General features: G+C 40.7%; 6 protein-coding genes across 8 annotated transcripts; 3 read left to right on the forward strand and 3 right to left on the reverse strand.

The window, feature by feature from the left end:
* Positions 1 to 17886: 17886 nt before the first annotated feature.
* On the forward strand, positions 17887 to 21166 carry LOC120554038 (diablo homolog, mitochondrial-like). 2 transcript variants are annotated; one of them, XM_039792628.1, is made up of 6 exons: positions 17887 to 18186; positions 18468 to 18600; positions 18722 to 18847; positions 19225 to 19335; positions 19480 to 19576; positions 19886 to 21166. In XM_039792628.1, exons 1-6 carry the CDS (start codon positions 18071 to 18073, stop codon positions 20089 to 20091), a joined length of 789 nt encoding a protein of 262 aa, XP_039648562.1. In that variant the 5' UTR covers positions 17887 to 18070; the 3' UTR covers positions 20092 to 21166. The 2 variants fall into 2 exon arrangements, with proteins under 2 accessions (XP_039648562.1, XP_039648573.1); XM_039792639.1 differs by having other exon boundaries at positions 18471 to 18600.
* Positions 21167 to 23625: 2459 nt separating this feature from the next.
* Positions 23626 to 24615, reverse strand: LOC120548891 (odorant receptor 131-2-like). Its single transcript, XM_039785406.1, has one exon. The coding sequence runs from the start codon at positions 24547 to 24549 to the stop codon at positions 23626 to 23628; it is 924 nt and encodes a 307-aa protein (XP_039641340.1). The 5' UTR covers positions 24550 to 24615.
* Positions 24616 to 27752: 3137 nt separating this feature from the next.
* LOC120551756 (odorant receptor 131-2-like) lies at positions 27753 to 28685 on the reverse strand. Its single transcript, XM_039789319.1, has one exon. The coding sequence runs from the start codon at positions 28683 to 28685 to the stop codon at positions 27753 to 27755; it is 933 nt and encodes a 310-aa protein (XP_039645253.1).
* Positions 28686 to 37021: 8336 nt separating this feature from the next.
* LOC120551759 (odorant receptor 131-2-like) lies at positions 37022 to 37957 on the reverse strand. Its single transcript, XM_039789333.1, has one exon. It carries the CDS (start codon positions 37955 to 37957, stop codon positions 37022 to 37024), a length of 936 nt encoding a protein of 311 aa, XP_039645267.1.
* Positions 37958 to 43595: 5638 nt separating this feature from the next.
* LOC120553400 (diablo homolog, mitochondrial-like) lies at positions 43596 to 48849 on the forward strand. The gene is made up of 6 exons (XM_039791754.1): positions 43596 to 43740; positions 46118 to 46250; positions 46355 to 46477; positions 47358 to 47468; positions 47655 to 47751; positions 48248 to 48849. The coding sequence occupies exons 1-6, from the start codon at positions 43697 to 43699 to the stop codon at positions 48451 to 48453; spliced, it is 714 nt and encodes a 237-aa protein (XP_039647688.1). The 5' UTR covers positions 43596 to 43696; the 3' UTR covers positions 48454 to 48849.
* Positions 48850 to 53773: 4924 nt separating this feature from the next.
* On the forward strand, positions 53774 to 85097 carry nectin3a (nectin cell adhesion molecule 3a). 2 transcript variants are annotated; one of them, XM_039784278.1, is made up of 6 exons: positions 53774 to 54030; positions 70533 to 70877; positions 75055 to 75354; positions 77183 to 77300; positions 78687 to 78838; positions 80918 to 85097. In XM_039784278.1, exons 1-6 carry the CDS (start codon positions 53958 to 53960, stop codon positions 81571 to 81573), a joined length of 1644 nt encoding a protein of 547 aa, XP_039640212.1. In that variant the 5' UTR covers positions 53774 to 53957; the 3' UTR covers positions 81574 to 85097. The 2 variants fall into 2 exon arrangements, with proteins under 2 accessions (XP_039640212.1, XP_039640219.1); XM_039784285.1 differs by having other exon boundaries at positions 70536 to 70877.
* Positions 85098 to 105376: the final 20279 nt, after the last annotated feature.

Genomic DNA, 105376 nt, shown 5'->3' on the forward strand with positions numbered 1-105376 from the left:
ATATAATGTTGTCTTTCCTTACCCCCCCCCCCCACACACACACCACCACCCCCTTTAAAACAGACTACTGTGAATGAATATGCATCCAACCTTTAGAATAAAAGAGCCCTCCACTCACCTAAGAATGTCTTCATCAGTCAGAAGAGTTGACCAAGCTTTAGTTTCCTCTTCTTCTTATCATAAAACGTTAATGAAATACATCTCTGGGATATTCTTCCTTTATAAAGTGTTTGTCCCAATTCACATCTGTTTGACTCAGACCCGATTCCTCCAGAGATACATTGTTTAGATGCTATTGTCATACAGCATGATGTTTCTCATTATCTAATATTTCAGTGGGGAGATGGGATCCTGTTGCAGTATTTGTGGAAGCAATTAAGCAGACACAGATCACAAAATATATCATAAAAATAACCGGTGTTCATCAAAAACAGAAGAATGCATGGTGGCATGGTTACTTTGAGCATAACTGTAAACTTAACTGTATTACAACTACTTTCTTTCTGACCGTTGGTGATGCAAAATGACGGACAACTCGTTCTGTAACTTGGTCCACTTTAATGCCCGCTGCAACAGTAGGAAAACAGAACACAGACAGAGGCCTAATTAGGCCTAACTTTCAACCCTACCATTTTGCCATGATCAAAAGCGACCCTGTTCTGTGGAAAACCAATTAATCTGGCTTGCTCTATGTTAAAAAAAATTTAAAACTTGTACAATTTGTGGTCACTGTGCAGTCTCGAGCCGAGACTCTGAGCTGGTGAGCATCTGTGAAAACTAATAGCACTGGACAGTTTTGGGGGGAACATGACTCCAGGATAGACTGGACAACCACACTGGTAGCTGCGAAACGTCCCTTTTTTTTGCTGATGCAGAGTTTCACTTAACTGAGCCTTTTCCAGCTGGAACAGGGAGCTTCATATTGATTGGTGGCACTGTCCTGATTCTACTGAGTTGACAATGTCAAGTGAGATGGGTCAGTTGTTCCAGCTGTGTCTTGTGCAAAGCAGTTTGTTTACTGTCCAGCAAAGTGTTTTGGCAGCATCCTGCAGATTATATAATTGCTGTAGGCCCTACTCAGTGTTTACTGCTGACTCTTTAAAAATCATCACAGGACAGGCCCAACGCTACACCGCCACCGTGTCTGCTCTAATGCAAGTAAAACACTTTCAAGTTTTGGAAGTAACTACATACATTTACTCCACTGCTGTAATTTAGTACTTCCATTTTATGCTTCGTACTTTAACTCACTCCACTACATTAAAGAGGCTAGTAAAGTTACTTGACAGATTCATATTATTAATACATATAATCAAAAATTGGATTAAAAATAAAACTAGCCCCACCTTTACCAGCTGCAGAATTAAAGTTAGGTAAGGTTTAGTTAGTAAGGTTTTCTGCTGGAGGAAGGAGGCGGTTGCTCGATCAGCCATGTTTTTATGATTCAAACTAAATCTTCATTTACCCATAATGCATTGCACATTAGTCCCACTAATGATAGTCAAGATGTGCAACAAATGAATTTAGATGTCAATATGAAGTCTGACTATTAGTTTAATGTAAGCCACAGTCAAAGCTTATCTTTGTGAAACTGGCCTCAGGAGATAATAACAAGTGATGGTAATTCTTTAGATTACAGCCTGCAACGTACAGCGTGATTACTTGGAAATGATGGTGGACCAGTACAGCATGTACCAATACTTATATGTAGGTACTGGGGAACAATATATAAAGTTATGGAATAAGGGGCTAATAATTGGGATCTTACAAAGAACTTATACTGCAGTTATTTTTTTTACCTTTTGTATACCAATACTGTAGTTATCGTGTATCTACTAGGTACCTATACTGTAGTTATTTTTTACCTATCTGTACCAATACTGTAGTTATTTTTCACCTACTGGGTACATACTATTATTACATGGTGTATAACCTACTGAGAAATAATCTGGACGTTTGGGAGGAAATTAGAAAGAAATTATAACTTAGTCATTTATTACCTACTGGGTACCTATACTGTAGTTATATTTACCTACTGGGTATTGAGGAAATATGTATTCATAATTCAAATTGAAAGTCCAAAGAGAAATTGAAAGTCCAAAAAGAAAAAAAAAAAAAAAAAAAAAAAAAAACAAAAAAAAAAAAAAAAATTAATTTTTTTTAAAATTTTTTTTTTTTTTTTTGGTGGCTTTGAATTTCAATTTAACATTGGCTTTTAATTTTCATTTAATATTTGGCTTTTGAATTTCAATTTAACATTGGCTTTTAATTTTCATTTAATATTTGGCTTTTGAATTTCAATTTAACATTGGCTTTTAATTTTCATTTAATATTTGGCTTTTGAATTTCAATTTAACATTGGATTTTCATTTGGATTTAATATTTGGCTTTTGAATTTCCATTTAACATTGCCTTTTCATTTGGACTTGACACGTCAATGTAAATGAGGAGGCGTGGCCCAAAGGCTGGTGGGAGGGTCTGAAACGAAAAGGGTGCAGAGGCACCTTATGAGCAGCAGGGGGAGCTGACTGCTGAGGAGCACACTGTTGAGCATCTGTCTGCAGCTTCACCACCTTGGCCAGGCTTGGCCTCTTGTTTTGTATGATAGAAAATGATGATGTAGGCTAAACACAAACGACATTTCATGCAACAACCGTGAAGTTTTCATGTAGTTACTATAATTGGGCCCGTGTTAGTGAGGACTAGATTAGGACTGTATTTAAAACTGATTCTGGTTCCCAACTTCGCCCCAGGTGTGTCTGTTTAAAACACGACTCAGACAACTTCTCTCTTTTGATGTTATATTTAATTAAGCAACAGTAGGAACATGGGTGTGGGTAGCTCTGCTACGTGTGTTTGTGTGTGGTCAGATCTCGAGGACGCACACACACACAATCTCATTGGTCCTGGTCAAGACAATCTCCTGAACTCCAAACTGAATGTCAGAATGGGAAAGAAAGGTTATCTAAGCAACTTTGAGCGTAGCATGGTTGTTGGTGCCAGACGGGCTGGTTTGAGTATTTCCCAATCTGCTCAGTTACTGGGATTTTCATGCACAACCATTTCTAGGGTTTACAAAGAATGGTCTGAAAAAGGAAAAACATCCAGGATGCCGCAGTCCTGGGGGGATATGGGAAAATGCCTTGTTGATGCTGGAGGTTAGAGGAGAATGGGCCAAACTGATTCCAGCTGATAGAAGATCAACTTTGACTCAAATAACCACACGTTACAACCGAGGTATGCAGCAAAGCATTTATGAAGCCACAACACACACACCCTTGAGGCGGATGGGCTACACCAGCAGAAGACCTCACCGGGGACCTTATCTCCACTAAAAATAGGAAAATGAGGCTACCATTTGCACAAGCTCACCAAAATTGGACAGTTGAAGACTGGAAAAATGTTGCCTGGTCTGATGAGTCTCGATTTCTGTTGAGACATTCAGATGGTAGAGTCAGAATTTGGAGTAAACAGAATGAGAACATGGATCCGTCATGCCTTGTTACCACTGTGCAGGCTGGGGGGGGTGTAATGGTGTGGTTTTCTTGCCACACTTTAGGCCCCTTAGTACCAATTGGGAATCATTTAAATGCCACAGCCTGCATGAGCATTGTTTCTGACCATGTCCATCCTTTTATGACCACCATGTACCCATCCTCTGAAGGCTACTTCCAGCAGGATAATGCACCATGTCACAAAGCCTAAATCATTTCAAATTGGTTTCTTGAACATGACAATGAGTTCACTGTACTAAAATGGCCCCCACAGCCACCAGATTTCAACCCAATAGAACATCTTTGGGATGGGGTGGAATGGGAGCTTCATACCCTGGATGTGCATCCCACAAATCTCCATCAAGTGCAAGATGCTATCCTATCAATATGGGCCAACATTTCTGAAGAATGCTTCCAGCACTTTGTTGAATCAATGCCACGAAGAATTAAGGCAGTTCTGAAGGCGAAAGGGGCTCAAACACGGTCGGTAGTAGGGTGTTCCTAATAGTCCTTTAGGTGAGTGTATACCTACACTCTCCATCTCTGTAAGATTGGGAATGATTGAGATTTCTCTTGGCACAGCTACCAGAAGACTTCCAGGTGCCCTAGTGCCCTCTGTCCCCTACCTCCAGTGACCTTTATTTTTTTTTTCTCTGTTTCACCCGGACTCTCTCGCCCCGGACTCTCTCGCCCCGCCTGCCCCGTTATTTTGTGTTACGGTTTGGTGTTATGCCTTGTATTCTGTTCTGTTCGTCTGATTCTACTTCCTGTGTTTTCCCACCCTTTTTGATTACTTTGTTTCCTAATGTGTTTCACCTAATGTTACCACATGTTCCTTGTCTGCTCCTTACCTCATGTATTTAGCCTCTGTGTCTTGTCAGATCGTCTTGTGTTTTGCTTCCTTGCGTCTCATGTCAGTTTGTTCCTGTTTGTGTGTTTGCCTGTCAGTTTCAGCATTTTGTATTCTTTTGTTTTTGGATTTCTCCCTGCGGGGTTTTGTAAGTTTCCCAGTCTCTGTACTGCCGGTTTTTGTTGAAATTAAATCCCTGAGTTACATCCACCATCTGCTGCCTGGACCGACCTTAGGGGCATCACTACTGGGGGTTCTGCTACGATTTCGCGAGCATGCAGTTGCAGTTAGCGGAGACATCAGAGGCTTCTTCCACCAAGTTCGCCTCCTCCCAGAAGATCATGCTCTGCTCAGATTCCTTTGGCGCGACGTCAGTCAAGAAGGACCTCCTGCAGTGTACGAGTGGCAGGTACTACCGTTTGGAACAACATGTGCCCATGCTGTGCCACCTTTGCCTTGCAACGCCACGTCTCTGATAACAGCCAGCCAGATGAAGAGGTGAGGATCTAAGTCGAGAAATGTTTTTATGTGGATAACTGCCTCCAGAGTGTCCCCACCATTGCTGAGGCAAAGCACCTTGTTGACAAACTACGAGCCCTTCTTGCATCTGCAGGCTTCGATCTGCGTCAGTGGGCCAGCAACGAACCAGGTGTAATAAGTCACCTACCAGAAGAGAGCTGCTCATCTAGTGTTGAGTTATGGCTGGCTCAGAACAAGACAGATAACCCAGAATCTACCCTAGGGCTAAGCTGGCTCTTCCACACTGATGTCCTTGGCTACAAGCATCGTCATGTGGAGTACGGTGTCCCCACGATGCGTAATATCTACAAGGTGCTGGCGAGTCAGTACGACCCCTTGGGGTTTATCCTACCCTACACCACCAGGGCTAAGATAATCGTCCGACACCTGTGGGACAAACACAGGGGATGGGATGATCCACTACTACCGCAGGAGCTTCTGCAGCAGTGGAAAAACAAAAAGGGGGGCTGGATGTCGGGTAAGGACGTGGACATCTCCATCTCCAGTCTTCAGAGAGAGGTGCATGTATTTTGCGACGCCTCAGAAGAGGCTTATGGCTCAGTGGCGTACCTCCGGACCACTGACAGACACGGTGAAGTTCATCTGTCATTCCTGATGGCCCGTTCCAGAGTCGCTCCCAAGCGATTTCACTCTATGCCCTGATTGGAACTCTTACTTACTGGTGCACAGCTCTCACAGATGCTGAAGAGGGAGCTTACCATCCACATTGATCAGATTCCACAACGGTGCTGACATGGCTGAAGTCTGAATCCTGCTGATTCAAGGTCTTTGTGGGCACCCGTGTGGCCGAGATACAGGAGCTGACTGACAGGCATGCCTGGAAATGTGTTGATACCGCAAGGAACCCTGCTGATGATGTAACATGAGGGAAAAAGCTGCGAGAGCTTGTTCAGCCAAATAGATGGAGCCTGGGACCAGCTTTCCTCCTGACTAGTCCAGACTCATGGCCAGAGGACCCCACTGTTGACCAAGCAGAAGATACCTCAGAGCTGCGCAAGTCTACCTTCTGTGGGGTCGCCGCAGTTGCATCAAGCCAGTCTACTTCAGACATGGGCCAATACAACTCTTGGAAGGAGCTGCTGGAAGAGACAGTGCAAGAGCTGCATGGGGCGGCCAACTCTAATGATAAGCCCACAGCTGAAGACTACCGACAGGCTGAACAGTTGATACTGCAGAGGGCTCAGAGGGATAGTTTTCAGCAGGAGTACAGCCTGCTGAAAGCTGGTAAGCTAGTCCGCAGCAGCAGTCGACTTTGCACGCTGTCTCCGGAGCTGGATGAAAAAGGAGAGCTCATTCGGGTTGGAGGACGACTCCGTCGAGCAGAAGGCCTAGAACTGACCACTCTCCATCCAGTCATCTTAGATCTAGGTCACAGAGTGACTAAGCTTCTGATCCAAGACTTTGACAAGCGCCTCCGCCACCCAGGTCCAGAGCGGGTATTCGCCGAGCTTTGACGCTCCTTCTGGATCCTGCGAGGGCGTGAGGCTGTCCGGCACTACCAGTACAGCTGTGCTGACTGTCGACGATGGAGGGCAAGCCCCGCAGTGCCGAAGATGGCAGACCTGCCATCAGCCCGCCCGCACCTTTTCAAGCCTGCTTTCTATTCTACAGGGATGGACTGCTTTGGGCCATTTGAGATCAAAGTGGGCCAACACCGGGAGAAGAGATGGGGGGATCATCTTCAAGTGCCTCACAACTAGGGCGGTGCACTTGGACCTCCTTACCTTTATTGGCACTGATGCCTTTCTGATGTCCCTTCATCGGTTTATCGCCTGTAGAGGAACGCCTGCAGAGCTGTTCTCCGATCAGGGAACAAATTTCACACATTTTAACTTCGTTGGAATGTCAAACGAACTACAACATCTCCTCGCACCACAGAAGATCTCCTTGCGCTTTAACCCCCCAGCAGCTCCCCACTTCGGAGGGGTGTGGGAGAGGGAAATACGCTCAGTTAAGAGTGCACTCTATGCCACAGTCGGTGCTCAACCTGTTCCTGAAGAAGTGCTTCGCACCCTTACTTACTGAGGTGGAAGGGATCCTCAACAGTAAGCCCTTGGGTTATGTGTCTTCAGATGCCAGCGACCCAGATCCAGTGTCTCCCAGTGTTCTTCTTATGGGGCGGCCTGATGGTTCACTACCTCAGGTAGTCTACCCCGAAAGCGAGCTCATCTGTCGCCACCGTTGGAAACACTCCCAAGTTTTGGCTGACCACTTTTGGGCCCGTTTCATCCGGGTCTATGTGCCGGGTCTGCAAGCTCGCCAGAAGTGGTAGGCTACACCAGCTGATATCGCAGGGGACTGTGTAGTGATGATCGCTGATCCACATCTTCCGAGGGCCCATTGGGAGAGTGGTCAAGACTCATCCTAGCCCTGATGGGCACATCCGGTCCACTGATGTAAAGGTGAAGGAGAGAATCTACACCCGGCCAGTTGCCAGGCTGGTTGTCCTCCCTGCACTTCCTTCTGGAGAAGATGGAGACGGTTCCACTCCTGCTACTACAACCCAGCCATAGAACTTTGTTGCCTTTATTGATGAGCAAATGTATTACATACATTTGGGGGAGGCTGTAGAAAAGGCCCCAAAGTTATGTTAGTGTTGCAATTATGTAGTACAGTTGACCATATTATGTTTTATGTTTCACGTTTACTCTCGTTTATTCAGTGCTTGTAAGAGGGTAGCCAAAGCGCGTGCTGGTTGGTATATTATAGCTGACGTCACACAGTTAATAAGCATTAAGATAGTTAGTCGGTCAGTTGGACTGTGGTTGTGAGAGAAGAAAAACCACACTCACCCTCAAACATACACAAAAGAACAAGGAAGAAATAAACGGAAAAGAACATCTCTCAGCTCTTCATTTATTTATGCATGGGATATTTGGCCTTAAGTGGTGTTCTGGCCGACACACCTGCGTGAACTTAGTGATAACCCTATAACTAGCACCTAGACTGAGCATCTACCCATTATCTACACTACAACTACAGTAGTAGATAATGGTAGTAGATAAAAAATAGTATAGGTACTGTAATGGCAAATTTACATTTAAGCATGATTCTTTATATGTTTGTCTTATTTCTGTTTAAGTTTCTCTCACAATGCTGAAAGGGAGTTTATCTCATTCCCGCATGTAGATTCTGATTCTAACTAAGTGAGAATCACAAAGTCTGGAACATAATGGCCCTCATTTATCAACCTAACGTAGAAACCAGCGCAGATATGAGCGCAGAAATCATCTTACGACAGGCACGGACACGTTCGTATCACACCAATCAGTCGTACATTGATAAATGCAGCGGCTGGAAACGATTGTCATTTAAATATCACGCCCCAACATATTCTCGGTTTTGAAGCCTCGCTCCTACAATTTACGACATGGCGAGACGTAATCCGGCTGAGAAGCGGTACTTTTCAGAGGTGGAGATTGAAACCCTGATATCTCAGGTTCATTTGCACTAACATGTGTACTTTTTGGCAGCCTGAAAACTGGTATTAAAGGCTGTAGAAAGAATGCGGAATGGAAAAATTTGGAAGTTCCCCTCACACACACACTAATGTCGGATGTCTTGATTCCACTGTGCCCTGCACTACTCGCACTCCACCACGCACTAATACAACCTCTGTCCCTGTTGTCTCTCCTCGGCTTCTGCCGAGAACCCAGCCAGCTCTGCTGACCAGCTCCACACCACACCAACCTGAACCATGGCGTATAAGCAAGCACCAGAGCAGGCGGTCAGGATAACGCTCGGACCCAGCCCCTACGACTAGAAAATCGCTACACCATTCTGATGGACGATAAGGAGTTCCCTTCTCTGCCACGTCCCCACACCGCTCATCCTGGTCAATCCACACAGTCGGCACGCCCTCACTCCTGCCCCCCCTCGGACTCAACAACTTCTACGCGGGTCATCAGAAGTTCGATGGTCAGGGACCTCTACATTCCCCCTGGTGCCAAGGTCCGTAACATCCAGCACAAACTTCCAAGCATGGAAAGGAAAGTGGATCGTCATCTCTGTGCCTCTACCTACCTACGGGAAGGGTGCTGAGAGATGGTCCAGACTGCCTCCACACCTGGCTTGAACCACTCTGCACTTCCCTGAGCATTCCCTATGTCGACAACTTCAACTTGTTCTGGGAAATGCCCAACCTGCTGAAGCATGATGGTCTCCACCCAAACCGACACAGAGCCAGGCTGCTATCTGACAACATAACGACCACACTGAAAGGCAAGTATTGACGTTCTGTTGAAAATATCACAGATTCATGCCCCCCAGATATTGATCCTGATAGCACTATACAAGTGGATGAATCTGAAAATGTTTTCTGCAGGGTAACATGTACGACTAGTACTATTCCAGTTATAATCAACAATAGACCATACAAAGTGGCGAATCCCATAAGTAATAAGAAGTTGACTGCAAACATAGTCAATTTAGCATCCAGTTCACGTCAGCCACAGCCTGTCCCAAAAAATGAGACGGTGTCTGTTCCTCGACTCAGATCAGTTAGATCAAAGGTAACCAAGAGAGGGGCAATACTTAACAACCTAATTGGAATTAAAACTACCACTGCAATGATAGAACAGGAAAGGAAAATTAGATGTGGACTATTAAATATCAGATCTCTATCTTCTAAAGCAGTACTAGTAAACGAATTGATATCCGATAATCAAATTGATCTATTCTGTCTTACTGAAACCTGGCTGGGCCATGAAGAATATGTTAGTCTAAATGAAGCCACTCCTCCCAGTCATATTAATACTCAAATTCCTAGAAGCTCAGGCCAAGGAGGGGGAGTTGCAGCCATATTTGATTTAAGCCTGAATCAATCCTAAACCTAAACTAAATTATAACTCTTTTGAAAGCCTTGTTCTTAATCTTCAACATCCAACATGGAAATCAGTACAGCCAGTTATATTTGTTGTTGTCTTCCGAGCACCAGGTCCATATTCTGAATTTTTATCGGAATTCTCTGAGTTTTTATCATCTGTAGTCCTAAAATCAGACAAAGTACTTATTGTAGGTGATTTTAATATCCATGTGGACATTGACAATGATAGCCTTAGTGCTGCTTTCAACTCACTAATAGATTCAGTTGGTTTCAGTCAGTGTGTTCATGAGGCCACGCACTTTTTTTTTCACGTTTTAACCACACCCTCGACCTTGTGCTGACATATGGCATCAAAATTGAAGATGTATTAGTATTCCCGCAAAATCCTTTATAATCAGACCACTTCTTAAAAACTTTTGAATTCTTAATACCCGATTATATGAAATTAGATAAAAGCTTCTACACTAGATGCCTATCTGACAGTGCTATAGCTAAATTTAAGGAAGATATTCCAACAGCACTAAACTCATTACCATGCTTTAATACAACAGAGGACCTTTATGTAAACTTTAGTCCCTCTCAAATTGACAATTGTGTAGATGGTGCTGCGGCCTGCCACGGACTACTTTAGACTCTGTTGCTCCCCTCAAAAAGAAGACGATGAAGCAAAGGAAACTTGCACCTTGGTATAACTCCCAAACTCGTAAATTAAAGTGCCCATATTATGAAAAAAACACTTTGTCTGGGATTTGGGGTGTTCTTTTGTGTCTCTGGTGCTTCCACACACATACAAACTTTGAAAAAAATCCATCCATGCTGTTCTGAGTGAGATACGGTTTCTGAATGTGTCCTGCCTTCAGTCTCCTGGTGAGCTGTTCAAAATCGGCCTCGGACTGTGACGTCACAATCCGAAATGAGCTGGCTAACCGCAACCGTTAGCTCGTAGCGTTAGCATTAGCATGCTAACGCTAATGCTAACACTAGCATGGTACCTCGTTCTCAATAGCAAAGCACTGCAAAAACACACACAAGTTCATCATAATCTACAAAATAGCTACTTACATGTGCGCCCTCATTTAGAAGTCTCCCAGCTAATCCTGCCTTGTAACTGACTGAAGTTGGCGAAACAGCCTGTCTTTTACTGTCTCTAGAGTTAGCTAGCTGACATGATCTACATCTGAACTACTGAGCATGTGCGAGTGCAATCAAAGATAGTACAGAAGAAGAAGATGAAAAGAGGTCTCACTCTGTAGCTAAAAGAGAAACCAGGTGAAAAGAGGATCTACAGCAGGTAGAGAGAGCTGTGCAGTACAACAACAATATGGTGTTTTTTGAAAATTAAACCATGTAAACCTATTCTGGTACAACCTTAAAATACAATTATGAAACTGAAAATGAGCATAATATGGGCGCTTTAAAGCAAATCTCGCGAAAACTTGAAAGTAAATGGTGTTCCACCAAACTGGAAGAATCTTGTTTGGATTGGTAAGACAGTCTGAAAACCTATAGGAAGGCCCTCAGACATACTAGATCAGACTATTACTCATCATTAATAGAAGAAAACAAGAACAACCCAAGGTTTCTTTTCAGCACTGTAGCCAGGCTGACAGAGTCACAGCTCTAGTGAGCCTTCTATTCCTCTAGGTCTGAGTAGTGATGACTTCATGAGCTTCTTTAATGATACAATTTTAACAATTAGAGATAAAATCCATCACCTTTTGCCCTCAACTTCTAACGGTTCACCTTTCAACGCAGGACTCCTAGAAAGAACGACTAGACCTGACATATACTTAGACTGCTTTTATCCTATAGACCTTCAACAATTAATGGTAAAGGTATCTTCAGCTAAGCCATCTACCTGTCTCTTAGACCCCATCCCAACGAAGCTACTCAAAGAAGCATTACCCGTGGTTAACACTTCACTACTAGATATGATCAATATGTCTCTATTAACAGGTTATGTACCGCAGTCATTTAAAGTAGCTGTGATAAAACCTCTTCTGAAAAAACCCACCCTCGATCCTGAGGTCTTAGCAAACTATAGACCTATATCTAACCTTCCCTTTCTCTCCAAGATCCTTGAGAAGGTAGTTGCTAATCAGTTATGTGATTTTCTCCATAGCAATAGTTTATTTGAAGACTTTCAATCAGGATTTAGAAAGCATCATAGCACAGAGACAGCACTGGTGAAAATTACTAACGACGTTCTAACTGCTGCAGACAGAGGACTTGTCTCCATAATCGTTTTACTAGATCTTAGTGCTGCATTAGTGCTGGTTTAAGTCCTATTTCTCTGATTGATCTCAATTTGTTAATGTTAATGATAAATCCTCCAAGTACGCTAAAGTTAGCCATGGCGTTCCACAAGGCTCAGTGCTTGGACCAATTCTATTCTCCTTATTTATGTTTCCTCTTGGTAATATTATTAGGAAACACTCAATTAACTATCACTGTTATGCGAATGACACCCAATTATACTTGTCAATCAAACCAGACGAAACCAGTCAGTTAGCTAAACTTCAAGCATGCATTAAAGATATAAAATCCTGGATGACCTACAATTTTCTGATGTTAAACTCTAACAAAACTGAAGTTATTGTGCTGGGCCCTAAACACCTCCTAACTTCATTATCTAAAGATATAGCTAATCTGGATGGTATTGTCCTGGCCTCCAGCACTACTGTCATAAATCTAGGAGTTATTTTTGATCAGGATATATCCTTTAACGCCCATCTAAAACAAAGCTCAAGAACAGCCTTTTTTCATCTTCGTAACATTGCCAAAATTAGGAATATCCTGTCTCAAAACGATGCTGAAAAACTAGTCCATGCATTCGTTACTTCCAGGCTGGACTATTGTAATTCCCTACTGTCAGGTTGCTCAAATAAGTCCCTTAAGACTCTTCAGCTGATCCAGAATGCTGCAGCGTGTGTTCTGACAAGAACTAAGAAAGAGATCATATTTCTCCTGTATTAGCTTCTCTGCATTGGCTTCCTGTAAAATTCAGGATTGACTTTAAAGTCCTTCTCCTGACCTACAAAGCCCTAAATGGTCAAGCACCATCCTGTCTAGAACAGCTCTTAGTACCTTATTGTCCCACTAGAGCACTGCGATCCCAAAATGCAGAGTTACTTGTGGTTCCTAGAGTCTCTAAAAGTAGACTGGGGGCCAGAGCCTTCAGCTACCAGGCTCCTCTCCTATGGAACCAGCTCCCAGTCTGGGTTCGGGGGGCAGACACCGTCACCACATTTAAGAGTAAACTGAAAACCCTCCTCTTTGATAAAGCTTATAGTTAGGGAGTGAGGAGTTGCAGCGTCCGCCTAACCCGGCCCACCTGCTTCTCTTCATAGTCATCAGATTTATTTATCATATAATCAATAATATAGTGAGGTAGAGGGAGGCAGGCCAGTACGTCCCGATCCCGCAGTGGAGAGTTCAAGCCCGATCCGGCACCTCTCTCTAAGCTAACCTGCCTCTCTTAGTTATGCTATTATAATTCTAGACTACCGGGGAAGTTCCTTCCTTCCTATGACACACTGAGCTGCTCTCTCATCTCTGGTTTCACTTGTTTCCTTTTGTATGCATCCTGTCCCAGAACTGCTTGCTACTAACCTAGCTCTGGGGAGTTTACTCCCCGGAGTCCTTATGTGTCTTCTTATGTGACTGGGCATTGCAGGGAATCGCAGAGCTATGCTCTGCGATTCCCTGCAATGCCCAGTCGCGTCCTGCTGCATCCGCTGCATCCGCTGCATCCACCCTGCTGCGATGTTCATACACACAGAGTAGTCAGGATCCGGTATAGGAGACTGCACTACTCAGTATGACACGATGTGCCCTGCTATGACATGAACTACAACGAACTACCTTCAAAGTCACTGTTCCATTATCTTTAATGTGACTATTATTGCCACTGTTCATCACACCCCCAACCGGCCCCGTCAGACACCGCCTACCAAGAGTCTGGGTCTGCCGAGGTTTCTTCCTAAAAGGGAGTTTTTCCTTGCCACTGTCACAACAGCCACTGCTAATGCTTGCTTTTGAGAGAATTACTGTAATTGTTGGGGCTTTGGAAATTATAGAGTGTGGTCTAGACCTACTCTATCTGTAAAGTGTCTCGAGATAACTGTTGTTATGATTTGATACTATAAATAAAATTGAATTGAAAGAGATCACTGATGCAGTCAACAGTGTCACCGTAGTAAATCAGACTCCAGCTGAAGTTTAGCCTATTTAATTTATACATCCTTGACATATGTATTCTATAGTCCTAATAGTAATATACAGGCTTCTATTGCAATCTCTTAGGCCTACATGTAGATGTACCTGTATTTAAATAAACACACGGTAGCGGAGTTTATGCAGTGTCTTTTATTTTACTCGAGTTTGTCTTCATGAGTCAGAACGAGGCAACAGCTGTGAGGGAGAGTGCGTTTTCCCTCCCCCTTTCCTTTATTGAATGTCATTGCCAAACACTATAGGCTACCTTTTAAAAGCGAGGAATAATATCCTGTCTCCTTCGTATAGCCCCTAGTTGGGGCTGTGCTGGACACTGCTCTCTGGTCCTCCCCCCCGCTGATGCAAGCCATCTGCCCTTAAACAATCCGATGGAGCACTCGTTGAAGAAACTTTTCCACACTGGGCTGCTGTCTTGTGTGAAATTTATGTTCTTCCTATATTTGCAAATATATTTTTAATAAAATACAAAAACCTAACTTGATTTAGTTTGCAGTTGTCTTTATTTTTTTTCACTCTTTAACTTTCTAAATCCACTCCTGCTACACAGAAACTACTATTACCCTGTACATTGCGGGCTGTAATCTAAAGCGTTACCAGAGTGTTCAATGTCAGCTGTCAGCATCTAATATGTTGAGAAGGCTATAAGGTAGAGCTGCTCAAATTATTCTCAATATACTGTTGATATATATGGACCTAACAATGTTGGTTAAGGTGATAAAGTTCAGGCACATAAACAACATGTGTTACTGTACTATCAGGCCCATAGCAGGTTCATGGTTAGCAAGTCAGAGTTAAAGGGCGTTGCACTTCAGAGGCTGTTAAAGTCTGTTTGGTTGTTACCATAGAGTGTGTGTGTGTGTGTGTGGGGGGGGGTGTGTTGTTGACAGTCAGTCAATACAAAGATAAGTACTGGACATTTTAGGACGCTGTGTTTCTTTAGGTTGCTTGTTATGTAATTTGCTCTGGATTAGCGAATCAAAAACTGTGTATCACTGAATATCATGTACATTTTTGCCACTAACAATGCATTACAGTAACCACAGGTTCCAGGTTTGTTACCTTATATGTACGGCTGCTCAGATGTTTTTAAACTGGAGTGCAAAATGTACACAAACAGCTTGAAAAACACTGATTTGACTGCATTATCTTTTGGACTGTGTTCCAGTGTCACACTCTTACACAACGTTATTGAAGTCAGTAATCACAGTAGAGGCGTAACCTTCAGGTGCAACATCAGTATTGTTTTGAAGAAGATGATGAAACCCATAAAGAGATGTTTCTGGAGTGTAAATGACATGAGTGCAGCAAACAGGATGTAACGTGAGGTACTGTGCAATATCTCCAGAGCACGGTTAGACAGCATGTCTCCTATCCCCTGCTTAGTAATTAACAGACTGGTTAATTATTAACGCAAGGCTCCTGAGTCTAATTGTGCAAACTGAAGTTTACATTTGTTTGTCAAACAAGTTGACTCCGTTGAGAGCAGTTCACTGGGGCTCATAAGCTCTTTACGCATGTCCTGCGTCAGTAATCAGGACTGCAGGGGATTGGAGCAAAATCTGTGTCCAAAAACAAACTTTCGGCCTCTGAACCCCAGCGGACGCCACCTCAGCAGATAACGGTATTTGCAGGCTATCAGACAGAATGAGTGATATTGCCAAACTTTTGGCTGCAAGAATTTTAGGGAAATATGAAATGGCATGAAGAAGTGACAAATAGGCTACAACTAAGGTTTTTTTCTGTAAAGCTGAGAAGAGGGATGTGTATTAAAACTGTCATGCTCTTATTTATAGTCTGTGTGAAGTCACCTCCATTATAGTGTCATGATCATAGGTCATGATGTAGTTCGTAAGGCCATCAAAATGTAAAGAGCATCCTTTAGTATTATCCAGCTTCTATGTGTGCTTGTTTTGTTATTTTTTATGATAATGTGACAGGCTAGTGTTATCTGAAACACAAAACAACAAATAGGCCTCATAGCAAGAAGGTGCCTGACTTTAATATAAAGGAGTTTGCATGTTTTGCCCATGTTTATACATTTCATCTAGGTGCCGTGGTTTCTTCCCATTGTCCAAAGACATGCACGTCTCGTGGATCAGCAGTGTATCTGCCTGTAGGTGTGATTGTGTGTGAAGGTAATTGTCTAGTAGGTATGTAGATAGATACTGTTAACAATATCACAGTTTCATTAGGCTTTCCATTTTCTTTTGTAGATTTTCTGTAAATTTGTTTAAAGTTTGCGTTACATTAGAAAGGAAACCCAGCGTGTTTTGCACGGACAAAAAGGGCTGGACTCGAAGGGCGAGTGTTAGCCCTATGAACACGAAAGTCTGTCAATGAGTCTGTCCATGAGTGAGGAAATCACACCATTGTTCGAAGTGAGTGTGATGACTTGAATGTTTGTGTTTTGTTGCCCTTTCAAAATGAATCGCCGCTACACAGACTATTTCCTCCACTATAGCCCAATCCATCAGCTGATTAACTTCCTCCATACATGGTTGTTGTTGTTGTTGATGCTGCCTCCTGCTCCTGATGCACGTCACGCCACTGTGTGTGTTTGTGTGTGTGTGTGTGTGTGTGTGTGTGTGTGTAGTACAGTACAGTATGAGTCAGATAACTAGTCAAGTGACTAGATGACAAGATGACAACTAAAAACCCATAGGTATTTATTAGTTATCCAACAAGGAGTGTCGGTTACAGGGGAGGTTTTTACCAAAGGCCTGGTGTTGAGTTGTATTACTGTAAAAAGTTGTACAAAATATTTTATATTTATAATACACCAAGTGCTTCTGTAACATGGTAGTGTGAGGGCCTGTTTTACCAGCAAAAGAAGTGTTTCCACTGTCTAAAAAAACTTCTTTAATAATTGATTTAAAATTAAACAGGTTACTTCTGCACAGCATAAAATGCACTAAAAACAAAACTCTCCTCCTTTATCTTTGTCCTCCTTCTCCTCTGCACCTGTTTCACATCCATCTTTAATAAGCACATGATACTATCCTGTGGCCAACCCTGAGCTGTTGGGGGGTGTGCTCCAGGCACTCACAGCTGCTTCTCATAACCTTAATTAACCTTGATTCCCACTTAAGAAAATACAGCAAATCCACAAACCCATGCAAATAATACCTGTTAAAACATGCAACACATCTACCAGTAAAACCAAATGCAAAATACACACACTGCTCCAACTCAGACTGGGTAATTAACCAAATCATGCAATGTTGGAATCAAAATGAAAAGCTGTCTAAAGTCACATTCTGACACTTCCATTGCTAAAGACCAAGCTGAAGACAAAAATAACCCAAAACAAGCAAGAAGTGAAGATAGCTGCAGTGCAGGCCTGGATGAGCATCTGTAAGAAAGATAACACGCATATAGAAGAATAAATGGGGCTCCAAGTGTTGCATTTTGTGCAGACAATGCACCTTGGGGTGCCAAGTGTCAGTTTTCAATGCCAAAAAATGGCTCCAGCAATTTCCATTCCATGTGATGAACAAACTAAACATTAATTATCAACTGATCAGCGATCATTATCTTTTTGATTTCTTATACCTTGTATTAATTATGTGTGTTTTTTATAAAATGCCAGAGCCCCTTTTAATTTCATGCACAATCTTGAAAACACCCCAAAAATTGACCCAGCGCCAATTTCCAAACCTCTTAAAAAAAAGAGTCAATTTTCAGATTAAGGTCTGATTATTATTAAATATATTATATTATTTCATCCTGAACTTTAAGTGGTCCTCTTTCTCATGCACACACACACACACACACAAAAACACACAATAGAGCAAGAGAAAGAGAGAGAGGAACCAGCACAGAGGTTATGTCTTGGTATCTTTTTTCTTGTAGATAAAGCCAATTACGCACATTTGCAGTCAACAGATCAATGCGTTTGACGTAATGGAATGGGGCTGGGGCCTTACAAATACCTGCAGGGCATGACAGTTGGTCATCGTCGAGCAAACGGAAAGATTACAAGCATCGAACAAGATCATTTTTCTGACTTTACAAAGATAAGCGAGTGGACAGTAGAGCAGACAGAAAATCTACTCTCAGGAACTAACCTATCTCATATCTTATAAATACATTCTTCAAGTGCAGCAGATCTAATTCATCTGCAAAATGCAAGCTGTTGGTAAGTGTTCAGTGTGTGCTAGTCGTGCTGTCGGAGGACTTCTGCGAAATCAGACAGACTTTTCACTGCTGCGGAGCAACAAGACCTGTATACGTTTCCTAAGGTAGGTTATGAATAATAAGCAATGCGACATAGTATGTAATTTGGACAAAGCCTGGATCTCTGCCACCTATTGAAGCTTTGCACCTTCAATAGCTTGTCTGTCTTTTTCTTTGAGTTTAAACAACGTTTTAACATTTTCAGGAGATTATACGAATTGTTTGTATTAAGTTCAGGTTTAACTTCTTCTAGATTTTTCTAATTTAAACCATAATATATATACTGTAGATCACGACTAATAAGGTGTTCATATTTTGTCCTCATTTTTTGTCCTCATTTTTCCAGCAGTTCAAAGAGTGACCTATTTAGCGGCATGAAGCCTGGAGTCCAGAAGTTTGGGGAACAGACAGATCCTGCACATATGAGCATAGCACCTTTCAGTGTTGGCCGTGGGCTTGATGCTATCCCGTCTACACAGGTGGGTCAGTCTCCTACCAGAGACCAATCAACTGCATCTGCACAAATTGTTTATATTTTCTATATTTTGCATAGAAATTGAATGGAGGATTTAAAATACTGCATTCCCCCCCTCTTTGTAGGAAATGGAAAACCTCTCTCATGACTCTCTGATCAGAAGAGCAGTCTCCGTGGTGACAGACAGTTCAAGTACCTTCCTCTCCCAGACCTCCTTGGCTCTCATAAATGCCCTTAAGGACTACTCAAAGGTGGGTTTTTATCTTATGTGAAACATTTTATCACAGCTTACGATTGCCAACCTCAGTCTGGGAGTTTAATTCATCATTGGGTAGAAAATCTACTCACGCTACATTAAACAGTAGCATGGGAAGGCACATCACCACCACCACAATACAGAGTTGATTTATGTCCATATTGTTAAATGAAATGGATATAGACACATGGGCATAACGCAATCATCATGATTTAAATCTCTACCTCTTTCCATAATACCATGGTGAGGATAATACCTCCACAAAGTGCCTTTATGTTTTTGCATTTGATAAGAAGTACAAATCTAGACTTTCATATTAAAAATGGCCCTGTTCTGTCTCTGACTGTCTGTCCTTCCTCTGTTTGCTAACAGGCTTTGCACACACGCATTGCTCTCCAAAGACGGTATTTAGCCTCTCTGGGAAAACTGACCCCAGCAGAGAAGGATTCGTTCCTGGAGGTTATCAATGGCCAGCGTGCAGAGGTTAGTTTGTGTTGTTGAAAACAAATCCCAAATGTTTCCTAGCATTCGATTTTTGCAGTTAAAATCAGCTTTTAGTCTTTGCAAAAACAATTCAAAGAATATGCCTTTATTTTATACATTTGTCTCAACTTTTTGTCCAAACAGGTTAGTGACAGACTACATGAATGCAAACACTTTGAGTCAACCTGGATCAATGCTATCAACTTGTGTAAAATGGCAGCCGAGGCAGCAAACGTTTCAGGTGAGCAAAATGTGTGCCTGAGTACAGCTGTATTTCTCGAAGCTTGATGGAATGTCGTAATGCCGTTGTATTTATAATGATGGAATTATGATAATAAAATAAGACATAAAATCCTATTTTTATTCTGTTCATTTTAGAAAGTGTACATATCAGAAGCTGTCACTCAGTAGAACTTTAGTTAAAACTAAATTGACTTATTGGGCAGGAGTGCTGTCTAAGGTCCATATGGTTAACCTAAGATGGTGTTATGTCAAACCTTGAACTTTCTCAGTAATTTGACAAAATGCTTGTTTGCATCTGTGTTTCCAGGAGCCGAGCAGGCGTCCATCACAGTGATGACAAACATTCAGATGGCCCAGTCGCAGGTGGGGGAAGCTCGGAAAATGTCAGCGGCTGCAGATAAGATGTTGGCCGAGACTAAAGTAGAAGAGATCCAAAGGATGGCAGAATATGTTTCGTTTCTAGACAATAGCGAGGAGTATGAGGTGCAGGAAGCTTATCTACGAGAGGACTAAGACAAATAGACAGAGATATTGGAACAACAACAAATATTTGCATGCGTTACCTTGGGCTGCACAATTAATTGAATATTAATCGCGATCATGAATTTGGCTTTCCAAAATGATATGATCGACTGCGATTTTGATGTTTAAAATGTGTGCTCCGCTCATAGAAAACCTCAGTGTTAATGCCAGGGCCCCAGGAAGTAAGCTGGGCTTTGAAGCCAATTTGACATAGTAGCCAAACTGTGCAATTACAACTTCTATGTCCATCAGGTGATGCCATGGGGCCCAAAAAGATTTTTCCCTATAGACTTTACATTGGGAAACGGACATCTAAATCAGTCGATACACGTTTTTGAGTGTCACTACCCCCATGAAACAACTCGTTTCGCTATCAGGTTTGGAACAATGACAGAACAGACTCTCACACTGAGCTGAAATTAAAACACAGTGCTGCAACATGTGTCTTTTGAATTCAACTAAAGACATTCATTTTAAAGGATTTAGTTTTAAGAATAAAACAAACAAACAAAAATATCCAAATCCCAAAATTCAAAACCGAATACCTACCCAAAGAAGGAATATCCGAATAGTCTAGCCCTACTTATTTTGATGCAAAGATTTGTATATTAGCATAAATGTAGCACAACATGGAAGTGAAAGTGATTTGGGCCATAATCGTGCAGCCCTACTTTCACCTTTGGAAGCTATGAGTTTTGTCTATGTGATTTTCCTATTATGTTTCTCTTCCTCTTTCTGGCTTTTAGGCTGCATTTACACAAAGGAAATCTAAATTTGAAAAAGGAATGAATAGCTAGCAATTTGTAATTCTTCAATGTTGTGTAAATCATTATTTAAGACTATTTATTTGATTAGTGAATGTCAGCTGCATTACAAGCTCCAGGAAAATGATTATTGAATTTCCAGTAAATGTTGTATGGCAGTGGGGCTTATCCAGTATCGGATCACAAAGTTTTTTATTGTATGTTTTGTTGTAACAAAGACATTTTTTATAAAGATATTGTTTGCATCATTGTATTTTTCACTGTTCACATAATAACAAATAAAATTAAAGCTGCAAGAAGTGTTGGACGGGCCCTCGCTCCTCTGTGCGCGTCGGGGTTACTGGCGGACGCCACTCCTTGCAACCGTGCATTTACGCAGCACTCAGACACTACAAATCGTCACCAATGAAAAGGGAACTCCCTGCTGAGTTCAATGATACCTCACACAAGACTCTACGTCATACAGTTCATTATCGGTGAAAGAGGGCATGGTCAAAGCATAGGGGTCGGGGCAAACCTTTACCAATAAAAAAGGAAGTCTGCTGAATTCATTGATACCTCATATAAGACTCTACCTTAAACGGGTCACCAGTTATGAAAGGGGGCGTGGCTTAAGCATGGGGGGGTGGGCCAAACCATCACCAATGAAGAAGGAACCCTCTGCTGAGTTCAACAACACCTCACACAAGAATCTACCTTAAACGGTTCAAATGTTATTAAAGGAGGCGTGGCTGGAGTAAGTGGGCATGGTAAAGTATAGGGGGCGGCTCAGTATCACATGTAGCCCCACATTATAAGTTTCATGTAAATCGGATGATGTTTGTCATATAAGGCTGATTTCCTGTTGCTAGCGGAGGGGCGCTATGACCAAAAGTCAATTTTGGCCTCTAGATGTCCCCAGGCCTGGACCCTTGTTGATTGAAATCAAGACTGAGTCTGTCTGAGGTTTCTTACTAAAAGGGAGTTTTTCCTCCGCACTAAATTATAGAGTGTGGTCTAGACCTACTCTATCTGTAAAGTGTCCTGAGATAATTCCTGTTATGATTTGACACTATAAATAAAATTGATGGACACATGCTCAGTACCTATACATGCACTAATGGAGAGATGTCAGAGTGAGGCCTACTTCCTGTTTCCCCTAGGGTGCGCTATGACTTTGAGTCAATTTTGTCAGGTAAATGTCCTCAGAGTTAGAGTCTTATGAATCATGAAAAGTTTCGAGCCAACTGGACAATGTATACTCGAGTTACGCCCACTTCCTGTTTTGATAGCGAAACGCACAAAATGGCTGCCCCACCACGGCCATGCCCTATGACGAAAAGTTTTTCTTTCAATAACTTTTCATCTTTAATGTCTTAAGATGGCACAGACCAAATTTGAAGTAGGAGGAGTTTGACATGTGGAAATGGCCAAAATCACACTAATTTCGAACTTTCAATTCAAAATGGTGGACTTCCTGTTGGGTTTAGGGTATGGCTCCAATGACGTTTTCTGTACCTCTTGAGATGTCACATATGTGTACCAATTTTCGTGAGTCTATGTTAAACGTACTGCAGGGGCTCAATTTTTTTAAGTTTTGTAGCGAGCCATTTTTGTGCACCCATTCCTGAAACCCTTAAAATATGTAAATGTTCACCAGACTTGATGCCACCGCCAATTTAGGTGAGTTTTTGAATATGTTAAGCCCCTCAAAAAGGCGATTCATTTGCCGGACGAAGGAAAAAGAATAATTCCTTCAGTTGCAATAGGGCCTTCGCCGCTGTCGGCGCTCGGGCCCTAATGAATCTATGACTATTTGATTTGAACACTTGAACGCTGAAGTCATCACAGTGATGTAAACACAGTCATGTATGTAGGTTATGTACCTGACATGATTAAATCATTTGAAATGATTCTGAACTACAGCAGCTTCTATGAAGGGACACCACAGCTGGATGAGAGAGCAGCAGCTGGAAAGCAGAAAGAATTACTTCGCATTAGATTAGTAGACTACTCATACAACCAAGGTTACATGGCTTAACGTTTAATCATGGGTTAGCCCAGCACTGTTAACCTTTGTCAAAACAACCATAACTTTATCAGCATGTTATTGCACGTTGTTGTAACCTAACAGTACCGTACAGTTTAGCCACCAAGCATTAGCATTAGCCACTTGTAAATGTAGCACTAAGTAATTTTAGTAAGATGGATCGATATTGAAATATCTTATCAATTAATTAGGTCTACAGTATTACTTTGTTGCAAAGTGGCAAGTAATTATTTAAATTTTAAATAAAAATGATGCTGTGTGTCAGAAAAAAATATGTATTACTGTACTGTATAATTCTTTGACGTATATGATTCACACTTACTCTCAAATGTATCACCTGGTTACTGTTTTACTGGTTTCTAGTGTTTTGACGGAAGTAACTAGAGGGGGTCAAAGGTGTTATGATGCCACTGACATGTGACAAAACGACACAGTCCATGTGATTGATTAAAATGACAGATTTCTCTGGGTTTGAACAATGTTGGAAAATGTGGGATAATGTAAGTACACAACTACAAATATACATAACAGTTAGGTATAATTGTTTCAAGACATTTTAATGCATAAATATTACATATTATAGCTCTAAATAGCAATGTAATCACAGTCACATTTCTAACAATAAACTAGCTATAAATAAAACATGTAAAAGTGAATTGCAAACATGCTAACTAAAAATGTTTTTATTAATACATTGTGCATTTTATCTGTTGGAAAATGATGACTACCTTGTCAAATATTTCTTTTATACAAACTGAAGAATGCATAGTTTTTCAGTGCAAGAAAAAATGTTTCATCCCTGAGGCCATAAATGAGAGGACTCAGACATCTTGGAGCAAGACTAAACAGTATGTAGTTAGTGTACCTGACATCTATAAATAATCTTAAACTAATCTGAAGTATAGAAGTTTCTATGAATGGACACCACAGCTGGATGAGACAGAGCATCAGCTGGAAACCATGAAGAATTACCGTTCTGAGACCTTTCCAGTTTGACTTTCTATTCTCTCCTGATGCAGATTTGGCCACTTTCATTATTTTAACATAGCAGAATATAATAGTTATACACATAATCAAGAAGTAAAACTGATACACAGCTGACCTAATGTGATCCTGCCATCTGTACAAAATGAATATCTCAACAGAGCATATACTGTATTGTTTGTAAAACCTAAGAGAGGCTGATGCAAAGAAGGTGGAAAGAACAACAATACAGGGTACAGAGCTGAGGCCATGAATGATGAGGATGCAATGCATAGTGCTGCGAGAGGAGCACAGCTCTCCATGACGCAGAGGCATGCAAATAGCCACGTAGCGCTCCAGGGTCATTGCTGTCAGAGTAACTGGGGTGACTGTACTATATAGAAGTGCTACAACAGAGATAATGATACATGACCAAACATTCATGGTGATTTCAAAATAGTTGAAGATGAGCAGGATATCAGACATGAATAATATAAAGCTATCAGACAGTATAGAAGTAGCAAATAACATGTAGCGTGCAGTTGTGTGTAAGCTCTCCTTTTTTAAAAAGGTCACAATAAGCAAAAAGTTAATGCAAAGAAAAATCATTACCAGGATCTGCACAATAATGACCTTGTCGTTGATCTGCCTCTGTAAAGGTTCACCACCAACCAGTGAGCGGTTATCTGCCATATACAAAGGTGTGTATATATATATGTATATGTTTTTAAGCAAACACACAAGTTTTTGAGGTACTGCCAAAAGTTAAATTAAACATCATACTGTTAAGCATTTGCCAATAGAAAATGTGGTTCTTATTACAAAATGATAAAAGTTAAGTCCAATGTCAAGCTTCTCTGAAGTGCTAAGTTGCTGGTTTAAATTCAGCAGTTTACCAAACCCTCCATACTGTTTAAAAGACAAATATTTTTTCCAGATCTCACTGCAGCTTTCTGAGAGAAAGAGCTGTGCACAATGAATTTAAAGACTAGAACATCCAAGAATAACATGAAACTGTACATCACGTCATCGTCACACACTGTTTCTCCCCCTCATTGGCTGTCTATTGTTAGTGCTACAGAGACTGTGAAGTGACCTCAACTGTTGGGGTCCTCTTGATGAGTTTTATTATTCAATAGCTACTCTTTATCCATCAAGGAGTGATGGTAACAATAAAGGTTTTAACAAAGGCCTGGTGTCAACAGCATACCGTTATAAGCTGCTCAAACAGTAAAGTTTGGGGGGGAAAAATCAACGACAATCCTGTACACAATGAAACCAATTTCCCTTTTATTAATTTTCACTACATTCTCATGTTCTGCTCAGCTTCTGACTGGCCCAACCGTGAGCCGCCAGCTGGCACATCACTTACTAGCTTGGTCCCAGTAGGAACCACCTTAACTGGCTCTTTTCAACACAAAGGACTGAGCTCCCTCAGGTTGTCTGAGCTCCTACAGAGGAAACTCATTTCAGCCACTTGTATTGTATTCACACTTTTGTTCACTACCCAAAGCTCATGACCATAGGTGCGGGTTATAATGTGTAGAAGAAATCCACAATTTTTTGGCATAGAGCCATGGATCTGAGGTTTTGACAATCGGTCAGAGCCTCCTTTCCAGTACCCTGGAATAAACTTTGCCGGGAGGCTGACCCTGATAATTGGAGCACACCCTCCAGTCCAGTTTAATCTCACTACACAAAAGGGTTTACCAGGCAGCCTCCCCCGCCATCTGATCTCACCACCAGGTGGTGAGCAGTTGATAGCACTGCTCCGCTGTTGGCCCGAGTGTGCAAGACATACAGCCACAGACCTGATCATATGACCATAAAGTCGGTCATCAATCTCTGGTCTAGGGTTTGAACGTTTGTTATGGTCAATCTATGACTAGTGAGTCCAATGTCAAAACACCACTCAGGTTCAGAGATGACCGGCCATTCCTTCCAATCACCCACATCCAGGTTTCTCCCTCATTGCCCACATAGATGACGACCCCCAGCAGAACTATAAAGTCCCTTTGGTAGTATCCTTTCTACAATGACATCCAGAGACTCCAAGAAGTTACTCCAAATTGTTTGGTGCGTATTAATCAGTATTAAATTGAGAGTTTCATAACCTGTGACAACGTTTCGTAGACACGTTTTAAATACTAGTCCAATTCTGTGTACGGGTACAGTTGGTTTTAACACCTGATGCGAACCATACAGCAGTACGCATGAAAACAACAGTTGCGACCGCTTTATCGGCATTGACCTGACTCCCTGAAGAAGCTGCAGAGGTGGCGGCGGCCCGCTCCATCTCTCTGCTGAGCCCCGTTCACGTAACAGCGGCAGTTATACTATGATGGTTACATTTGCAATTAATCCGCGGTTCACATGCAAACCGAACCGTAGGGGCAGTCCGTTACACTACTACTGTATATTCAACTTTACTGATAATTTATTGATCAATAGAATTTATTTCTAAATAGAAAACATTACACTTCATAACATTTTATATTCATAACACTATTGTATTATTGTACAAATTAGCTTCAAAAGTAATAGCAGTTACCTTATGTAGGTCACTCATACATTTTTCAACTTGGGGAAAAAAGTTACTGTTATGCCCTCTTCATATTTATCAAATGAACTGGACTTTGTGGTCAAGAGTAGTCGGATGCGAAAGCCCCAAGGTGTTCTGACCAAGCATCAGTATCTGATGAGTTGGGAATAATAAAGGGTTGAAAGCACAAGTGAAGGGCCGGCACATTGTAGCGGGGCTCAAGCTCTTTGACCATATGCTGACATTTTTCTACTACGTCTTTGCGAGTCAGTATATGCGAGTGCGGCGCATGTGTGAATGTAAAATCTATCACAAGAGTGTTCCTGACTGAAGTGTAGTTCGTGGAGGAGGTCTTTTTCAGTTTCCAGTGTTAATTAAGCATCCAAAAACAGTATAGAAAATGGGTGGATTAACTTTATTTTAAACGTTTACAAGTGTTATCAGTTTGTACACAAAGATCTGCATTTATCAACAGATTTCATTTTGTCATTAGGGGCAATGCATTACTGCCCACTGCTGGCCCACGGGGCAGACTTCTTCAATGGTCTGTTGTGCTTATGAACTGTACACTATGAACTTGAGCAGGCCAGGAACAGTTTAAATATGACATTTTTTCCATGTTGGGGAAGTTCAGTGTATTGTTTTCCTGAAGACTTTTCATCAATAAATTGTGATTGATTTATACAAATCTACTGATATTAGACCCAAAGCTCTGTTGAGACCTTTTTATATTTTCACACAATTAATACAGAGCCACTGAAGTGTGTTTGCTGAATAATGTGCATACTGTATATCAATGTCACAACTCTCTATTTCCTTTCCTATCTTCTATCTTTTCAGTATAATGTACCAAAACCTGATAAATAAAAATAGATAAAATATTTATGTAGCAATGAACAACCGTGACCCATTAGTGTAATCTGAACTAAAAATCACAAAGCTGCTCAAGGCCCCGCATTAGACTGGTAAAGATATTAAAATTCAGTTGATTAAAAAAAGTGATAAGCAGCATTATTACATAAAAAGTCAGCAACTTAAAACACACAATTTTGTTTTCTATACTCTCCTACTGTACTTTACTGTAACAAGTAAATGATGTAGATTGTTTCAGGGTTTTGAAAGCTGTAGTTGATGAAATACAAAAAAAGGTTGGCCACATATAAATTACAATAGCAATGATGCAAACTGTGCTATTGCATAACTCAGGTTTTAATATGTAGTTTAAGTGTTCAACAAACTTGATTTTCTGGAATAAACGTCATCACACATTGTCCTTGAATCTTGCACCAGATGTTCATTGTATATATACAATAAATACAACATTCATAATTAAAATGAAAATGATTATGGCAGGTTAGGGCACATTGTTTTTTACACAGTAATATCCAAAAAGGACATAGTATTTCAATGCACGAAAAAAGTTTTCATCCCTAAGGCCATAAATGAGAGGACTCAGACACCTTGGAGCAAGATAAAAAGTTATGTAATTAAAGATCCTGACATTATTGTATAACATTAAATTAATCTGGAATATAGCAGTTTCTATGAATGGACACCACAGCTGGATGAGACAGAGCAGCAGCTGGAAGGCATGAAGAATTACCGTTCTGAGACCTTTCCATGATGACTTTTTGTTCTCTCCTGATGCAGCTTTGGCCACTTTCACTATTCCAATGTAAGAAAAAATAATGGTGACAGACATGATTAAGAAGTAGCTCTGATATACAGCTAACTTAATGTGATCCTGCCATCGGAGAAAGACAAATATATCCATGGAGCATATCCTGTATTGGGTATACAAGTTATGGGAGGCAGATGCAAAGAAGATGGAGAGAACAACAATACAGGGTACAGAGCTGAGGCCGTGAATGACGAGGATGCTGTTCAGAGCGTTACGAGTGGAGCACAGCTCTCCATGACGCAGGGGCATGCAAATAGCCACGTAGCGCTCCAGGGTCATTGCTGTCAGAGTAACTGGGGTGACAAAAGTATACAGAGACAAAGGAATATAGATAATGATGCATAAGCCAATTTGCATAGTAAAACGGAAATAGGTCAGGATGAGCAGAATATCAGACATGAATAATATTAAGCTATCAGACAGTAGTGTAACAGCAAATAAGATGTAGCGTGCAGTTGTGTAGAAGCTCTCCTTTTTAAAAAAGGTCACAATGAGCAACATATTGATGGAAAGGAAAATCACCACCAGAACCTGCACTATAATGAACTTTTCATTGATGTGAAGCCTCAAGGATTTACCACCAGCTATTGAGTTGTTATCTGACATATTGTATGAAAAATATTTTACGCACTTCCAAAAGCCAAATGATATACCTTCTAATATCAAAATAAGATCCTAAATCCTAATATATTACATACCCAAGTCCAACTTATTTGAAATCAAAAAATTTAAGTGCAGTTATTCACCAAACCCTCCCTGCAGTAATGTGGCATTGTGGCACACAGTTTCAAATGTCTTGTGCTGAGCTGTGCTGCAGTCTTTTAAGGGAGAACTGTGCATGTCCCTGAAGTCCCTTAGCTGCTAGTACCACTAGTTGACTATCCATATACAGATGTTAGATACACTGAGTGCTGAAGAGTCTCTGAGTGAACTCACTAGTTCTACTGCCAGAAGGGATTGTAAAATACCACATAGAAAAAGTACCTTTGGGCAGTCAGCCTTTTCCTACCAAGCAGCACATGCCTGGAACACTATAGCCACAGAACTATGGAACATCACATCTTTCAACTCTTTTTCCAAATCTATAAAACTGGTTGATAATGCTGTCCAAATCTGCTGTAGTGGTTATGTTTTACTGTATGTGGTTTTATATGTTTATTTGCGTCAGTCTTTGCTCATGTGCTTTTGTATTTTTTCTTTTTATGCAATCAACCTACCAGAAACGGCAGGTGAAAGTGTGGCTAAATCTGGCACATTTACAGGTCTAATTGTCCCTTCCTAAATAAAATGAACATTATCTTAATAGTTATTCCACATTTGAATATATATATATAGGTGACTGGAGTTTGTGTCTTATCACAGACTTGCACAAAATGTAACTTAATTTATTTTCCTAACCCTGTCATTGACACACTGCCGTGGTCTAAAATAGTTAAGTGTACGCTATATTTGGCTTCAAAGCCACCAGACTATATTGATAAAAACTGTAATATTACCTCGTAGAACAAGGGACTTGCAGGTCCACCACTGCCTTGATCGGTTAGTTTATTTTTGTTATTGCGTGACTTTGGTGAAACCAAACTATGCAGTTGCTGAATATGTCTCCATTTAAGATTGACTAAGGTCAGTTTAAAGCCTCTGAGCACCCACACAGGGGATTTTAGTTATTGTGGCTGATTAGACCTCTGCTCAGGTTGAACGTGGGCTTGAGCTTAGTTGGGAATTCATTAGGTCTACCGATAAGAACAATAAAGCTGGCATTTGTATCTCACTAACTCATCTATGACTAAACTGTCTGTCAGTGTAATATAAAATATTTGTAGAAGCCAGATGCACAGGTTTTCTCTTGCACAAAGCTCAAAATAAATTTAAACAACCTCACAGCTACAATTGGTGGTATTTGATCACAAACACAATACACATCTGTATAATATCACATGTCACTACAATACATTTGACAGAAACACATCAACAAGCATGTGCAAGGCCTCAGATTACCAAACCGTCCCTACCTACAGACACCATAACTCTACAGCTATTTGGTTAAGAGGGCACATTTATGGGTGATTCATGCATTTTGCCATCACTATCTTGGTGTTTTGGAGCCAGAAGTCCACCAGGGGAGGGCCTCATATCCAAGGACCTCTCCTGGTTAGCCAACACCTAAAATAAAAGATAAATATAATTTGATTGTTGGTTCTAGCTCGGAGGATGTTTCACAAATTGACTGGCGTTTAGAATGCCAACACAAAGAAAGCGGAAGGTGAGGGACATCCGGCCGAAAATTAGGGACATTCAACGGAACCTCCGGCAGCACCGGAACAATCACGTAAATTAAATGTTGTTGATATAGTCTAGAGCTAAAATTGCAAATGCACAATCCCCTTTGGTCTTGTAGTTGGAGCAAGGAATGGATAAAAGGCCACGATTCAAGGATCTGAGTGGGTGTAGTGGAGTGAGGAACAAGGAACTAAAAAATGTAGCGAGGTAAAGGTCATGTAATGCTTTGAAGGTAATCAACAGGATCTTGTACTGTATTCTGAATTTCACCAAAGACTGCACTTCCTGAGAGTACTCAGGAGGCACAACACAGAGGAAACTGCTGGTGGCCTTTTACCGGGCGACCATAGAGAGCCTCCTGACATACTGCTTGTCAATCTGGTATGCAAGCTGCTCTGCTGCAGATAAGAAAGCGCTCCAGAGCAGTAATCTCCAGTAAGCTCCAGACCTGGTCTCACAGAATTCCGTGAAATGATCATGAATTGTTAACAGCTCATTATTTTCCATTGTTTTCCGTGGTGGCCACACAGAATTTGCACACATTCCATGCCACCACCACGGTAAACAATGCCAATGTAAAGTCAATGAGAAGATGACGTAGCATTAAGAGTGACTACGGTAGCGAGTAGTATGAAAGGCCGAAATTCCGCGTAAGAAGGTTGGTTGGGGGCGTGGATGGGTCAAACACAGGACTTTCACCCAGGAGACCGGGGTTCGTGTCCCGCATATCACGTTTCCTAAAGTCGCTTTCTTCTTTTCCTAAAGCCAAGCGTTCCGTTCTTCTCGCGTGTCACAGAACCGTAAGCCCACCGTTCTTATTGCGTGTCACGGAACCATAGGCCCACCCACGACCTTTTTCTTAACTTAAGGGGCCGTGTTTATTTAACGGAATTCTTCCGTGGGCCCATCACAGACTTTTCGGCGATCAGTGTTCATTTCACAGAATTCTTCCGTGGGCCCATCACGGAATGTTTCATGGGCTGAGTGGCCAGCTGTGCGAGAGTTGGAAAGGATCCAAGTTTTGAAGTTTTCTGTCAAGCTTTTAGGTGTACAATTTAGTGCAACACTACAAATGTCATTTAGGATAGACTGTCTGAAAATGTGCACCGTATTTAAAGCGTAACTCTACGCTAAAATGCAACCTAGGGTCTTTTTGTGAATGTACCCCAGTCAAACTTTTGTTTAAAAGCATAATTTGGACTGCTGGGGGCACTTCTATGATAGCATCAAAATCAACATTTTTAAAAAACTAAGAAGGCTCGACACAACATGAAACTTTGCTCAAAGTATCACCAGGGGCTCTACACATGAACTCAGCATTGAGAACATTGTTTGTGTTCACAGAGTTTACTAAAAAGAAAGGTTCCGGGCACTACCATCCCTGAATGCAACGTAACAGGGAGGAGAGTAAAGATGGAAAGGTCCTAAAGCTTAGTTCCATATAAATGCACTGTTGAGGGTAGATGTTGAAGAGTAGTCTTGAGCAGGTATTAACACTCAGGGAGAGTCGAAAATGAAAGTTTACAGGATGGGTTTTTATTGTCATTGACCCAATTAAGGCCAGGTAGGCAAACATGATAACATAAAAATTAACAAACTTTAGGAAAGTAACAAAAAGGTACTTCCAAAAAAATAAAATCAAAATTAACTTGAGAGTCAACACAATTAAATAACCTAAATATACAGTGGGGCAAAAAAGTATTTAGTCAGCCACCAATTGTGCAAGTTCTCCCACTTCAAAAGATGAGAGAGGCCTGTAATTTTCATCATAGGTACACTTCAACTATGAGAGACAAAATGAGAAAAAAAATCCAGAAAATTACATTGTAGGATTTTTTATGAATTTATTTGCAAATTCCTCAGTAAAATAAGTATTTGGTCACCTACAAACAAGCAAGATTTCTGCCTCTCACAGACCTGTAACTTCTTCTTTAAGAGGCTCCTCTGTCCTCCACTCGTTACCTGTATTAATGGCACCTGTTTGAACTTGTTATCAGTATAAAAGACACCTGTCCACAACCTCAAACAGTCACGTGCCAAACTCCACTATGGCCAAGACCAAAGAGCTGTCAAAGGACACCGGAAAACAAAATTATAAACCTGCACCAGGCTGGGAAGACTGAATCTGCAATAGGTAAGCAGCTTGGTGTGAAGAAATCAACTGTGGGAGCAATTATGAGAAAATGGAAGACATACAAGACCACTGATAATCTCCCTCGATCCGGGGCTCCACGCAAGATCTCACCCCGTGGGGTCAAAATGATCACAAGAATGGTGAGCAAAAATCCCAGAACCACACGGGGGGATCTAGTGAATGACCTGCAGAGAGCTGGGACCAAAGTAACAAAGGCTACCATCAGTAACACACTACGCCGCCAGGGACTCAAATCCTGCAGTGGCAGACGTGTCCCCCTGCTTAAGCCAGTACATGTCTAGGCCCATCTGAGGTTTGCTAGAGAGCATCTGGATGATCCAGAAGAGGATTGGGAGAATGTCAGATGGTCAGATGAACCAACATTTTTTTTTTGTTTTTACTTATTTTCCACAATAATTTGCAAATAAATTCATTAAAAATCCTACAATATGATTTTTTTCTGGATTTTCTTTTCTCATTTTGTCTCTCATAGTTGAAGTGTACCTATGATGCAAATTACAGGCCTCTCTCCTCTTTAAGTGGGAGAACTTGCACAATTGGTGGCTGACTAAATACTTTTTTGCCCCACTGTACGACCGTTCAATAATTGACCTTAATTCAAGTCATCACGCTGAGGACATCTAATGGACTTACGTCCTACTTCCTCAGTGTACACTCCCGCTCTCTCTCCCGAGCAAATGCTACTGCGACTCTATATAGCCTGACGCCTGCCCCTCAAATTGGAACATACCAACATACAAAATACAGGGGTGGCGCAGGTTGAGTGGATAAAGCTTAATACAGCCAAAATACATATAGCTATAAAGTTAAGCATTTAAATACCATTTACATGATTAACGTTCCTCTTAAACAAAGCCACAAGACATCTAGATGGCTAATAACTGTACTACTCAAAATTACGGATAACTTCCTATTACCCGGAAATCCTAACCTCATTTAAACCTGAGCATTGCGGCAAACTTTACCCTATAACAAAGAGAGCACCTGCTGGTAAGACAAAGATCTTACCCTCCTCTAGCTTTTAAACTCAATAAATAAACATAGTTAACAAATACATATGGTTGCGTGATTATTATAACAGGTGATGTTTGTGACCATCTGTACGGTTTTAAACAATAGACAATAAGATAAAAAATATAGTTATAGCTAATCACCGCAGTATTAGATGTTAAATTTGTGCACAAAACAACGGGATTAACATGGAGAATTTGGTGAATGACAGATGATACAAAACCAGCATAAATAACCGAACATATAGACACGTCAAACAAACATATTCAGGCAACCTCTTCACTCAGTCTTTGAGATATAAAATAGGTAGCGCATGGCTACAGTGACGGCAGCCATGCGCCCCGTCACATTTACGGATAATTTGTTGCTTTGTCGTTAGTGAAAAAAAATATTGACCTTCTAGTTGAAAAAGGAGTCTTATATAAGAATGACATTTACTCCTATGGAGTCCGTACATTCGCATTTGGAGATCGACACTTTTTGACTCACGAGATGGTAGCACCCGGAAACAACTGCTAGAGTAAGTCGTTCAAAACCTTTCTTTTTAGTAAACTCTGTGAACACAAACAATGTTGTCAATGCTGAGTTCATCTGTAGAGTCCCTGGTGATACTTGCAAAGTCTCATGTTGTGTCGAGTCTTCCTAGTGTTTTAAAAATAGTGATTTTGATGCTATCATAGAAGTGCCCCTACCACTCCCATTCAAAAGGCCATTTGACCAAAAAACGAAGATACGGTAAATCTTAAAAGTGGCGTTTCCGTCCTAATTATACTTTTAAACTAAAGTTTGACTCGGGTACGTTCACAAAAACATCCTAGGTTGCATTTTGGTGAGAGTTATGCTTTAAACAATATTGCATCGTCTTTGACAGCGGGCTTTTCAATCCGCCTTTCGAGTGTGGCCATTTTTAACAACTATAAACACCTTTGCATTCCAACATGGTTGGAAAACAAACCAGTTATTTTGTAGTATAACCCAACACTTAGTCTTGTTGGGGTTATGGCCATCCCTCTCCAGAGCCCAGCAGGTATCAATAGTCCAATTTTTTCAATAATTTGTATGCAGAAATTAGTAATTTGCACCCTCAAATCATTTCCTGCATACCAACTAATAACCTTTAAATTGCTAAAGCCAACAAATTACTTAATGTGGCTTCAGTTGTTTTACTTTAGAGGTGCTGAGCCTGCTCTTCCTCATACAGTTTCGATGTTGCATTGGATGCTTCCACATGGCTAATGCAGAGCAAAATAGAAAGTGGACAATCTAAATCAGCCACATAGGATTAATACTATTTTGATTTTGGGAAAGATATGTGTATATACTTTTTTATATACTATACGATTTTGGTTGTTTAAGTCAATATATTATCTTTGATACCCTTTACATGTGTTTTATAGTGTAACAGACTAGATGTTTGTTTACAAATCATTGAGTCAAGGAAACAAATTGAGTTAATTTTTAACAAGATAATAAACACAGGCAGCTGTAAGGCTCTCTGTTTGGCCATAGTTAAATCACATATCGACATGAAAGTAAAAGTAAAACTAGGACACAACTTCACATGTATGTAATAGTTTGTTTTGCAATCAAATCGTGGATGTTCCCATTGTCTGGTTTGTGTACTAGTGTAAGTTTCTAGCAGTATCATTAGGGGTATCACGAGAGAATATGATGGTGATGTTGGCACTCTGCAGACATGGTTTGTTTTTCTCAATGTGGATTGAGACAAACAAAACCAAGAGTTGATGCTAATGAGCTGATCATCACTATTCTCTTATGGCAAGTAAACTCCAGTGAAACTCATTAAAAGGTGACAGTTAATTGGTTCATTAATTATTTAAACTATGTTGATTTGGGCTCTGAGTGCAGCCGGATGACATAACAGGTAAAAAAAAAATTGAATAGTTGGAAAACTATTGATTTGTCTTGTAATATTAATTATAAGAATATTTATAATAGTAACTTTTGGCCGCAACTGTGGAAATGTGCTTTCAGCTTCATAGGTTGCACACATCATTGTGAAACACAACACAATCAATACCACAACATGCACAATATTAAATGAAGGTAACTGTATTTGTTGCTTACTGCAGCTAACTGGAGTTAGCTGCCATTAGCTAGTTAGCTTGGTTAGCTGTACAGCTGTCTAGCTGACTCAGCCCCGGGATGCAAAGAGCCAAACCCAGAAAGAAAACCATCTCTGTACTGTATTTCCTTTCGTCAAACTGTGTTTGGTTCCGGTCCAGCGACTTTGGTTGTGTTCACTGGGAGCTGCCAGTCTCAACAGAGTCAGCTAAACTGCTAGCATGGCAGGTGAACATAATGCATATTTGGTGTTATTGGCTACTGTAAATGCCAATTAATATACATGATGTGACAAGTCCAACCTTAGCTTCCTGTTTTTACAAGAAACACGTAAACATGCAGAATCAAATAGCATCCTGCTCACTGCTGTTAATAGAGCTCCAAATGAACACGGCCAGATGGGACAGAACACACTGGCAGAGAATGGCAGTTTTCAGACAGACCACAACAACACTTTAATTATTTCTGTTAACCTTGATGTTTATTTTACCTCAATATGCTATACTAAAATAATTTCCTTCACATGTTGTGTGTGCTTGTTTTGTCAATGTTTAGGAAAGCTTGGCCAAAGTATGAAAAATCACTCCAAAAGAGTCTTTTATTGAGGAATAATAAGATGGATTCAACAAGTAAGAAGAATATCATTTCATTGGTATAAGCAAATCCAGCTCATCCGGTCAAGAGAAAATGTTTAGCTTAAGGTGTGGCTTCAATTAATTGCATCATCAGACTGTGTTTGAAATGGTCATGGCAGTAGTACACTTTGTGTTAGTAAAACAGAGAAAGAAAAAAGACCTTGGCTAATTTACCAAAGGCTTGACAGGCATGTGTGATGAGAGAGAGAGGAAAGTTACCACTTTTTTTTGTGATTAATCCAATTAGTTCAGTGCACTTATGGTGTTATGAATGAATGATGATCTTTTAAAATCAAAACATTTCACAGCTATCAACACTCTGACATTGAAAATGTTACATCATTCCAGAAATGTACGGGTTGTTAATTTAAATGGTGGATTAAATTGTTTATAGACTTTTTTACTGAACCATAAAACACACATGACAACAAACACATGCAAGCCATTCAAGGAAGGAAAAAGACCACAGCACAATGACCCACCTCTTGACAGTGAACATGTGTTTAGGGTTGCCAATTCTTTTTTAAACCATGTAGATGAACGTACTGAAGGCATTCATGGGGCACAAACCAACCAGCTTGCTCGTCAGATTGGATTTATATGGTGTCAATATAAACCAGAGATTGTACTATATTCAGTTTGGCATTAATGCAAGAACAGTGTATTTATCAGACCTATGGAGTCACAGTCATGCTCAAGAAAAAGGCCAATGTGTAAACACAAACTGAAAAATTAAATATAGGGCATTGATTACTTTTTCATTCAATGAAAGAACTTTAACGAACAATTCTAACTTTGTTCTTGACAAAGCCACAGAGAACATAGTATTTCAGTGCCAGAAAAAATGTTTCATCCCTGAGGCCATAAATGAGAGGACTCAGACATCTTGGAGCAAGATAAAATGTAATGTAATTAAAGTACCTGACATTAGTGTATAACATGACATTAATCTGGAATATCGCAGCTTCTATGAATGGACACCATAGTTGGATGAGACAGAGCATCAGCTGGAAACCATGAAGAATTACCGTTCTGAGCCGTTTCCATGATGACTTTCTATTCTCTCCTGATGCAGATTTGGCCACTTTCATTATTTTAACATAGCAGAATATAATAGTAATACACATAATTAAGAAGTAAAACTGACACACAGCTGACCTAAGATGTTCCTGCCATCTGTACAAAATGAATATCTCAACAGAGCATATACTGTAATGTGTGTAAAAGCTAAGAGAGGCTGATGAAAAGAAGATGGAGAGAACAACAATACAGGGTACAGAGCTGAGGCCATGAATGATGAGGATGCTGTGAATAGCACTGCCACAGGAGCACAGCTCTCCATGACGCAGGGGCATGCAAATAGCCACGTAGCGCTCCAGGGTCATTGCTGTCAGAGTAACTGGGGTGACAAAAATGTACAGAGACGAAATTATATATATAATAATACACAACCACATTGGCATGGTAAAATGAAAATAGCTGCAGATTAACAAGATATTTGTTAGAATCAAGATCAGAGAATCAGACAGTAATGTATTGGCAAATAAGATGTAGCGCATGCTTGTGTAGAAGAAATCCCTCATAAAAAAGGTTGTGATCAGCGACAAGTTAATGCAAAGGAAAAGGGCAATAAAAACCTGAACTATAATCACCTGTTCATTGATCTTTTGCATTAAGGATTCACCACCAACCAGTGAGTTATTATCAGCCATATGTCAAAGTTGTGATTAAATGCACAAGGATAAAGACAGAGCCAAAATCAAGTAATAATGCATCAATATCTAATAACTGATATCTTGTCTAATCTAATAGTTATACTATGTCTGTCAAAACAACTTATAATCGTTGTAACTGGTGGATTTGACTTTGACCAGAATATTGTATAGTATTGTACACTCATAAAACCCAACAGGTAAAAAAGATCCTTCAGTGTTCAAACCTTCCCAGCACTGACATCATGGCTCACAGTTAGAAAGAGAAATGTTTTCTGCTGAGCTCTGTGCAGCCTTCTAAGAGAAACTTTATATTTGGTAGTAGAACACAAGGGAAACAGCAACACATTTAGTTTTGCACCACAGTGAAAGTGTCGTCATAGCTACGCATGGTGATGCTCCTCATACTGTGTTCAATTAGCTGGGAACTATTTTTGATTGTTATCAGTATTTGGGCTTTTTTACTTCGTTTTCAGCTACTATGCAACACAATAGTAAATCAATTTAACTCAGTACCCAAAGCTATTGTGGCACACACCTACAATAAAATGTCTTTGACTAATAAAAAAATCAGACAGGGTACTTTATAACACTTTTTTTTACACACTATTGTTCGAACAATCATTAAATGTTTCTGCACACTGTGATGCAGTTGTCAGCACATATAGAGATGTATTTATATACTTTTAATAGTATTACGTATTAAGTATTACAGTAAGTACTTAGAACAGATTTTACTTTGACAGATCTTAGCTGAAATATATTATATGAGCTTTTTGGCTTTGCACTGCACTATGGTGAAGGATGAGCCTGTTCAACTATTTTGCTTGATGACTCCGCTCTGCCAACGCAGTGGCCTCATTGAAATGAATGAGGACACAGTGCTATTGTTGCTGTGAGCCCAGCCTCAATGTACCCACTTGTTAGGCTGTACAAATGCATGAGAAGTTTACAGTTTTTTATAATTTCTTACACACTAAAATTAAAACTTTCCCACAATTAGCAAAACCTTACACTCAAGAAGCAAAACACCGGCCTAGATCTGCACAACTGTAAGCACATTGTCAGCTTCACACTTTTTGCAAAACATCACACACAGTGATTTACAAAACACTAAACACATATGTATGCATTTGACACAGAAATGTATCATGATGTCATTTCCTTACAATTTCAAAGCAAAGGCTTTCAAATGAACACACTTATGAACCAATTGGTTAAACACAGCCACCAGGTATGAAAACACATGATTGCTTAATTGTAGACACACCAATCAGGTTTAAGCGCTATATAAAATGCAGCAGGTAAGTTCCCCTGCCCTCAACCAAAATGGAAGGAGTCAGAAGAAGAAGACTTGAGAGGGAGAGGAAGAGGAAGAGGCCCAGCCAGAGGTAGAGGCCGAGGTGGAGGTAGAGGAAGAGGGAGAGGGAGAGGAAGACCTGAAGCAAGGAGAATATGCTCAAAGAAGAAGAGGACCAAATTTATCAAATGAAAGTTGCGCAACACTAGTGGACCATGTTGTGAACCACGGATTGACGCTGAGGGAGGCTGGACTAAGAGTTCAGCCAAATCTTAGCTGATATACAGCGGCATCTGTCGTAAGGACATTTCAACAAGGAAACAGCTAAAAGAAAATCTGTCTACAGTTACAGTAATCACTGTAGAACGACAAGGAGGAAGGGGGGCCCATATTCACGAGAGGGTTTACAATCTCCGGCCCCAGGCTCAGGTACCCCCGCCACACACACACACACACACACACACACACACACACACACACACACACACACACACACACCATCTAAGACTGGATGAAAAGTCATGGAGTCACCAGACCCTCTAGGACAGGGGTCTTTTAAGTTTTTTAGGCCAAGGAGCCCATAGCTGAAAAAGAGACGGAGTAGGGCTCCTACTACATATATTATATAAAATTAAGTTGCATATTAAACTGGGCCTTCAATAACTTGTAGGGAGGCCTAGAGCCTTTAGACAATGGTGCATTTTATGGTGCATACAATACTAATACAATACGCCGGTGCTGTCTCGTCTCGCCATTATTATCATTAATATTGGCAATTTCTTGTCAACGTCAAGTTAATTGTGATCAATACATGTACTGATCGGTACATTTTACAGTTAACAACTAACTGATTAGTGCTTATTTTTGTGGACAAACTATGTAATGGAGACACTGTTTCCAAATAACCTCAAACATATCTTTGGCAATTCTGTACTGCAATTTCTTGTCAATGTCAGCAGACACATCATATAGTAATATATCTGAGATAAGATAATAGTGGCGGATATATTGGCCTAGCAGATGCATCGGTCAAGCTCCAGTATGTGTGTCTCTACGGCTGCCACCAGTGTCATCTGTCATGCATAAACACACTCACACTCACACACACACATACACACACACACACACACACACACACACACACACACACACACACACACTTTTATGGTATCACTTTACTGCACAACAGTTCTGACAGTACAGTATGTGATCCTGTACTGTCACCAACTTCTGATAGTTAACTTTGAGACGCCATTAGGGGATATTACACTGAAAGTCTTGGCTTGTTTTTCATCATCAGAAGATGTTTTCTTCAACTTAACGATGATGATAATTGGCCTGGTATCTGTTTTCCTGTGTGTAACAAACTCCAGTGAAGCTAATTAAAAGTGGTTAATAATGGCATCATTAATTATTTAACGACTGCTCTGTTGATGTTGGTTTGGCTAATGAATGCATCTGTTTGTTAACAGTTTGTTAACAAAACTTTAAACAAAATGTTTGCATTCAATGTCTGAACATTCAAATATGTTCTTATTTTTAAAAAAAAATCATCTTTATACATCACACATATCTTTATTTGACATAAGTTACTTCACTGGTATAATTAAAGAAATGGATGACCCATTGACTCTACAACTTCTTGACAAAAATATTGTTAGTTTTTTTCAATTGCTTAAGCACAATTTTGAAAACAGGGAACGTCTTTTTCAAAACACTACACACAATTAGCACAACCACACACACAATTAGCACAACACCTCAGACCCTTTGCAAAATGAATCACTCTTGCAAAAACTATACACTAATTTATAAAAACATATTTTGTTACCATATGAAACACACACGTTTCATTTGACTTAATTCAGTTTGAACCAGTTACACACTGCTGTTGCTAACCTAAAACACTTTTAGCAATTCTACTTCTCAGTGATTAGAGTACTGTAAATGAAGTACACAGAGAAAGTGCAAATTTACAATAAGTACACCAAACACTACACTAGACCAATGCTGCAGACTGAGGAAAATATAATTTATTTCTCTCCATATACCCAAATCAGTCAACATGTCGACATGGAGAATCACAACAAAACATGTCCCAGTTTTCATGCTACTACAGTAGTGTGCATAACACTGTTAGCTCAGTAAACAACAGACAAACATAAAATACGGTATCCAGTACAAGTTACAATCACAAAAAAAAAAAAAACAACAAACAAAAAAATGATCTGAAAAAGTACAGAAAATACTAGACATTATCTCTTCGCCTAGTTGGATCTGGCCAGAGAATTTCATCAACATCACAGGCAAACATCCTCATTGTCAAGACAACCGTCTTGAATGTCGAATCCATCCTTGCAAAGCTGCGGCGTCGACTTGGTCACAGGCGACCTCCATGGCCTCAATGAGGGGTACCTGAGCCTGGGGCCGGAGATTGTAAACCTCGCGGAACATGGGCCCCCTTCCTCCTTGTGGTTTCGACCCTCAATCCTCAAATGTCACAGGGAGGGGTATCAAAGAGTGCTGATATGGTGCATACAATGAGCAGCTGATTACTGTAACTGTAGACAGATTTTCTTTTAGCTGTTTCCTTGTTGAAATGTCCTTACGACAGATGCCGCTGTATATCAGCTAAGATTTGGCTGAACTCTTAGTCCATCCTCCCTCAGCATCGTCCGTGGTTCACAACATTTGGTCACAAAACTTTCATTTGATAAATTTGTGTCACCTCTTCATCTTTGGCGCATATTCTCCGGCTTTACTTCTTCTCTTCTCTCTCCCCCTCTCTCCTCTTCCTCTCACTTCACCTCGGCCTCTACCTCTGGCTGGGCCTCTTCCTCTTCCTTCCTCCCTCCTCACTCTCTCAGTCTTCTTCTGACTCCTTCCATTTTGGTTGAGGGCAGGGGAACTTACCTGCTGCATTTTATATAGCGCTTAAACCTGATTGGTGTGTCTACAATTAAGCAATCATGTGTTTTCATACCTGGTGGCTGTGTTTAACCAATTGGTTCATGGGTGTGTTCATTTGAAAGCCTTTGCTTTGAAATTGTAAGGAAATGACATCATGATAAATTTAGTGTTTAGTGTTTTGTAAATGACTGTGTGTGATGTTTTGCAAAAAGTGTGAAGTTAACAATGTGTAAGGTTTTGCTAATTGTGGGAAAGTTTTAATTTTAATGTGTAAGAAATTGTAAAAAACTGTAACTCTATACTGTGCAAACATAAAATGACCACCAATATGTTCTCATATACAATCATAAAACTGTTGTTGCTGTAGAGAAGTAGCAATAAGTAAATAATCATGATGTCTTTACAGTAGCAATCAGAGATTTTGAATAAAGTATTTTTATATATATTATATTATATTACTGTTGCATGGTAAAGCATAGGTGCAGAAAGACCACATGACATCACAACTACCAGTGATGAAAGTGACATACATATACATTTAATTAAGAACTGTAAATAAATTTTACTTGACTTGAGTATTACCACTTTCAGCTACTTTATACTTCTAGTTCACAACCATTCAGAGGCAAATATTGCATTTTTTACTCCACAAAATTTGATAACTTTAATCACTAGTTACTGACAGATTCAGATTATTTAGAATATTGTCAACAAATACACTGTGTAAGTATTATTATTGTTGAAGATAGATGACATATTTTGATTGATGAATTCACAAACTACCTATAACCAGCAGTAGGCCTACATGAAGTTATTAAAACTAGCTCCATCTTTACCAGCTGCAAGCGGTGTAAACATTAATGCATCAATGGTTATAATTATAATTATAATTATTTAATAATATCTTGAAATGGGCCATTCTGCATAATAAGTACTTTTACTTTTGGTTTTTGTATTTTGATGTGAATATTTTTGTAATTGTCTAAGTAAGAATTTGAATGCAGGACTTTTACTTAACCTAAAGCCTAACAAAGTAAGCTTTTCATTTCATTTATTCAGTGTGGTATTGCAACGTTTTTAAGATCTGAGATCTGATCTTTCACCACTGTGCATTGTAGTAGTTCAATAAAGTTAAAGTGCTATATCAATTTAACATTATAGTAGTAGAATAGTAATGACAATGCATTCATGTGTAAGTAAATAGCATTTTACTCTGTAGCTGGTAGAGGTGAGGCTATTACCGGTATTACACAGTTGAGAATCTTCATATCTGAATACTTCTTCCTCCACCGCTGACAACTACACATGGAGAGAAAAAGACCTGGGTTCTTTGAACACTCCAATGCATTTGATATACTGTCTATGGTAGGGACAGGACAGATGAGCAGACAAACATGGCTAACCCGGGCTAACCCCAAGCTGATGTTGCTGTTTGAACCACGAGAGGACGACAGTGTTCACTCTTTGACTGCTTCACAGCCGGGAACCTTTGCTCAGTGACGACGGACATTTTACTGTGGCGGACCAACATGGCCGCGCTGGGGAGGGTGACAACCTGTTTTCGTCTCCTCAGGTAGGTGTTTTATTGTTAGATAACGGTTTGGAGGTAAAGGGTGTAATTTAATTTATACACAAACTACTAAACTAACCGACCCTTAAGACATGGCATGCTGTTGTCGACTAAAAGGAGGCGGAAATGAGAATGTTTAGCTTCATAACAGTGTTAGCAACACCAACCGGAAGTAGAATACACGTTAAACATGTTTTTCATTGCTTAAATGTATTCATTAATTAGCACGTTTTCTTATACAGACGTTACTCGATAAAGAAGAGAACATGACCGCAGTGTTAGCCTAGCTTCAGATGTGGTCGCTAGTCAGAGCGAGGTAGCATAGATGGAAGACCAGACCAGACCAGGTCAGGGTCCAGAAGTAGCCTACGGGACAGGTGTGCCAGTTTAGCTGGTGATCATGTTAATAGTGATTAGTGATATTTGCATGAAATCGGTGAATATTCAACAAGGCCCTGCCCTTCGTTCTGCTCTGCCTCCGCCCCTCGAGTGCCAGAGGTTCACATTTTCACAAAGTGTTTGCAAGTGAGACAAAATAAAGGATATCGCTGAAAACATCTCCAGTTGATGTGTAATACATGTCCATTTAAGCATTATCCACACCAATACGACACATACTGTATAAACGGGAGAAAAAAAAAAAAACGCACTAGAGATCTAGCTGGGATTAGAACCTTGGATGTCATGGACATTAGACCCATATTAGGAAACTGAAACAGCAACATCTGAATGTTATCAAACTCTCTCAGTACATCAACGTTTTGTAATCATAAATTAGGGAAAATAACTTGACCCTTTCTGGGTAATAATATTGAACGTTGGTATAATACTAAAACGCCACTGATGATGATGCACTTTACTGTTGATAGCCCATTGGTGCTAATGACATTGCACTTTGCTATTTGTGTATGATGTGGAGATATTTGGGATTGTGTATTAGGGTTGTGTGGAGAGGAAGGAGGGTTTGGTGGTCTTGTTGTTGTCTGTTGGTTATGGTCTGTTGTCTGTCTATTTGATGAGCTGTATGGTGCAAGATGAATTTCCGAAAGGATCAATAAATGTCTATCTATCTATATACCATAATGACCATTCTGTGTCGTCAAAGTAGGCCAACAAATGATGTGTGGGATAAATATAATATAATAAGATCACTAGACTTTTGCCGCAACTCACTTCATAACTTAACCGAGACTAAGATAACACTAAGTCGCCCGAGAGAAAACGAGGATCAGCACCTTGCTGCAAAATATTCAATGGCTGATGGTCATAACAATAGTGTATAGGCTACCATAAGACAAAAATCGCGATTCTGGGTCAACACAGACATACCCTAATATGAGTCTAATTTTTACCCCCAAAACAGAATAAAGTGTTAAGTGGGATCATGTCTGTTTGTTGTACATCAGTTAGGTTTCGGTATGTGAGGCAAAGATGAACCTGCTTTACTGTTTCAAGGCTTGTATTTTCCCATGTTAAATTGTGATATCACCAGTTAACATGGGCGTATATTTCTCTCCTATGTTAACCTGTGTTAATTTAGACTAAAAGTCCAATATATAGATAGAAATTACAACATAATTTCAGTGATGTGTAGTGTAGTGGTATAGATGATGTAGAAGCTGGTCTGTCAACTTTTTTGTCCATGACATCCATGGTTCGAATCCCAGCTAGATCTCTAGTGCGTTTTTTTTTCCGTTTATACAGTATGTGTCGTATTTGTGTGGATAATGCTTAAATGGACATGTATTACACATCAACTGGAGATGTTTTCAGCGATATCCTTTATTTTGTCTCACTTGCAAACACTTTGTGAAAATGTGAACCTCTGGCACTCGAGGGGCGGAGGCAGAGCAGAACGCAGGGCAGGGCCTTGTTGAATATTAACTGATTTCATGCAAATATCACCAGTTAACATGATCACCAGCTAAACTGGCACACCTGTGCTGTGTTATAGCCCTACTGGTTGCCACCCTAACTGGTTTCCGTATGTTGTGTTTACCTAACAGCTGCCGATGTGGTCCGCCTCTGTCACCAGATTCGTCACACAATCACAAACATATTCCTGGCGATTTTCAAATCGTTTCCCAGATCTACTGTCGCGAAAATGTTCGTCTAAGTAATCACCACATCACAGCCACCTCCCCAAAAAAAAAAAAAAGATCTAAAAACAATATAATCATTCAAGCTCGGGTCGAGCTGGTTTCGATCTTGTGGTATAAATATAATAGCTAACACCTGAGCCTGCAGCTCTACGCAGTAAGCTGTTGAAGTTCTACATGAAACCAGTTAGGGTGGAAACCAGTAGGGCTATAACACCGGGCCTTAACCTATTTATCGGGGCATGGCTGTTTGAAACTGAGACTGGTTTTGTTTTGTTCAGGAGTTCAGCTCGTGTCCTGTTCAGTAGCAGGAAACCTGCAGTCCATAAAGCGGGCAAATGGACTAATATTCTGTGTACAGGTATAGCGTCTTTGACTGTGGGCTGTGGGCTGTGTGCTATACCTTTCGGACAGGTGAGTCTGTCACCACACCAGAGATAATGTCCTATGAAATAACAGCAGCCATCTGCACTATATTAACATACAACATCCACGTATCTTGTGTGTTTCTCTCTCAGGTTGAAAACCTCTCTCATGACTCTCTGATCAGACGAGCAGCCTCTCTGGTCACAGACAGTTCGAGCTCTTTTCTCTCTCAGACCACTTTGGCTCTCATAGATGCCATCACGGAGTACTCAAAGGTAAGTTTTGATCTTGTGTCAAACATGTTTCTTATATCCTAGGATTGAAGGAAGATTACTTGCAAGTACAGTAAGTATACAAGTCAGGATATTTTTATTTATATAGCCCCAAATCACAAATTTGCCATAAGCGGCTTTACAACACCCTCTATCTTCAGACCCTTGAGGCCTTTAACTAGGAAAACTATATTTACTAGATAAGATACAATAGATAACAAGAAATAAAGAAACACACCCAGTTTCTTTATTGGCAGCCAGTGATTCTCTCAGTACTTCAAAACTATGTGCTGAAGTTTACACGGTGTGATTTGATGGTACTGATCTGCACCAGGCAGAAAAAATGGAGGATGTAAATAATGTTTTGTTATATACTGTATGTAAATATAAATATTATGTATGGCACAGGAGTTGGATGAGTGAGCTGAGGATGAAGGTTTGAAATGAACCAGGGATAAAAGCGGAGCAGGTCAGGGTCGAGGTCTGTCCATGTCCAGATGCAGCATGATGTAGTGTGTAGAGAAGCCAATGGCAATGTCTACAGATCTGTTTACAAACTGTAGTGGGTTTACTTAAGTATGGCTATAAACCATACAAGGTTAGTTCATCCAAAGCACACAAAAACATACCTATTATTACCACTAGGGGAGTGGTTATGTAAAGGATGACTCCAGTGTGTCATCGAGCCAAAATTTCATGCCCACCCAAAAAAAACATGGACACAGAAATGGTGAAAACGTGTTTAACAGTCTAACTCCACAATTCAGTACTACAGTTAACAGTATTTTCACATGTTTTCAACAAGTATTTCTTAACATGTAGAATTTGCTTTACCGAGACTGTAAATGTAAACTGTGTATGTCCTTCCTCGGTTTGCTAACAGGCTGTGCACACACTCATTGCCCTCCAAAAGCGATATTTGGATTCACTGGAAAAACTGACTCCAGCAGAAGAGGATACAATCTGGCAGGTGATCATCGGCCAGCGTTTAGAGGTTAGTTTGTGTTGTCCACTTCGCTGAAAAGTACTTCACACCAAACCTGAGCATAGCATTCAGTTTTTCTCTTTTTTTTTTATTGATTGACACGCCATAAATATGACATCAGACTTGCAAACTCTACAGGACAAACAGTTGTAGATCTGTTTGAGTCAGAATGTATCATTCTCTCTGTCCTAACAGGTTAGTGACAAACGAGATGAATGCATGCGTTTTGAGTTGAACTGGGTCAACGCCGTCAAGCTGTGTGAAACGGCAGCCGAGGCAGCATACATCTCAGGTGTGTAAAAGACAGCGTCTGAGTGGTTATATGGCCGTGTGAACGAATGGTTGGGTTGTCATGAAGTGTTGAGGCAGGTTTTCTTAGGGCTTTTGAAATGATAAATAAAAGTGTTAAACTGTGATTCATCTTCTCAAAGCTTTGAACGTTGTTGTCTGTGCCTGTTCCTATTCAGCTGCTGTCAATGTTACACTTTGGACAGCGTATGGATCATTTGCTGTCACTCAGCAGGACGTAGTGTCAAACAAAATGGTGGTGATGGACAGGAGTGTCTTCTTAATGGCCACACCTAATGTCTGAACTTAAGCTGTTGTGATGTCAACCTTTGAACATTTTTCAACTGTGTGTGTGTGTGTGTGTGTGTGTGTGTGTGTGTGTGTGTGTGTGTGTGTGTGTGTGTGTGTGTGTGTGTGTGTGTGTGTGTGTGTGTGTGTGTGTGTGTGTGTGTGTGTGTGTGTGTGTGTGTGTGTGTGTGTGTGTGTGTGTGTGTGTCCAGGAGCTGAACATGCGTCCATCACAGTGAGGACAAACATTCAGGTGGCCCAGTCGCAGGTGGAGGAGGCCCAGAAACTGTCGGTGGATGCAGATGCGAAGTTGACCGAGACTAAAGTAATGGAGGTTGAAAGGGTGTCCCAATATGTTGCCTCCTTAGAGAACAGTGATGAGGAAGAGGTTCCTGAGGCTTATTTAAGAGAAGACTGAAACAAATATCCTGAGTTATTAGAAAACATAAAAAAAAGTTTATTTGCTTTCGAAGTAAATAACTTTTTATCATCCTTACAATGTCTTCTCTCTTTTTTAGTCTTTAACATGTTTGGCTGTGACTCGTTATGTAGATTGTGCTCAAATGTGCTTACATCTGCACATAATCAGCAATATAAAAAAAACAAAAGAATCACACAAAATGAGGACGTCTCCACAAGTCAGCACCTTTTTTATTTTTATTGTATATAGTGGAATAATGACTATCAACTGCTTCTGCAGCATAGAGGATTAAGTTTTTGATCCACTGTTTGTGTTGTGACTCGACCAGCATCTGATTTTTGTGTAATATTTTGTCAAAATTCATTGTAATAAAAACAAGACAGTAAGAAAACAGTTTATTTGTTTTTTCACTTAATACGCTAGCATCAGAAAATAAAAAGTTTCATTTCATGTTTACTAGATGAATATTGTGATTACCGAAGTGACTAGTGGATAAGATTCAGTATTGTGTTGCAAGGTCTGGTTTTTGTAACATTGTGTTGATCCAAATGACTGAGAAACATTTGACCAGTGCTAGAAATGGAGGGAAAACAATGTGACCACTTCACATGGGAGCCGAAGAAAGAGTTGTTTGAAACCAGTATTTGCCAGATTTTTTTCTGACATAATAATTGGTTTGATACATATGTTACACATGAGAGGTGCAATTGTCCTCTGCTAAAGTGAACAGAAGCAACTTTGTAAACACCTTAAAACCCAGAGACGCCACACAATTGGCTGACGCACTGTTTTTGTGAATTTCAACCAATCAGCTGGTGTTACTACATTTTTTACATGTTACTCCAAAGTAATTTTGTGTGACTATTCCATCCACCGAAATTTCAATTTGCAAATGAAGGAATTTCCCACTGATTCCCAATCGTGTACCTCTGAGAACATCTATAAGGTTGCATTACTTATTTGTGTCTCTTTTTCACTCAACAACTCTTCCTTCTCTGCAAATTAGCCATGTCCTGACTCTCCTGTAGAGCTTTTAGGCCATTTCTCAACACCTCCTGTCATCACTTCATCTACAGCATCAGCTCTTTCCACACTTTATCAGAACAGAAAACAAACCGCTCTACCTCTGGTCAAAGAACTGGTTGACACAAAACAGGAGAATCATTTCATATTTGAATAGGTTTGTTTCCAGCACACAAGTTACACAATGACTTCGGCTAAGGTGTGGGCAGGTGGTCAAACATGTAAAGGAGTTAAATGCAGGCTGACGTTATTTGCATGTTTACAGGACTTCGCAGTCTTTAAGTGTTCAAACTAAGTCTTAAAACACTAGTCAGGTGTCTGTATGTACAGTGAAACAAGACTGACTTAAACAATTGTAAACCCCTCCTTTTATTCCAGCAGATGGCGATCTAAATCCATTGCAACATATTTTCTATCTTTCATTACAGTGGGATGCACTGCGGTTGCAGGTTAATTCCTAGTCAGTTGAAATGTATTTATTGGTGTCACTATTTACTTACTTTTTTATGATTATAGATATGACCTATTTTATTTGGTGATTAATGATTGTGATAAACCCGATATTGTTAGGACCCTTCATGTGAATATACTGCATACCCTGGTCCAAATACCAACATTTGTACAGCATATGTATGTGTCATTGTGTCTCTAAACCAGCATGTGCACATAGAGTACAGAATGATTGTGCATGCATTTTAACCAGTTTGAACCCTCAACACAAATTTCTGTCTTCTTTTCCCACTGTTGTTCTTGCCTCCACAGTATATTATATACTGGAGAAAGTTAAACCAGGCTTACACTTAAAGAATATACACCTAACCTGCAAGTCTATTACCAGATCCACTCATTAAAGCCTTATCCTTCAGTAATGTGAATAAGCTCTGTAACGGGTTCGCTGTCTTAATGGTCTCCACTTATGCCTTCCAAAGGTCGGTGTGTACTGCAGAGGGTCATTTCAGAGGGAGCTCATTATGTTGGAGACCTATGTGGAGCTGCAAACACAAGTGTGTAGCGTCAGCACTGAGGTGACCTCTCTCTGCTCTAGATGGTCAAGCCTTGGCAGGGGATGGGATCATGAGAATGGCTACAGAAGAGGCGGTGTGGGTGGGAGGTTTTGAGGTGTGCAAGGACTGGCTCTCCAATGTGACTAGTGAGGAATGTTGTGTTTAACAATGGCTGTTTTCACAGCCTGTAAAACCAAATGTCCCAGACCGTCTGTGTGGATGTGCACCTACTGGTCACAGGGGGGGAAGGGGGTGCCAGTGCAGCCTTGCCTTTCTGCCTAGAAAATGTAATAGAGCTTACTAAGAAGTATTTTTGCAGCATAAAACCTCAATGAGGTAACTGTAATTACAAAGGTCATGGGCCTTAAATGCACATGAACTATTTAGTGCTGCTGCATGGGGTTTGGGCATTTCTGCAGCATAAGTTATGCCAGTGGTGTGAAAAAACCCTTACTGAAACTATTTTACCCAAATTGGTGATATCATTAACACATTCAATGTTTTGTTGAATGAAAATGAGATGTGATTTATCATCTCATAAATGTGCATGCCTCCTCACTGCTCTGACTTTACTGTTCCAATGCAAAGTGGCCCAGGAGGGGAGATTGATTGGTGAAAAGGGCAGCACTTTCACCTAGGGATTTATAGCTCTTTGAGGATATAAATAAACCACCAGAGGGGAAAAAGGCAGGGGGAACAGTGTGGTGACATATCATGGGTCATGCTTTAATCACAGTGATGCTGAGCTGTAGCACTGGGAGACAGAGCTGGTTAAATTTTGCAGGAGATGGAGAGTTCACGTCCCCTGATGAGGACTCTAATGCAGGCCATGAAGACGTCACAGCAAAGTGAAATGGGAAGCTCGACATGTGGGAATCACAATTGAGATGAGCATTTGTGCTTATCTTCAGTGAATAAATATGATGTCCGCCTAAAACTGCTGAGTGAGCATGTTTATCAGTTCAAGCTTCAGTGCACGATAATAACACCGTGCTGCACACAATGCCAGATTCCTGAATGTGTAAAAGCTGTAATTATCTCAAAGAAAAGAACAATGCAAAGAGAGGAGTGCTTCATTACCACTTTGTTTTAGGACAGAGTATTCAGTGTGCACACTTTTTTTTCAGAACTGGGAATGAGTGAAACGCTTTCGTTGCATGTGACTGCTTTGTCCTTCAGTAGCTGATCTCCCGGGGTTTATATTAACTTTCACATTCATTTCCACGTTTTTTCCCCACAGTTTTAGAATACTTTTATAACATTGGTTACACATTGTCTCCAAAATATGCCTCAGCAATCACTGATTATCATCATCCGGTTGTAGGTTTATTCATTTTAACTTTTAGCTGAACTATTTCTGTAGAATTAGGCCTGGTTAGTGATACAAAAATGTTTTTGTGTTTTTCCTTTGTGGCTGCTTATTTTAAGTAAAGTTGATAGTCCTAAAAAGCTTTTATTATATAAAAATATATATATTTATTTCCACAGAATGAATGTGTAATGGACTGAATATAGTTAATAATAAAAATAAGATTAAGTTATGTAAACCTGTGTTATCCATATTTTTACTGATTGATTGAATCTGCTACAGGAGTCTGAGAGCCCTTAGAAATGTGTAAACATTTATATCAGCTTACATTTCATAACCTGCATATGAAAAGTGAATCTATAAATAGGCTGGGCCTGGTGGTTAGAGAGGCTAATGTGCAGGTCCAGTTGCAGGTCTGATAATCTGAATGGGCCAAAACCAGATAAAGGTTCAGTGTCTCCTTGATGAAGACAATGAACCTTTACCATTTCAGTCACAACTGTGAAGAAGATAATCATTCTTAAAAAGAAAAACGGTGATTTGGACAAGTAATGGTTTCATTGCAGTTTAGTGTGCATGTTATCACAAGTGGGCTCCCGGAATAAGGGGATTGCCCATTACATCTGGCTGGGGGACTACCGATGAAAATTACCACTTTTGAGCTAACTTGGGCACATTTACATTGTTTTAATGTTGATTAATGTTCACTGTCCCCTTTCAAATAAAGAAATCAAATACTGATCCACCCAAAATTACCCTTTTATTTCATTCTTTTTAGGAGAGTGAATACGTATAAAGATCACTATTTTATAATGCCAGTGTAAATATTAGGCAGTTATCCGCTTATGTTCTATCCAGGGTCAGATTAACCCTCTAGGACCCCACTGACAAACCCCCCTCCCCCAACCCTGTTACTCTCACTTTCTATAAACTGTGTAGGCAAACTTAGAAATTAGTAATTATTTTGTATGTAACTTGATTAAGCACATTTAAGCAACATGCATAATGTAAGTGCAGTATAAAATAACACTATAAAGACCGTTAAACTAGGTTTTAACTCAGGGTCCCTCTACAAGGACGGGCCCCAAAATGATGTAACAAAGCCAGTGTCAACTTAGTGCCCTTATAATGGCAGTTTTGTTGTGCTTAAGTGTTGCAAACCGTATTACTGAACAAATGTTCAATTAATGAAATTACCTAAAACTAATCGCATGTGGTGAACCTGGAGCCTTTGGGCCCCCCTGAGGTTTTGGGGCCTCAGGGCAGCTGCTCACATTGTCCAGCTGGTAATCCAGCCTGGGTCCTATCCAACAACAAAAGTCCTCTCTAATGTTTTTAAGAAGTCTCATTAATGATGGTCTAGTAACCAATGTCAATCTATTTAATCAATCTTTGATGTGGGAATGTTTGAGACTGCTACTACTGCCCTACTGTTACTACAACAAACACAACTACTGTACTACTATTACTGTGGCCTTACTATTACTGTATGGCTAAATTATGTTTACCACTGATAGAACTACTACTAGTGGTGGAATGTAAGTACATTTGCGTGTCATGCAACTTTATACTTCTATTCCACTACAATTATATGTTTTACTCATACCATAGTGAGTTAGTTAAAATTTGACATATGATGAAGCATGTTTTAAAGATTCTCAACTGTGTAGATAGCAAGATTAGCCTCACCAAGATCAGCTGCAGAGTAAAATGCTACTTACACACAAATGCATCATTATTAAAAGGGTTAATATTCTAATACTATAATATGAAATGATATAATTGTTGTGCATTGGGTTTTATTTTTAAAGTATATTTTCCTGATAATACAATCTATAAGTAATATGTTGAATGCAGGATATTTAGGCTACTTTACTATACTACAGTAGTGAAAGAAACCACAACGAATTATATCACCACTCATATGTGTCCAGTGTTAAAGCAGAACAAATCAAATCAAATGGGGATGACTGGGACCGCGTGCGTGCGTAGGTTGCGTGTGATCGTGTCTGTTGTCCTGCAGAAGTGGTACAGCCCACGCGGGTCGGTCGCTATGGAGAGCAGCTCCCCAGGAGCGCGAGCCAGACAGACAGAGCAGCGACGAGCGAGGAGCGACGAGGACGGACCAGAGAGTGCCACAGCGCACACACACACACACAGGAATCATGGAGAAGAGGACTTTGCCATCTAACGGACTGCGACTGTTAACATCACTTCTCACCTTTTACGGACTTTCCTGTGAGTTAACGGTTTCTTTGTCATTTTGCCAGTGCTACTTTTGAGGCCATTGAAAGAAGTTGCAGTGGAGCTGCTCTAAGTCTCTAACGTTAGCTACAATCGCCAATTCAAAACCGGCTAACGTTCGTCCTCGTTGTGTTTTGGTTCAAAGCCTGCTAGCTTTATTTAAGCTAACGGTTCGTGTGTGTGGATCCTAACATTACGTCGTCGGTAGGAAAGTAAGTTAGCTACTGGCATCAGTCAGAGTTTGCTATATAAACCTCGCTTGTCTTTCACATTTAAATACAACTTCGTTAACGTTACTAAAATAGTTTACGTTAACTTATACCCCACACAGCAACTGCTAATTACACACAGCTAACTCAATTAACGTTAGATTTCCATTCCGAATGACTCCACTCGGGACAGGAGATAACTTTAAGCACAGCACTGATTTGGTGATAACGTCAACTACACGCACATTTTCTAGCCAACATTACTACCAGTGTGTCACATCACGACTTAGCTAGCTAGTTTACATTACTCAGGGAGTGTGGGGCAAGAAGTTTCTCTCCCACTCAGATATAAACTAACCGAGGAGCAGCATTGATTCGTGGTGTACAAAAATAGAAACGAAATGGAGTATTGTGGGTGTAAGCAAAGATGAGCTCCATTGTGAAAAGTGTGCCAAGGAGTTGTTGGATACAGATTGGGGATAAACGTTATGTGATACAGGAGAGGAGAGGCAGCGCAGACCTCTACGCTTTGGGCGTGAAGGGTGGCAGGGGAAATGAAGACATATTTCAAGGAAGGCACTGCAGTCACAGAGTCTCTGGAAGTATTGACCTGCAGTTGGGCTGCATGCCAGACACACAGCACCTTCCAATCTCGATACTGTCCCGAGTAGTGCAGCTGGAGTGCTTTGCTGTATCCTGAGCTGGGACTACAATGCATGACAGGCCTGCTAAGACAAAAGAAGAGACAAACATTGATGGATGCTAAAGTTAATACTGCCCAAGAATGCACCATTTGTTTTTTTTCCTGAATGCAAGGGCAATAAAGGTGTCTTTATTTTATGTTGATCTGATTAGATAAACTAATCTTTGCAGGTACTGAATTTTTGAGGCTGACACTGATACCAGTAGGCTATTTGATAATGACAAAGGCAAATATTAAACACATCACATAATATAACAAAAACAATTTTGATACGCATCAATAAAAATAGTTTTTTAGTTAATTGTGATCAATACATGTACTGATCGGTACATTTTACAGTTAACAACTAACTGATTAGTGCTTATTTTTGTGGACAAACTATGTAATGGAGACACTGTTTCCAAATAACCTCAAACATATCTTTGGCAATTCTGTAATGCAATTTCTTGTCCATGTCAGCAGACACATCATATAGTAATATATCTGAGATAAGATAATAGTGGCGGATATATTGGCCTAGCAGATGCATCGGTCAAGCTCCAGTATGTGTGTCTCTACGGCTGCCACCAGTGTCATCTGTCATGCATAAACACACACACACTCACACACACACACTTGCAATTCATACTTTTACAGAGTCCTTTTCATACCAAACTTTTTCTGTCTTTACCCACAAAACACTGGTTCATAAATCAACACAAGGAACTGATAAGCAACGCACTGTTGCAAACTAAGCTTCTTCCAAACAGTGCTGTTTGGTACCATGTGTGTGCTGGTTCAACTACTCACCTTGACAGCCAAACAAGCTGATTATTAACACAGAGGGCAAACTAGCCAGCGAAGGTTAGTTTTGGTGTCGTGTTTGGAAGAGAAACGTGTGATGGTTGTTGACGCTCAATAACATATGGTTGGAGCCCATGTGGCCCAGACCTACTGTTTAGTGCAGCACAAGTATGCAGGGGGACTTTGTGTCAAAAACCTTCCTTGACTGTGCAATTTTCTGATTCCCTGTAGTGTAGATGGGACTGTGAGGAGGGGATTCATTCAAGGCGTGGCAACAGGCGGTGAGGTCTGTAATTGAAGACCGTAGTTTTGTGGTTTCTTCTCTTGGGGCCACATGATTCATAATCTAAATAAATAATGTTGTAATGGAGCCACCTAAATTACAGACTCAAAACAGAAATAGATTTTAAAAAGCAGCGCACTGACAGAGCAGATTTGTTACTCCTAGAGGTGAACGTGCTTCAGTGGTTATTAATTGAACGCAATATGTAGCCAAGAAAGTAGTTTTGTCATTGAAAATATAAATCAAATAGCTACAGCTTTGTCACCATATGGCAAAGAGCAGATCAGGTCAAAACATGTTTTTGGGACCTTTTTGTTTGTGGGGAAGTGGATAACTTAATGTCATTTTCACATTAACATTACATTTGTGTTATAGATGTAAAGATATAGTTACCTGTCAACCTTTCTGGCTTCTTGTCTGTCACAGTGAATTTTACTCAGTTCACTTGATACTTTTACCATTTTTCCAGTCAGTCTTTTTCAAATAATGATTGGTTTAAGCAAGCAAGTTTAGGCATGACTTAGTAAATTAGACCAACTCGTGGTCCACTGACTAAATATGCCTGCAGATGCCAACATTTCACTGATGACTGGTGTTTATTATCCACACTAGTTACTTTATATTGGAATTATATGCAAGGAAAAGGGGCTTTAAAGTAAGTTTAAGCATTTGGATTCTCAGGATCCGTGGGTAGCAGCTGTAGCATTCATCTGATCCTCTCATTTGATCTTAAATCTCAGCTGCTTGACTGAAAACTCCCAATCACATTAAATGCATGCAGTGTTTTCTTTTTGAAGGAAGGCCATCAGCAGATGAGTGTGTGTGTGTGTGTGTGTGTGTGTGTGTGTGTGTGTGTGTGTGTGTGTGTGTGTGTGTGTGTGTGTGTGTGTGTGTGTGTGTGTGTGTGTGTGTGTGTGTGTGTGTGTGTGTGTGTGTGTGTGTGTGTGTGTGGTTTAGGGAGCAGGCTGTGGCCACCAGCTTCTGTTGACTCCACCCTTTGCTTCCTCTTCCCCCGACAGATGTGACTGACTGTCAGAGGCTTTGTATGGCAAGCTGTTCCCTGGTGGTCCATCAGTAAATTCAGAGCTGTAGCCCCCAGTTTTAGCTTATCCCTGGACTTGTCTGAAACCAGGATAAATAAAAAGACACTGCAGTCAATTGTTGATTACTTTCAGCACGTTGCCTTCACAAGTTTATTTATCACTGCCTGCACTAACCTGTTCTAACCTGAATTACCCTAACTAAAGATTCTGTATGATACTTTATAAAAGGGGATCTGAAGATTGCACCAATTACCATTCATTCCAATTAAAGTTACTTACTCAACACATTATACAAAATATTTCTTCTTTCTTGTTTGCTACCATGTTGAGCGGCCCACTGCACATGTGCAATATTGAAGTGAAGGTTTTACCAATATTAAGCCTTCATGGTTTAAAAATCTAGCCTGACAAGCCAGCCCCACATCCAGATGTTGGGTCTGGGAACTCACCATTGGCAGGGCTCAATTCGAGGGGCGGGATAAACGATTGTCTTTCAAATTCCCTCTGCACAAAATAGGATAGCGCTACAACCAACTAGGGCTGCTCCCTCTTAGTGGATTTGTCGACTAATCGTTTTGGTCTTAGTCAACTTAGATTTCTTTAGTCGATTAGTCCTGTTTGATGCTTTTTTCATGCTGAATGACTTATTTCCAAGAAACGTACAAGCACATCTCTGGTAAACACAAGAATTAAAATGGTGCTTGTGCATGACTCTTTGCGGAGAAACTCAGATTTACAGATCTGTTGATTAAATCAACTAATCGATTAGTCGATAAAATTTAATGAGGGTTAGTCGACTAAGAATTTCTTCAATCGAGCACAGCCCTACAACCAACCAGAGCAACGCTAGTTGATAGATTAAACTTTTGCCGTATCTGGTCGGCCAAACTCCGAACACATCTTCCTTTTTTAAGAATGACAGTGCTTAACTCCAAGTCTTCCAGAGTCCCGGCCAAAGCCGATTCCAAAGACCGCTCTTGGCCAGCAGCAGCAGCCATCTTCTTTGTTTTCAAGTAGCAGAACGCGGAACAGTCGCAACTCTGCCGTCCTTATGTTAAGCCCGCCCACCGACTCTATACACGATGTGATTGGTCTGACCAGAATTTGTTTTTTCCAGCTCGCAAGCCAACGGAGAGTTGCTAGACGACCCTGCTTGGAAATTACATTTGATGATGCTAGGGTACGTCTAGATTTCTATGCTATTAAAAATCCACAATACAAATAGTTATAATTGACCATATTTGCAGTTTGAGGTGTCAACAGTTTTACATGGTTAAGGAATTTTTCTTAACCCAGGCATTTTAAATCTGCCTCGAGGAATAAGGCTGGCAATATTATGTATTTTTCTTATTGTCCATAAATCCCATCAAAAAAACAAAACCAACAATGAATGAAAGGCCAAACCACGATATGGCTTATTCTTCCATTGTTGTCCAAAAAAATAGTAAAAACACATCAATGTACCACACCACTGCACTGGGTGATATGAACCTACATTACCATGAACATGGCCTCTGGAGGTTATTTTGAGTCAATCCCACATACACAATGCTGCATAAATACTAGCTAGCTTACCAAATATGAGGTTATAGTCACCAACAAATGCACTGCACATTTAGGCTTGTTTGAGGAACGTTTGCTTTTTCTTTTCTTTTTTTGTGACTCAGCTTTTTAAGATTTGCATCTTCTGTAGGAATGAATGGGCTTGGGGATGGGTGCCAGAGACAAGGTCTAGAAGTTGCAAAGCATTGAGGGGCCGAATAACACTTTGTTGAATTTGGTCTTTCTGTGGGATTTAATGATAATGACACAAATATATAATCACACTAGCCTCAACCTTTAACCCAACCATCTGGTTTCACGAGCTAAGCACACTGCTTATGCTGGCATTCATTATTTTGTGTCTACTTCCTCCCCAGGCCAACATTGGGAGTTACCAGTCATTAGGACCACAGTGCATGGGCAATTAGCCATTCAAAATTGGGAGGAAAAGGGGCAACATGCAAAAAATACATTGCAAATGCTAATATTAGGGATGCTATTTTCACTGTGTGTTAGCTAGTATGTCTTGTCTACTGAATAAATCTTGGATAGACAGGAATTGACTGTTCCAATCACTGAGTCATAGGAAACTACGTGGTAAAAATGGCTTCCAGATATTTCCTTGGTTAATTACCTACTGTGAATGAACACAGGGAAACCTTTTTAAACCCTTTTTTTGCCTGCTGTTTTCAGGAGTTGGGGTTTTTCCCCGAGGTTAGGGTCACTTGGATACACTGTGGATTCACGGTCCATATTAAAGAGGTATACATGCAGGATGTCCACAGTCAGCAGTTGAATCTCCCAGGAGGGGAGCACTGGGGTTATGGGAAACAGGTGGGGCTGCTTTTCACCACTCACTCTTATTTGTTTCAGTCATTCAGCTGTCAGGTGGTTATGATGTTTGGGATGAGCACACAGTCAGTTGTATACTGACACACCCCCTACCACCCAAGTGGGAGATTATTAACACCCACCAGTCAAATACTGGGAGGTGCTGCTGACTGTAGCAAGTAAGCTATCAGTACAGTAGTGTTGTCCTATTTGCTCGTACACAAGGAATGGTGACAACCGGGACATACATTATACTGTAGCTAATGGAAGAAATCTCTTGTTTTTCCGCTAATGTTTTTGGCATGCTTGCAGCTTGGATCCCTCAGTATTACACTCACCTATTGTACATTCTATTTCTTAGGTCTCTAGCATCTTGTTTATCTAGTGTCCAACCTGTGATATTATGTGTTAAGAATGAAAATAGACATTTGATCCAAGATATCTGGACAATTTCAGCAAAGTCAGTCAACCGTTATAATTCTCCCCCTACAAATTTAATCTGGTCTTCACCATCTGTCTTATCAACAAACCTCTAATCTATGACATACAACTGAATTTGAGTGTGTGAAAGTGGCAACACAGAAAATATTGGACTTACTATCCCAGAATCACAGGTCTAAAACCACAACTGAGCAGCACATGTTAACTGCATGCATTATTTACAATAATGATGAGTGACAGTCCAAAACAGTTTCTTGTAGTACTGAGGGTACAGTTTGAACTTTCCTGCTTTTCAGCCGGGAACATCGCATGATTTGAAATGGACAAAATGAATCGGAAATGACACTGATGAATTTCACATAGAGTTTTTTGCTATTTTATCAGAACTTTAGTCTAACTTTTCTAGGTTTCAGCATCCACCCTCTCCACTCATTGTGTGTGAGATAACATTAGAAACACAAACCGAGGGAAAGAAAGCCATGTCCCCGGACTCCGAGTTCCCTGATTTGGCTTGCTGTGCAGCCCTGGTCCTTGATGCAGATATATTGCAGTAATGGCTTGAACAGGATTTTGCACAACTGTATCCCTGCTGGTATTAAGCCAAATTATTCTGTATTCCCCTGCCATCCCTGCTACACCCCTGTAGTTTGCATTATTCTGCTTTAGTTGCTGATGCTCTCTTCATTTTCAAATAGACTGTAAAGCCGAATACATTTCCCCTTTTGCTGTAACAAATAATACCACATGTTAATACTAAATGTTTTATTATTGATTAAGGAACATGTACTGTCTTTTTCAACAGCTAAACTGCTCTGTCACGCAAGGGTAGAGTTAAAGATTACTGTTGCAATGTGGTTGCTATTTTTTTGCCTGTAACTGGATTGTGAAAAGGATCATAACAAAACAAGTGGCCAGTTCTAATTAGGGCTTAAAAACAATGTTAGAATATCAGATATTGCATGGATTGAATAGCATTTTAAAGAGGAAGGCATCACAATTTAAAGGTTTACAACCCAGAGCTGTTAGACCGACAATAAATGGGGTACTACTGCCTTTATGTACTCAAAATATTTGTCTTTTACATCCAAGTGAGGTTCATATTATGTGAACACTATGTCAAACCAGACATGTAACCTGAGTCCCAGAAAAAATACACTTGGGTGTTGTCTTACTGCTTTTTGTTGATTCTCTATGGACTTAACAGTGTGGGAGGGAGGTGTGTAGTACATTGCAAAGAGGGGTGTTGACGATATTCCCCTTTGATTGAAGTTTAGACTAAGTTGTACAGGATTTAGGGCAATAAAACGTCATCATAGACAGCAGTTGGCTAAACATTTTGCATTGGCATGTTGTCAAATACATGTATTTGTGTTTTTATGGGCGATCACTATAGATGTGAACAGTCAGCTGTGATTTTTATTTTAATCACAAACTGATCTAGGCACCTAATCCCCTTGTTCTCACTATTCAAAGTGGGTGGTAATTGTAAATCATGAGAAGCGTTTTAATTTGTTGCAGAAACAGGGTGAGAGTATGTGCCGGGAAAATTGTCGAGGTGGGGGGGTGTTGTTGCGGGAAATTGAACTGCCTCTTACCAGGATAATGCTGCTGAAATGCCACACTGACCAAACTACTGTTTTTTTTTTATTGACCATTGGTACACACAGTACAGAGGCAGAGTTTTTTCAGACTGCTTTACTTCCTCCCTTGTTGTGAAGTGGGGGTTGCTGACATGCACTGTGCTGATTGCATTGAAGAAATTCCAAAGCAGCTTCCTCTATCTATCTATCTATCTATCTATCTATCTATCTATCTATCTATCTATCATTTATTAAAAAGTTTGGGACACCAAAAAACATTAATACACAAAACCCTAATAAGTAAAACAGCTTAGTGAACACAGACTAGTTTAAAGACTACCTTTATATAACAAAACATCTCATCTCCCTACTAACAGTCTCTAGTCCTACTAGCATTTTTTAACAATTGAACTGGCACAATATTAAGTAACATACTAACAAAAATAAGGATTTGTCATGCTCCCTCTTTACTCCTTTCTCTATTTAATAAATAGGCTAATACAATTATGTAGCCTATTAAACACACTACAGCATATAACTAGTGATGCACCGAAATGAAAATTCTTGGCCGAAACCGAAAACCGAAAAAAGAGGAAACCAAGACCGAAAACCGAAAAAAGAGGAAACCAAGACCGAAAACCAAAACCCCGAAAGAAATTAAGCCAATTATTAGTACCATTGCATTTATGTCTATGACTGTGTACTAACTTTACTAAAATCAAGGCATTGCAATTGTATAAATTAATATTAAAGTTTAATTAAAAAAATATCTAGCAGAAATATGGCTACAATCTGATAGTCACATACAGTATACAGTAGCCTAAGAACAGAATAGCTTACCTATTGTTATTATTATTATTATTATTATTATTATTATTAATTGAGGCACTTTCTTGCAGGATTTCACTGAACATATCAGACAACGAGGGTGCATGCCCCTCATCTGGTGCAGCGAGAAAAGTCTTTTTTTCTGCGCTCTGATCTCCTGCTCCGTCTCCGTCTCCACGCGGGTTCTCCGCATCCATCGCGGCCTGGATCATTTCTCGTGCGCCCTGCTTTATTTCCGCATCCAAGTAATGGTCTTTATAACGCGGATCAAGTACAGTTGCGATGAAGTGCAGACGATCCGAACAGATCTCAGTGAAACGTGTGCTGACAGACTCTAAGAGCACTTTTCATTGTTTTCACTCCGTGGTCCGTCTCAACCTCTTTGCTTAGGAGACGCTTTGCAGGTGGAACGGATCGGGTACTGACACACGTGCAGGTCGCGTTTTCTGTTTGCGTCATCACAACATTTTCGGCCGTATTGTTTCGGTGATAAAGGTATTTCGGCCGAAAACCGAAAATGCCCTTTTGGGCCATTTTCGGCCGAAAATTTCCGGTGGCCGAATATTCGGTGCATCCCTACATATAACGCCATACAACTTTAGAGAGAAAAAAGAAGAGACACATGCTGGGCAGATCTAGCACTCAAAACAAAGCCTGACCATTTTTCTTGTATCAATAAAAAATGGTCATAGCACATTTTTAACTTAAGGTTGTTGGCTTTTAGCATGTCATGCATCAATAGCAGCGTATTGTTCACACCGGTATTCTTAGCTCTATCTCTGTACATATTGCAAATCTCTGCACATTTTTACATAATACTAGTCCAGTGTGTGCAGTCTACACGTGTCAGTCATCGACATCATGTAGATCCCTTGAAAAAAAGGATTGCAGAAATAGACGTCACAGTGGACAATGATGGGAATAATTTTAAAGAAAACAGTCTAATTCCCTCTGGGGTCTCTGTGGCATGTGGGAAACTATGTTTCCATTATGTTAGATCAGCCTAATGAAAGTACAGTAGCCCATTTAGACCCAGTGAAGGGCAGTGGAGTCTGTGATTAGTACAGAACCCATTCTCTCTTCTCAGCAAAGCTCCACCCAACAAGGGCCTGATCTATTTCTGTCCTAATGAATGAAAATTGCGACTAGTTTTCTGTTTTTTTTTTTTCTTTCTCAAAGGACAGTGACATGTGAATGTGGTGAAAACAACATGTCTAAAACCAATGCATGATTTTTGAATGAAAGGCTCTCACGTCTAAGCTGTCCTTATGCGTGTCTGTCAGTATGGTTCATTGCTGGGTTTACACTTGAGCATTGTTAAGGAGACTGCTATGAGGAAAAGGATATTTCTCTTCATTTTACACTTCGAGAGCACAGCTGTTTGCGACATGATGGTGGTGTCCTTGCAGTGGGGATTGCAGCCTACAAATGTAACTGCAGTGAGTCAACGTTGAGGAAATGCCAGTTTTGATTATAAGGTCAACATACAATTTATCTTTTACTATCACAGAGGTTGTGTAGATTGGACCTGGAATTATCGTTCGTAGCCTGTCTATGCAGTCTTTGTTTGGCTTGATGGTAGATTTCAGTGGATGCTGTGAATAATTTACTAAAATCACAACCGATACTGGGCCAACCACATAACGACACTTGTTCTGAAAGTATAAAGGCTTCAGTTGTCTTTGCATGATGTCTGGCTAATTGTTTTTATGTAGCAAATGTCTAAACATTCATTCATGGCTGCCAGCTTCTGAAGCAAGATAATGTTTTTTTGAGAACACTCAGCTATCTAAAAGAGGACAGGAGCAGTAAGGATGTACTTGATGACCAAGCAGACCCTGACATAAACAACATTTCTACCCCGGTGCAACTTTCGACACTACTGTGGTGTGATGGTACAGTGCAGGGTAGTCTATATTAGCATTAACGTTTCAGAGACAGGGATGTTATACACTTAAGCTCTAATTGAGAGAATCCCATTGTAGCTTATATACTTATTAAGAAAACTTAATTTAAAGAAAATTAAGTTTCCTTTTCACAAAGCAGCTTGGTAAAGGCCTTCCTTTGCTTTCTGTGACCATCTGTGACTTTTCCAATTGTCTTTTCTTCTCCAAAGTTGTACATTTTGTCATTTTCTACTTGCATGGAAAAAAAAAATAGCATTGCTGCCCATCTCTGGGTCCATAGCACTGTGTTCACATACTGAAATGCATCAAACCCCCACATCAAACCAACAAATCCCACACAATAAGGCTGGACGCCGTAGGAGTGTTTGTGTTGCCTTGGTACACAGTGGCAGGCATTGTCCTTCACAAGTTCTACAGCATAGCTGTAGTTGACTCTGATGAGAGGTTGTAACCTATCCTAGCACTTTGTATGTCAACACTATTGATCTTTTTTCTTTTAAGCATGTATCTTTAATCAAATGCGACCTGGATGAGAAGGACACAGAAGTCCACATTGCTATGGGGGAGCAATGAGAAAAGGGTTTTGAAGAGGACAGTGACATGTGAAAGAGTCCTGCCCACCCCTTTCTAAAGGCCTGTCAGCCTGTGTTTGTTTCCACCATGAATTAGCCCACTGAAAAAGCCTCACGCCCTCACAGGATACAATACTAGGAAGGAAGGGGGTAGATTAGAGCTGGTCTAACTAATGTTTTCTTCACACTGCACAAATATTTCTTACGATAAAGACCTGCTATAAAACAGGCAATACGCCACTTGGCCTATCCTGTCTCTAACTGATTGAGACAAAGTTATAGGCCTCAAAGCAAAGGTCTGGGGGCCTGTGTTAGGAAAATAGGCATTGTCTGTTTGTTCTTCCTGGTCACCCCTAGAGTAACAATACCAAACAAATGACTTCTTTGAGTGTTTAAAGGCACAGACAACATTCAGAAAAAAATGCAGGCCCAGTGGGTGATGGGTATTGATGAAGTGATATCGCAAATTCCCAACTGTTATAATTTTACACATGGCCTACCTACGGCTGTTGCTACAAGGTTTCTCCTTGTCCACTTAGAGATTGGGTCTGGAACAGGTGCTGTTGTGGGCATTAGCCCACTGAGACATTATTGAATAATTGTTTTATGACTGTATCTAATAGTCATATATCAATCCATATTCATAGATTGTTTTGTGTGAGGTTGGCAGAGTTTGCCAATGCAGTTTTCAAATAAATGTCAATGAACATTTTTTAAACGTGGCCTTGAGAATCAGATGGAAGTTTAATAGTCAGCTAATGTTGCCATTGGCTTCTACTAGACTAAGGGACTTTAATGCTTTGAATGAGTATGAATTACTGCACTCATTAAACAGTAATGAAACACTGCCCTTCAGCCAGTGTTCACCTCCCACACACACTTGAAAATTACTGAAGCAGGAAAGCGGGTGAGAACTATGGTAGGTCTGGTGCACCCCAGGTTGCTTGCTGACACCTTGGAGAGGAGAGTGACAGGTGTAGCCATCCACCTTCCATCAGTATTTTATGTAAATTTATTTCGTAACAAGGGGCACATTTTGTCCACTTTACCTAAAAACAGCAATTTGAGGTTATATCTTCATTGCTGACATTTATGTCAAAATGAAACCGTATTAAATTACTCTTTACAGGATAACTTGGGGGTCGATGCGATTACACAATAACACAGTTTCAATACCAAGCATTAAACTGATGTGCTGCTCAGAGAGTTTATAGCTATTGCTAATTTAAACTCTTGTCCCTAGTTTGGCTTTTACATTGTACATTTTGTCATACATTTTCTACTTGCATGGAAATAATAACATTGCTGGGTCCATAACACTGTGTTCAAACCCTTGCAACAAACAATAACAAATCCCACACAACAAGGCAGGATGCTTTTTCCCACTGAAACAAGTAAAGGCGGTGTAATTCCGCCTCAGTATGCCAAGATTCCGGAAGCAAAAGAGGCGGGCGTCGTCAATCAACAACCAGACCCGTCCCACAAACCACCAAGTGTTTGCATTATAGTAGCACAATTGTCAGTAGAGAGAAGGACAGAGAGAAAGAGAGAGGGAAGGAAGGACTATTGCATGCAGTGTTTCTGTAAGTTATTAATAACTTATTAAGTCACTTTTTGACCATCCTGTGGGTCCGCTCGCGCAACTCTACTGTGTGTTGTCCCGCCCTGCCGGTGTCCCTTTACACATACTTCAGTACGGCTCTGTGACTACCTTCACTACCGGCTTAAAGGCACAACAACTCTGTTCCCCCCATTCCGTCTTCGGAACTTTCACACAGACGGCGAGGCGGGTTAAAGGCACAACAGTCCCTCCTTGAACAGGCTGTGTAAAAGGGGCTCATGAGTTCGAAGTATGCCAAGCCCGACCCAGGCTCACGTTGTGCATGCATTACTCCGTCATCAATAACCCCATGACCTGAATACTGCTCCTGAAGTCAGATGACAGGGATCTCATGCAGACACCATAAACTCTGCACAAATCAACCATCCTGTCTTTGTAGTGTATACTATAAATGTGTGACTTGGTGGTCTAAACCACTCTGTCAAACTGTCATGTACTAATATCAGCTTGTAAAAAGGATTGACCCAGCCTACTGTAGTTACATTTCTTATGTCCTCCCATGGCTCACACTGTAGTATATGTCTTTACTTCTGCCCGTTTCACTTATGTATTGTCTCCCAATAACTGCCCCATTTCTTTCTTTGTGTCCTTATTCATTCTCGCCTCACTGTATTTATTTCTGAATGCTGAGATCTCGGTTTCCTCTCGCTTTAGTCCTAAACCACACTCCCTACTGCACAGATCTCCTGTCTGCATTCTTCTCCTGTGAGGTCTTCAGATCAGTCCCACGAGTGTTGTTTGACATGATAATCTATGCATGGAGTTTGTCTACATGAACATGACACATTGTCTATTTTGTTGCTGCATGTGAATGTTTTCTGGCCTTGTATCCCTCCTGTCTCTCTAGCCAGGAGACAGCCTCCTCCTTTGGGGAGGTCAGGGCTGAAGCTAGGTCAGGTCTGGGTAGGTGGAGTTCTTGGCTAATCTAGTGGCCGACGTGGAATGTTTGAGCCGGTTGCCAGGCAAAGAGGAAGGTTTTGATTTACCATTGCGTCTTTCGAGCAGCTTGTCGCAATTACTGATGTCAGCAGGGAAAGAAACAAATATGAAACATTTCTTCAAAGGGCAAGCATATCCTTCCCATGAGTTCATTCTTTCCTCGGGTTTCTCAAGGAAAAAGGGGGCAAAAGTGCAGCCTTTTTCTCTTTTTAAGGCCAGAGTTCATCCTGTTCTCTGGTGCAGGGTGTCACACTTTCAGTACACTAAATGGGTTGCAAAGTATCAAAACCGTGACACAGCATAAAGATAGATGTTTGTCCTATTAAAATTCTTAACCTCATTTGTTTACTGGATAGGAAGATGGATAACCATTAATGAAGCTAGTGACAGTCCTGAGCTTTGCCTCCACTCTCCAGCAGCACGCCTATATCCCTGATAAAACAGCATGACTGCTTTGTTTAACGCACTGCTTACATTTCATTTGCTTGCAGTACTTTAGATAATATTTCACGGAGCTCTAGTTTGCGAGCTCTGGTTGTGTTCCTCATGGTCTCAGCAAGCAGTGCCAAGTTTCCCCACTCTCCTCCTGGCTGTAGGTATCCCATGCAGAGGCCATCTGTCTCTCCTCCCATAATGGTAAGGGTGGAGTCCTCTTTAAGCACTCCCCCCCCCTTCTCTCCCTCCTTTCCTACTTACTCCCAAATGCTTACTGTAAAACAAACAGAACATAGCATGGATGGAGTCTAGTTTCTCTGTATGCTTTGACAGGCCTGGAAGCTGACACACTGAGATAGACAAACTATGTGCGGTAGCAGTTGGAGTGTCGTGTCAGGTAGCTTCAGTATGTAGAGCATGTTAGGGTGAAGCCTGGTCAGAGACACGTGTCTGCATGCATCACCACAATGTCATGCATGCCAAGCATGTTAGTTTACCATTCAGACAACCAGTGCTGCAGGAGGATTTTTTTTTTAGTCAGCATGACATCTATATACTTGTACCAGTTAAAGATATTTATATTTGCAAATGTATCTCACTGTCAAGTTTTTATCATGGCAGTATACTTTTAATATATTTTTCCAAGCAAAACAACCTGAGTAGCACTAGTAGGGTGACAACAAACAGCTGTCGTGTCAGCTCAGATGACCATGGTGTGCAGAATGCAAAACCCACATGGCTCTGACCCTGATTCTCCCCCCACACCAGTGCAGAGGACTCCGGCAGATGCAATGCAAACACAGGGTAACACAAGCACTGCTAAGCACATTATAGTAGTGTGGGCTTTTTTTAGACCAGGTCATGATTCAAAGGTGGCAAAAAGCTGTATATGGAACCCTAAATTATCTTGGAGAAATGGAATAATAATCCAAAAGTGACTTTCCCACATGTCTTTCCAAGTGAACGACAAATAAGGCAGGCTGAGTTATATTAAGTACTTTACTTTAACAGGTTAAATACAGTGCAGGACTGTACTAGATCAGCAGAGGAAAAAACAAACTGGAAAGCCCAAGTATTATAGCACAGCATGAAACTTCACAACACAATGCAACATGCATTTAGGACTCAGCAGCCATTTAAACAAAATGCCTGACTCTTACACACACGGGAGGACACACGTGTGTGTGTGTGTGTGTGTGTGTGTGTGTGTGTGTGTGTGTGTGTGTGTGTGTGTGTGTGTGTGTGTGTGTGTGTGTGTGTGTGTGTGTGTGTGTGTGTGTGTGTGTGTGTGTCCACTGAAATTACAGGGGACGTAATGGAGCACGGGGAGCCTCAGCCTCCTTTGGCTATATTCCTCACAAACCAAGATAGCATTGCTGTGGCTTACCACTCCCATTCATGCCAAAGACTGAAAATACCAGCCAGTGGACCCACTTTTATAAGCTTTACTCCATACACATCCGAGACTACGTACAATGTGGAAATTTATGGCTCCCAAATATAGCTTACTCCGACTGCAACCGTGTCAAGAAAACTGAGGCGCACTGTTTGAATATTTTGAATGAAATCAAGTTTTTACATTTTATCTGTAAAACAAACATTTTCGAAAGGTTTTATGTGGCTCTACTCCACAATTCACTTTTGAATTTGTATAGCCTCTTGAAAATGTTTAAGCGTACATAGTTCTCTATCAATGACTCATTTGTGTGATTATGCTCACAGTCTTGGATGGATTTTTTTTGTTTTCCATTCAGGGCTGTAGCCTTAACCTGTAATTAAGGATTTATTTCAGGTTAGGTTTGCAAGATACTGCATTCATTCCCACTAAGTTGGTTGTTTTTGTTTTCTTTTGCTACATGCTCATCTATCAACTGGGACATGAAGATGTCTATACAGCTTGCACATCATGAATACCGAATCACACTCCTCAGTTTCTTTATTTAAATGTTAAAGTTTTTGCTGTGACAAATGTCAGGCATTTGTTGTCACATGTTCATCTTGTCTTGACTTGCTTTTCAGAAATTACAGCATTTAAATAGCCATTAATGTCCAAAACCAAGTTTACATGCTGCATTACTTTACTTCAAAATAACTGTAATGTAAAAAACTAACTGCGGTGGGCTTCAAGTCAAATTAAGGGCCTTGTTAAAAGAGGGCAAAAAACCATAAAGTTGTTTGTTTTGTTTCATCTCCTTCCAGTGATTTTTTTATTTATTTTTTCCTGCTTAAAAGGTGCTCTGATGATTAGCAATCGGGACAGTCTGAGTGTCCTGTGGTGAAAGTGTGTTGCTTATTAAGAGGGAAAGCTTAGCACTCAGAGTAACCAAGATGAAGTCTGGTCTTTTTTTTTTTTTTTTTTTACCCCGGGAAAAACATATGCCAACAAATGATGGCTGCTAATGTGACTATGGGGAAGACTGTTGATGATGAGTGAAGGAAATGAATGCACGACACCGTGTACTGCATCTTGTAGAAAGCTAATCAAGAATGTAATTTTAATCGGAGCCTCCCTGCTGGCACATCCGAGCTACTTTGAATTCTAATCTCTCTTATAGCTGTCACAGTGGACCAGGAGAAACTCACTGTTTGACAAATTGAATCCAGATTTGGAGTCACAGACAATCTTCTTCCACCGCTACACACCAGAGAACAAAAACTGTAATCTCTGAATCCAATGAAGTGACAGTGTCATGAGAAATGCATTTTTCCAATTTAATGAAAGCTGCAATAATGATGCGTTGCTGTTTATCTGAATCTCATCTCTATCCTGTTCTCTCAGCAGGTGTGAGCAGTAACCAGGTGCTTGTGCCCGAGAAAGTGAATGCAGTGCTGGGGAAGAACATCACACTGAGCTGCAGAATAGAGGTGGGCTCCAACCTCACACAGAGCTCCTGGGAGCGTCGTCTCCCTTCAGGCACCATTACCTTGGCAGTGTTCAACCCCGAGTTTGGAATCTCCATCTCTCCAGAATACACCAAGCGCATCTCATTTGTTTCCCCCTCTGTACGAGATGCTTCCATTACCATTGAAGGAGCTGGCTTTGCAGATGTCGGGTCCTACACCTGCAAAGTGGTAACATTTCCTCTGGGCAATACACAAGCATCAACCTACGTTAATGTATTAGGTAAAGTATAGCTCTGTCACTTCCTTTTTCCATCGTATCGAGTGCTTCCTAATGCTGTCCTTTAATCCCACTTTTCAAAGCAGGACACTGTTGGTTGTGATTAAGCAAAGATAAGGTGACTCCTAAGTGTTTGCCCTGAAGGAACAAACTACTCCCTAAAGCTACCTGGCTTTTTAAATTACTACCTGGACACAGGCCATGGAAAGCTGTGTAGAAGCTGCTCTGGTGTGGTCCCTCTCATCTCACTCACCCCACTTTCATTCTTTGTGGAAAATTGCTATGTCAGGTTTAAATTAATTTCCCCATAAGGTCCTCCTCCACAAGGCCACTTACATACAAATCACAAAGCGCACATATTAATACTTGTTTGAAACATACAGACTCTCTCTTCACGTAGCAACAACCATGTAAACAAAGTTCAAACACTCCCAACTTGATGCAACTAGTTGCATGTAAACAACAAGTTAATTGCAGGGTGTAATACAGAGCGACTCTCATGACATTCACTTGCATTTAACCATGCTACATGAACGAGTTTCATATGTAGCAATGGTCTTAACACTACGATGTTGCAGCTGTTTCCCTCGAGGCAGTGAGGATTGTTGTTAGCTCTGCCCTCTTTATCCTTTGTCACTCATCATGAAATCATACCTTCGGCTGAGTAATTAGCATTCGTGAAGCTCTTACAGGCATTGAAGAAGCAGATGACAAACTTGGCAATCTGTGGTGTAAAAATGTATAATAAAAGATATACTTTTGGGTATCTATTATATTTCCTGATAACCCCAACAAAAAAATACATGGTCACAGTATATAATAAAGATCAATAAGCAAAAAGAAAACCTGTGTATCAACCAACAAACACACACTGTACCAAGATTTATATCTTTTCTTTATATCTATTTATTTATGTGAAACATTTTTAATGGGGATTCTCATTACCATTTTCTTTGTTTTCTCAAAACGTACATGTATATTCTACACTGTATGGGCACTTCTAGTAACCTCCTCTCTGAGGAGCATGAACGTTGAACTTTCTCTGTGGTCAGCGTATGTTTCAAGTCCTAAATTGGTGGTTGGATTGCACTCAGGCAGCGCTGAGAGTAGGAGATTGCACTGTAGGCAGTAGTTTGTTGTCTCCCTCCAGAGACTGAAGGATGATGACTAATGAGTGGTACATTAAGGGCTGCTGTGACAGCCACAGTGTCTGCAACATCACAGCGTTCAGCTACACCTTGCTCTCCTCTCTGAGCAGCTTCTTAGGCATGTTGTGTTCTTTTTTTTTTGGCTCACACAAACGCATATTCACACCCCTACACAAATACATGCTTCAGCCTACTTTACAACTCCGATGTATTTAGTGTGTGATTATGGTGGAAGTATATGTTCTATGGCAATTAGATACATGTCATGTGGGCATAGGGTATTTTTCTTAAAGAGCACACATCACAATTACAAGACCTAAACTTGTTTCAAAAGGGTTTTGAGAAAGGAAAATGTGGCTGCATCTCTAAAATATGGATGGATAACACGTCAGTATATGGACCATATATCCATGGTCCAGAGTGTGTATTGTATTTGCTTCAGTTTAAAACTACTTAATTCAAAGTTCCAAGTTTTGATTCATGTTTATACTTTGAGGTTTAGGAACAAGCACTTGACATAATTTTCATTCCTTTCAAATGAACTAAAGTAAAGCAATGAAGAGGCTCAAAGCCATAAATAATAGACCTGAGTCACGACACACATCATAATGATTAACAGGTGCAGTGGACATTGACTTCATTTCTGAAGTTACACTCTTGACACAAACCTTGTCTTGTATCTAATCATGAGACACCTTGGCTCAAAGCTTTCTCACTTTCCTTTGCATCCTTGTGTCTGCAGCTTCTCATAGACAAGGCCCAAGGATCAGTTCAGCAGGAAGTGTGTTACAGTGCGTGAGCCAAAAGTCCCCACCAGTAAGCAATAGGAAGGAACCAGGGGAGGGAAATATGACCCAGAATGTGAATGAATTAGAATGACCATTTGTTTTAAAGTGCTGAGAGATGAATGGGAAATTTAATGAAGAGCAATTCACTTTCATAAAAAGAAAATCTGATCACACATTCAGTCGGAGAGGCAGATTTGATTGATTTGATCTTCCAACCATGAACGGCATTCTTTTTTGTTTAAAATTGTCTGTTCATTCATGTGGCCAATAATGCAGCGTCCCTCATAAAATTGAGAAATCAGCACCAAAGAGAGATGGTTAAAGTTGCTTGCTCACCAAAGCAAAATCTGAAGAGGGTCATAATTTTTCTGTGGTGAGAAATGTTTCATTTCTCCTTTCAGTCTATTCTACTTCCCCCCCCCAGTTTCTGTGAAGTATGTGTCATGAAGCTATGTTTGACTTGCGTGATGCTATATGTTGTTCTGTTGCCCATCAACTATTGAGACCAGCTTTAACTAATGGCTTACTTGCAGATCATTTCACTGATATTATTGGCTTGCCATGTGTGGCTTCATTTGCACAGTTAGTTATGGTTGCTTCCCTACCATATCTTACTTTGAGCACCAACGTCTTGAATCACAGCACCCAAAATCTAAAACAAAAAGGATGGCTCTTTATTTCAGAACTGCAATAGATCATTACACCAAAGTGACTGTTTTAAATAGTAGAAATGGCAATTTATAGTTTTTCCATGCTAAATCTTACTGTAAAAATGTCCAGACGTGACGCACGACCATCCAGTTAAACCCTTTCTTTCTAGGGGTTCCCTATCTGACGTCAGTGTTCAGTGTGCATATGTGGATCAGTGTGTATATGTGGATGGGAAAGGGCCAATGCAGCCAGTTTGCTGAAGGGAAATCGTTAACCTTTCCCCTAAAGCATTTCCACTCATCCAGAGCGTTCCCCTCCCTTCCTGACAGCAACTCCAAATTAACACGTCTCTCTGATTTAGTTATTCTGAAGCTTTCGGCCAGCTCGCCTCTTAACATAGAGCAGCTACTGTTTATAGTCAGAGGCCTGTAAGGAGGGGCAAAGAGAAGTGAGTGAAGAATGTGAGGTGGATGCCTAAGAGCGGCGTCCACCCGCCCCTGCAGTGGGTACAGGAGACGCCAGGTTATTTTTGGAAAAAGGGGTGCCGGGAGATATTTGATTTTGTTGTTGGACCTCCTGCTCGACTGGGGAGCAGTGGGGTGGCAAATGTCTTAAAGGTGATGGCCTTGTCTTGTGGGTTAGGCTGGTGTGTACCGTCGTGTGTCTTTTAAAACTGTCACCGTGGTAGTAAGTGGAACAGCTGTTCTTTTAAGAGGGACAGAGATGGAGGAGGCGGTGCACTGCAAGACAAAGAAGAAGGATTTAGCATAAGAAGGAAATTCTAGCGATGGTACGTGGAGGGGTAAACTGCATAGCCAGTTTACTTCGCTACCCCTCCACAGCAGACCATCTTTTGTATTTCAACTGTCCTTTTTTTCCTCTTTTTTACAGATCCCTGTGTGTTTTTTAGGCCAGTGCAGCATAAGATAAGCTATTTTACTGCTTTGCACAACAGGTAGAGGGGTTCTGTTATTCTGGTCACATCCCTCTTGCATGGATCTATTTTGCCTCTCTGTTGAGAAAATCCTTGTTCTGTCTAAACCTGCAGTTATTCTCGGGAAGCCGGTATACCATTTTCCCAGCTCTGAAGCACTGAGAAGTGTACAGTAACTTAGCGCCTCATTTTCCAGTACAACACAGTCAAACACAAACACACCACAGTGTTGACTGCCAGTAGCCTCTGATTCTGCAACACTAAGGGTTTTTCCCCAAAGGCATATGCATACTTCAGGCTCTGCTAGTAGAACCATACAGTGGGACCAATAGTTTACTCTAACTCAGTCCATTACTATATGTTTGACACACAACAATAAAGATAGCTCAGTCTCCACTGAAATGCTTCCATATGATTTAATAGCATAGTTCATCAATTTTGAATGCATATATATATGTGAAATGGATGAAGTCAATATGCTCTTTCTGGCAGTTAGGTATACTAATGCCACTTCTGTGCATATAAAATATGATGGACATTATTTATTTATACACCTACACAAAAAGATCAATATTCATTTTGTAATCTTCTCCATTCTGTCATTTCCTCTCCCCCACCCCCCTTTTCTCTATCTCTCCGCTCTGCTCCCTTCATCCCAGTGGAGCCAAAGGTGTATGTGTCCGCCGGCCCCACAGCTCTGCTGGATGGTGGGAACGAGTCGCTGGTGGCCACCTGCATAGCAGAACGTGGCCGTCCCGCTGCTGAGGTATTCTGGGAGACGGAGCTTTATGGACGAAGTGAGAAACAAAGTCAGGATGAGCCCAACGGCACCACCAGTGTACATGTGCGCTACATGTGGCCACCGCAGAGCTACGCGCAGGGGAAGACGCTCACCTGTGTGGTGCGCCACCCGGCCCTGCAAACAGAGTTCCGCATACCCTTCATACTAAATGTTCAGTGTAAGTGCTGAGTTATATATAAAGCTCATGGAAAGTCCAAAAACAATGAATTGATCCTACTACTTCTACTAAGTATTGCCTGTGTTGCCAAAGCCTGATGCAGTTTGCTCCTCTGTACCATAGACCTCCATTGTTGTCCAAAAACTATTGACTGTCAGGTACAGGAGAAGATTTTTCTTTTCCCAATGTAATACAATTCAAATAATAAAAGGAGCACTGCTGCAAGAAGGCTGAGAATACAGTTGTTGTTTTTTTGGATTGGATGTTCATATGTTTTGCACACTGATCCCCAAAAAAACATCAGTGAGCCACATCATTACACTGGGTGACGATGATCATGGGCACTGTAGTTTACTTTGAGTCAATCCCACATTCAGCGTCCTGCTGCTGTAAATACTCACTAAATACGCACTAAATCGGTCCCTAACAAATGCACCATTTACATCTGTTTCTTTTTTAATTTTATTAAATTTTTTATTCAGGCATGGTTCTCTGAGAGGAAGCCTCTCTTTTGCAACTAAAATAACGAACATATAGAATATCAGCCCCCACCTCAAAATGTTCAAAGAGATAGAATTGAAACCATTTTTATTTAAAAAGGGTTTTGTGGCATCATCCCATCACCATCTTTCACCCACTGCAATGTTTATTTTGCTTCCGATCACCCTGGATTGTCTCTATGGCACTATGGCTCCTCAATTAATTGTGTAAGAGTATGCAGTTTATTGAAAGTTTAGTTATTATCATCAATAATATGAATTGTTTCTGAAATCCCTAAGATGAAAAATATATAATATAGCTGTAGTAGTGCAGCCCTAACTGATACAGTATATCTTATCGATATTTACCCATGCTGCTAGCTTGATTTATGAATAGCCTGATCACCACCTTTCACTCTTTGCCCATAAAGGGGCCATTTAAGAGTAATCTTAATGTTATAATCATTAATGCATACTTCCTTGGCGAGCAGTACTTAGGGTTAGCCTGTGTTTGGACTGTGTGAGTGCAGGCTAATGAAGGTATTTTATGAAATATTGATCAGGCCTCAGCAGCAACACAAGTAGCAGGGGGCTGCTGGGGGCTGCGGATGGAGACCAAGGTTAATACAGGAAGAAAGAGTCTTCCCAGCTCAATAAATCATGTCGAATGCAGAGGCAAGGGATTTTAAGTGCAAAAGAAGCACAATTTTGACGTCGAGCTGCGTGAAAAGGGTCAGTGGACACGATGAGCCGAGGCGTCTTCCTGTGTGCTGTAATGAGTTCCTCATTTGTCCTCCAAAGAAATCAAAATAAAATATATTGGATGCCTAAGTCGGTGTTTGCCATGTTTTATTACAGTGGCATGTGCTGGGCTTCATTTAGGCATTCTCCTGCTTGCCTTTGTTGTTGTTTTTTCTTTGTCACAGTGAGGCAGTGGAGTTTATTATTAGCTGCAGTACATCTACTGTCTGAGTGAGTCTGTCATTTTCCAACTTTCCACCAACCCAGGGTCATTTGTTTGTTCTCTTGGCTCTCGTTCACCAGCAGATCCTGTACCCATGCCACAGTCCTGCACAGGCTTTGTTTTTGTCATCACTCGCTACTGTGCTTATAATGCACGCTTTGTTACTTCTGCAAAAGCTCATTTGTCATCAGGCTGCTGGGATCACAGTGACTGATTATTGAGTCCTAGTCTTGCACCCTTTGAAATAAAAAGAATACATACATTCTGGTCAGCACGACCAAACCTATTGTTGTAGGAGGTAAAAGAATACCACCGCCTTTGAAAAAGAATATATATTTAATACACATTTTAACACCATAATCTTTTGTTTTATTTTGATTTACAGTTGCTCCAATGGTATCGATAATAGGAGCTGACAAAAATTGGTATGTGGGTCAAGAGAATGTGAAGTTCACCTGTGGAGCCAAAGCCAACCCACCTGCCCGTGACTTCACATGGACCAGGTCAGTATTCCCAAAAATTGGCTTCCTGTGGAAAAACTTTGTGGAGATGTGATCCCAGGGACTACAGTTTGGTAGATTTCCATCCTATAGGTGAGGACAGGTGCAGCAAGTTATGATCCTAAAACATGAATTGCATTTAAGGCATCATTTTGTGGACATTGTGTAAATTGTCTCCTATTAAATCTCCAACCAGTGCTTTGTTATAACCATTCATAAAATAAAAAACATAGATTCATACTCTGGTGTAGTAAGCAGCAACCACACTGGCTGAATGCTGAAAAAGAAATGCATTAATGCACTTTCTCTCATTGTGGCTTAATGTTTGCTCCAACACGGTATTGAAGTGAAGGAGAGAAGCCCTAAATTCACGTCTTAGTAGCCGATTGTGTTTTCTTCTAAGGGTCGGGTTCTGCATGGTAAGGCAAACTGCCGCTTGCACTTTAGCTACACACATGTAAACTTGGACTTTGGGGTCACTGGGATGATGCTACAACTTCTTTTAGGGGCCGTCAAAACAGACCCATTCTGCCAAAGTTTCTTGCAAATTTGGCAGCCTTCTCCGTCATGTCAACTCATAAAGTTTTTTTACATTTGTCTTCAGGTTGTCAGCAGCTAATGTTAAAGTATATGACATGATACTGTACTTTTTAGTTCGTGTGTTCAGTTTTTAAGTGATGATGAATTTAAATATGTTGTGTGCTTGTTTGTTTCGTTGATCAACAGTTTTGTGACAAACAGGCAAAAGTAAAATGTTTGTTGAATAACTAATGTTAGGAAATACTACATGACAGATGAGCTGCTGTTTTGTCCAGCTGAGTAGAGGGTGTAAACAAACGAAGAAGAAGCTTCTGTCTATAAATTACCTCCAGCATGACTTTTGGAGCCTGGACACCGGAGCGGTCGAATGCACTGCTGCATCCATCGGGACTCCCTGCTATAAATAAGATTCCAAATGGTTCATGCATCAGAGCAACACTGGCCTATTGGCAGCTCTTTGTCATCATCTTGCTTTGAAAACAAGAAATATGGTCTCATTTGTACTGACAGTAAAGTCTAGACAGCCAAGCTCTTCATTTCTTTCTCTTTTTTTTTTTTTTTTTACTGACGTTGAGCCCTTGTATTCACGTAGAAAGCTTTTCCCTCGACTGATGCGAGTGCAGTCGGCTGAAATTATCCCAGCCGTGTGATCATTTAATAGTTGCAACAGGCGTACGAATGGTAGAGTCAACACAACAAGCAGAGCAGTGACATCACCGCAAGTCGTGGATAGGTTTTTCAATTATACTTTGAAACATGCAGTAACAACATCACATTTCTTATTTCTTTGAGTCTTTGTATGCTGTACGGTACACTGTGAGAGTCACATAATGTTTTATTTCTGCACAGGTTGGATAGATTGATGCCCGAGGGTGTTGAGAAATCAAACAATAGCTTTGCTTTCACTCGCCCGTTGGAGCGCAATGACTCTGGAGTGTACCGCTGTATGGTGATAAACGACATCGGTTTCCGCAGTCAAGATGTAAACCTCTGGGTACAAGGTACGTTTCCACTTTTCACTCAGTTTCTTAAAGTGCTATTGGATGTTTTTTTTTTTATCGTCTGCTTACTTAAATACATTTCCTTTTAACACCTGAGGTTAAAATAGCAATCTGTGCCCTTTGACATTCATCGAGCCTCTCTGATGTAAGATTACCCTCCCAGTACGATTCGACACTTCTAGCAGAGCTAAGCCGCCATATAAATGTCCCTGCCCAGATCCACTTTCACACATTCCTGGCAACACAGGAGCACGGAGTGCAGATAAAGAGTATCAGTCCCAAACATTTCCAGTGTTGTGGTTTTGGCAACATTAGATTTTTCCGATAAGGAAGAGGGTGTTTACCCTTGCTGGTTCAGCAAAGTATGCGCCCATGTTGCCTTTTTTTTTTTCTTCTTGGTGTTGTTTAAGGTCCGGTTTCACAGCGGGACATAATGAATGTGTGTATTTCATAACGTTTGTTATTCAACAGTATATTGTACAAGCTGTTCTGTTTGAAATGTGATTTAAGATTAATTACAAAATGTCATGGATTCAAACTAATAGCCAGCTAGTTGAATGCTGTTGATTCACTGACATGAATCCTTGTCAGAAAAACTCACAGGACACTAAAGTACTCCCGTCTGCTTCCTCTGTCTGTCCATGCTTTGCTACTTGAGTTCATTATTGCAAAGTCAGGGGCGTGGATCCTGAGAACTCTGCATCTCTTTTTGTTTTCATTTCTCCTCTGCTCCTTTTCAATCCTTTTCCAAACAAAGCCAACTGCTGCTTTTGGACATGTGCTCCACTAACTCACACAAACCTTTTAGTTTCTCACTGTTCAGAGGAAAGCGCTGGGGAAGCCCCAAAAAAAAAAAATTGGCTGTTAGACTCAATCTGTGTACACGCCGGGTTTGGAGTCCTGCTCCAAACCAAAGCACAGCTGACATCCTGTCCAGCAATTATCTTGCTTCTCTTGTCAAATATTAAGACTCTGGGATGCGGCCTCTCTTTTCCACCACCCGTGGAGATAGCCAGGTTGAGCTCAGCTGTATTCCCTCCCCCCCCTCCGTGGCTGCTCGGTGTAGCTGTTTCACATTCCCTGTTGTCTGTGCAGCCTTGTGGCTTTCGGCTGCTCGTCGGATCATCAGCTACATGGTTGCAGATGCTCATCATAACTACACAAGTTTAAAATGTTGCGCTGCAGGGTGGGATTGATAGTGACTGACGAAGGAGACGATTGCCAGTACATCAGTTCACTGACCTTGATCCGTCTCCATTATCCTCTCTCATGCTTTTTACTTGAGCCCTGATCCCCAGGCTCACACACGGTGTATCATTGCAGGTAATTACGCTCTTACTCAGTTACACAAATTGTGGAAAATTATTACAGTTCCACGGGGGAATCCAGTTTTGATAACTAGTACCTAAAGACCGCGTGGAGATGCTGACCTCTATTAGTGCGAGTCCTATTGCTTCATAGTCAGGCCTTTGATGTGCCTGTGTAGAGATCGACTAGTGGTATCAGGCTGCTCTTAGCCCCAGAGGCTGCAGGTCAAAATGGAGACACTTATCCTTTCCTCTCCGACTCTGGCTGCTATCACCAACGCCGGCCACCGGAGGACAAATCAGATGCAGGAACCTCACATCGATCACACAGCGTTTCATCTTCTCACATGACTTCCCCACAGCAAGGCTTTAGAAAGAAAGGGGGGGGGGGGTTAATCACACTCTCTCAGATGCTCATGAGTGCATGTCTTCTGTCCTCCTATCCTTCTCTGTCTTTCTCTCATGTACACACACACACACACACACACACAGTGACATTTAACACTTAACCTCTTTCTGCCCCTCTCATTTCCTTTTTTTGCTCTACAGCACAGCTTTCAACAGATGCTTTAGTCTCAGGAGAGTCATGCCTCTGTTCCACACTGTACAGTGTTGCTATAAATTAATCTAAAAACCATTCACACTTGCTTTGCCAGTCGTTTCAGAACATAAATTGCGGTCTTTTTTCCCCTTCTTTATTTTTATGACTCCTCACTCCATCTGCTGTCTCTCCTCTCTGTTTAAATCTTTTCATCACACGTTCGCTCTGCAGATCCTCCCCCCACCACGGCCGCCCCCAGCACCACTGCATCGCTCCTCCGCGACACCTCTGGATCCGGCACGGCCGCGGACCAACGGATAGCCCTGTTTACCTCCCCGACCCTGGCATCCCTACCCGACGGCAGCCTGGGCACCATCGTCGGCGGGGCCGTAGGCGGCGTTTTATTCCTGATTCTCTTGCTGATCCTCGGCGGGGCGTGCTTCATGCGACAGCGCAGGACCTTCCGAGGAGACTACTACACCAAACAGTACCTGGGACCCTCGGACATGCAGAAGGAGTCCCAGCTGGACGTGCTGCAGCCGCACGAGCTGCAGGAGGTCTACGGGGACAAGACGAGCAAAGGCAGCCAGGATCTGAAACCCAAACTGGGCGGAGACATCATTTACCCCGACCACATCCCCGACCACAAGGATAGGGACGACTGGGCTGACAGGGGGGAGGTCCACAGGGGCCTCAAGGAGGGAAACTACTACCCAGATCACTACAACACCCAGAACATGCACCCCTGCGGGCCTCCTGTGCACAGCACCATAGTGGCCAACGGCTCCCCCTACCTCCCGGAGGACTGCTATGACAATGGTACAGACAGCGACTACGTGTCCCACATGGACGGATCTGTGATCTCACGCAGGGAGTGGTATGTTTGAGGAGAAGAGCCAAGGGAAGAAAAAAACAGATGAAATTCAAACGACTGACTGAGAATGATTTAACAAGTGACAGATGAATATCGTTAAAAGGTGTTATTTCAGTTAAAGGATGAATACAATTTCTCAGCTCAGTTACACAACGAGCTCTTTGAACAATACTGCTCTGCCTTGATTGTAACCACTTAACCTTAAGGACATGTATGTGGATTGTATTACACTTTTGTATCTTTTCAAGGAGCTACAAATACGTTGGAACGCCTCAGTGATATTATCTGTGGCTGGTATTATCAGGCTTAAGAGGCTTTGGCATACAGTGAAGTTTGGACGGATGTGAATGAGGTTTTTTATTCTGCTTGTTTGTGTCTTTAACATAGGTCAGGTGTTCAGACCCTTGTTAGTGAAGTATTTATATCCCTGACCGACTGAGCTCTGCTCTCATAAAACCTTCCAACTTCTGTGGCATTTTTCAAAAGGGTCTCTTGATTGCTTACGGCGTTTTCATACTGTTGAAATGTTTATCATGGCTGCAACCAGTATTTAAAGCAAATTATATTGCATGTGTTGTTTAAAAACAAGATGTATCATCAAGTAAAAGGGAAGGTTTGTCAGTCACGTGATTAAAAGGGAGAATTACACTGACCAACAAACTGACTGATGCTAGTACATTACAAAGAAAAACCTCTTGTAAACCTCTGCTTAGTTCTCCAGTGGCTTTCTCAAACTCGGCATATCTGCAGTCAATTATTCAGCCTGTCAGCTGACAGAGAGAGGCCACTCCCTGTGGAAGTACTTTTACTTTTAGCTTCAGTTCAGCTTATTTATTTTACAGATATCTCTCCCCTGGTTACCGTAGTGACAGCACGTGTGGTTAAATACTGCAGCAAACACTCGTTGAGCAGCTACTTTTACAAGAGGAGCAACTGGTGAATCTAGTTAAAACAAATTTAAAATAGTCCGCCAACAAAACAAATGCAGAAAATTACAGTTGTCATGCTTTGTAGGTGCATTTGTGATGAACGATTGCGTTCAGTGCTAACTGCAGTGACAAATACTTTCCATTTCCTGTGGTTGCTTCACAATAAAAGCCACCCCGAACTGGATCACATGCATGCATTGTTTTCTCTGAATCCCTCAAGTTTAGGAAGGCAATCTAGTGTTAGAATGGTAGACTCTGCCATTACTAATAAAAACTAGAGAGAGATAAATACTCCAGAAAAAAATGCCAATCATAAACCGTATCAACAATGGGTTTTTGTTGGGTTTTTAATGAAAATCTGAAGGTTTATAACTTTACCAAATACACTATTATCATTATTGAAATGTGTTAATCCAGTCACTTCCTTGCAGTAAAAAAAAAAGCACAACTCTGTTATTACCGTAAACATCAAAGGAAGCCTACAGGGCTTTGGCCCTCTCCACTTAGCCATGATAACAGGCTGCATCGCTGTCTTTCCCATTTTCCCTCCTCTGTATCCTCTGATTTCTGTCTGCACACAAACACCAATTGGTCATTATAGTTTTTATTTTAAACGTGGGATCAAAGCAATGAGTTATAAATACCAGATGTGACTATCGCAGCTGTCATCATCGGATATTATGTGGCTCCATAAACCACCAACAGTTTCGCTGCTCCCGCTCGACACTCCGCGCTGTGATTCATGATGGTAAATAAGCAACAAAAAAAAGGTCAGAGTGCACAGAAAAAGAGGGCACTGATAAACTGATTCCTTAGCTTTAGTTTGTATGTTTGAAGTATGATTGCGCGAATACCTCGCAGCCCAGTTGGAAACATTGTGTGCGGCTGACATCACTACTGATCACAGAACAGGCTGTAATATTGGGGTTTGGCTCCTCAGTCTCTCCTCTGAGGATATACAGCAATCATGGAAACTAGAAATTTAATCCATGAGTGAAAAAATCTGTAAGAACCATGTAGGTTAGAGCTGTCTGTGTAATGGCTCCCCAAGGGATTTTATTTCCCCGCTACAAACAACAAACCCAATGACGTTCAGTTAAAACAAAAGAGTTGACATCATGAATGATCTCATCTCTCACTGCTTGATTTGACCTTACTCTTTTCCACTTAGAGATTCAGTTTTTTTTTTTCCTCAGGAATGATACATGGATCAAAGTGGATTCACATGAAAGGGAAAGTGTAACCCTTTTTGGAAAGATCCCTGTTTAGTCAATCAGGGTGTTTGTTGCTAGAAGAAGGAACCATATTTGTGTATTACAGTCAGGACGGGGGGTTGGGTATTTTCTGAGGTCTTCTTTCTTATTGGGGTTTTATAGATTGTGGGTGCACATTTTCTCTTTATTTTCTTTTATTCTTTTAACCCTTCACCCTGGTGTTCCCATGCCAGGGCTTTGGTCGAAAGGGTTAGATGTCTGAGAATAACCTACTTTAATCTGGCTCTCACTCTCATCGTCGCGCACACGCACCCAGCCGCCACACATCTGCCACTGCAGCCCACATTCAAAGAGCAGTCCTCGCCTCAAACCTTCATCTTTTTAATTAACTTCTTTTTTTTTTTTTTTTTTTTTTTTTCTTTTTACTTGGCAACTAAAGTGCTCAAACTCGGTGATATATACACATTTTTCATATATGGCTGATTCATGGCGGCCAACTTGTTTCTTATTCGCTAAAGTCGCTCCATGCAAACTGCTGTCTCTGCTCTGAAAACCATCTTTTTCTTTCAGTCTCCAGCAACTGTCTGACAAAAGCAAAATGTGCTGAAGTGATGAATGTTTTGTAAAGTCCTTTATCCTTTTGGATCACTCACCAACTGGTTGCATGTATATTAAGTTATTTGGTACCTACTACGTTCATTATTTCTCATCACTAATGTTTATATACATGTACATAAGGCTAATAGGTTAGCGTAGGATTAGCTGTTTGATTTATATGCTCATGTAGTTTTTTCTGGACTCCCCTACTGAATAGTTGGTGCCTTAGACGGGCTGAGCAATGCACAGAAACTTTGAAAAATGACAAGCATTAATATAAAGGATATTGATATCCTTAAAGAGGAGGACTGACTGGTCCGTTAATACATGACATCTTCCATCTTGATATTTAAAATGATCTGTTATCAAGACATCAGAATAGACAAGGTTAATTGTCATGCCTTATACACTTTGAAAGGACACATGTAACAAGTTTGTTACTGAGACAACTGTATTAAGTAAAGTTTCACTGGGAATTTAGGCCAGCCGGATACATAGAAAATATTGTCCTGTAAATATGCTGGCTTTTTTTTATTATTATTGAAAAAACAATCTTATTTTTTTGTATGAGGTCTGTGATTTTCACAGAGTATTAGTTTATCTGACGTGTGTTGGAGGAGCTCCTGTCTCATGATAACGTACTGCATTTTCTGTTTGTTCTGGAGAGTTTTCTGACCAATTATTTTGTATGTTGTTGTTTGAATGATTTATGTCTCACAGGAATCAGAGATGAAAGTGCGGTAGATTGTATTCTGTTCCTTTGTTTGCATTAAAAGACCTTCATTATTGCACTCAAATGTGTCCTGGGATTCTGCTTTCAGAGAGGACATTTTTATTTTCCTTTATGAAGTTCTTTAACTTGCATCAGTTTTTTTTCTTTAGATGAATACTGTGTTAATATAATATTTTAGTTGGCCATATATCTATTGAAAGCTTTCCAGATAGATACAGGGGAGGACTAAATTACACAAGGCAATTTACAGTATATGAGCTATGTAACTAGCTCGTAGTTTGTAGTGACAATAAATACTTGCAAAACATTGTTACAAAACATTTACCTTGGAAAGACTGGTCGACAAAACAGTCTTACCACAAGGTCCATTTAGTAGTGTAGCTGTTCTGGAGCTTTCAATCATATCCCACAAACCTTTTCAGCAGATGGAGTTTTCCCAGTTGTCATTGATTTTTAGGTGCTTAGTGTATGTCATTCAAAAAGTCAGGAAAGCTATACTAAATGGACCTCTCGACGAGAAGTCCTTAAAAAGTGCTAAAAAAAGGACATTTCAACATCAGCAACTGCCATGAAAACTGGGCAAACTAAAGAAGATCTTGTGATACAATCGTTAGCTCCAGAACGGCCTCTGATGGACCCTGAGCTGAGATTGTTCTGTCGAAAAAAGATTTTAACGTCACGACAACAATCAAACTGTTAGTCTAATAAATACAACAAATCTTAACTCAACTTCCACTTACTAGATTTCTTCCAGGGTTTTCAGCTGCATCTCCTGAGTAGCATTTTGTTTCACTTACAATCCCTTACTAAGCAAAGGAATCCATTTTGTAATTCTCATTCTTTCATATATAAAGTGGCACACACAGTATGTTGCTTTAGCTAAAGTTGAAAACAAAATTCAATTATTTGGTGGTAAATGTGAGGATTTGCTGTTTTTTTTTGATATCGCTGTAATGTGAATATCTTTGGGCTGTTTTCTGGACGAAACAAGCAAACTCAATACGTCACCATGGAACCTGGTAAGATGTGATGGATGCATTTAGACTAAATGTTTACTCAGTTAACTGGAAAACAAAGTTGACAGATTGATAATAAAAAGCAATAGTTAATTGCAGGGTTTGAAAACTAAAAATGATTGATAGATAGATAGGTAGGTAGGTAGGTAGGTAGGTAGATTCTTCTCTGCCATACAAAGTATGTAGGTAAGATGTTTCAGTCTTTTAGCCCAGTGGCCATCAGTCTCTGTCACCTTCAGCCTCTTCCACTGTCCACACCTGTGATAGGAACTAACTGACCCATTTCACACAGCTCTCCATCCTGTCTAACTCAGCACCCTCTTCATCACCGGTTCATAGAGGGAAGCGAGTGAGGCTCCCATTTTCTTTCTGTCACACCTGCATGGGCCAGACGGCTGCTGACCACCCACAACTCCCTCCTGTCATCCATCAGTCCTCAGAGAGTTAGATGTCTCCTTGAATATTGTCAACTTATAACACTGATATTATGCCCTCAAAACATTTACAAAGGAATTTACAATGGCACCCCTAATCCAAGCCCTTCCACTCTAAGTGCCTGTGTTTAATCCCCAGTGTTAACCTGGCTTTGGAGGTGATAGGAACACTATCAGTATGTGTTTAGCAAAGTGACAATCGCCCCCCCTCTGGTCCAGATTAAGAGCAGGAGGAGAAACCAGATACCTAATCTCCTGTGGCATGTTGGACAGAAATCTCCCTTCTTGGACTTCACTTTCATCACTTGAGCGGCCACGTCGCCCCAGCCCAAAAGCACTCACTTTATTGTCATGGTGTTGCCTGACTGGGATGACCCCGGCCTAATCCATCACTGCTACCATCTGCATGTTTGTGCAGGCAGCGTGGGGTAAATAAGGCTTTGTTGGTGGGCTTGGGTTACCTCTCCTTTTTTCCTTTCTTAAGTCTTTGGCAGATGTCTGCAGGGGCATTTTTCTCGCACTTAATGAATCCGTCAGCAAATGTGTTTAGTTTAGTTTCCTCATAAAACAGCAGCGGGTCCTTTCAACATTCTTTAAGACCCCACCCAACGATGTTAAAGTCAAGAGGGGTTTCTGCATCAAGCTTGAACTTTTAGAAACTATTCTTGTAAAAATGGCTGTTTCCTTCTTCGCTGCCAGTGTACCGGCGGTGTGGTTTTCTTTTGTCACCTTTCATGATTTATTAATGCATTCACACTGGAGAAATAAAAAGAGAGGTGGCCACTTCTGTTTTGTGCTCCTACCCTCCTCCTCCTCCTCCTCCTTCTCCTCCTTCTCCTCTCTAAAAACACTGATTGTTAGCTAATGAACACGAACGCAGCACCGGGGAGCTCACTTCAAAGGCCACAGCTGACTGAGCTCAACAGACAAATTGTTTGAGCTCATGGGTTTGGAAATAATGAAATGCTGCAGAGGGTGGGAGAGTGCGGAGCAGTTACAACAAAAATGTTGTCACATGGCCTGCGGCCTCGCTGGCCCTCTCCTCCGTGTGAAGTGTGTGAGGCTTCAGGGCAGCAGCCACCTGTGGATGAGACAGTGGCGGCGAGTCCCGGTCTGTTTCAGTCAGACGCGCTTGGTCCCTTTATGAGAGAAGAGTGGGAAGCATTAATTTCATTAATTATTTACTTATCATATACCTGCTCAGCACCAAACAGCAGACACACGTAGTAACTAGCTGATGAACATAGTGGAGCATTTAGTTGCTAAAGACACAAACGCTTTCTGCTGAGGAACCTCGTGTTACACCATCAGACAGCTACTAAAAGGATTATTGAGATTTTTTGACAACAATTTTATTTTTATACAACGTCCAATTTCCAAAACAAACAGTAAAATGAACCTTTCCATTCCTCTTTCAAGGTTTGTAAAAAAAAAACACAAAAATGGAGCTAGAAAAAGCCGGTGGCCTGTGCTCTGTCTGCAGACTACTGCCTTTTGTGTTTTACAAGCCAAGTGAATGGTTTTCATTGCGATGTACTGATGTACAGTGGGAGCATTGAAACGATGCAGTGTATCACAGACATGACAGAATATACAAGCTGTCTCAACTATCTGCTTCATGCTGCAGTGTTGAAACCACTTCCTGTAGTTTTTTTTTTTTTTTTTTTATCACATGCAAAAATACTTCAATAAATCAAATGTTTCTGATAAAACATCTCACAACAGCCAAAGTGAGAAATAGCTCTTATCTGAATCATGACTTGTTTATAAACCCTCCTACATGCATCACCTATAAGCAGGGAATTTGACTTGTTTGCAGATTGAATGGCGAGAGGTTGGGCACCGTAACAAAACCCTCTTTGTGCAGAGACTCCTCTGAGACCCGAGAGCAACGACAATGAAGGTTTTCAGGGATGAGCCACATTGTTGCTCTAGATTGCACTGAGGCCCATTCACAGATCAGATCCTGTGTTCCCAGCTCGCTCTGCCACCGTGGAAAAGCTTGCTGCTCTGAAGCGCTGCGTTTCTCTCTGCTGACTCAGAAAGTTTTCCAGAGACAGTTTAAAGAAAACTACTGAGAGCAGCATATCTTATTGCACAATGTGAAATTAAACTGGAATGATAGAGTGGTTTTCTCTGTGGCCTAATAAATAAGGTGTAAGCATACAGATAGGGTAGTGAGGACGGTAACAAAACATCCATAGGATCGTTCTTCCTTTTGGCAGACTGACCATCTCTGCCGCCCACTACTGTAACAGGCACCTTTAAAGATAAAAACATGTTGGGAGTGCAAGGGGTAGACAGTTACATGGTTTTACAAATGAGGCTCTGAGTTTTTCTTATGGATCAGGTACTAATTGGGCTCATGGCATGCCACAGGCTCTGATCAGAATGGGTGGGCAGCCATCTTAGTGGGCCGTGACAGGGAGACCCCCACATCCCCTAGCATTGTTCTGCAGTGCTGGAGCAGATATAATCTCCAGTGAATTTTAATCCCAGCAAAACAATGCAATGTTCCCTGGGAAATGTTCGTAGGCTGTATAAAAAGGAAACAACACACAATTGAATGGAGCAGGCTAAAGGAATGGACTGGACCTGCAACTTTATACATGCCGGAAACATATGGGTGGCGCCTGGAGGAAGTTTGCATTGTGCATTTAACAAGATTTAGGACAGAAACATGGTCCACGCAACTACGCAAACGCAAGGCACGCAAGTACGCGAAGGCGAGTGCACAAACACTGACGCTTCGAGCTACGGAAGATCAATTTGACGCATGGCTGCGTTCTGGAATGTGTCACCTCAAAATTGTAACGCAACGCAAGCATCATTTAGGGCAGTGGTTCCCAACCTTTTTTCCTTGACGCCCCACTCATGTCTAAGAAAAGCTGAGCCCCCCCCCCTAAAACCGAAGTTGAGGTAACTCTCAAGATAGAGCCTTACTTTCTTTTTTGATACAGAGGAGTTATCAGCACTGTTACGTTTCTCCACCATGTTTTATTCATAAAATAGTGATGCCGTGGCAGGAAAAACGAGCATACAACACAATATATAGTTTTCATACAGACTTTTGTATACATTATATATTCTAGTGTATTATCATAATTTGTTTAACATGTGCAAATGTTTTTTTTTTACCTCAACCTCAAACCAGATAAGGACTTGCGCCCCCCCCCCGTGATCTTTGCCGCCCCCCCTGGGGGTGCCCGGACCCCAGGTTGGGAACCACTGATTTAGGGTAAGCCATTCAGAGGCAGTATAGGGCGGGTCATGTCTTTGCACGTACCTCCAGACCATCCATTTTAGCATTCTTAGTTTAGCATGTTAGCATTCTAACATATGAGCACTAAACACATAGTACAGCTGAGGCTGATGAGAATGTCATTAGTTGGGCTGATATTTAGTCATAATTGGACAAATTTAAAATTTGACCTCATGGTGCTATAGAGGAGAAATCAAGAGATGAAAGTTATTACAATTCAGCCTCTGGGAACCATGAATACCCTTACTAAATGTAATGACAATCTATCCAATAGTTTCCCAGACATTTCACCCTGAACCAAACACCTGCTGGTGGCGCTAGAGCAAAAGTCATTCCAATCCATTGTCTGGGAACCATGAATGTCTGTACACACAATTTTGTGGCAATTATATCAGTAAATGTTGAGATTGTTAAAATGTTGACCTGCTGGAGGAGCCAGAGGAAAACTCAGGGAATTACCATCGTTGGTGATCCCCGAGGACTTTGAATATCGGTAGCAAATTTCCTTTTAATCCATCCAAAAAAAAGTCTAGATATTTCACTCTGAACCACAGGTGTCAACATCATAATGGCACTAGAATGGAGGAAGTCAGGGGATCACCAAAGTCATTAGGATTCATCCTCTTTGGGACATGAATGTCCGTACAAAATTTCATGGCAATCCATCCAACAGATATTTCCGTCTGGACCAAAGTGGTGCAGCAGACTGACTGACTGACCGCTGTTGCCATTCCTGGAGCCACGCTTCTAAAAAATACTTGATATTGACATAAGAATTCCACCATCTATCACTTTCAGGGACTTGTGTGTGTGTGTGTGTGTGTGTGTGTGTGTGTGTGTGTGTGTGTGTGTGTGTGTGTGTGTGTGTGTGTGTCTGTCTGCATGTCTTCTATTCTCCGTTGTTATTTTTAGTGTTAAAGCTCCGTTTCCTTCACCTGCTTGTGTCTGTCAGTCTGCGACTACCACAAGGCCTAAGAAGCAACATCTAATCTGGCCGAGCAGACACCCAGCACTCCCCTCTGCGTGCTTCCTGTGAACAGTTGGACATTGGGTCGTGTGCATGTAGACAGCCGGTCCAGCCGTCCACTCTCCGCTCTGCTACCACCAGCTGCGTGCGTTAGTGCACGTGACGGCGCTCGTCCTGTGACTGCTGCCTGCCCCCGGTGTCAGCGCTCAGCAGCCAGCAGACCACCACCGGAGGCTGGTTGTTGTTAGTTCCAAGTCCTTGGAGCAAATGAGTGGCCGTAAAACCTCACCTCACATTAAGCCCTGCAAGCTCAGCTTATTATGAATCAGTCAACATTTGGATTTTATAATGTTTTAAACATCTGTTTAGCTGTGATTTGTGTTTGCTATACCTTTGTTTTGCAGCCTTGGAGTCTTTTATCTAAGAAGGAGACCTCTCCTGATTGGGACAGATGAGCCTGTCACACTCAGCTGTTCGGCTGGATGATGTATCAGCAGGACTCAGGCTTACAGTCAGGACATGTGCTTTTTTCTTACAACAACATCAGCGCGGCCTTAGCATATCTGATTTATGGCTCTGGTTTACTGCAGGGGCATGCAGATAATTTACACATCTATAGCAGATAGCATTATGATTACAGCATTGTTAATGTCATGACTTATATTGTTATATTAGCCAATTTTTTTTGGATATTTTAATTCTGTTAAAGTCTGTTCCCGCTGCTTGTTTTTCTTTCGGAACACAGACTCACACTAACATCTTTTGCGCATTTTATTGTTTTTTTTTCCTTAAAAGCACACTATCATTTAGTTTCCTTTATTTGTCATTTCCCCCTCTGGAGTAAGACATTTCAACGTGCTTTCTCTCTAATTTACTGTGGTACGGTACATGAAAGCATTTATAATCCGAAAAGTCATTATATTTCTCTGGTTGAGTACTGTACTTACAGAAATAATCATACTTGTATGTTATGAACAGGACTATGGAACGCGGTCAACAAAAAGACAAGATAAATAAATCTAAATTTACAGCTAAAAAAGGTTCCAACGGTTCAGTTGTTAAACATCTCCCTTAGCTTAACATTTTCATTTTTGCCATGCGAAACATTTTCATGTCTCCTTTTGTGTAGCTCTTTCATATTTTTTTATTTGATGTAATGATATTGAGATATTTTGTATTGTCTCCACACTCCTCTTTGACATTAATGTCCTTCTGATTGAGATTTCATTGTACACAACTTCTTAATTGTATTCAGATGCTTATCAATATATATAATTTCACTTCATCTTGTGTTTATCTAGGGCATTTACCTCATTGGTTAATATGTATGTGTATGTATATAACTGGTTGTCTTTAATGGTTTCTTCTCTTATTTAAATGTTCTTTGTAATGAGTTGCATGATGACCCTGATGAAAGGCCACAAGCCAAACACATAAGTCTTATAATAAAGTAAGACTTCAAGTGTTGCTGGAGTTTTGACCTCTGTTGGACCTATTCCTGAATAAATCTGTGCTTCATAAAGTTACCAAAAAACTAAGCACTAACTAATACATACGGTGGGTCAAAAGGGACCGCGGGGCCCACTAGAGGGTTAATCTGGCCCTAAACCTTTAGGCTTTAAACATGTTGACCTGACTACATATTTCGTGGTTTGGGGTAATTAAGCATAAAACCCAAACTTACTTAACTGAACTAATAACCTTGCTAGATCATTGAGTGTATAATGGACCAAAAAACAACAATCACCCATCATTTTCAAAGATCGGTACAGTAAGGAAAAAGTACAGTATTTACCGTTCCTTCTGTTTGTCTCGGACTTGTTTTCTCTTCCTACAATAGCTCCATGATTGACCACTTGACTTCCTAATTATCTATGCCCTCATCTAAAACAGAGGCACTTTTGACTCAATTAAACACAGCCACGGTCATATACAGAAGCAAGGATGACAAAAGCAGATAGAGACAAAAGGAGGAAAGGAACTCTATTGTTCCAGCACAACACAGGCGTGTGTTGTATGAGAGGCGAGGATGAGGTGAAGCCCAACTCATGTCAAATCGAATAAATTTATTTTAACGAGGAGAGGCGGGAGGCCCATTTAGGAGCTTTTAAAGTCGAACAGCGTGAAGTCTTAATTACTGAGACTTAACACTGGCCAGCGCTGCGCTCACGCAGCGACGGTCAGGAGTTGGAGGCTGCTGCCCCCGCCGCTTCAGAGGAAGGATAGAAGACTGAAAACTGAAGACAAAACAAGACGTTTCCACCGTCTCTGCCAGCAGGAGGGAGAATAAAGGTTGATTGAATTTCATTTCATTTCTGGAATTGTTAGATAAAAGCTACTAAGGCCTCATCCTGTTCTTTGGTTTGGTGTCGGGGTGAGATGGCTTTCCAACAAATGACACTTTTTTTCCACCTTTTTTTTATCCTTCCTGTCAGATTGAGCCTTCATGCACACTCGGCTTTATTGGAGGTAATGATTCCAAATTACTCCCCGCTGACCAATCACATGTTAATGCTTGCTGTTCAGATGAGTGTGTGTGTGTGTGTGTGTGTGTGTGTGGGGAGGGGGGGATGGTCTGAATGATAATAAGGATACATGCTGACCTTTGACCTTTAATTCCTCCTGAGATGTCAGGCTTCCCGTGTGTCTTTACTGCTTCAGCTTCACTTCACAAGGTGTGTTTTCATCCACATGTTGTGTGCAATTTTAATTTACACATGAAAAACATTGAGAAACGCCGTCATTTCAAGAAAGTCCTGAAATATCTTAATATATAAGGTTTTTACGCTGAGGTGGAAAAGTTGGACTGCGTGCCTGACAGTAGCCGGGCAGACAGGGGCGCACGGTGTGTGGTTAGCTATGTTAAAAGTGTGTGAGCAGCCAAAATAAATACTGTTGCTTGGAAACTGTCGGTGTTGGCGGTGATTTGTGCTGAGGGTAACCCCACGGTGGCAGCGAGACCTGCTACATTCACATTAACGCCAGTGGATAGGAACAAGCAGTCATTTGCATTTTCTTTTGAAGACTTAGTGCGTAGCTTCTGTCGCCCCCCTGAGGAATTCTAAGTAACGACAACACCGATGTTGCATCCACATTATAAAAGCCTTCCATAATCACGCACACGCCACTCCCCACCCCTCCTCCACACAGTTGCTAGTAGCCAAGGATGACACGGAGGATTAAAAAACATGATGGAGTCTTCAGAAGAGGTCATTATCTTCACTCGAGCTTTTGCGCGCAAAAGTCACCGGGCGACACAATCTTCTGAACATAGCCATGCTGAGAAATCCAGAGAGAGATGTGTGGAGCTGTTAGTCTTAACTAGCTTTGTAGAAACTCATTTGGCAATGGCTTGAATGTAACGGACGTTCATTAATATCAAAAAGTTATGCATTAAAATTTGCAACGCATTTGGCTGGAAACCTTACTACAGTTTGGATGAAAATAAATCCCATTTAATTATAATAAAAAGCCAAATTGTTATTATACTACCTTTAGACAGAACCCAAAGTGTTTGTGTTGACTGCTATGTCCAATGTCCTAAAGATCACAAAAGGTGTACCAAAGTTTCTGCTTTCGATTAAACAATACTGGAAGATCCAGTGAAAATTAATTTCTATGCAGATGAGCCACCTATCTATACAGTCACCCCCTGCCTAAACCAAACTATTCTCTAAACAGAATTCAGCTGACATTCTACGAATTCAAATGAAACTTAATTGCTCAAAAACATGGTATAGCCTCTAAGAATCACACCCATTCAGTACAGAAGGTAGAGAGCATTACTCTTCAAACACTAGATGGAATTGAATAAAAAAAAGCCTCTTCATACAAATATCTTGGAATGTGGATGGATGATAACCTTGTAAAAAATGTAATAAAAATAAAAGCTCATAACCAATTTAGGTTTTTAATATCATTCAAAGAAATGCTTTTTGCCTTTTGTCAGCAAGAAAACATTTGCTGTGTTTTAGATTCCAGTGACATGCTGTATGTATGAATAGGACTCACCGCCATGCAGGGCTGTACCCAAAATGTGTTTTTTGTTTTGCAACCAAGGTTACAATCTTCAACTGAAATAAATGAATGAATAAGTAAATAATACAAATGCCTGCATGTCAGCAGTGGTAAATTGTAACTACATCAAGCACTACTTAAGTACAATTTTGAGGTACTTACTTTTCTTGTACAATGAATTTTCCATTTTGCTACTGTATACTTTATACATTAGATTGGAAAATATTATTTTCACTTGGCTACATTCATTTGACAGCTAAAGTGATACAAAATTTCACTAATTCAATAATTGATAAAACTTCCCCATAGTATTATGTAGCTTGAAATGCTCTCCACCTCCACCAACTACAGTGAAATACTACATACACACCAATACATTACTTATAATTATCCTTGAATCTCATACATAACAGTGTAACACATACTATGGCATTGAATCATTTTACTTATGATTCTTTAGGTACATTTTGTATGCAGTTTTTAATAGCTATTTTTACAGTGTGGTATTATTGGATCTTATACCTAAGTAACAAATCTGAGTACTTCCTTCACTGCTGGATATCAGCCATTTAAACAACATTCAACAAAAGGTTTCATAAATGTTGCTATTTTTCTTGCCCCTTAGGTCCTATTTTATTTTATTTTACGTGGTTGTTGTAAAATCATTGTGTGTGACTGTGTGTTAACTTCTCCATGCTACCGTTTTGACCAAGTCTCCATCTCTAGAGACATTCTGGTTAAATAAATAACACCTAAAAATCCCTGTGTTATTTGTTGTTGTGGCATTTTGTGTATTTGTGTATTATTACTATTTATTATTAGAACAGTTTTATTAGAAACGTTTTAATAAAACCAAACAAAATCTCACCTGATTTGAACTGCTCATCATTCTGCACAGTCAGGGCTCTTTTCTTTCCTAATTGGCTGAATATCATGGTGTCTCCTGTGGTGATATCAGAGCAAATGTCACGGTGCATTTCTCATTTTGGCTGAGGTATATGTTTGTTCTTGTCTAACCCGGGCTGTTTTACCTTTAGAGGTCATGCAATGGGGCCTTCAGCAGCCATGAGGATCAGGGGTCTGGTAGCCGTGACGATACACTTTCATTTCAGCCAGCTAGTAATCCCGCAATGCAATAAAACTGTCTGGCCCCTGCGTCTGGCTCCAGTCAGACCAACTTTACTCACAGAAATGTCCACCACCCCCTCCCCCCCTCAATATTATTAAGTGGAATGTAAATCTCAAAATAGAAGTTTCGAGCTCTTTTTTTCTTCCACGATTCGAGATGTCATTAAACAGCTATTGGTCAGGAGAGAGTCAGTAATTATAGAGGGGGAGAGAGGCTTATGTGTTATAATAAAGGAGCGCATCTCAACCAAACCAAGACATCAGCGAAGACAGAGGTCACTGCAGTCTGGTCTGGCTGGGTTTACTTTGGCCAGGGAGTTGCAGCTGTGTGCAGAAAGTGTGTCTCTGGATTTATCCAACAGTTGGTTCTGGTCAACTTTTCAAAACAAACAAGTTTCTTCTTTTGCACTTTCCTCTATTGTCTTGTTCACTGTTTTGTAAAGATGAATTCCAGCCTGAATGGATTTGAGGGGTTGAAAAGTCTTTGTTTTCCTCATTGTGGAGAAGCCACTGTGTACATGAATACAAATTGTGATCTTTAAATGTGCAACGACTGATTTTATTGGCCACTTGGGGGCAGCAGAAACAAGTTGTGAACACAACATTGATATATCATCACTTTTTAAGTTGATATGGCATTAGCAAACAGTAACTGATTTACATATACACACACAGCACTTTTGGTGCAACGTTATCATTTATTTGGAGTTGTGTTTCTGACCACCTGATGAATCTAAGTCCAATATTCACTCTCATGGTCTCCACCAACTCCTGAGGGAAATATCTTCTTGTCTTTTTAGCTACTAAAGGAGAACTCATCGTCAGGGGACCATGAATGTCTTTACCAAATGTTATGTTAATCCATCCAATAGTTGTTGAGATATTTCACTCTGGACCAAACTTGTGGACTGACTGACCACCATCCCTAAAGCCATGCCACAGTGTTGCTAACAAATCTGTTTCCTCATTTTACAGAAGCTATACAAGAATATTATAACTTTTTATCCCTTAAAATAAAACGCAGATTGAATTCCTATTAGAATCTCCACAGCAGTGACAGACTGTCTCAATGCTGCCATGCAGTACAGACAATGTGAAGCCTATTGATGACTTTAGTTTCCATACAGATCCATTTCATACACTGTGAGTCACTGACACCCTGCTCTCAAATATTAACCTTACCTCCTGTATCTCATATTCATGTGAGGTTTTGAGCTCAAAGTGTTCCTCTCATCCTGTCATAAACCATATCTTATTATAAGCAAGAACAGAGGGTCTTATAAGGTAAACTGAAGGTGTAATGTATCAGATCAGGTCAAATACTCCATGTAAGGTTTTAGTGGCTTTAATCATAGTGCTACTTATTTCTGAATGGTTACCAAACTTGTTTTTGGTTATTTCCCGAACATGGGCCTTTATTACATTTTGTATTCTTTCTTTCATGATATAATTCAGATGAGTCCATTAAAAAAAAAAATTGCGATCAAAGTTTTTTTTGTTTTTTTTTTACTTTTCAGTTTGTCAATTGATTGCTAACTTTGCCTTTTTTATGAAACTTAGTTTAAAAAGTGAAAAAGAGCTAAATCAGCTAAACTTTCTTAATTAAAATACTTTTACATTTGAGTTTGAAGAGAAAAACTGCACACAAAAAAACAGAAATGTGTCGCTTACAACATGAAAATCATGTATTAACCTAAGGATACGTTATTAAACGGGACTTTATGCTTCAAAATAAAGTTATAGGGCAGCAGTTATTGCTCATCATTAACTTTGCCCATTAAAGGAATCAATTAGCCTCTGGTCAGCATGTCCACATAGTTGGGATTTATGGCCTCAGGCTTTTCAGGCTTTTAAAATGTGGTTAAGAGGATGTTGGACTGATGCTTGACAAATGCCTCTCACACCCACCGGGCGTCACCAGCAGCATAATCACTTAACATTAAGCAGCAAATGCTGAGTCAGTGTAGGTAAAAGGAAGGTCAGGCTGTGTGTTATTGGCAGAGGCAGAGAGGGCGGTCACTCAGGGACACTGAAGACACCTCCTGGCTGAAAAAAGTCTTATTTGAAATAGTGTCTATTGAAAACTCCTGGCATTTACAATTTCTCCTGTTAGGCTGAAAGTGTGGGATTGCCCCTTTAGATTCTGTTGGCATTGTGTTGAAACTTGTGTTAACATGGGCAGACCTACAGTACAGTGTGCTGCAGGAATGCACTGGTTGAGCGGTCATTGCATACACAAGAGGCGCCACAGGGATTTCTGAGGGCCCCTGTCCCTCTGTGTGTGTGTGTGTGTGTGTGTGTGTGTGTGTGTGTGTGTGTGTGTGTGTGTGTGTGTGTGTGTGTGTGTGTGTGTGTGTGTGTGTGTGTGTGTGTGTGTGTGTGTGTGTTCACGACTGCTCACACTGGTTAATAGGCTGCAACTCACCTCAGAAGCCGATTTAATTATCATAAACAAGTGTTTTCAAATATATATTTGGCATGCTTGGTTGATTTAGGATTACTCTGGAATGTAGAGGAGTACAAATATAGTAGCATAAAATTGGAATAGTTACAGAAAGGATCTCAGTTCGTGAGTAAACGTACTTTCCAGTACTGTGTCTGGGTTGATGGTGCAATCCCCAGCTCCTCCCATCCACATGTCAAAATATCCTTGAGCATGATACTGAACCCCAAATTGCTCCCAATGTCTGGGGGAAAAAAACACAACTTCTTCATTCATGTTTCAGATCTTTTTTTTTCTTCTTTTTTTTTTATTTGAAACAAATTCAAATTTTTTTATTCTTTTGATACTCACATTGGTGTTTTTGGTCTCAAAACTCTTATCAATCATCAGTTGTGCCCATAGATGGCAGACATGAGTTTTGTTAAGCTGGAATCCAAAACACAGTCGTGTTGCACAAACTTTGCATCAAGCACTTTTTGCCTTTGCCATCTGTAACCTGAATCTGTGCAGAGCGATGTGGAATGGACTGATACCAACTATAAAACCACATCTAAAAGTCAGAATAGAGACTTCACATCAACTAATGGAAACATATAATCATCTCCATCACAGCAGTCTGGATGTGTGTGAGTCGCCTCTCTCCTCTCCTGAACAGCCATAAGACAGAACGATGAAAGTAGCAGAGCTAAGAAGGAACATTTAGGCATGGTTCAGGTCTATAAAACTGTATTGATTTGCTGCTCGCCTTCCTGCACAGTCCCTGCCTGGCCGGTGCCAGAGTAATTTGTCCCCCAGGTCTAAGATTGCATGTGAATATTCTGTTGTGTCAGCTGAGTTTAGTGCAGTGCATGCTTAAGAGGAGGTGAACTCTCATTATCCCACACTGCTTTAATTAAGAGCTCGCTGTCAACGAAAGCAACATCTTTAACTCATTTATTACCTCCTGCAGTAGGCATCTCAAAAATGACAATATTTCATCTTCCACAGTAGAGTGTGTGTAACTTTGTCACGAATACATCTGCAGCAGACACATTATGCTCATTTTCAGGTTCATAATTGTATTTAGAGGTTGTACCAGAATAGGTTTATGTGGTTTAATTTTTAAAACACACCATATTTTTGTTGTACTGCACATTGCTGCAGCTCCTCTTTTCACCCTGTGTGTTGAGCTCTCTGTTTTAGCTACAGAGTGATGCATCTCAATTCTGGTCCATCTTTGTTGGGAGTCGCACATGTGCAGCTCCTAAGTGATGACTACTAACCTGTCAGAAGCAGAGTAGCTAAGCTAAGCTAGATCCAAAACAAACCTGCGAGTCTGATCCTGAAACAGGCACAACAACCCGAACCAGCTGTGCAACCTAGCTTGGAGCAAGATGTTTCAGAGTGGTAAGTTATTTAAATGTTAACAAATTAGTCTTTCATACGTAAAGTTTTAATTCTGCACTGTCTCCTGGACATGGCAATTCAGCTATCTGAACTCTTCGGGCCTCCGCTCTAACTAGCTTGGTTTGAGGGCGCGCCGCGCTAGCAGCTAGGCGAACATTATAACGTGTGTTACAAAGTGACCCACGTTTGTCTCTGAAGTAAAGGCTGGACTACAATAGAGCTGTTTGAAGCAGTTTGTGAACAGTGTTTTCTGTTGGAGATGGTAAGTCCCTTTGGGGTGGACTTTGGGCTTTTTCACTTTGTAAACCTCTAACATGCACTAAAAGATATATAACACAATAAAGGAAAGGGAAAAAGCCCAAAAGCATAATATGAACACTTTAACATAATACAGTCAGATGCATGGGTGTGTTTATCAATACGTCCATATTGGATAATTCCACACCTTATGGTTAACGTCCAGCACTAACACAGGAATTACCGTGTCCTTTATTTAGTCAGGCACAAAGTAAGGATGTGGATTGGCGTGGAGCCCAACTTACCTTCATGCAGGAGGTCAGAGGTCGTGTCTCATCAGCTGCAATTAACATTTGCCTTTTTTAAACCATAGGTATGCTACCTTAAATTTAGCCCCCGAAAACCTTGATTAATGTAGCTTAGCCATGCTAATTTTATGTTTATTGACAGGGAATGCTCATCAGCTGGCCGAAGTCTACCGGTGGTGATTGATGTGATTCCACCACCAGCTGATTGGGGCCGCTGCTGTTTTGTCTCCACTGCTAAATGCTGCTTGGTCTGCTTTTGTCTCCACTGCTAAATGCTGCCTGGTCTGCCTTTGTCTCCACTGCTAAATGCTGCTAATTGTACAGCTTTCTCTGCTGCCAACTACACAGTCTACTCTCTGCTGCTGAATGTATAGCTTTGCCTACAGAGCCTTGTCTGCTGCTGTGCCTCGGCTGCTAACTGCACAGCTTTGTTTTTGCCGCGAACTACACAGCGTGTCGCTACTGCTTGGCACTGTTGTTGCTGGCTTTTGGTGCGCATGGTGAATTGCCAACACCAGACTTTTAACTTGTTTATTCCTTTAATTTTAATTGACTGAGGAATTAATCATTTAGTTTGTATTATTGTTTTGTTTTTTTATTTTATTATTTTGATCAAGTGAACTGTTTTTGTTTATCTTATTGTTTTGCTTAACCTGATTTTGTGAATTATCTCCTGTTGTACATTTTTGAGATTAATTTTGTTGTAACCTCCTTTTTGTTTGTCCTTTTCAGTGGCTGTAGGCTGGTGGTGGTGCTGGTGACGTGGGTGGTGGTGGTCTTCCTTCTCGTGTGCCGTGTTAACTTGGATTTGGTGATCTCACTGTGTGTCTGGGTGAACCCTTTTTTTTCTTTAATTTAGTTTTATTAGTTCTTCCCCTTCACCTGCCCTTCCCACCAGTAGGCCTCAGCCCCTGATTAGGTTTCTTTCCTTTTTCTTATTTGTGATCAATGTTATATTTTATATCTATACAGTTTTATTGAATAAACTATTTTTGTAATCTGGGAACCACGTGTTTTTGCCCATTGAGTGGAACGAACCTGTGTGCTTTAAAGGTCTTGGGCCTATCCCAAGTGGCGTTGTCGGAAATCTTAAAATCTCAGAGTGTCATCAAACCCATTCGCTTTGCCACATTTGTTTTTTTTTCTCAAAGAAAAGCTGAACTCCAAGTCTTCCAGAAGACCGCTGTTCCCAGCAGCAGCAGCAGCCATAAGCCCCGGCCACCGACTCTATACACGATGTGATTGGCCTGACCAGAATTTGGTCTCATTTACACCACCTACAGGTTTGGCATGCTCTTGATGACATTGACTAGAGCTGGGCAATATATCGATATTATATCGATATCGTGATATGAGACAAGATTTTGTCTTAGATTTTGGATATTGTAATATCGTAATATGGCATAAGTGTTGTCTTTTCCTGGTTTTAAAGGCTGCATTACAGTAAAGTGATGTCAGTTTCTGAACTCACCAGACTGTTGTAACTGTTCTATTATTTGCCTTTACCCACTTAGTCATTATAGCCACATTACTGATAATGATTTATCAAAAATCTCATTGTGTAAATATTTTGTGAAAGCACCAATAGTCAACATTACAATATCGTTGCGGTATCAATATCGAAGTATTTGGTCAAATTCTGATTAGATTTTATCCATATCGCCCAGCCCTAGCATTGATGGCATATATACACGGGTATGTGTAAACAAACCCTTTTCTGAAAACTGACAACTGTGCACAATGTTATTTTTGAAAATGGAGAGGTTGAAATGTCCATTTATGAAAATAGCCAGCCACGTGTAAACCTACTCTCTGCTGTCATGTTTCATCTCCAGGGTGTTTGGCCTAAAAGAGCCCCCAAGGATGTCCAAACACCAATGTAAAGGTTACAGGAGCTACCAAGTGGTAAATAATGGAGGGGAGTTTAGTGTACCTTAATCTGAGGCTCAGATTTCCTATTTTTCTACATGATATGTAAAGTAACATTTTACAGTGTGAATGTACATTTGTATGTATTTGTTTTGTTTGTGTAGTGTTTGATGTAAGGTTAGAATCACACTTCTCTATACTGTGGTAGGGGTTTAGGTCAATGCCAGGTGCAGGCTAATTAAGGCTGCCAGATTCCAGTGAAATGAACACCTGGTTGGTCTGCACCTCACCTCCGACTCAAGCTTACTGCATTAAAAATCCAGCTGCTAGTTGGTCATCTTAACAAACTGTAAGTACCTAGCTTTTATTCAAAATAGAGCACCTATTTGGGCACCCTCATGAATGTAACAACCCTAGTTTGAGTCCTGCAGGGGACCTTTTGTTGCATGTTGTTTCCCATCTCTCTCACCCCTCGTTTCCTGTCATATCTCTACCATCAGTTCTCTAAAAAAAAGGGCACTTTATGCTTCACCTCTTAGAACCTGTATCCACCCAACACTTCATGACCTGAGGAAGATGATGTCATGGAAAGTTGTGCTGATCTGGCAGCAGTGTTGCATCATGATTTCTTGAATTGCTGTGTAAAACAAAGAGGTCTCTATGGATTATGTGTGCAGACAATTCAATATTTTATTTCAAATTGTTAATTTGGAGCTGTAAAAATTCACATTCACAATTCAAAACAAGCATTTGTAAGAGCCTTTGTAAGCAACCGCTGATCAGCCTTTGCACTTGGCCACTACTGGAAGTGGTATGAGGTTCTGAGGTGTGGCTTTATGCTTTTGCAACAACACAATAGCTTTGTGGTGTGTGCATCAAAACAAGGTAAGTAGTACACAAGATTCAAATGTTACTCCCTTGTGTATGGTGAGAGATAAATGGCCACAATCTTCAGGTAAACAAGGTCTTGATTTCGGGCTTCATGAAGACTTACTTTCAGTATCAATTTGGCTCCATTTTCTTGGATGGGCTTCAGTAACTCTCCTCCTCCCCTGATGGGAGTTGTACAGGTTGCATTAGCACAGACTCCCAGCCTGCTGGTTGAAGAGTCCTGTGGTGAGGGAAGCCAGGCCGAGTGCCAGGTCTGGAGGGGTGCACAGGCCCAGCCATCCTCAGCACGTCCCAAACAACCGGTGCACGGACCAGAGCCATCTGCTGTCCATTTCACTTACATTCTCTCTTGATGCTCTGCCAGCAACTTGCTTTTTCAACCCTTGAACGAGACTAATCCTCCCGTCCTCACATGAGCCACCAAAGCTTCGGGTTCAGCTGGCAGGACACTCTTTCATTTTTGTCTGAGAAAACAAAGAGCTACACTTCCCATAACCGTATTTCAAAGCTGTATCATTTCTCACAAACCCTTTTCCAAGCTCCATCCTCTACTTACTGTAATGATCACATTTGCCTCTCCACTCATCATGAGTGTTTGAGTAATTTCCATCAACTAAATAACCATTAAGCACTCAGCAGTCCGACCTCAACAGTTGAAGTACATAAATGGCTCATGACCTGAACATCAGATGCATCATCTCCAAGGCTGCAGCATCACTGTTTTAGTGATTTCCATGAACCAAATAACCATTGGTTCATGGAAATCACTGTTTCCAGGCCTCCTCGGCTGTTAATGCACACTGGAGCATCGAAGAAGAGATTAATAAGAGAAGTTATGACTGATGGAGACAAAAGTACAAAGGAGATTTGTCTGTTATTTGAAAGCTTTCTATTCTGAAAAAGGAGAATGTATTAGATTGTTACTCACTCAATATTCTTGCAGTTGCATAGAATATGAAACATTTATATACTGCATCACAAGAAGTGCTAGCGTGAATGTTACCTTTCAGACGTTTCCTGACAGTTGTAAGAAATACGAATCAGTATTTCAGTATGAGTCACCTTACGCTACAAAAGCACAACAGAGTGCACAAAGAAAACTTTGATTCATCACTAATCACAACTTGTCATCGTGAGAAATATTCCTCTTTGGGTACTTTTAAATGATGCATTTGAAAAGCATTAAAAGTAATGTGACTTTAGAAGGTTGTCAGACAACAAGACATAAACATTCGTGAAATGTTTACGATTTATTATGGATGTATAATGTTTTATAGGAGCTGATAAAACGCATCAGTAACCATTATGTGCTCTTAAAAACAAGGTCAGGTTGCTTTGCCAATGGATTTAAGTTGTGAGTGTCCTTACTGTATATGCATTAACTATCGATCAAACCTCTGTAAACCACCTTTGGTATATGACAGGTGACTGACAAACTAAGATGGCTAAGTCATCGTAGAGTAATGACAAAAGTGAAAATTAAATCGATTGAAGAATTGAAATATATATATACCAAAAAAGCCACAAAACTAGAAAGTAACTTTTTTATCAAATACTGCACTAAATACACTTCTACTTTTTACTCCCAATACATTTTTTGTTGTTTACTTTGCAGATAAATATTTTTCTGACCAGTTACTAATGTAAGATTAAAGACCAGACAACCCATCAGTATATAGTTAGTAAAAAAAAAAATAGCTCCACATCCACAAGCTACAACATTAAAATGCTGTTATGTTGATGCATCATTAGTAATCCAATAATATCATATATGAAAAGGGTTACTTAAATACATTTGGCTGATTATACTTTTGAGCCTGTCCTTGAGGTAGGAATAAACAATCTATATAGAGGGCTTGTTGATACTTTAGGTATCATTTTGAGTGTTTTTACTTGTACCAGAGTATTTTTTGCATTGACGTATTGGTGCTTTTACTTAAAATAAGAGTGTCAGTACTTCTGTTACTGCCCAACACTTTCTAAGCAAAAGCATGGCAAAAAGTTACATTTTTAAAGGAATAGTTTGACATTGACATGCATGTATTCATCCATTCATCTGTACTTGAAGAATAATATACAGTAGATGTTTGTAGAAGCGAACCTGCTCGGCCTTTCTTCCCAGTTGATCATGTTCAAATAAATTGCGCAGCTTGGCCGAGTTATTAAAAATTTCAGACGTGCACAACTACGCACCACAACAACTTGCGGAGCCATAGCGCTGGACCCATGTATGTATTATAATAATAAATGTATACCGGATCCCAAAATGGCGCCTATTGAGCTCAATGGAGTTGCTAGGCGGGCACATACACCAAAAACGTTTCTAAGCTTCAACCCGCTGGCTCAGCCCGCGAGTTCCCGCTCGGCCCATTTGCAGTTTCAGGA

The sequence above is a fragment of the Perca fluviatilis genome, chromosome 2, assembly GCF_010015445.1.
Source record: "Perca fluviatilis chromosome 2, GENO_Pfluv_1.0, whole genome shotgun sequence".
NCBI lineage: Eukaryota > Metazoa > Chordata > Actinopteri > Perciformes > Percidae > Perca > Perca fluviatilis.

Excerpts from the sequence above, each read along its gene's own strand:
- LOC120554038 (XM_039792628.1), top strand. The coding sequence starts at position 18,071 with ATGCAAGCTGTTGGTAAGTGTTCAGTGTGTGCTAGTCGTGCTGTCGGA. Across the intron at positions 18,187-18,467 it reads ACCTGTATACGTTTCCTAAG|CAGTTCAAAGAGTGACCTAT; the intron begins GTAGGTTATGAA and ends TCATTTTTCCAG. Across the intron at positions 19,577-19,885 it reads CGAGGCAGCAAACGTTTCAG|GAGCCGAGCAGGCGTCCATC; the intron begins GTGAGCAAAATG and ends CTGTGTTTCCAG.
- LOC120548891 (XM_039785406.1), bottom strand. The coding sequence starts at position 24,549 with ATGGCAGATAACCGCTCACTGGTTGGTGGTGAACCTTTACAGAGGCAG.
- nectin3a (XM_039784278.1), top strand. The coding sequence starts at position 53,958 with ATGGAGAAGAGGACTTTGCCATCTAACGGACTGCGACTGTTAACATCA. Across the intron at positions 75,355-77,182 it reads CTTCATACTAAATGTTCAGT|TTGCTCCAATGGTATCGATA; the intron begins GTAAGTGCTGAG and ends TTTGATTTACAG. Across the intron at positions 77,301-78,686 it reads CGTGACTTCACATGGACCAG|GTTGGATAGATTGATGCCCG; the intron begins GTCAGTATTCCC and ends ATTTCTGCACAG.
- LOC120553400 (XM_039791754.1), top strand. The coding sequence starts at position 43,697 with ATGGCCGCGCTGGGGAGGGTGACAACCTGTTTTCGTCTCCTCAG. Across the intron at positions 46,478-47,357 it reads CCATCACGGAGTACTCAAAG|GCTGTGCACACACTCATTGC; the intron begins GTAAGTTTTGAT and ends GTTTGCTAACAG. Across the intron at positions 47,469-47,654 it reads TCATCGGCCAGCGTTTAGAG|GTTAGTGACAAACGAGATGA; the intron begins GTTAGTTTGTGT and ends CTGTCCTAACAG.
- LOC120551759 (XM_039789333.1), bottom strand. The coding sequence starts at position 37,957 with ATGGCTGATAATAACTCACTGGTTGGTGGTGAATCCTTAATGCAAAAG.
- LOC120551756 (XM_039789319.1), bottom strand. The coding sequence starts at position 28,685 with ATGTCAGATAACAACTCAATAGCTGGTGGTAAATCCTTGAGGCTTCAC.